The following is a 123,760-nucleotide window of genomic DNA, read 5'->3' on the forward strand; positions in this document are numbered from 1 at the left end:
ACCTTCTATAAATATAATTATTTATCCTGATACCAGTCACTTTCTCCTTATCCTTGCCTACATGTACAGTTGAAGTCGGAAGTTTACATACACTTAGGTTGGAGTCATTAAAACTCGTTTTTCAACCACTCCACAAATTTATTGTTAACAAACTATAGATTTGGCAAGTCGGGTAGGACATCTACTTTGTGCATGACACAAGTAACTTTTACAACAATTGTTTACAGACAGATTATTTCACTTATAATTCACTGTATCACAATTCCAGTGGGTCAGAAGTTTACATACACTAAGTTGACTGTGCCTTTAAACAGCTTGTCATGGCTGTTTGAAATAATGTCATGGCTTTATAAGCTTCTGATAGGCTAATTGACATCATTTGAGTCAATTGGAGGTGTACCTGTGGATGTATTTCAAGGCCTACCTTCAAACTCAGTGCCTCTTTGCTTGACATCATGGGAAAATCAAAAGAAATCAGCCAAGACCTCAGAAAAAAATTGTAGACCTCCACAAGTCTGGTTCATCCTTAGGAGCAATTTCCAAACGCCTGAAAGTACCATGTTCCTCTGTACAAACAATAGTACGCAAGTATAAACACCATGGGACCACGCAGCCGTCATACAGCTCAGGAAGGAGACGCATTCTGTCTCCTAGAGATGAACATACTTTGGTGCGAAAAGTGCAAATCAATCCCAGAACAACAGCAAAGGACCTTGTGAAGATGCTGGATTTATCAGGTACAAAAGTATCTATATCCACAGTAAAACGAGTCCTATATCGACATAACCTGACAGGCCGCTCAGCAAGGAAGAAGCCACTGGTCCAAAACTGCCAACAAAAAGCCAGACTACAGTTTGCAACTGCGCATGGGGACAAAGATTGTACTTTTTGGAGAAATGTCCTCTGGTCTGATGAAACAAAAATAGAACTGTTTTGCCATAATGCCCATTGTTATGTTTTGAGGAAAAAGGGGGAGGCTTGCAAGCCGAAGAACACCATCCCAACCGTGAAGCACAGGGGTGGCAGCATCATGTTGTGGGGGTGCTTTGCTGCAGGAGGGACTGGTGCACTTCACAAAATAGATGGCATCATGAGGTAGGAAAATTTGGTGGATATATTGAAGCAACATCTCATTACTTCAGTCAAGAAGTTAAAGCTTGGTTGCAAATGGGTCTTCCAAATGGACAATGACCCCAAGCATACTTCCAAAGTTGTGGCAAAATGGCTTAAGAACAACAAAGTCAAGGTATCGGAGTGGCCATCACAAAGCCCTGACCTCAATCCCATAGGAAATTTGTGGGCAGAACTGAAAAAGTGTGTGCGAGCAAGGAGGCCTACAAACCTGACTCAGTTACACCAGCTCTGTCAGGGGGCATGGGCGGCCAAAATACACCCAACTTATTGTGGGAAGCTTGTGGAAGGCTACCCGGAACGTTTGACCCAAGTTAAACAATTTAAAGGCAATGCTACCAAATACTAATTGAGTGTATGTAAACTTCTGACCCACTGGGAATGTGATGAAAGAAACAAAAGCTGAAATAAATTATTCTCTCTACTATTATTCTGACATTTCACATTCTTAATATAAAGTGGTGATTCTAACTGACCTAAGACAGGGAATTTTTACTAGGATTAAATGTCAGGAATTGTGAAAAACTGAGTTTAAATGTATTTGGCTAAGGTGTATGTAAATTCCCGACTTCAACTGTAGTATTTTTCCACACTCAGTGATATCACCATTCCTCCAGTATTCAGTATAGACCAGCATTAGTAACACTCTGTGCACTGGAGGTGCTCCTATGAAATTACACTTCCCAGGGTAAAACTTTGAGGGACAAATGCATTATCGGTTATCTGTCATTGACAAAGAATATGAGAAGCGGATTTAACTGCACACATTGCTGTGGCAAAATTATTTTAGAACCCAGACCCCATGTCCCAGAACCTATTCTAATCCAACTCTGGCGAACCCCATTCCCGAGCCTACCATTGTCACATCCCAAGTATTATCTCCATACCACAGCAGGTAGCCTAGTGGTTAGAGCATTTGGCCAGTAACCGAAAGGTTGCTTGATCGAATCCCTGAGCTGACAAGGTAAAAATGTGTCATTCTGCCCCTGAACAAGGCAGTTAACCCACTGTTCCTAGGCTGTCATTGTAAATAAGAATTTGTTCTTAACTGACTTGCCTAGTTAAATAAAGGTAAAATAACACAATTCAATTAATCCTATCTGGGAATGTCAACATGTTAATTACAGTGTCTTCCCAATAGGATATAACTGGATAAATCAAACATGCACTTCTAGCATTCCTATTAAACTGAATGTAGGGTACACCACTATTCACACAGAAACACACTTGCTCTCCACATCAATATGGCTCAGCCACGTTTACCAATCATTTATTGGATCTGTGGTGATAAGACATTTCTTTATTTACCAACAAATTGGACTGGGTGCTGTGTTTTTGGTAAACTAAATATCTCAATTGTTGTAATGCATAATACCAACTCCTCCATTCTAAGCAGATTAAGACGGGTTAGAAGAAGCATTTCACAATTGAATGATGTTCCAGTTGAGTCAAGACGATCCTGGAAACTTGACCAGTTTTGGCGCGGGTTAATTCCTTGGTATGGGGCATCGGAAAATGCCCATGACTTAGATTGATTAGGATAGAATTTACGATTAGAATCCGTTTGGATGGGTTCAGTCATTGTTTGGTGTTATGGGAGCTACAATATTTCATTGTTTGATTTATGGCTAAGTTATCTTGTTTGTAATAATGTTTATTATAACTTGTGTTAAGAAATTGTACAGCAAAACCATTGACACTTTTCTCACCATGCCATTACTGACCCCTGAAGGAGATGACCCAGAAACCTATTTACACTATTTATTTCCTATGCCTGATTACATGTCTGAAGACGATAATAATCCATAACACCAAGGTAAAAACATTGAGTTAATGGTGCAGCATGTCCATAGGCCATGCCCACAAAGCGGGTCATGTAAATGGTGCTCCCATGGCAATGTAGACAGTGTCAACAAAGTGATTGCCTTGTGTGTGGAGATGAAGCATGTACAGATGTTTAATTCATATGTTCCTTTTCACCATTCTGAGAATGAATTGCACTATGTGACAACGGAGGTCAATGACAATGGAGGTTACTTACAATTGTAATGTTCTAAGTGTAAGAAAGTATTTCCTTTTCCCTCTTTCCAAATCATGTTAATGTTTGATAAAAAATTTTGTAAGTAATTTTCCAGTAGTTGAGACTTAGTCTTAAAAGGGAGGAAATGTGGAGGGGAATTACAAAATTAGTCATGTTATCCCGTGTTTTACTACTGAGAGAATTGTCTCGTTAGATACTAGTGTTTTATTCTAACTGCATACACACTTGTCTTCATGTGACTTAGTCATAAAACTGGGCGTATAGCTAAGATCCGTTTGGGTGTGACCGCAGCATGTGACACATCCCGTGGTTTTACTATCTGTAGGAAGTCAGCTGTATGGAAATGTGCAGGAAGGAGCACATTAGAGTGTGAACTGTGGCAAATGCAGTTGGATGGTTGGGACCTTGTGCTATCAACCTCTGGTTTTCTTAATCTGCACAGACAAACCAATCACCTTTTACACACTATGTTCTCCCCTGTTTCCACCCATCTGCTAAAATTCCACGAAGACAAGGAGGTTGTAGTTCCTATAAAAGACGAGAGCCAACTCTATTCATTGGGCTTTTAACTCTGCACTGTTCAGTGGATTGTTGACTGCACCCTTTTTGCAAATCTTATAATAACATTTCTGTTTGAGTAATCTACAGTCTCTCTCTTCCTTTTTGTTAGAATTTCCGCCATGAGTCAAAAATCAAAATTTTTGGATGACATGGGTCCCATTATACCTGGCGAAAACCAAACACTGCATTCCACACTAATAACCTCATACCAACGGTCAAGCATTGTAGTGGTAGTGTGATGGTTTGGGGAAGCTTTGCTGCCTCAGGACCTATATGACTTCCCTTAATAGAAGGAACCATGAATTCTGCTCTGTATCAGAATGTCAGGCCATCCATCTGTGAGCTGAAGCTTAGCTGGGTCATGCAGCAAGACAATGATCCAACACACACAATCAAGGCTGCATGAAAACACTAAAAAGCAAAACATTTGAAGTTTTGGAATGGTCTAGTCAAAGTCCAGGCATAATCCCAATTGAGATGTTGTGGCAGAACTTGAAACGAGCAGTTCATGCTTGAAAACCCACAAATGTCGCTGAGTTAAAGCAGTTCTGCATGGAAGAGTGGGCCAACATTCCTCCACAGCGACGTGAGAGACTTATCAACAACTACAGGAAGTGTTTGGTTGGAGTCATTGCAGCTGAAAGTGACACAACTAGTTATTTTATTTTTTTATTTTATTTTATTTTATTTCACCTTTATTTAACCAGGTAGGCTAGTTGAGAACAAGTTCTCATTTACAACTGCGACCTGGCCAAGATAAAGCAAAGCAGTGTGACACATACAACAACACAGAGTTACACATGGAGTAAACAATAAACAAGCCAATAACACAATAAACAAGTCAATGACACAGTAGGAAAAAAAGAAAGTCTATATACAGTGTGTGCAAAAGGCATGAGGAGGTAGGCAATAAATAGGCCATAGGAGCGAATAATTACAATTTAGTAGATTAACACTGGAATGATAAATGAGTATATGATGATGTGCAAGTAGAAATACTGGTGTTCAAAAGAGCAGAAAAGTAAATAAAATAAAAACAGTATGGGGATGAGGTAGGTAGATTGGGTGTGCAATTTACAGATGGACTATGTACAGCTGCAGCGATCGGTTAGCAGCTCAGGTAGCTGATGTTTAAAGTTGGTGAGGGAAATAAAAGTCTCCAACTTCAGCGATTTTTGCAATTCGTTCCAGTCACTGGCAGCAGAGAACTGGAAGGAAAGGCAGCCAAATGAGGTGTTGGATTTAGGGATGATCGGTGAGATATACCTGCTGGAACGTGTGCTACGGGTGGGTGTTGTTATCGTGACCAGTGAACTGAGATAAGGCGGAGCTTTACCTAGCCTAGACTTATAGATGACCTGGAGCCAGTGGGTCTGGCAACGAATATGTAGCGAGGGCCAGCCGACTAGAGCATACAGGTCGCAGTGGTGGGTGGTATAAGGTGATTTGGTAACAAACCGGATGGCACTGTGATATACTGCATCCAGTTTGCTGAGTAGAGTAATGGAAGCTATTTTGTAGATGACATCGCCGAAGTCGAAGATCAGTAGGATAGTCAGTTTTACTAGGGTAAGTTTGGCGGCGTGAGTGAAGGAGGCTTTGTTGCTAAATAGAAAGCCGATTCTAGATTTGATTTTGGATTGGAGATGTTTAATATGAGTCTGGAAGGAGAGTTTACAGTCTAACCAGACACCTAGGTATTTATAGTTGTCCACATTTTCTAGGTCGGAACCATCCAGGGTGGTGATGCTATCCGGGCGGGCAGGTGCGGGCAGCGAACGGTTGAAAAGCATGCATTTGGTTTTACTAGCGTTTAAGAGCAGTTGGAGGCCATGGAAGGAGTGTTGTATGGCCTTGAAGCTCGTTTGGAGGTTTGTTAGCACAGTGTCCAAGGAAGGGCCAGAAGTATACAGAATGGTGTCGTCTGCGTAGATGTGGATCAGGGAATCGCCCGCAGTAAGAGCGACATCACTGATATAAACAGAGAAAAGAGTCAGCCTGAGAATTGAACCTTGTGGTACCCCCATAGAGACTGCCAGAGGTCCGGACAACATGCCCTCCGATTTGACACACTGAACTCTGTCTGCAAAGTAGTTGGTGAACTAGGCGAGGTAGTCATTAGAAAAACCAAGGCTATTGAGCCTGCCGATAAGAATACGGTGATTGACAGAGTTGAAAGCCTTGGCCAGGTCAATGAAGACGGCTGCACAGTCTTTTATCGATGGCCGCTCAGAAACCGGATTGCACAGCGGAGAAGGTATGGTGGGATTCGAAATGGTCAGTGATCTGTTAATTAACTTGGCTTTTGAAGACTTTAGATAGGCAGGGCAGGATGGAAATAGGTCTGTAACAGTTTGGGTCTAGGGTGTCACCCCCTTTGAAGAGGGGGATGACCGCGGCAGCTTTCCAATCTTTAGGGATCTCGGACAATACGAAAGAGAGGTTGAACAGGCTGGTAATAGGGGTTGCAACAATGGCGGCGGATAGTTTTACAAAGAAAGGGTCCAGATTGTCTAGCCCAGCTGATTTGTACGGGTCCAGGATTTGCAGCTCTTTCAGAACATCTGCTATCTGGATTTGGGTGAAGGAGAAGCTGGGGAGGCTTGGGCGAGTAGCTGCGGGGGGGGAGGGGGTGGAGATGTTGGCCAGGGTTGGAGTAGCCAGGAGGAAGGCATGGCCAGCCATTGAGAAATGCTTATTGAAATTTTCGATTATCATGGATTTATCGGTGGTGACCGCGTTACCTAGCCTCAGTGCAGTGGGCAGCTGGGAGGAGGTGCTCTTGTTCTCCATGGACTTTACAGTCCCCAAACTTTTTGGAGTTCGAGCTACAGGATGCAAATTTCTGCTTGAAAAAGCTAGCCTTTGCTTTCCTGACTGACTGTGTGTATTGGTTCCTGACTTCCCTGAACAGTTGCATATCGCGGGGACTTTTCGATGCTATTGCAGTCTGCCACAGGATGTTTTTGTGCTGGTCAAGGGCAGTCAGGTCTGGAGTGAACCAAGGGCTATATCTGTTCTTAGTTCTGCATTTTTTTGAACGGGGCATGCTTATCTAAGATGGTGAGGAAATTACTTTTAAAGAATGACCAGGCATCCTCGACTGACGGGATGAGGTCAATATCCTTCAAGGATACCCGGGCCAGGTCGATTAGAAAGGCCTGCTCGCAGAAGTGTTTTAGGGAGCGTTTGACAGTGATGAGGGGTGGTTGTTTGACCGCAGACCCATTGCGGATACAGGCAATGAAGCAGTGATCGCTGAGATCCTGATTGAAAACAGCGGAGGTGTATTTGGAGGGCAAGTTGGTCAGGATAATGTCTATGAGGGTGCCCATGTTTATGGATTTAGGGTTGTACCTGGTGGGTTCCTTGATGATTTGTGTGAGATTGAGGGCATCTAGCTTAGATTGTAGGACTGCCGGGGTGTTAAGCATATCCCAGTTTAGGTCACCTAACAGAACGAACTGAGGCTAGATGGGGGGCGATCAATTCACAAATGGTGTCCAGGGCACAGCTGGGAGCGGAGGGGGGTCGATAGCAGGCGGCAACAGTGAGACTTATTTTTGGAGAGATTAATTTTTTTAATTAAAAGTTCGAACTGTTTGGGTAAAGACCTGGAAAGTATGACAGAACTTTGCAGGCTATCTCTGCAGTAGATTGCAACTCCTCCCCCTTTGGCAGTTCTATCTTGACGGAAAAAGTTGTAGTTGGGGATGGAAATCTCAGAATTTTTGGTGGCCTTCCTAAGCCAGGATTCAGACACGGCAAGGACATCAGGGTTGGCGGAGTGTGCTAAAGCAGTGAGTAAAACAAACTTAGGGAGGAGGCTTCTGATGTTGACATGCATGGAACCAAGGCTTTTTTGATCACAGAAGTCAACAAATGAGGGTGCCTGGGGACACGCAGGGCCTGGGTTTACCTCCACATCACCCAAGGAACAGAGGAGGAGTAGGATGAGGTTACGGCTAAAGGCTATCAAAACTGGTCGCCTAGAGCGTTGGGGACAAAGAATAAAAGGAGCAGATTCTGGGCGTGGTAGAATAGATTCAGGGCATAATGTGCAGACAGGGGTATGGTGGGGTGCAGGTACAGCGGAGGTAAGCCCAGGCACTGAGTGATGATAAGAGAGGTTGTATCTCTGGACATGCTGGTTATAATGGGTGAGGTCACCGCATGTGTGGGAGGTGGGACAAAGGAGGTATCAGAGGTATGATGAGTGGAACTATGGGCTCCATTGTAAACTAAAACAATGATAACTAACCTAAACAACAGTATACAAGGCATATTGACATTTGAGAGAGACATACAGCGAGGCATAAAGTAATCACAGGTGAAAATTGGGAGAGCTAGCTAGACAACAATGGGTGAGACAACAACAGCTGATCAGCTAAAACAACAACAAAAGGTAAAATGGCGATGACTGGGCAGAGAGGGTCGGTTAACTACACACAGAGCCTGAGTTCACAGCTGGGGCCGACAGATAAACAAAAAATAAACAGAATGGAGTGCCGTGATTAATGGACAGTCCAGCAGGCATCAGCTATGTAGCCAAGTGATCATAGGGTACAGGGGGCAGCAATAGATGGACCAGGGAAGCCGCGGAGTAGTCGCTACTACGCTAGCACGCGTGCGACACGGCATTTAAAGTTAGTAGCCCGAGGCTAGTAGAAGTGTTTGATCCGACATCCGACGGAGGCCGGTTGAAGGCACAGTGGATGGAGTATTCGTCGGCAGACCAGTCGTGGTGGTGCGGCGGGGCGCCGTGTCGACAAAGGATCCAAGCCAGATGGCGAAAGAGGTATTGTAGTTGTAGTAATTTAGTTTGCTAGCCGGGAGATGCGCCTGGCTCACGGCTAACTGGTGCTAGCTTCGGGGCAGGGGCATTAGCCACTATAGCCACTCGGTAGCAGCGGTGATCCGGTGCCAAGGTCCAGAGCTTACGGCGAGGATCCGGTGGAGTAGTGGGTTCTAGCCGTGTTTGGGTGGAGTCCGGGTGAACAACTGAGTAGGCCGGGAGGTGGGCCTCAGGGATAGCTTTGGTACTAGGTAACTCGGTGGGTGCTAGCTAGCTGTGAAGATCAGGAGTAATGGTCCTGAGATTACGGCAGGAACCCGGCGTTGTAGTGGAGAGTCTGATACTGGTAGGCTGGCGAGTATTATCCAGGCTAAAAAAAGGGCTGGTATCTGTGCAGAAGGTAAAAGGCCGGTAAAGGCCGCTAGCAGTAGTTAACAATGACTAAATAGCTTGTAGCTAATTAGCTGGTTAGCTTCTGATGGCTAGGTGGTTCTTGCTATAAGGTGTAAATATTAAAAATAATAGCGGTTCCGTATCACATTGGGTGAGGCAGGTTACCGGAAGGTATAATAGAGTTAAAATGGAAAAGAGATTGAAAATAAAATTGAAATATATACAAAAAAAGAAGAAAAATGCAAAAGTACACGAGAGGACGAACAAAACACATCTGCACTGCTACGCCATCTTGGGACTTTGAGTGTAAGGGGGCAGTTACTTTTTCACACAGGGGCATTGGGTGTTGCATAACTTTGTTTATGAAATAAATGAAATAAGTATGTAATTATTGTGTTATTTATTCACTCAAGTTCCCTTTATCTAATAGTTGGTTTTGGTTGAAGATCTGATAACATTCAATATCAAAAATATGCAAAAGTGGAAAAAAATGGAAAAGGGGCAACTACTTTTTCACAGCACTGTATATCATCCAAGTACAGGAGGACAGACTGTAGGCTCTGATCGCCAAAGATGCGCTCCATGAGGCGCTGAAACATTCCTGGGGCATAACATAGCCCAAATGGCATACGATTGAACTCAAAGAGCCCAAATGTGGTGCAGAAGGCGGTCTTTGCCTTGTCCTTTTCTGCCATAGGGACTTGGTGATAGCGAATAGCAAAGTCTATGGTGGAAAAACATTGTGCACCTGTGAGGGCATCAAGAAATTCCTCGATGTGGGGTAAGCAGTACACATTCTTCCTAGTTTTCGAGTTCAGGTGCAAGTAATTATTTTTCTTTTTAACTATGATTATTGACGAGGCATAGGGCTTACTACTCTCCCGGATAACCTGGTTGTTTAACATACTGAGAGGGGGGCGCCTATAGCTTTGTCTTACTGGGACTTCGTCAAATGAAGGGATCTCATGTGACAATACAGCAGTACAACCCAAATCCCCCACCCCTTGGGCAAAGACATGATTATACTTCAGTTGCAAAGTTTGTGCCACTTGTTCTTTGGTTGGTGTAAGGCCTGGCAAGGGTAGTTTCAACAGTTCATTAGCAATGGGGCTGGGGTCTGTTGTGTCCTATTTTCCCATCCTCTTCTAGGAACTCCTTCCTGTTCTCCCACTCAACTTCCTGTTCTCCCACTACTTCAACTGGATGAAATGTTCTCAAGGGCTTACATAGGCTGAAGAGGTGCTCTCTTGGTTCCCACATTTACTATAGGGACCTGTGCTTTCCCATCCTTAACCCTTACCAATGTTGGGGACATCCGGAGGCCTTGGGCGAGTGCATATGATCCTGGCTAGAGCAGTGCGTTCCTACCCGCGGCACAAGCATCTTGAGGGCTACTGACAGTGACAAATGTCATACTACATGCAAGGATGTAGATGCTTGATTTCTGGTGCACCCTGACCTTCCTCTCTGTGATGCTGGTATGAGTTTCCATGCTGTTGCAGAATGGTATTGTAGGCTTCTCGCCTGAGTAGGATTCCTGTGTAGGAGTGAACAATAACTCCCCTTTCTGGTCAAACAGTTCGTGATAACACTCACTGATCTGGTCTTGGCTGTGTGCTGGTGCGCGGAGGGTCTCAGATTACCAATACTACACGTCTGGAGGTGTTTTGTTTAAACACCTGAAAATCCAACTTGAGATAGCCAACATAGGGGATAACAAGACTGTTAGTCGCTTTGAGTGTTAACCACACACAATCATGAAGTGTGTGCAAACCCCAGGGCTTTAAATGTTGGTCAAAGAAGGATTCTGTTACTGTGCTAACCATAGAGCCAGTATCTATCAAACAAGGGACAAACACTACCCCCATCGAAATGTCCATGACCAGACACTTGCCCCATATCTGTTTGACTATGTTAGGAAAGGCTGCATCAATGGTAGTATTGGCATTAATAGTAGTCTCAATAGAGTTACTGGCAGTGGTTAAAGGATTTGTGTCAGTACCTGCAGTCCTTCCACTTCTTTCCGATTGTAGGCTGTCCGATCTTGGTCGGTGGCCTTGGTAGCAATCTCAGATTATGTGGCCTTGTTTTCTTGCACTTCAGACAGATTGGGACACCATTCTCTGTGAGTTGAAGGTTAGCCATAGAGGAACGGGGAGCAGGCTCACGTTGGGGGCCCCCTCATCCAATCTTTTACATATCATGTCTATTTAGTTTTGTTTCAAAAAAATTCTATCAATGCATACAAATCAAAAGGTTTTGGGGTTGTGACAGCATTAGTTGCCCAAAGCTCTTTGCCATACATGCCATAGCAGTTACGTTCTGAGAATACACTACTGTTCAAAAGTATGGGGCCACTTAGAAATGTCCATGTTTTTTTAAAGAAAAGCACATTTTTTGTCCATTAAAATAACATAAAATTGATCAGAAATACAGTGTAGACATTGTTAATGTTGTAAATGACTATTGTAGCTGGAAACGGCAGATTTTTAAAGGAATATCTACATAGGCTTACAGACGCCCATTATCAGCAACTGTCACTCCTGTGTTCCAATGGCACGTTGTGTTAGCTAATCCAAGTTTATCATTTTAAAAGGCTAATTGATCATTAGGAAACCCTTTTGCAATTATGTTAGCACAGCTGAAAACTGTTGTTCTGATTAAAGAAGCAATAAAACTGGCCTTCTTTAGACTAGTTGAGTATCTGGAGCATCAGCATTTGTGGGTGCGATATCAGGTTCAAAATGGCCAGAAACAAAGACCTTTCTTCTGAAACTTGTCTATTCTTGTTCTGAGAAATGAAGGCTATTCCATGCGAGAAATTGCCAAGAAACTGAAGATCTTGTACAACGCTGTGTGCTACTCCCTTCACAGAACAGCGCAAACTGGTTCTAACCAAAATAGAAAGAGGAGTGGGAGCCCCCGGTGCACAACTGAGCAAAAGGACAAGTACATTAGAGTGTCTAGTTTGAAAAACAGACGCCTCACAAGTCCTCAACTGGCAGCTTCATTAAGTAGTTCCCGCAAAACACCAGTCTCAAGGTCAACAGTGAAGAGGCTGGCCTTCTAGGCAGAGTTCCTCTGTCCAGTGTCTGTGTTCTTTTGCCCATCTTAATCTTTTCTTTTTATTGGCCAGTCTGAGATATGGCTTTTTCTTTGCAACTCTGCCTAGAAGGCCAGCATCTCAGAGTCGCCTCTTCACTGTTGACATGAAAGTGGTGTTTTGCGGGTACTAATGAAGATGCCAGTTGAGGACTTCTGAGGCGTCTGTTTTTAATCCATACAAAGCTGTTCATTTCAGTCTATTCAAAGAGACCCCATTTCAAAGGAAACAAGCACTCATTAAGATCAGGTATGGCCAATTAGTAGGCGAGGCTAACACACCTGAACACACTTAACAATATAGAGGATAGAGAGAGTTTTGTTGATGCTGAGAACGGAATGTATATGTTTTTATATGACATTCTTAGAATGTTCTCTGAACATTACAAACATTTTCTTGTGGTTTTTATGTCAAGTTTTCTTAACGTTCTCAGAAATATTTGAGAACGTGACTTTAAATAGAACCATAAGGAAACTTGTAGGAAACTTTATGCAGAAGTACTGAAATTCCCACAGAAGAAAAATAAGAACATTTCCAATGTCAAACCAGTTGGAGAACGTTCCCAAAATTGAAATGAAATTTCAATGAAACGTTCTGTTAAATTAATGAAATACCAAGAAAATAAGTTTTTTTTTTGTCAATTCCCTTAAATGTGCTGAGAATGTTCCAAAGCCAAGCAACTATCCTGCACAATTCCCAGAAAGTTGTGGGACGGTTGCATGCAAAATAACTCACCAAGCACTAAGAAACATATGGTTCTCAAAATGTTATGTGCTAGTTGCGATTCTACTACAGGTCACATTCTACTACAGTCACATTCTACTACAGTCACATTCTAGAATGTAGTCAGATAGAATAAGGGATGCAGAACAAGTCCCCATTCTCTCACCACAGGACCTCCATCTCTCTGAGCCAAGGCCAGAGACCCCTAAAGCCTTATCTGAGTGAGCCAGGCAGGGCATTCCTCTGGGCTGGGGGAGGGGGCAGCTGGGGGGGACAGGACAGGGGTGCATATGGTCAGAAGGGCAGAGGGTGCGGGAGAGTGGTTGAAGGTGAGACCATGCCTGATGCTTGATGGTGGCACATAGCTGCCAAGTGTATTTGTCAAGGTTATTATAGATTTGTGTTTTTATATTAGATTTAATGGGGGTTTTTGTATTTGAAATTCTGTTAAGTTTCAGTTAGTTTTCAGATCCACTTTCCTCGTTTTTATAAAGTTTTATAAAAACATTTCTATTTTGTTTTTATATTATTTAGTTTCAGTTTTCGTTTTAGTGTTAGGGACAGAAAGAAGCCTATGCGTGGGAGGACAGGAGCCAGTTTTTGTGTTTTTTGGAATGTCACTTCTTGCCACTGTGGGGCAGTAATACATAAGGTGATGAGTCAGGTCATAGGTTAGGTTTAAAGGTAGACTCAGCGATATGACGTAGATGCACGAAACAAACAGTAGCAGTGGGTCAATTTCCGCAACAACCAGGAGTGTTGAATTGCGAGGCTTAACTTCTCCCCTGTTTTTATCCCGTGGCTACCATGTTGTAGCAGGATAAAGTGCACCTGTGCACATGCTCTGTGTGACTGTGTGAGAGTGAAGTCTTGCATCTTGCTCATCTCAATGGGCACGTTCAAGCGGATCACTTTTGTCAAGTCAGTGATCATCGTTGGTCACCACCTTTTAAAGTGTGTTGTATTCTGGGGATAAAAATGTAAGTAAACCTCAATGTAAACCGCCAGATTCAGAAACTTGAAAATCCCATTAGGAAAAAAAGCTTGAAAACCCCATTTGATTTTTGCCGGACAAAAAACAAAAACATTTTATTTTATTTTAGCTTGTTTTGGAGTCATAGATAATAGTTTCAGTATAGTTTTAGTTGTACAAATGGGTTTGTTAATAATTTTATTTCAGTTTACTAATTCGTTTTTTCATTATTAGTTTTTAAAAAACATTATAATAACCTCTCTCTCTGTGTGTGTGTGTGTGTGTGTGTGTGTGTGTGTGTGTGTGTGTGTGTGTGTGTGTGTGTGTGTGTGTTAAAGCCGCAATTCATGCCACACTGCCTCCAAACTCTCCGTCTCCTAGACCAGTTGGCAACCTCTGCTAAGTGAGAAATATGGTTTGTATTTAGGGAGAGCTCAGCCCTCTCCCTCGCCCACACAAAGCTCTGGGGTTTACACAGAGAAAGGAACTCCGATCGCACAGCCTCTGAGACAAAGAGAGAATTCACAGAGAATTCACCCTATATAATTCCCCTCTACACTCTCTCTCTTCTCTCTCTTCTCTCTCTCTCTCTCTCTTCTCTCTCTCTCTCTCTCTCTCTCTCTCCTCCAAACTACTGGGCATGGCGTTGGTGGCCATGTTACAGATGTAGGACCTTAATTTGAGCCAGTTTGCTACAGCATGAAACTAATCCTGCAGGAAATGTGGATTATAATTAAAACACATTTTTGTATGGGTTGATACATTTTTGTTAGGACAAATCAAGTCTGAAATTTAAACATGGAAATGACAAACTTTAGAAGCCTTTTAAAACTCAAATACACTACAAGTTTGCATTTCCTGCCTTGCATGAGAATTCTCGGCAACAAAAGAGTGATAAAATGAAGACCCTAAATCTGTAGTTATTAGTCTATATGTCACACCCTGATCTGTTTCACCTGTCTTTGTGCTTGTCTCCACCCCCCTCCAGGTGTCGCCCATCTTCCTCATTATCCCCAGTGTATGTATACCTGTGTTCTCTGTTTGTCTGTAGCCAGTTCGTCTTGCCTTGTCAGGTCTTACAAGCGTGTTTTCCCGTCTCCCTGCTTTCTCAAGTTCTGATTCCTAGTTTCCCCCAGTTCTGACTATTCTGCCTGCCCTGATCCTGAGTCTGCCTGCCGTTCTGTACCTTCCTAACTCTAACCCGTTTACCAACCTCTGCCAGTCCTGACCTCGAGCCTGCCTGCTGTTCTGTACCTTATTGACTTTCCCCTGGATTACAGACCTCTGCCTGCCGTTGACCTGTCTTTTGCCTGCTCCCTGTTTGGGTCAATAAACATCTGTGACTCTAGCTGTCTGCATCTGGGTCTTATCCTGAGTTCTGATACTATAATCTGTCTTTCAGTGTTCACCTCCTGCTCTCATGTGGGACATTTGATTTATGGTTCTGTGTCATTTGAAAATGGTGTCACATATGAGACAAGCCCCTGACATTCTCACCTAACAACGTCCAGCTGGAGGAAGGCTGTCACTCGCTTATGTAAAAATGGGTGTTTGACCTCGCCAGTTGATTCATACACAAATGTGCGTGCGCACACACACATTCACACGCACGCACGCACACATACACACATTCCGCTACACTCGCAATAACATCTGCTAACCATGTGTATGTAACCAATAAAATTTGATTTGACACATGTATACATACACACACACATACACACAAACACCAGGGATGGGTGAGGAGGATATCTCCCACAGTACTCAGCTTAGGGTCTCTGTGGTTAATGGCTCCTGTGGGAGAGAGAGGGAATGAGGGAGCAAGGGAGAGAAAGAGGGGGAGAACATAGAGAGAGAAACACATTAATGGTATGTTGCTCTTATCAAATACACAGCAATAATAAAGTCTACCTCAGAAGCAGCACTCCCCCAACTTACCTCTGGGGAATTACAGTGTGTGTGCGTGTGTGTTGATTTTAGCAAGGAGTAAAATGTTTGTTTAGGAACTGTTACTGCATTGCTGCTAGCTGTATGTACGTGTAGGCCACTCAGCAAACTCAGCCAGTCATGCCCATACCCCAGAGACAGAGAGGGGAAGAGAGAGAGGGGAGAGAAAGAGCGAGAGAGAGAGTATAAGAGAGACTCTGTGAGAGAACCTTCCTTGCCTTCTTAAATACACCTGCAGTGCAGACTGACTGACTATGCAAGCTCAGTCAGAGATGGAAAAACACAACATTTCACTAAGCAAAGGAGATAATGTGTGTGTGTGTGTGTGTGTGTGTGTGTGTGTGTGTGTGTGTGTGTGTGTGTGTGTGTGTGTGTGTGTGTGTGTGTGTGTGTGTGTGTGTGTGTGACCCAGCTGCTGTGTCAAGCTGCCCCTGCACTCCCCATGGAAATCTGAGGAGAGACATAGTTCAATTCCATCCATTTCATTTCAAGTCTATTCAGAGAAATTAGGCTACTGAAATTCAATTAGTGAAGTAAATGCTTTTCATAGAAAATGTACTGTATTTCTATTCGTTCCCTAAAGCAATAATATACGTTTTAAATTACATTTACGTCATTTAGCAGACGCTCTTATCCAGAGCGACTTACAGTAGTGAAAGCATACATTTCATTTCATGCATTTTTTTGTACTGGCCCCCCATGGGAATCGAACCCACAACCCTGGCGTTGCACACACCATGCTGGCGCTGCAAACACCATGCTCTACCAACTGTCCCTGTTAAAACGAGAAACCCACGCAGACTATATTGAATGAGCTGCGTGTCCTTTTTACTCCTTACTTGCCACTACTCATCAGTCTCTCCATTTATCCTATCATAGGCAGGTCTCACCATCTAGTGGTGAAACTGAACAGTAACGCAGTACACGAAGGTGTTATAATTGCAAAAGAATGCAATGCCAAAACAAGTCAATGGCGAATGGTAAGTAATCCTAATAAAACACTGCTTTAGCAATATGTCTGAAACTCAAAACAATTGACAGTACAGAGTAGAAAACACCATTTAGCCAAAAATGTTATTAACGGTTACCAGCGCATTGCCTACCGGCATGCCTAAGAGCCAATTTAAGCTTGATCCTAAAATGTTGTTGGAGGTTCCGTATGGAGGGTGTGACCCATTTGCGAAGCCTCCTGAGCACTGGCGATTTTAGCATGGAAATTTTGGTGGGGCAAAAAAAAATTAAAGGTTGAATGCATGCCAGCAAAGCCAGTACACAACACGACACTATACAATACATGAATTGCACTATAACGATGACAAATGGTACCCACAGACTGTTAGGGCCAACATCAAGCTGTCCCAACAGCAGTCCCAACATCTTACCACTTCTACACCTGGTTATCAGATGAGCCTTGTCTGGCAGCGAAACAGTTCATTCAGCCTCATTTAATGCCTTTTAAAAATATATAGCTGATATGGCTGAATTGCTTGACAATTGAGATGTGCAAACTATGGCATAAGGGATTAGAGGCAATCCGTAATTTCGATTAAGACATTAATGAGCAAGCTACTATTTGTTTAGCACTTTTGAAATGTACAGCGACAGAATTCAGAACATGGGCCGTTCTTACAGTGTTCTCCCTGTACAGCAAGTCAGACCGTAGGATAAATAAAGAGGGCATATAAGCAGACGATGAAAGCCCTTACAATATTCAATGATTACATTTCTTTAAAACAGTTTATAGGCTACATGTGCACCACCAAGTCAGAAGAGTAGGTAAAATTAAGAGGGGTGAATAGACCAAATTATTAGAGTAAGGCAGATGTGCTACTAACAGCTTAATACACTACATACACTTAGTATTACTTTCTTAGTTACAGTAAACTTATCTCCCTGGCATATAACATAATTTATGCAGCAGCATACAAGTCATTTTTGGACTCACCTTGTGCTGTGCTCACTTGAACAGGAAGGTGGCAAGGCGGTCCTTTGTGGGCAAATTTTGTCATCGAAGTCTGGCACTCTCTGGATTTATGGTGCTTTCAAAAAAACTGGGAACTCGGAAAAAAAACAAGGTCAAATCATGATGACGTCATTGATCTTCAGGTCGTAGCTCTAGAAAGAGGCCGGATTTACAATTCCGAGTTGGATGACCGTTCAAAACGTATTTTCCTAGTCGGAGTTTGTTTATTCCCGACTTCCCAGTTGTCTTGAACTCACTGAAGTCAAGTTTTCGCAGTTCTGAGTTAACAGTTGTTTTGACTGCGGCACAAATCATGCTTCATTGACAGCATGGCCAATGTTGAATGTTTATCATTTTAAACTTGGAAAATAGACCCTTTATCCCAGATTTGGGACCACATTGATTCCTTCCAAACCACTCATTGTTGAATTTGCGATTTCTAACTTGTGTAATGTTAATGTCCAATGACCGATGAGCACCGATATGTTTTATCTATCATTTCTCTTCATCATTTCTCTTCATGTGGCAAGGATTAAAAAGGATTTGCCAGTAGATTGTGGACTTGATTCATGATGATGACTGCTAGCTAAGATTTTGAAAGTATGATGTTGACATGATCAGTCCAATCAAAGCTAATGTACATATAATGTGATTTGACGTCATTTTATCTGTGGCCAATGACCTTGAGCCTTCATGGATGGCCATTTCTAATGTAACTCTATGGCTGCATCCAAAGGGCTAGAATTTTCTAGGTCTACCCTTAGACTTGGTGGGGACGTAGTGTCCACATGAGAGACAGAACACTGAGCCAATCACGGCGCAACGCTCCGTATTTTCTGCTGGCTTGCCCCACCACCACATAAAGCACTGAGCTAGGCTGAAACACCTTCCTTTTGGAGCTGCCTTACTCAAGAAAACAAAAAAAGAGACCATATTTGTATGCGGCTTTATTAACTCAATGTTATATATTTTTTTACATTGTTTGCAAACTAATATGTGACACATATTAATGCCAAAATAACATTTAACTTTCTCTGTAACTTTCTCACTCATCATTATTCATGATTCATTCTTGATTTTTCTTAATCATGGCATTATATGGATGATTTTGACATTTTCAGAAGCATCTTGTCTACTCACTTAGAAATAAAATTACTCCAGTCATCATTCACCATTCAGTTCCTATTGGGCAAAATATAACCCAAAATACATCCAACACAAACTGCAAATACATCCAGTGAGTTTTTAAGAGTCACGCGCTTGATGTAGTCATTGTGTGCTTGGAACATGGGACCAAGTACTAAACTTTTGACTACTTCGGTACACTATAACTATAAATGAAATTTGTCCAAATACGTATCACATCTTCAAATGAGGGGACTATCTCTATGAAGTGCTTTAATTTCTAAATGGTAAATCAGATATGTATGAAAACAATTATCCACAAGAATATGAGCTGAAATAAAAACACAAATTCACATCAGTGCTTTTGTTTGGAGTCTCCTATTTATCTTGCTATGGAAAAGCTGAAGCACACTTAAAACACACAAAAAATAGGACAAATCAGACAAATTATTTCTTGCCTATAACAATCTATAACATAGTTTCTGTAAATAGCTCACTTAATGTTCACACTTCGATTATCAGCCATTATAAAGATGAATGTATTCATTTAATTTCCATCCTCAGCGTGCAGTGAACTGAATCCTGTAAATTCCATTCTATGCAGCATATTTCTATGTGCAACGTTCTATACGTTGCGCCCTACTGTCCCGCCTGAAGTTATAGTTGAACCAATGGGAATGACAATAAATCTTCAAGGTGACCAATTACATTGCAGATTTTCCACGACGGTCCTTCCTTGACATATGGCCTGCATTTTGCACAACCATGTAGCGTTTCAATGTCCCTGCTGAGGACTTAAATATATTAGTATTTGCACCAGCAAATTTGGTGCTCGTCATTTGATTAGATTTGGAAAGAGAATAAGAGCTGGTTACTTACTAGGTTCTACAGGACATTGCAGCCCAGTGGTGGTCGCGAGGATGAGACAGTACGGATACTAGGGAGAGGCCGTGAGGACGAAATTAAGAAGGGAGTGGGAGGTCTTGTCCCTGGCTCATACTAAACAGCAACCAAGCAGTGTACTGTGGACAGCATTGGACTGAAACTCCAACCCGAGGTTCCTAAACACTATCTGGCTGCTAAAGTGCAGCTTGCCCGTGATAAGGCCAGGGACCAGCCGTGGTGGAAGTGGCAGACGCTGGCATTGGGCTTTTGCGACACCGGTATGCTTTATGATGTGGTGTGAGCGAGCCACATTCACATGCTCTCCAAAAATGGAGACAATACAAGTCATTATAATATTGTGCATCTTAACTAGCTAGCCACCAACTCAGTTAATGCACAGTTTTGGGGCAGATTACTGATAGAAGCAACAGCCCATATTCGTGTCAAGGTAACGTAGTTATGTTTACTGTCTGAAGGATTTGTCATAAGAAGGCTCCTTATCGAGAACGAGCATGGAGGGGCGTTGTGGATTTAGCCAACTTTGCTAGCTAGCTCAGTGCAATACTTCTCCTTTTAACTAGATTTGAATTTGTTTTAACTAAACGCATACATGTTAACATTTTAACTGGGAGGTTGATTTGTGGGGGTTTACAGAGTTGTGTTTTCAAGGTTTACTTGATTAATGTTGTCACAGGCTGTAGCAATCCAGCTAGCTAACGTTAGCTAAGTAACCCGGGTCAAACTCGTGCACCCTAATGAAGGAGTACAAAGTGGTTGTGCTGGGAAGCGGCGGCGTCGGCAAGTCCGCGCTGACTGTCCAGTTTGTCACGGGCACATTCATCGAGAAATATGACCCAACAATTGAGGACTTCTATCGGAAAGAGATCGAAGTGGACTCTTCGCCTTCGGTGCTGGAGATCCTTGACACGGCAGGGACAGAACAGTTCGCCTCCATGAGGGACCTGTATATCAAGAACGGCCAGGGTTTCATACTTGTCTACAGTCTCGTCAATCAACAGTCATTTCAGGTAAAGGGCCTTTATCTGGTGTTACCTGCCAACATGTCAAGGAGCCTGAAACCTCTTGATAGAGTTGTAGCCATGTTTTAAATGGGCCTACAGAGCAATGCCTATTGTATTCATATTCTGAGTGCATCATTACTAAAACCATTGTTGACAGCCTAATCTCTACAATATAAATCCATTAACCTCTCTTCTACCCCATTCCCATAAGTCTGTCCTCTACACACTGAAAGTTTAAGCTCAACAGGTTAGAAGAATGGCCAAAGGGCTGCTACTTAACTCATTGATATACATGGGAGAGCTAGGCAGCAATAATTGTTGCGCAGACATTTCCCCACAGTTCCTGAGAATATCCTTATATCCATCCCTAAATTCTTCCCTCCTTTGCTCCCCAGGACATCAGACCGATGCGAGACCAGATAGTGCGGGTGAAGCGCTTTGAGAAGGTGCCACTGATCCTGGTGGGGAACAAGGTGGACCTGGAGTCTGAGAGAGAGGTGGCGGGTGCAGACGGTCGGGCCCTGGCCCAGGAGTGGGGCTGCCCCTTCATCGAGACCTCAGCCAAGAGCAAGACCATGGTGGACGAGCTGTTTGCTGAGATCGTCCGTCAGATGAACTATGCCACGCTGCCAGAGAAACAGGAGCAGTGCTGCACGGCCTGTGTGGTGCAGTGAGGGAGTAGGGGACACTGTCCCCTCTACACCTCTCCCCCAGGTAAGAGACTGAAGCACTACACTTCACCCTCCACACACACATAGTAGGACAAAGAAGTGTAAATGCACAATAGGCTTGTCACTGACAACGGGCAAGAATTCACAGGTTGTGAAAAGATGTATGGTCATGGATAGCAGGAGTGTAGAGGTCATAACGCGTTTCCAAAAAATGTACATGCGGAGGAAGGGAGGGGAGAGGATCAGGGGTGGAACAAAGTTACAGCTGTTAGAAAAAGCAGACGGGGAAGGGGGTTTTCTGCACAGATTGTTAAAACCATTGGTTTAGCCTGTTATCATTAGATCAGACGAAGAATGTGGCGTGAAGAACCCAACTGTCTGAGCAGTGGGCAGAAGAGTAAGAGAATAGGCTGGCAGTGTAAAGGCAGAGAAACTAGACTTATGAACCACGGAGAGGGTAGGTCCCAGACAAAGGAAAACGCAGCATCCTGAATATAAATTGATGTTTCAAAACAGGAAGCAGATTTTCTGCACTGTGTGAGAACTACCCGCCCGCCCGCCCGCCGTTTTAACTGGGTTTCACAGTTTACATATTGATGAAATGCTAATTTCCTTAACTGTGTAAAGGTCTTATTTACTCAAATATGAATATCTTCATACAGTCTCAACACCTAGTGGTGTCTTCAGTCTTTCCTTTACTCTGTCAGTAAGTAAAAGAGTACTTTTTTTTGTTCTCCATTGTCATTATTTGGTAGGATCTCTCCCAACTGGTTCCTGCTCTGATGACCCAGGAACCACTTCAGCTCGATCACACCTTTTGACCTCTCCAGCTGGCAGTGTTACCTACAGTACCAGAGAGCAGATTCTTGTCTGTCCATAATCCAATTCAAGGGAGTCTCGAGCCTGCCCAACCTTTGATATCTTGACTGTGGAACACATTCACCTGCAGACTCACTGGCCTTCATGGTGACCCGGCCCAGGGAAGACCCACTTTTCAATGTGTAGAGGATAACCTTATGGGAATGAGGATGAAGGATTGTCTATGGATTTCTATTTTCTCATTTGGGGTTGGGGAGTGCTGGGGCAATGAGCAGTGATCTGTTCAGGACCACAGCAACCCTTTGAAGCTGCTCCGTCATTAATTCCCCTGGTTTTACTTGTTACTTGTATCGTTTTATTAAATCTGGTATCTAATTTTAAAGTGATAACAGACATGCAGGTTGAGGACTCGGGTCCGAATTGAATCAAACTGTGGTAAATGTATGATTGCTGTGGTTTATAGGGCCTAAAACCAACTGTATGGTGGTTATAAAGCAGACCAGCCTTCAACTTTCTATTTTTCGATGGGCATGGTTGAGCCAGATCTCCAAGCGTGAGACGTTCACGTTGAGCATAGAGCGCTATGCGTGTTTGTTTTCTGCTTACCGCTGTGTGGTTTGCTTTAAATACAGGAGATACAGGTTCCTCTTAGTCATGCAAGTGACTAATATGTTACAGCATGGTTTGATCAAATTCTGACCCTAAACAATCTAACATGCCCTAAACCACATGTCAAACACGATCTACGGAGGGCAGTGTCTGCGGGTTTTTATGCCACCCTTGTACTTGATTGATGAATTAAGGTCAATGATTATTAAGGAACTCCACTCAACTGGTTGTCTAGGTCTTAATTGAAAGGAAAAACCTGCAGACACTAAGCCCTCCATGGAATGAGTTTGACACCCCTGCCCTAAATGATCTAACTTACATTATTTACTTTTTTTTAAAATTAAGTTTGCTTTTCTCATAACCTATTTATTAAAATATCTAATTGCTTTGTTAGCCAATTATCAACGTTTTTTTTATACTTGCTTTTGGTTTTGCTTTTGTGACTTTACAGTGTGTTGTTTTTGAAGATGAGAATTAACAGAGCCTTAAATGATTTCAGTCTTACATTGGTTTCTGTGTGGTTATTCAGTCTTACTTCCAACTCTTCAATGTTATTACTGCCATCATGTAGTACAAATCTGATACCAAGATTGAAGAACACTGGCCAGAGGGGTATCCTAAGAAGCAAGCTAGATCTACTCAGGGTTTTCTAAAGCTAACCAGCTTCAGTAAGCCTCACACTCCAGCTTCGTCTGTACTCTCACATTCCAGCTTCATCTGTACTAAGACAGTGGATATAACTAGCAGGCTTGTAACTGCATGTCGCACGTGGTTAATCGAACGCCAAACTCTTCATTGAGGCAATGCTGAAACCCCAATGGATTGGGAAGTCTGACACATTTTCATTTGTGCTGAAATCAAAATGAAGAAAAAGTTATCTTGCAAATTCGGCAGGCATATATGGAGATGATGCGATCTTTGCGTCATCTCCTCTTAGTTCTGAAGGATTTGTTGCCATAGAAATGTACCTGACCGGATGGTAAACCAGATGGTATGGCGTACCGCTGTGGTAGCCATTCTTGTTAATTGTGCCTTGAATTCTAAATAAATCACAGACAGTATCACCATCACACCGCCTCCTCCATGCTTCACGGTGGGAACCACATATGTGGAGATCATCCGTTCACCTGCTCTGCATTTCACAAAGACACGGCGGTTGGAACCGAAAATCTCTCATTTGCACTCAGACCTATTCGTGTCATAATATAGACTTGGTATTTTACCAAATTGGGCTATCTTCTGTATACCAGCCCTACATTGTCACAACACAAGTGATTGGCTCAAACGCATTAAGAAGGAAAGACATTTCACAAATTAACTTTTAACAAGGCACACCTGTTAATTGAAATGCATTCCAGGTGACTACTTCATGAAGCTGGTTGAGAGAATGCCAATAGTGTGCAAAGCTGTCATCAAGGCAAAGGGTGGCTACTTTGAAGAATCTCAAATCTATTTTGATTTGTTTAACACTTTTTGGTTACCAGGTGATTCGATTGGGTTATTTCATAGTTTTGATGTCTTCACTATTATTCTACAATGTAGAAAATAGTAAAAAATTAAGAAAACCCCTTGAATGAGTAGGTGTGTCCAAACATTGACTGGAACTGTACAGGGGTTTCAGCTGGCACAAGGCTACCTTCAGAAGAGTCTTGTGAGGCTGGTGAGTGTCCTAGAGTAAGTAAGCCGAACTTTTCGGGCGCTACAGACAATTTCGTGAGAAGACCGAATTTTAGGATGTCTCACTGTCTTAAAAACGCTGCTTAAACAGACTAATTTTAATTGGGATTTCTGTATTATGCTAATTCGATTTTGGCGGGGGCGTGGACATCGACTCTAGGGGGATATTTACCATCTCCATTATCCCTGCACATTGTAAATATGGCACTGGAACTGACTGAACCTTTATATAGTATTGTAATGAAGCAGGCCTCGAACCCTCGACATTCTAGCCCGAAGTCCAGCGCGCCATCGACTGTGTCCCAAAAGCATGCTCAAGCAGCAGAGTCGATATCCGCGCTTATAAACCAAGGGTCGTTACGGTATGTTATGCTTACTTACAGTACTTTCTCATGTTCTCCTTATTTGTATTTATTGTGTTTTTGTTATACGTTATGCTATTTTTAGTATTATATTGTTATTGATTACTACATCGTTGGGTTTAGAGCTTTCAAGAAAGGCATTTCACTGTACTTGTGCACGTGACATTAAAATGTGAAACTTTGTTTAATATTCAGATTAACCAACTCAAGTGGCCTTAAAGTTGGGCCATTTTGGCTGAGACAAGGCTACTTACTTTTACTTTGCTCAATATTCGGATAGAATATGGTGTAGGACAGTTATGATTTTCTATCATGTAGAAAGAATAGTCAGCTCTCTATAATATACTGTATTTCTATCTGCAACGTTATGTGTGTTACACACTGTCACACAATCAGCCACGAGGGGGCAGCATTATCTTATTTGAAAATAGATGTTCATCATAGTAGGTTCTTCAGCATTTGAGGTGTCTAACCGATTTAAGTATTTTCACATCACTAGTGTAGTTTTCTATATTGTCAGAGGGATACTAACACTGTTTGTACAGTATTTCAATAATACCACACTTCTTATTCTGCGGAGAAAATGTCGAGTCTGCAGGTAAATCTCCAAATCTCCTTTAGGTGGCAGTGTGATGTATTATTTTGTGTAAATTAAAAATACGAACGTGACGTCAGGCTACTGACAGACGTAAACAAACAAACAATCGATATATTTTGGTGCAAGTACTGTAACATTTGATGACATTAGTTACATGCGTAACCATGAAGAGGGTATTTGTTACTGTAGGAACAACGAGCTTTGATGACCATATTGAACGTGTTATTTCCCCTGAAGCTGTTCAAGTGAGTATGATCTGTGAAAATGGCTACATAAGCTAGCCCGTTCAAATAGACGGTAAATGTTATTTAAGCAATACGGCCCGAGGTGGTGTGGTATATGGCCGATATACTACAGGTAAGTGCTTCTCTAAAGCACGACGCAACGTGGAGTGCCAGGATGCAGCCCTTAACCGTGTTATATATGGACCATATATCACAAACCCCTGAGGCGCCTTATTGCTATTATAAACTGGTTACCAAAGTAATTAGAGCAGTAAAAATAAATGTTTTGTCATACCCGTGCTATATGGTTTGATATACTACGGCCAAGTTACCCAATTGTCATAAATGAGTAAAAGTAAAGATACCTTTATAGCAAAGGCGGCGTGTCAAAACAGCCAGATGCAAGTAAGTGTATCTTTTGTATTTTAAAAATAATTTCACGCTTATATGAAAGTTAATTTCCAAAGGTTTGCAAAACTGTATCGCAAATTAGGAGTATTTCTGTTTAGACAGAGCTTTGGGATTAAACATAGCATCGGGTTTGTAGTTCACTTGGGAGCCAGCTGAGAACCCAAGGGAGGGCCGGCTGTAACTAGGTATACCCAACTTGGGTTCATGAGCTCTAGCTAGCCAGCTGGCCTCAAAAACTAGACAAGGATAAATTGTGTAGATGTGCCATACCCTTTCATTGTTCTATTTATAGTCATGTTTACTTATCTTTCTTGAAGGTGTTGAAAGCCCGCGGCTATCAACTTTTGGTCCTGCAGGTCAGACGAAGCTCCATTTTCCCAGATTCAGACGGCTGTCATAATCTCACGTTAGAGGCCTTTAAATTCAAGGATTCCACCGCTGAAGATGTCAAACGTGCCGACCTGGTTATCACCCATGCTAGTGTGTACAATGTCCGAAGAAATAAAAAAGCTAAACTACCAAACCATTTTGCTGGTCTTTAATGTTGATAATATATGATCATTTATAATAATGAAATGCCTCTTCTTGTATTCTCAGGGGCAGGTAGTTGTCTGGAGACCCTTGGTGCAGGCAAGCCACTGTTAGTGGTGTTCAATGACAAACTTATGGACATTCACCAGCTAGAGCTGGCCAAACAGCTGCACCAAGACTCATACCTACTGTACTTCACTGCCAGGTCAGTGTAAATCCTCATGTGCAACTTAATCATGAGGACTCACACTTTGTCATACTAACATATTGTACATTTCTGTTAATGAAGTCCCAGAGTTGTCAAACTGATTGAAATTCATTGGGCCAACTTATAAATCTCATTTTGTCTCAAATTTCACAGCAATCTCACTGAGACCTTGAGGACGATGGACCTTTCGGTTCTCTCACCCTTCTTACCTAGACAACCAAATAATATTGCCAATTTCCTGGACAAGGCCCTTGGTGTTCAATGATTCCAGCGCAGGGCAATATCTGAGGTCGACTCTGTGTTCTTTTATGGTCTCTGGAGATGTTTGCACTCTGAAACTCTCCTCATCTTTGAGATGAACTGGTGGTGGGGTTGGACAGAGGGAAGTCTGGGCCCCATGTGCCCGGCTTCTAGGTTCTCCTATCAGCATGCAGAGAAAATGCCAGAATGCGACGTCAGGCTATGCAAGACTTTAAGATTAAGAGTCTGTTGAAAGGTCTGGCCATGTTCTATTTCATCTAGTTGAAGACAGGCAGATTAGGCATTAGATGCTGACTTTTTAATGGTGGAAGGGGTATGTTTTCAACTTGAAATGATAGGAAGAACACTCACGGATGTAGATACAGTATATTGTAACTCTCATTCCTATGATTTGTTATGAACAGAACAACTTAAAAATATGTATAATTTGATGTGCTGTTTGGTGTGCTGTTCATATATGCTGTTGTCTCGATTGTACTGTTGTTGTTTTCTGGAAGTGTAATTAAGCTTCTTCACTCCTCGTGATACTGGTCAGCACACTGTAATCAGGCTGGCATAGACAGCAGTGGAGTTGCAGTCCTGTGAAATCACAATTCATATTATGACTTCATAACCATGTATCCAATGATTCCAATCCATGGAATGTTTCTCAAAAAGCTTTCATGACTTTAGGCTTCTCATTATCGCAAGGGACTCCAGTTCCTCAGCTTCCTGAGTGATGTTCATCTGTATTAAACATGGAGGTAAGGCCAAAGTCATAAAATGCATTCCACTAGTGTCACATTTGATGTTTGCAATGTTTGGAACTGTATTTCACACAATTTCTTTATTCTCATCCTATCTCCTCGCAGACAATGAGCAGTTTCTGGCCAACACCAACTGCCCTGTGGTTCTCCTGCTGCAGTACATGAGAGCTAAGATGGGTCTGCCGGAGACAGGTGGGAGTTCGGGGGGGGGGGGTCTTAATGATGATGACTGCTTCCTGATTGAAATGCTGCTGTGCCGATCGTCTCTTACAGACTAGGGGGGGTCTTGAGTCAATCATAAGTTTAGTGTCACTGCTGTAACTAAAAGCAGGGAAGGTGGATGGAGAGCGCTGATGTGAGAGTCAGGGATTTGGTTGGGGGGGCAGAGGCATGTGAGTGGGGGTTCACCGGCTGTTGTTAAATATTTCACACTGCTCAACTCGAAGGGTGTCTGCTTACACCTGCTGTGTCCTGCCACACTTACCACTGTGTTGCCGCTAAGCCCAGAGCAAGCCTCCTGCACTAATGAAGCTATCTATCATTACCACTCTCATTAGCACTGAGATTAATGGGGCTTGCTGATGAGTGGGTTTGACTACTGCAAGGCTATCAGTAGTAAATCCTGCACTCTGGCCCTGCCCCTAATCAGCCATCTTTATGTTATGCTATATATTCAATCAGTTTTGGCTCTTTACATATGGATAGATTTGTCGTGTGTGTGTGTGTGTGTGTGTGTGTGTGTGTGTGTGTGTGTGTGTGTGTGTGTGTGTGTGTGTGTGTGTGTGTGTGTGTGTGTGTGTGTGTGTGTGTGTGTGTGTGTGTGTGTGTGTGTGTGTGTGTGTGTTTCAGAGCTGGTGGATCTGTGTGATGACCGTGGGGCTCTGAAGCTTCTCTTTCTGTCCCAGCAGCCTCAGGAGTGTGCCAGCCGACTACTTCCTCCCCGCTGCTCCCTCACATTCTGCATTGTTAATCGTGAGTTCTATACATAATAGAAGTAGAACCAATGGAGTGGACAAGGCCTCTATGAAACTATTCCTAGTTACCAAAAAGGAGTTTCTATACATGGCTCTTCTTTGTTTTGAAGTTTATGTTTATCTTATCAGGAAACCCAAAGGATGGTGCCTATATTTCCATCACCCCCTTAGTGGCCAACCCAGACCCTGTACTTCTGGGTAACAATAAACTCTGCTTGTTAATTATGTGTGTGCATTCACATAAAGTATTTCATGTGTGTCTTCTGGAGAATTGATTTGTTTACCCATTGTCTACCCATATGTTGTTCCTGCTTGTATGTGTATCAGAGACCCTGCAGACTCAGACTGACAGCCTGGAGAGGGCTCGTCTCAGACAGCTCCGCTCTCAGGAGGACCGCAGAGCCACGGAGGCGCTCTCTCAGACCCAACCCACACAAACCGTGTGTGTGTGTGTGTGTGTGTGTGTGTGTGTGTGTGCACTCCACCAGTTATTTGGACAAATAGAAGTATTAGAAGATTGCCAACTTTTGTACTGTGTCCCACAGGCTAAGGGCCGGGGCCGTGCGGTACATATGGACACCCCTGATGATGAACCCTCCAATCGCCGGACTGGAGGCAGGAGGAGCAGGAACTGAAAGAACCTATCAATTTTACAATAATTGATGTGCATATAAATGTTGAAATGTAATAAAGTGGACACTGAGTCTATCTAAGTCTACGCTTGCCAATGGTCATTAGTGTTGAATAATACGGTAGATCAAATTAGAAATATGACTAGAAATCTAAATAGAAATCTGTTATACAATTGTTATGCTCCAATGTCTAGTACGCTTTATGTTCTGAAAGGAAGAGAGTTTTAACATGGTCCCTTGAAGTTAAGCGATAGATGATGTCACCTGCTTCTGTGATTGGTGGGTATGAATACCTGTTCGTTACCAAGCTTTACCAGTTGGAAAAATTGGATGGAAATGACTGAATTGGGATAAATCTATTTAGAAAGGGTGTGAAATCGTGACTGAAGCTCTGACATCAGTGTTTATTTTCCAAGAGTAAGAGTTATGTTATGTGTCTTTTAATCTTGCTTTGCTCAACAGGTGTTGAGGTGTTGTTGCAATAATAATGCGTCTTGCAATATGTTCAACATGCACAATTTACTTTTGAAGGCTTTATCAGAATTTCATTGATCTTGAAATTCATTTCCCTTGACCAGTGAGTGATCTTAAATGAGGGGTGCTATGTTGGGGCTATCTGCCTGAGGGAATGAATGAGGACTGTGACAGTGTGCCATTCTCTTTTCTGAAGGTTTATTTAGCCAACTCTGGTGGGTGGTCTGGCACTTTGAAACAGGAAGTTGTGGGTTAAATGCCAGCAGGTGGTTCCTCCCAGTGTTTGTGGTGTACCATCTTCTAAATTATGTACAGGCCTGGGTCAGATGGTTTTAATAACAGATAACTTCCCTTCCTAGAATCACTGGATTATTTTCTTAATGTATGTCTGTGGAAGGCCTAATAACGTTTGAGGAACAAAGGCCTTCGGGATTTTGTGATGAAGTTCCATTTTAAAGTTTAGTTTTCATTTCATTCAACTGGTTGTTACCCAAACTGAAACAAGTACTGTACTTCTTTGGTCCTTTCCAAAGTAATTATCTCAAGAAAAGGAAGAAGGAGGCATGTTATAAGTATTTGAATAGGGCCACTGTGTCAGGCCATACAGCTGTGTCTTGCAGATGGCCTAACCACTTGCTAAATACTGTGAAAAATAGGGAAGAAAGAGAAACAGCTGAGCTGTTCTTGTAAAAGGTTACATTGAGAATCTAGACATCATTTAGAAAGTGGAATGCAACATAAAAAAAGCAATTGTCCATGTCATCTGATTCGGAATGCTTGCTGTGTGATTCTTCTCTTTGATTGAGAATTGATTTACCCAATCTCTAGAACATCTACACTGTATATAAAAGAACGAGCAGTATACACTGAGTGTAAAAAAACATTGGTAACACCTTCTTAATATTGAGCACCCCCTTTTGCCCTCAGAACAGCCTCAATTCATCGCGGCATGGACTCTACAAGATGTTGAAAGTGTTCCACAGGGATGGTGGCCCATGTTGACTCCAATGCTTCCCACAGTTGTGTCAAGTTGGCATGCTGTCCTTTCGGTGGTGGACCATTCTTGATACACACTGGAAACTGTTGACTGTGAAAAACCCAGCCTCTTTGCAGTTCTTGACACACTCAAACCTGTGCGCCTGGCACCTACTACCATACCCCATTCGAAGGCACTATATATTTTGTCTTGCCCATTCACCATCTGAATGGCACACATACACAATCCATGTCTCAAGGCTTAAACATCCTTCTTTAACCTGTCTTCTCCTCTTCATCTACACAGATTTTAAGTGGATTTAATAAGTGACATCAATAAGGGATCATAGGTTTCACCTGGTCAGTCTGTCATGGAAGAGCAGGTGTTCTTAATGTTTTGTACACTCAGTGTATATGCTATTTCACTTTTTATCCAGCAAATATCCATTCAATATTTCCATTAGGCTGCTTTCTTGCTATAGTAAATCAGAACATTGTGTATGAAATCATGATTTAGCATGCTATGTAATAGTTACATCCCTTCATGAATTTAGGAGATGAGATAATGGGGTTATTAACTATTCCAAGTTTTATAAGTCTTTGCCCTTTGCTGCAAAACAGCTTGATCAGGTTCCTATCAGATTCGTTGAGACCACATGACAACTTTATGCAGCCCTTTGACATCACAATAATTTAATATTTAGACTTGACCAATCATGGAATGTTCTAACATAAAAAAAATATATGAAATTGCCCCTCCAGTTCAATTGTGTAAAGGTTGTGCTTTATTCTGATTATTTAGATTAGCGTTTAGCCGGATCAGACTGGTCTTGCATGTCTGCCAAAATGGCTATCACATTATGTTTTTATGGACATAACTGTGTTGATCTAATATGTATTCAGGAGTTAGATTCCAGCAGCTCAGCTTTTCTCCGCTCTAGTTTCTCCAACAATTACAACTATTACATCTAGCACATTCAAAGGGTATTCAAACTTTTAAAAGTAAAGTCATATAAAATATGTCATGGTATTTACATGTGCGAGGTAAAAGTAAAGTCATATGAAATATGTAATGGTATTTACATGTGCGAGGTGAAATCAATATTTCAGGCTGGTGCAATTTCAGTAACCAGCAGACCATAGCTCTAAGGGGTGTGCTGACAAGGCTGACTTGTCATTGCTCTGAGCTTGTTTTGTGTGCCTGGATGTGTTTTTACCAGCTGTAGAATGAGAACGCTTGTACACCAGTCCCCTCTCCCAGTGGAACTGGGGCCACAATGACTGTAAGCTGTCATCATTAATGGGGGTGAATATTGGGTACCATCTCCCTCGCCATTCACTGGCAGTTGATTGACTCCCTGAACAGATGACTCAGTCCATGGCAATAACTCCTGATATTATATAAGGCCCAAGATCTTAATCAATTCCTTGTTCTAGAAAAACAGGCGGACGTTGATGGTATTGATATCGGTTCCGTAATGGGAGAATTAATATAGGCCTTAATGTAACAGCTAATGAACAAATTACAGTTAAACAGAGGTCCAGTGAAATGCAGTAGCCTCACCCTTCCAGAACATAAACCAAACAAAGGGCTAACTACCATTTCTAATGACTGTTTGTTGCAGTGACATACCTGGAAAATATTCAGACCTTGGATGTTCCCTTGGAAGTAAACGGTTGCCTTTCACACTCACACTCCCTGTAGGTCTCTCACCTCACCTCTCTACCTCAGCCTTGTTGCTTATGACGTATTGCTCCTGAGGGAGGCCAAGAGTGTGAGAAGCTACTTTTGGCAATAAAACAAACCACATATAAAATCTTTAGATGGAATTACATTTACCTAAATCAGAGTTTATTCCTTTTATGCACAGGATACAGCGGGTGTAAAAGGCACAATAAAATGCTACAATGACATCCTTGCAAGCTCTCCTTTCAACATTGCAGTAACAGAAAACAAAAACTCAATTGTAGTCTTTTTTGTGTCTCAAAGGCCTACCTTTTTCTTTAAGACTGTGGAAATCTAATAGGAAGAGTATTTTATCAACAGCAAATGTTACAGAAGGTAGTGCATTAGGAGGGCATGTGTATGTCTCTGACAAATGGATGTCTTTTGGGAACGAAAACATTGTACATTTTAGCAGGACATGATTGAATGATGGCCAGATTACTGTTTTAGGACAAAAGCACTATTCATTCAAGACCCGTGTGTGAACTGAGTTAGTCCAAGCAGAAAGCAACAAGGGGGCAGAAGGTCAATAAAATAATAATGAAAGCAGAACGCAATAGTCATTAGTTGATATCACATGTTTAGGGGGAAAGCAATGATACTTGTTTATTTCCAGACATCAACAGCAGGGAACCATGGAATGGCTGTGATTTAACCTGGCATTTACAGATGGGGCTCTCCCACTTCTTGGCCAAGTTGAAGAGGCAGGGGAAAAGTGTTCTAAGTCTGTGTTAGTTCTGTGGCTCTGATGACATATGCCAGAATCTTGGTCCACTCTCTCTCAAATGTGTTTACTTGAACAGGAAATATACATAGATTTTTTTACACAACAACCACTTTATACTAGGCCTCACATTCAGTTAAATGGATTGAGGACCTTGCTGCTGTAGAATCTTGATCTAGTTTGACAAAGATTGGCTCTTTTTAAGGGACTGATATAATTTATTGTCCAACCAAAATAGTATAATCCCAGTGGTGCTCTGAGATATTGGTTTTCTCCAGGTTGGAGAGCCCGTCAGGCTCTGAGACAAAGTTATTAAATACAGACAGGAAAGAGCACTCCTTGGCTTGAGTCCCCCCTGGGGCCCTGCTGACAGTGCTATGAAATGGCGAGATTTTATGTAATAATTTAATATCAAGAAATAAATTGATTACTCTGTCTATTGTTTTCTCAGCCTGTTTTGCTTCTCCAGGCTTCTCCTGGGGGTTTGAATTATGCCAGTCATTATGGAGTTCTGGGCAAGAGTGAACCATTTCATGTTTCAGCTTCTGTACATTGTATACTGTATATGTTTCCTCAGATGAAGGCTTTCTACTGTCAGTTAGATGGTTTGTTATTTTTCTACATCGCAAATATATGAAATTATGTAGGAGGATAAATGATGATCTTCTTGGCGAGCATTTGTATTGAGTCAGTGTGTATGAGGCAACTTCTACAGACAATATTAGTCTATGAGATTTCCAGCCAAGCAAAAGGGGTTTGGTATCAGATTCCTCACAAGAGTAACATTGTTCCCTGGTCCTTTGCCCAAATAAAATATCACCAATTAACTTATTAGAAGTTGAAGCATCAGAATCTTGTAGTTTTCAAGTTACTGTATATCATATTGTCACAAGTGCAATCTCAGATGTGTTTCATTACTGCTTTTTAACAGTACCTACACAAATAGCTAGCTAGAACAAAGTGTTAATAAGATTAAAATTCATTTAAATGATTATAAAAGCAATACAGATAAGTTGTCCAGTCTGTTTTTGTGATGTTAAGCATTATCTGTATATGATGAATTAGTTACCTCCCTAGATGGCTGGGCAGTCAAACATATATAGCTCAGTGGGTCAAACATGCCTGGACATGCCCTTAAAGACTTGACTTGTGTAGCACACTTGTTTTACCAAAGTGAAACAAGTCCCAAGCCAATCATGTCAGGATAAAGATGTGAATAACCATACAGGTGAAATATATATATATATATTGCTTACACTTCTCTAAGCCCATTCAATTTTAATTGAGTAATAATAGCACAAGCTGGTTGAATCAACGTTGTTTCAACATAATTTGTCAATGTATTGTGACGTGGATTCTACGTGGAAAATAGTTTTGATTTGAAAAAGGTCAACTGTTGTTTTAAGGGTGATATTTCAACCACGGGATTATGTCAGCATGGTAACCAAATTTCAGACAAACCTTGTATAAAATATAAAAAATGTGTACCTTTGAAACAATGTCAGATCTTCAGAGTTATATACATCGGGGTAAAAATAGTCTAGGCAGCACCTCCTACTGGAGAGTTTATTTATCTACAGCTACCCTTTGGTCTCCTGTCAGGATTTTAACCAAGCCCAGCTTTGATATTTGTCACTGACTATTACCAATGTGCTATCATGAGAATGATTGTTGAGAGCGCTCCACTTAAAAACCAAATATACACTGTTGCTATCAAAGTAATTTCAAAAGGGTAGGTTTAACAGAGCAAATGAAATGTGACCATACTTTTTTTTTATTTAACATATCATTAATGCTAGTCAGGCCTAAATAGCATTTGCAACATAAGATAGGCAATACTATAGGCCTACGGTTTCAAGCTCTGGATGTATCACGTTTCAGGTATGACCCAGATGCAGACAGAGTCGAAGAAACAAACCTTTATTTCTAAAACAGGGGCAGTCAAACGACAGGTCAAAGGCAAGCAGGGATCAATAATCCAGAGAGGGTGTAAAGGGCCCAGAACGGCAGGCACTCGGGTCAATAATCCAGTTAGGTGGGGGTAAGGTACAAAAACAGTAGGCAGGCAGAAGGTTCAAAACCACAAAGGATTAGAAACAGGAACCACACAGGGGAACAACATGCTGGTAGATTTAAAAAAAAAAAAACAAACTGGCAACAGACAAACAGAGAACTCAGGTATAAATACACAGGGGATAATAGGAAAGATGGGCGACACCTGGAGGGGGGTGGATACAAGCACAAAGACAGGTGAAACAGATCAGGGTGTGACAGGATGATTTCAAATGTAGTGATATTGAATTGTGTTTGATTGTCAACACAACCAAATATCAACATTTGAAGATGTATCTTATGATTGAATAGTTCCATATTAATTTGTAGAAAAACTGGAATTAAAACCAGACTTAGGCAAGTTAACATGTTACAGATGCAGTGGAGAGCTTGTGTTTATAACTTGGTGATTATAACTTGTTTGCTTTCCTTTTCCTCAGAAGTGACAGGGAATCGTTCCTTATGACATTATCTGATGCATGCATATGTTCCTTTTTTAGTACAATCTTCTGTTCCTCTATTTCGTTTCCTACAGACAGTTTTTTCTGATGAATTACTAGTAATCAAGTATCAGGATGGACATTTTTCAATTAAGGTATCTTTACTTTTACTCAAGTATGACCATTGGGTACTTTTTTTTACCACTGCACCCACCTACAAACACACCTGCTGATGTCAAGCTTGGGTAAGAATATACATCACTTGAGTTTCTTTTTTTTAGGGCCCTATATGAGAAAAATGTATTTTGGACCCAGTAGGTGCTGGAGTAAGCCCTGTGAGGTAATTTTGTTGTATGGCTTTCCTCTCTGTGGACTGTGGAAAAATAAAGAAAAACACTGCAAATTGATCTCAACGTTGAATGGATCAAATGTTGTTTTTTTTCTCCACCAGACCGTAAACTAGCAGTAATTGACTTTCATATCTGCCTTTCAGTGAAAGAGTTGAAGCCTTAAATGCCATCTCTGTAAGTTGATTGGTCTTTAGCGTTTGCACGGACCCTATTCTTTACTCCGCCCCTTTGTGCTTTGATTGGGCGCACTGTTACTGGAGCTGTCAGTGCACTGCGAGTTTTTTCACCTCTGGCTAAATGCCCAGACTTGTAGTGGCTCCGCTTTGTCAGCTGAGTAGGTGGACATCAGGAGAGACAGAGCCGTATCCATGCACTAATTAGTTGGAAAATGATCATCTTTATGAAAGAAATGGATTACCCTCTCAGAAACCAATGTCAGCGCGTCCAGAACCAGGTATTTGTCTTGACTTAACTACTAAAAAGCCAGTCAACATTCCAATTTATGATTAACGTTAGCTGGCTACTAATAAAGTTCCATCGACTGTGTCGTTCATTCATTTTGTCCTGAAAAACTTGTGGCAGGTTTTGTCTCTCACGAAACTGTTAGCCAATGTTAGCTCCAGAACTAACGTTAACTACTTATACTTACATCCCTTGATAATGGTGGATTTTTTTTTTTTGTCTCGAGATTTGCTTTTGCTTTAGCTAGCTAACTAATTTAATGTCCGAGCTAGTTTGTCGACATAAAATGGCTAGGTAGCTAACTGCCTTGGTAACTCAGACAACTGACTTGATAACTAGCTAGCTAACGTTAGATGACAGTTGACAAGGGGCAGGTGAGCAGCTACATTATCTACGTTAACAGGTGGCTATTAAGTTAGCTAACAAGCTAGCTAGTTTACTAGCCAAGGCAAGTAACGTTAGCTAGCTAACTAACGGTTCTTCTGAGCCAACTGGCCAAAGAAATGGCCAGCTAGCTAACTTATTTGTCACCTCTGAAATAGCTAGGTAAATCACATTAACTAGCCAAAGTACCAACAATGCAATGCCAATGGTCATCATCGATTGTCATTTAATTTATATAGCTATGGGGCTTATTGAAGGACCGGTAACACGCTGTCAAGAATTTTGATTTGGCAGTCAGTCAATGAATGAACATTTGCTGCTGTTGAAAAATGGTTGAGACATCTATTCAACTAAACTAACGGTGTTGAATGGTAACCTAGTCCTAGAATGTTGCCATAATGGATTGACAACTAGCTAACGTTAACTGGATAGTAAAAACGAATATGTTCATCTGCAAACTAGGCTATACTTTTCTTCGTGATGTATTTGCATTATGATTGGAGCTATATTTACAGCCTGGGTTTGATGGCCATCAGCCGCCTACTCTTTTCTCTTTTTGTGGGAGAAGGCAATAATGACATAATCTCTAGAGATTTGATCGTACAGAAAAAGTGTCTGCTAACGCAATGTCATTCCATAATTTTGGCAGTCTGTTAGTATGTTCTGACCAGCTGCAAATAATCTAGTTGGCTTGCTAACGAACAAAGACCGTCGTTGACAGAGTTCAAGGAGCAGTTTTTCTGTTCTGTTTCAATCGGCCTAATGCATTGGCCTCTGTCATAATGTCAAACGTTTGTTAAAGATATTTGTTTTGTGTGTATTTTTTCACTAAGATTTAGACCTTGTGTGCAGTGATGCTGGGTGCACTGCCAATCAAAGTTGTTTTTCTCATTTCTGTGCTGTTTTTCCATGTACAGCCGAGAGGGGGCAGTGCGGATAGGATAACTTGTTTACTGCGATTCAACATTCAGAAGTAGCTAGAACAATAGAGGAATGTGCTCAGTGACATGCATTCCTTAATATTTGATGTAAAATTATATTTGACCTGCACTTGCAGACAGGGGTTTAGACCTAGGCTATCTTCAATGCTATGTATATGTCAGATGTGTCACATTTATCTCCTGTACCAAACCTGTCATACATGAAAATGTGATGAATAGCCATACTTAAGAGATTTGCACCAGGCGTTTGCAGATGTGACTAGGCAGAAGCATGGGATGTATATTTTTAATTTGAATAAACGAGATCCTTTCTGAGGTTTAGAGTTTTGGACATTTGTTGCAGCTCTGGTTAGAAAACAACAGACATTGTTGCATCATGCTTTTGGGTGTTCTTTGTGCAGAACCCAAAGTAGGGCCCCTCCTAGACTATTGCTCCCTTACCACTGTATATCTTGTCAATAAAAGTGCCACAGATATAAATGTCAGGTGTTTAAAAACTGTATCTGCTGGCATTGATATGAATTGGCAATTCTTACACACGTGGTGTGTGTGAGCGTTGCAAAATAAATGTACACAAGTGTTTCAATAATTTCACCAGCACCGCTCGATCGCGTCTGCGTAGGAAAGCGCTAAAATAGAACTTGGTTCTATTTGATACACGCGACGCACTGCAAGTCCCCTCCTGTTGTATTCGGCGCATGTGACAAATACAGTTTGATTTGATTATTGGATATCAGGAAGATACAAACCCTGGATGCTTGAAAGACAGAGGAGAGATTAAAGAAAGCTCAAATCTAACTAGCTTTAATTTTATATCTGTGGATTAATTGTCAGAGTAGAGAAACATACGATTTTGTATGACTGGGTCAAAATTCTGCGAAGAACCAACTAACAAGAGGACCGGGTGCATGATGGGTAAAATAACAACCCGATGTTTATATCCCAAGACCACCTGGCTATCTGAATGTCCATGAATGTTTCATTTGTGTTTCGACCTGCCCCCAAATTATTAAAGTTGGTTCACAGTTGGTTTTGATATTTTAACCTGCGTGTCATGGTCGGGACTGGTGTGGGTGGACAAAATCAACATGTGTGCTATCACCGCGATGGCGCATATGTCTGTGGCTGGTGTAGTCAGCATATTAGGCGTACTTCTAGTTTGAAAAAGAGGCAAAGAGAAGGTTGAAAAGGGGGTATTATGAATGTAACTAACCAGGTTACAAAAGATGACTAGATCAAGCAAATATAGTAACCTGAATTCTGACACATTTTGTGTGCATTAGCACTTGTTTATTGTCTATGCTCAGCTGTCTGATATAATCTGGTTCTACCTGCTTGTCATGTTTTTTTGTTTGTGCATGTTTGCATGTCTCTCCATATGTAGCATGGTGTGTTTGTCTGGGTCGTCTATGGCTGCTGTCCTGCCCAGCTCCCCCCACCCCTCCTGTGGGCTGCAGCTGGTTGTTTAGCACACCTCCTTTGCAGAGCCAAAAACAGAGCTCACTGTTTGTTTCCGGTGAAGAGGGACGAGTGTGTTAAAGGCACGCAGCCGGTACTCGACACTAGCAGAGCAGCTAATGACAAGGACAGACCCCTTCAGGCCCACTTGGAATGCAGATAGAATATCCCTCCATCTCCTCCTTCATCTGCAGCTAACCCCCTGCACTACCTTATCCTCTCGCCTCCCTCCCTGTCACATCGACCCTTTGAACCACTACTTGCATCATTTTTCTAGTCTTTCTTCTCCTTTGCTTGGTCATCTCTGCGTACTTCCTATTTCTTATTTCATACTCCACAATTTATAGGCCGTTGTCTATTTAAGCAACAAGGCACCTCAGAGGTTTGTGGTGTATTGCCAATATACCACGGCTAAGGGCTGTTCTTACACACGATGTAACGCAGTGTGCCTGGATACAGCCCTTAGCAGTGGAATATTGGCCATATACCACAAACCCCCGAGGTGCCTTACTGCTATTATAAACTGGTTACCAATGTAATTGGAGCAGTAAAAATAAATTTGTTTGTCATACCCGTGGTACATGGTCTGATATACCATGGCTGTCAGCCAATCAGCATTCAGGGCTCGAACCACCCAGTTTATAATTGCCCGTTTCCCATCCCCTTTTCTCATCTGTTTGTTTCTTCTACCCCTCACCACTGCCACTATCCTTTGCATCTCGTTTTTACCTTGTGACGTTCTCGGATCAATAAACAAATGAGTTTCCCTGTGCAGCAGAGAGGCAGGGACCAGGGTCAGGGTGGATGATGTGGTAAATCAATGGTGCTTTTGCATTTCAAATCATGTTAACCTCTGCAGAGACCCAGGGAGTTACAGGCCTTCGTCAGGACAATACTTTATTGAAAGGCTTTCAGCTGATTTACAGCCTTTCAACCTTCCTCACTTAATACAATACAGCAGTCTGCTCTTGGAAACACTCAGTAATCACTGTGCATGTTATTAGTTTCAGCCTTTACACTTTGATATTATATTCTGTTGCAATCAGTATGGCATGTCTCTATATAGGCCTACAGTTGAAGTCGGAAGTTTACATACACCTTAGCCAAATACATTTAAACTCAGTTTTTCACAACTCCTGACATTTAATCCTAGTAAAAATGTCCTGTTTTAGGTCAGTTAGGATCACCACTTTATTTTAAGAATGTGAAATGTCAGAATAGTAGTAGAAAATGTATTTATTTCAGCTTTTATTTCTTTCATCACATTCCTAGTGGGTTTGAAGTTTACATACACTCAATTAGTATTTGGGTGCATTGCCTTTAAATTGTTTAACTTGGGTCAATCGTTTCAGGTAGCCTTCCACAAGCTTCCCACAATAAGTTGGGTGAATTTGGCCCATTCCTCTCGACAGAGCTGGTGTAACTGAGTCAGGTTTGTAGGCCTCCTTGCTCGCACACGCTTTTTCAGTTCTGCCCACAAATTTTCGCTAGGTTTGAGGTCAGGGCTTTGTGTGTGTGTGCCACTCCTTAAGCCATTTTGCCACAACTTTGGAAGTATGCTTGGGGTCATTGTCCATTTGGAAGACCCATTTGCGACCAAGCTTTAACTTCCTGACTGATGTCTTGATGTTTCAATCTATCCACATACTTTTCCTCCCTCATGATGCCATCTATTTTGTGAAGTGCACCAGTCCCTCCTGCAGCAAAGCACCCCCACAACATGATGCTGCCACCCCTGTGCTTCACGGTTGGGATGGTGTTCTTTGGCTTGCAAGCCTCCCCCTTTTTCCTCAAAACATAACAATGGTCATCATGGTCAAACAGTTATTATTTTTGTTTCATCAGACCAGAGGACATTTCTCCAAAAAGTACGATCTTTGTCCCCATGTGCAGTTGCAAACCGTAGTCTGGCTTTATTATGGCAGTTTTGGAGCAGTGGCTTCTTCCTTGCTGAGCGCCCTTTCAGGTTATGTCGATATAGGACTTATTTACTGTGGATATAGATACTTTTGTACCTGTTTGCTCCAGCATCTTCACAAGGTCCTTTGCTGTTGTTCTGGGATGGATTTGCACTTTTCGCAGCAAAGTACGTTCATCTCTAGGAGACAGAACGCGTCTCTCTCCTGAGCGGTATGACGGCTGCGTGGTCCCATGGTGTTTATACTTGTGTACTATTGTTTTTATAGATAAACGTGGTACCTTTAGGCATTTGGAAATTGGTTCATCCTTGGGAGCAGACTTGTGGAGGTCAACATTTTTTTTCTGAGGTCTTGGCTGATTTCTTTTGATTTTCCCATGATGTCAAGCAAAGAGGCACTGAGTTTGAAGGTATGGCCTTGAAATACATCCATGTGTACACCTTCAATTGACTCAAATGATGTCAATTGACTCAAATGATGTCAATTAGGCTATCAGAAGCTTCTAACGCCATGACATTTTCTGGAATTTTCCAAGCTGTTTAAAGGCACAGTCAACTTAGTGTATGTTAACTTCTGACCCACAGGAATTGTGATACAGTGAAATAATCTGTCTGTAAACAATTGTTGGAAAAATGACTTGTCATGCACAAAGTAGATGTCCTAACCGACTTGCCAAAACTATAGTTTGTTAACAAGAAATGTGTGGTGTGGTTGGAAAAACAAGTTTTCATGACTCTAACCTGAGTGTATGTAAACTTCCGACTTCAACTGTATGTGTTAATTCCCTTGATTAGCCTATAGCAGTTGACTTGTGCCTAGAGGCCTGTTCAGTTGATTTCATTAGTTGTTACTCATTTATACTGAACAAAAATATAACCGCAACAATTTCAAAGATTTTGCAGAGTTACAGTTCATATAAGGAAATCAGTTGATTGGAATAAATTAATTAGGCTATTCTATGGAATTCACATGACTGGGCAGGGTGGGTCTGGGAGGGAATGGGTCCACCCACTGGGAAGCCAGGCCCAACTAATCAAAATGAGTTTTTCCCAACAAAAAGGCTTTATTACAGACATATATTCCACCACCCCAATCTGACGATCCCGCAGGTAAAGAAGCTAGATGTAGAGCTCCTGGGCTGCTGTGGTTCCACGTGGTCTGCAGTTGTGAGGCCGGTTGGACTTACTGCCAAATTCTCTAAAACGACATTGGAGGCGGCTTATGGTAGATTCATTAACATTCAATTCTCTGGCAACTGCTCTGGTGGACATTTCTGCAGTCAGCATGCCAATTGCACTCTCCCTCAACTCGAGACATCTGTGGCATTGTGGTGTGTGTGACAAAACGGCACATTTTAGAGTGACCTTTTATTGTCCCCCAGCACAAGGTGCACCTGTGTAATGAGCATTCCGTTTTAATCAACTTCTTAGCTTGCCACACCCCTCTGGTGGCTGGATTATCTTGACAAAGGATAAAATGCTCACTAACAGGGATGTAAACAAATTTGTGCACAAAATGAGAGAGATAAGCTTTGTGCGTACGGAACATTTCTGGGATTTTTTATTTAAACTCATGAAATACGGGACCAGCACTTTACATGTTGCGTTTATGTTCTTTTTTTATTGTAGTTTGTATGTTAGCTACGTATTTTTATTTTGTGCCACTTGTTAGTTGGGCTATACGTATACAAATGTGTTAAGAGTCAGCAGAATTGATGTGCGACTGTGTCATTTCCTGCCTGAGACTGATGAAAGGATGTTGTTTCCTGTTTTAGTTTGACTAGACTACTTCTTATAATGCAACATGTTGGAGATTAACTTCCCTATTTGAGCATGTCAAGATGTCTGGGGAGACTAATTGTACCGTATAGAAAATGTATGCCGTTGTGATAGTTTAAAGTGTCTGACTTTTTCTTGTCTGGTTTGAATTATTAGTGAACAATTGCAAAATTCCAACAACGGTGAACAGAATGACTAGTTCCATGTCTTCTGAAGCAGGTCACTCACCCTACCTGTACGCGTGCCAGTGATGCCTTCCATACAGGTTCTCTCATACTGTAACTTAAAGGGATACTTATGGATTTTGGCAATGAGGCCCTTTATCTTCTTCCCCAGAGTCAGATTAAGTTGTGGATACCATGTTTGTCTCTGTCTAGTATGAAGGAAGTTAAAGGTAGTTTTGCAAGCCAATGTTAACTAGCGTTAGCACAATGACTGGAGGTCTATGGTATCTGCTAGCATGCTTGATTCTGTTGCCCTACAGCGCTATCAGGTAAATGGTGACTGGCCTGTTGAGAGGTGCTGAACACATTTGTCTTTTACTGCCATTGTGAGCCTGTTTCTTATCGGGCCCTGATGAACTGTGATATATTTACAGGGTGAGTGGGACATGGCCTCTGAGGCTCGTAGCATCTGAGGCTCGTAGCATCCTGGTTGGCAATAGGGTTCCATCTGGCTGACTGGTCTGGAGCGTTGGCATTCCAGCTTTAACGCATCGGTCTGACACGTTAATAACACACACTAATGATGTGGTGTCATGGCCACAGCAGGATGTTTATGATACAGCCTTTAAAGCCTGACCGAGCCCTGACTGAAATTTAAACTCGTGTTTAATTCGCTTGTATGGAACTTGATTGCCAGAAAGTACCTCAAAATACCCATGGAGACTTGGTTAGACCGAGTTCCTGGAGAGTGGGACTTTGATTGCTCTGAGGCTTGTTTGTTGGAGCCTGTTGAAGCCAGACAGAACACCAACATGGAAAATGTGGGGCCACAAATCAGCAGGCACAGAGTTGTGGGGGCATGCGTGTAGGGTTGTGTGAGTGACGTACGCCAGTGTCAAAGACCCTGATGCTAGGCCAGCGAGGCCCGTGTCGTAGAGTTGAGCTCCCGTGTTCCTTGAAAGTAGGCAAGTGGGTCAGGATCCAAGTCTGCATGTAAAGAGCTTTCTCTCCTGTTTGCTGCGGTCTCTATCACTGAACCACTTACATTTTTTTTCTCTCTTCAAAGGCCACACACCTGACCATGCATGCTCTATATAGGACTACCATGAGATTGACACATTGCAATCAATAGCTGTTGCATGGTGATTTAATGAGGACTCGTGTATTGGAAGGCCATAGAAATAAAATGTCACATTTAATCATTGAGGCAATGAATGCCATGGGCTGTCAGCTGAGTGGTTATACCCCCTAGGCCTATCCTTTTCCCCTTCTTGACATCCACCAAAATGTTGGAGGAGATGCGTGATCATTTTAATATTGGAAAGTCTTTGTACCTAATGTTGGAGGAAGGGCAGTGCCACCTGCTGGGTAAGGTGTGAAGTGAAGCGTTTTTATGAGCCACAGAGAAGCCAGTGAGGTATGCTAACATGGGGCTAAATGCCACGGAGCTATTAGGTGAGATGTTAGAGCTACATAACGACCATCGCTGCCACACACCCGCTGATATACCATTGATATGAGGGGAGCCTTAACTAGTGGCTGTGGCGGTCATGAAATTGTCAGCCGGTGATTGTCAAACAAATAACTGTCGGTCTCACGGTAATTGACCAAAACACATGTAGGATCTCCTGGCATCCACATATAGCCTACAAGCCATTTGTAAAAAGTCCATGTAATATAGCCTACACCTTCACAATAAATCCATGATTTATTTTAGACGGGTCTAAAGAAGCATGATATGTTTAAATGTAGTCTGTTTCAGAAGAAAATAATAGCGTACTCTGAGTTGTCCTGATGTGGCTATGCCAAATGGCTGTGGGCTACACTAGTTCATTTAGCAGACAAGATTTGCTTATAATTCCGTGGCATTATTTTAGAGTATGAAGAATACAATTTGAACAAGGCTGAATAAAATATAAATATTGTCTCAACGATTTGAGGGAGTGTGCACATGCGGCTATTCTGTTTTGAGCGGTTAACAAAGAAATGGGTACTCCTATATGCTTAATTAAGAGTTAATGTAACTTTAATTGTTATGCAAAAGTTGGTCTATGTGTTTATTTTTTATACAATGTAAGGCTGCATGATTAGATTATAAAGTCATGAGCTCTGCTTTTGTACACACTCCAATAGTCTCTCATTCACAATTTGACAATCACTTGATAATGCCTCGAATTTCACCCTTTGTGGCCATAATGCACCCTAAAGAAATCCATGCTTTTTGCGGCCTGGAGTGCTGCGTTGTGCCCTTCTCCCTGAGTGCTGCACAATCCGAAGCGTCTCTCACTCACACGGCTCTCCGTCCTTATCCAATTCCGAGGTGCATGTTGGAAGAAAAAATGTTCAATTAGTGGAAAACACCATTATCTAAAGTGACCGCAAATGCGATTATGCATGTAATGCTTTTATTATAAAAGTGCTTTTTTTTTATGGTGAAAATGATCTTCCCCGAACTCGAAAGTCACGCACTGCTTATATATGCCAGTTAGGCGGATTCATGTAATTAATTTTAAGAAGTTATTTGGCCACTTTAGTTGTAATACAAACCTTATCAAAACATTTAGGCCTATGTGCCACATTTAGGCCAAAAAGTCGCATTGTTTCTTATGCTGTGCATTATTCACAAGTGATGATGTTTAATTCACAAGTGATAAGCTAATATTTTCACCCATCACACTTTTCTTGATTTAATCTTGCATTTACATATACTAAATAATGTGACTTTTTGTTTTAGAATGGACCATTATCATGCACCTGTATCGAAAACGGGGGAAGGGGGAAAAATACATGTCATCTATGTACTTAAATAGCGAATGGAGGACGCTTTTCCCTGTGGTTTATTTTCATGCCAGCCAGGTAGTCTATACTCTTATAGTAGGCCGAGCCTATAGAAAGCTGATGGGATCCTTATATTTTTAATAGAGGCCATCAATCTGTTTTCTCCTGCAATTGCATTGCCTATAGAAATGTTGCGCAACATGGGCTCTCGTGAAGGGTCTGATTTTAGATTTTCGAATACATTTGCATTGATATCAGAATGATTAGAGGGACAATAGAGTGCTGAGTACCAGGCAGTTAGCAAGTTCGGTAAGCTACTAATGACCAGCATCAGAGTTTGGAGAAGCCTAATTACCTCCACTTAAACGGTCATGTGGAATTTGACTGCCTTCATCACTCGTGACCGCCGGTGTGGCGGTAATAAGTTCACTGCAACAGCCCTTGCCATAACTGAGAACACCAGGCTCTGCCAGCAGAGGCTGCTTAGCCACTTGGACCCTAGGTAAGCTGCCCTGGCCTCTCACATTTCACACACTGGGGAACCGAGTCAAGACCAGCTCTCTCCAGCCTGGTGCCAACACCTTTTCCTAGAAGCCGTTGTATGAGTGAGAGAGGTAATAAATCCCTTTAGCCTTTAAGACCAGTCTCTCTCTGAGTCCATGTTTCTCTTGGCCTGTGACTCTCCTCCTCCCCAGCCAGCCAGCCTCTCCCTGTTGGTTTGGACTTTCCTCCTTACTGTGGTTCTTCCCTCCAATGAGGCCTCATTCAGTTCCAGCCTCACAATCCCCCATACACCCAAGTTCCTCTACATGTATCTGCTCTACTCATTTTATCATAGTAAAGTGGAGGACTTTGAGCAGTTAATTCAGGGTAGTCTCTTTGCATCCTCCTATGACTATTGATCTGTTTTTGTCTTCTGGTTGATCCTCTCTGGTACTGTGAATTGTGTGGGATGCTGAGCTCTTTTCTCTACCAGCAAGTCTCTCTGCCTGAAAAGTGTGCAGAGCGGTCTTGTTTGTGTTTTGCAGGGGAATATTGTGAGGAATGTGTAGTGGTACAATATCTCTGCTGCGGCTATAAGAAGGCTCCTGTCGACGGTTGGTTCAAAACCCACAGTCCTGACCTGCCTGCAATTCACATGCTGATCTCACTGTAGGCTGACACCACAGGGACCATCAGAACGATCGGTCAGCACGCCTGCCACCATAAGCAATCCTCATTAAATAAGGCTTGTGGAAAAACTGCCATTTAATTTATTCCCCATTTTGTTATAAAACATAGATTTTCACCTGGGATGAATCATTGCATAGACCTAGTTGGCAGTTGCTGTGTGCATTGTCAGTGACATACTGTCTCTGCCACCTGTCTCACCCTCCTCTTCCTCTGGTCCTGTCCAGGTGACGAAGGTGAACGCTGAGAAGGAGCGGGTGTCGCTGCGGTGCATGAAGGCTCTGGCCAGCAGGGGGGGTGTGGACGCCGTGTCCCAGCAGATGGCCTCTCACCCCCAGTACCTGGAGAGCTTCCTCCGCACCCAGCACTACATCCTCCACATGGACGGCCCCCTGCCCCTGGAGTACCGCCACTACATCGCCATTATGGTGAGGCCACTGGACACACGCTGCACACACGCACTGCATGATGCACAGAAACGCGTCTTGTATTTGCGCACACTTGCACCGACCCCACTTTCATGTACGTAAACATTTACGCGGACACAAACTCGCCACAACCCACCCACGCACATTGACACAAACGTGGTCAACATCCTGGAGTCAAGCCTACTTGTATTGAAGTGTGTGTCTCTGTCCCTCCCTCCATCTCTCCCAGGCTGCAGCGCAGCATCACTGTGGCTACCTGGTGTCTCTGCACTCGGCCCAGTTCCTCAGGGTGGGGGGGGACCCGCTGTGGCTACAGGGGCTGGAGGCCGTCCCCCCTCGCCTGCAACACCTTGACCAACTCAACAAGGTTCTGGCCCACCAACCCTGGCTCACCGCCCGCTCACACATACAGGTACCACAAGAACCAGCTCCTTGAAAAGGCTATGGGCTCCTATAAAAATATCTAATGTGCCAAAAAATTATGTTTTGACGTCTAAATTTGGATTTTGATTGATTCTTATCTTTGCGGTTTAGAACAGTGCTTTTTGTAAGGAACTCAGTCCGGATTTCAGCTGACTCTTGAAAGTTGTAATGGTAGAATTGCACAAGGTGCAATTTTGAAATTGGGTAGTGCATCATCAGTTTTCCTCTTGTCATTTCAGACCTTAGAGAGCTATTTATAATTTGCTGACGTTGCAGATCAACTAGCCCATGTCAGCTAACGTTTTTCAGCCCATAGATGTTGTAGTAACGTGAATACACATTAGATATGGCCAAACGGATAGAATTGCAAGAAAATGAGCTTTAAAACGGCAACATTGTCTCTGCACCCCATGACAAAATGTGTATAATTGCATGAAATGTACTTTAAACCTGCAAAATGTTCTCTCCACCAACAAAAGGGGGTGTTAACAGTTTGTTTGCTGAACCGTGCTTGTGCCCATAGAAATAGACGTGGGGGGGGGGGGCGCGGGATGTTCCCCAATGTTGGGAGGGGGACCTGAGTGAAAAAAGTTTGGGAACCGCTGGTTTAGAGGGTCATATCCCTGATCAGTAGAGTTCTCCACCCCTGTCTAATCCCCACCATGAGGCCCACTCTCTGCTGTGTCCTTCCCCCACCAGGCGTTGCTGAAGACGGGGGAGCAGTGCTGGTCTCTGGCTGAGCTGGTTCAGGCTGTGGTGCTGCTGGCCCACTGCCACTCCCTCTCTAGCTTTGTGTTTGGCTCTGGCACCGACGCAGACCCCGTCCCACCCCGCATAGCCCCCAACGGCACCCCCCCGGGCTACTGCCTCTGTGACGCTGCCAACGGTAATGTCAGCACGCCTCCACCTCTCCCCACACCCTCAGAGCACACCACACGACGACGGGTAAGGGCTGTGTGCTGTGTCACGCTGAATAGGACATCTGTGCTATTCCACAACCGACTGTTTCATGTTGTTCAACTTCACCTCTTCTATCATTTCATCTGTCTTGGCAGTCTCTGGACTCCAGTTGTGAGATGGTGTGTCTGAAAGAGAGGATCCAGAAATCCCAGGAGGAGAAAGAGAGAAGAGGGGAGTGCGTCCTACACAACCAGACACTCCAGCACACAGGTACACACACACACACACACACACAGCTGTCCCCGCTCACTTTCACATTCACACCTGACATTATGAAGCGGCGAGGGCTAAACTTATCCTCATGTGTGAACCAGTGGAGGCTGGTGGGAGGAGCTATAGGAGGACGGGCTCATTGTAAAGGCTGGAATGAAATCAATGGAACGGTATCAAACATATGTAAACCCCATGTTTGACTCCGTTCCGTTGATTCCATTCCAGCCTTTACAATGAGCCCGTCCTCCTATAGCTGCTCCCACCAGCCTCCACTGGCGTGAATGTTGAGTGACGGATCGACTATATTAATTTATCCCCTCTCGCTGTTTCCTCTCAGATGTGGAAGATGAGGAGGAGATGATCTACTCAGCAGACCCCTCTCGTTTCATAACAGACCCCGCGTTCGGCTACCAGGAGTTTGCCCGGAGGGAGGAAGACCACTTCCAAGTATTCCGGGTGCAGGTAAGGACATGGTTTACATTCATGTTCACGAGGCGACCGGCGCCCATGTCAGTAAAGTAATAAATCAGCGTTTGTAGAATGTTCGCAGCATATGCTGCATCGTATGTCTGTGGGCATATAGTTAGCTGTTACAGGTGTTACAGGAACCATGCAAGTATTTCAGGTTGGTTTGTGCGGTCTGTCTGGGCAGGACTACTCCTGGGAGGACCACGGCTTCTCCCTGGTCAACCGGCTGTACTCGGACATCGGGCACCTGCTGGACGACCGTTTCCGCAGCGTCACGGCGCTCCCCTCGTCCCACGGGCCTGACCTGAAGAGAGCCATCTGGAACTACATCCACTGCATGTTGGGAATTAGGTGAGGTCCTTCTATTGGTCTGTACACAAACACACACACACACACACACACGTATACAAACACAGGAACCAGCGCAAGTCGTATGAACACTGGGTATATAGTTTGAGTTCTTGTAAAGTGAGATGCTATCGTGATCACATGCATTGCAGCCAGGTTAGTCCTATGATTCAACGCTTAGGATTCGCTGCAAAGGCCCCCGCTTGGATAGCGTTCATGTTTGCATGACATGTGACACTTGTGGTGTGGGTCTGCAGGTACGACGATTATGACTACGGGGAGGTAAACCAGTTGCTGGAGAGGGAGATTAAGCTTTATATCAAGTCTGTGGCCTGCTACCCTGACGCCACCAAGACCCCTCTGTGTCCCCTGCCCTGGGCACCACTCAAACCTTCCGAGAGGGTACGCACCCCACCTCATACCAATACACACTGCATCCATATAAAGCTGAACTATATACTGGAACTACATCTACTGGAGAATAATAGTTTTGTACCAAGTAATGTGGTGAAATGGGATGCAAAGTGGTCATTTGTGTTCCGTTTCCCCCCTCAACCCCATTCCATCTCTTGCTCTCTCTTATGATATCATCCTCTTTTTTCGCTCTCTCTTCTCTTAGATCCATGTGAACTTGCTTATAATGGAGGCTCGGTTACAGGCTGAGCTTCTGTATGCTCTGAGAGCCATCACCCAGTACATGATAGCTTAGGTCGGTTGGCGAGGGAGAGAGACAACGTTCATCACCAACGGTACAGAAAGACCAAGCTAGAAGGCTGCAGGGTGGGAACCCCCTTACAGCAGGCAGGGATATGGGGAAGAGACCGGCAATTATGAGGAAGAAGCGTTGTGCAACTATCTGTCCTATTTCTCTGTTAAAAAATGGGACAAAAAATATAATGCAATCATTTAAGATCTAGTGGAATGTTGTTTTCCAAAGTCAAAACGCGCAACGCAATTCCTCTCTTCCCCTCGCTCTGCCTGCTCATTTTCCACTGTGCAAGGGTGGTCTGTCCACTTCTCATTTAATGTATTTTCCTCTTACAAAATGTCTCTGCTCTTGATGGTTAATGTGCAATTATATTACTATTATTACAATAGATATTAATTATTTTCATTTTATTAATGTTTGTCTCAATTCTGTGATGAAAGCAGACGGTTGGTTCTGCAGTGTAGCAAAGAGATACGTACCCATGGCCAACACACTAACCCGTTTCTTGGTTTGTGATTAGTCTTTTCAACTTAAAATCTGTTCTATACCAATTGTTTATCCTTAGTGGATGTTTTGGAGATATTGCCATAATTTGTCTTGTTACAGTCCTTGCCAGTGTAGGTAGTTGGTGAGGGTGATGGACAGTTGTTCATTGTAGCGCTAACATTTTGCGTTAGTACTGAAAGGTCAAGAACAAAACCAAGACACTGCAAGACGATATCACACAACTATAGTTTATTTTAAAAGCATATATAGTGAAATAAAACAAGGTAGCTCAGTGGCAGAGATGGAGGCCAAAGTTGGTCTGAGTCTTTCCTTTCCGCTGTATGGCGTCTGATAGAAAGGATCCTTCTTGGGTCCCTCTGTAGTTAGATCAGCTGCTCTCCATTCCTACAGTCACTACATAGCACCAGAGCGTTCTTGTGTAGGTGGAGTAGCGCAGGGCTACACAGGGTCCTAACAGAGGCCATGGCCACAGACCTGAAGGAGATCACAACTCACTTCAGTATCTTAGATAAATCTGAAATCGCTATGACTATTTAAAAACACATTTTAACTTTAATACACACAGGGGTGGACAAAGTCATGTTTTGTAGAGTGACGCTCAGCCGTATGACTGTCAGTTGTTATATTGATGTGCTCTGGCATAGATCAAATGAAGGAATCTCCATTTCAAGGAATCCTCAACCATCCCTAAAACTGCATTGGTCAGCAGCACTCTGAACTGGAATATTGCAACAAAGAAGTCCCCAAAAGTGACCTGCACTGGGTTTTGAATTGCTGTTAAACATACTCTACTATGCTATAGAAGATGTACACTACGGATCAAATGTCATCAATGGTCTGTGTATGATCTTGTGCATGTGAAAAGTAGGTTTGTTTTTCAATTATTTATTTGGTGAGCTTTATGACCTAAAATAAAGATGCTGATGCATGGTACAATTTGCAGAGCAGAACAATGTGGGTACTGCAAACTACATTTTTACCTTATTGAAATGTTTTTTTTTTTTTTTACACTTTTTTTGTAAACTTTGCATCACAGTACTATGATTGTTGAGCCCTTTGTTCAGTTGCTGGGTTCGCTGCTATATCCTGCCTGTTGTGCTGCAATATTTCAGCGGCAGTGAGGTTGACGACTCTGTTAATGGGCTCGAACCGTTTTAAATGACAGGAGAGGGTAATTAAGAAAGAAGGAAGTGCATATCAATAGATGCGAAAGCGCTTTTCAGTGCAGGTGCCTTTAGGCCAAACTGGACTGGTGCTAGAGTGAACAGGCTAGTCTACTCTGGGTTGAGTGTGGGCCTCATTCGAGCAGACTGCCACGCTGGCTCCTCTGGAAGAGTGTTCTGTGGCCCATATAGAACTCCCTGTGCCATCACCGCTGGACACATGGACACGGTTACTCTACTTTGAGTACTACAGTCCTCATTGGCTCCTTGTCAACACCTCCGTGACATCGTTATGGCTCCAAAATGCAGCAGCGAAAGCGTTTTGTGTTCCTGTCTGTCTGAAGCTTCTGACCACCTGGCCAAGGAACTAAACTATAGAGCCACTGACACAAAGTTGGATGTTAGTTGTTCAATATTTACCACGTAAATGAATGGACAATATAATAAATTTAAAAAAATGTCAAACATAAGCAAAAAAAAATGTTTTTGGGAAATGTGAAGACTTATTTTTTCTATAAAGATGTTCTATCAAGTGAGTGTTTCCACTGTTTTATTTACTGTGGTTGCCTAATAGTGCTTTCACATTTGCCATATATTGTAGTCAATTCCAAATAAATTTGTCAGTGCGTACAACTGAGGGACTCAACAACTACGTCGGTATCTCAAGCAAACCAGTTTAGTTGAACCATTCACAGTACTATTGGAGTAAGTGCAATTCAGAAACATACTATACACTGAGTATACACCTTTCTAATATTGAGTCCCCCTCCCTCCCTCCCCCTGGCCTTCAGAACAGCCTCAATTCGTCAGGGCATGGACTACATGGTGTCAAATGTTCCACAGGAATTCTGGCCCAAGATGTTGTTTTGGGTGGTGGACCATTCTTGATACACAGGAAACTGTTGACTGTGAAAAATCCAACAGTGCTGCAGTTCTTGACACAAACCGGCGAGCCAGGCACCTACTACCATATCCAGTTCAAAGGAACTTAAATATTTTGTCTTGCTCATTCACCCTCTGAATAGCACACAGTCCATGTCTCAAGGCTTAAAAACCCTTGAACCTTTCTCCTCCCATTCATCTACTGATTTGAAGTGGATTCAACAAGTGACGTCAATAAGGGTTCATAGCTTTCACCTGGTCAGTCTACGTCATGGAAATAGCAGATGTTCTTAATGTTTTGTATACTCACTGTATATCATTGAAGCATATTTACAAAAATATGAAATAAAAGGGGGGAGAAGGTTAAAAAGATTGTTGTCTTACGTCATTGAGGCAGAGTAAGGGTGAGGCTAGCCTGGATCCATAACAGCATCTGAGACCGAAGACAGATGGCAGGGGGATTTGAGCATGTCTGCAATCAACTCATCACGGATCCCTGACCGTAGGCCAAGTTCCCTTATCCCTCACACCCGTGATCACTTTACTGAGAAATCCACATTTAACCTATCGTGTTGTTGTGCAATATGAAACAAACAAGTAGTTGTGCTCATGCATATTGCTAATAGTTGGCACAGAAGTGTTAGTGAGATCATTTAGGATTACTTAAATTTCATTTAAATAGTTTGTCACTAAAATAGAGCAGTCAGTATGATTTCTTTTAAGGGATTAACTGATTCCAGCTATGATAAATGACAGCATGAAAGATGAAGGAATTGGGTTCAGCTTTTTTCTTATTCTCCATTCCAGTCCCACCAGTCCTCACTTGCTCCCATTCTCTGATTCTTAGAAACATAGGCCAACGGGTTGCAAAATTAATTCATAAGGTAATGTCCTACATACATCTGTAATTACTTTGAAAGGCCTCCCTCCCTCGTGACATGATTAAAACATGGTAGCTGCTATTTAACAACATATGTTAATCCATTATAGTCTCACAGAAATGTAGGACTTGCATCTGAGAATCTTTTTTCTATACACGTACCCCCTCTAGTGGCAGATATTAAGCATTGTGAATCAATGTTAAACGTTAAAAAATACATCCCAATGTTATATTCTTTGATACCATTAAGTTAATGAACAATATACATGTGAATATTAGTGAGCCAATGACATGTTGAAATAAAATAATTACTTGGCTAAATGAGTTAAAGAGTTTAAAGTTTATTTCCACTTTCCCGAACCGCGTGTTCAACGTTATCGCTGGCTGACTTTACATGTAAAGTAAGATTGGGAGAGAAATATATGGATGTCCAGAGAGCAGACATATCAATAATTAAACATTTTCCCTCGTTGAGATCACAACATATTTATCTCATGATCATGACATAACAAAAGTTGTTTTGTCGAGATCACGAGACACTATAAATAGGAGTGAACGTATTAATGATTGACAGTATGGTTGAAGCAGCAGAGCCCACAGTGGATCAGCGCATATGTTTTAAAGGAAAACTACACCCAAAAATGTTTTGCTTGTCAGCAATGAAGTTTTCAAGATGTAACTTTCAAAATAGAGAAATCATTACATTTTGCATCATACAGGATGATTTCTGTATTTTGAAAGTTACATCTTGAAAATGTAATGATTTCTCTATTTTGAAAGTTACATATCTTAAACGATTGCTGACAAGCAAAACATTTTGGACTAATGAAACAAATACCAAAATAAGGTTTTTAAGTGGAATTTTCCTTTAAGCTCTTGCAGGGCATTTAAGCCCTGAACGATGCCTGACAAGCAGCGCCTTCTCCCAGGCTGTGTGCCAAGACCACAGCCAATCGGATGATCGCAACAACGCAGTTAACTTTGCTAGTACCGTGAGCGAGCTAGCTAGCTCGTAAAAATAATAAAATAATCTATGCTAGTTGTTAGCTTGCAGAGGCTGATAAATCAGGATTCTGCCTTGTAGGCTGCTTCATTGGCAAAGCTCCATGCAGGCAAATTAGCAGTCAGTGCATTATGTATATGAACAAGAGTGGGTGCAATCTATTCCTGGCAGGCTGATCAGATGCAATAGCAGCCTCAGAGTGTTATAAGTCAGGATGCTGCCTTGTAGGCTGTCTGTAAGGAGCCTTCCTTTGAAACAGCCTACAAGGCAACATCCTGTTTTATCAGCCTCTAAGGCTGCTATTGAATCTCATCAGCCTGCCAGGAATAGAGCTCAGCCCCTGGATCAGATATTAATTTGCCTATAAAGCACCTTGACAGCTAATCTGCCTGCATGGAGCTTTACCTATGAAACAGCCTACAAGGCAGCATCCTGACTTATCAGCCTCTGAGGCTGAAATTGCATCTGATCAGCCTGTTAGGAATGGAGCTCACCCACTGTAAATGTTAACGTGTCCCTTAAAATGATACACATCAGTTATGCATGATAACAACCTGCAGATAACAAGCTAGCTAGCTAATAAGACTACTTAGCTAGCTCAAAAGACTGGCCAAGTTAGCCATGTTGTTCCCTGCATGCGATTGGCTGTGGTCCTGGGGGTGGCGTGCAGCCCGAGAGACAGTGCTGCCTGTCAGATATCGTTCAGTGCTTAAATGCAGCCACAGGGCTCCTTAATGGTGGTTATCGTGCATCTGAACAAAGGAATGGATGATGTGTGGTACTTTTGATTATCTCGTGATCTCGACAAAACATTTGTTATGTAGTGATCATGAGATAAATAATTTGTGATCGACATATGGGATTTTTTTATTTTATTCAAATGTCCTCCTGTAGTAATAAGACCAAAACTAATCAAAGTAAATCAACCCATATTGGCTATGCACAACTTATCAACCCCTGACCCCCTTCCCCCCTTAAAAAAACTAAACAAACTTACTCAACCCTGTCCACATACTAAAATGCTGTATTATCAAAGTGGGGCCATTTATTTTTTTTTCAAAATAAGAAAAAATTATTAACTGCTACTTTTATAAGAAAATTAGTATTAAAGAAATGTAAGAAAAATATTGAGAGGAAATATTACAGGGACTAGGGGATACAAAGTAAAAAGCCCATAAATTGTAGGTGACAGTGGCTGAAACTCCAGCAGATTACTCAAGGCATGACCGAGCAAATAAAGTCTACGAGAAGGATGTCCTCTATACCCTGTGCTTTTACAAACAGCCACCAACACACAAGTTACACCACTGTCCAACACTGACACATTCACTTTCATACAGTCCTATCAAACACTCACACCCATCCTAAGATGCATAAGCAGAAGACATGTCTCAAAGACCTGGCCGATAATGGTAACAATAGTATGACCCTGTGGAATCCATCACAGCAACCAAGTTGATTTGTTGTACATCAATGGGACCAGTAAATTAATTGCCTTTTGCTTACATTTCATACATCATTACTAAAATACCTCAAACTACACGGTATTCACTTTAATTTCAAAACTATTTTTAAGTGACAATGTTTGGGGATCACAATACAGAAAAATAAAAGGTTTGTTTCTCGAAAGATGCACTATGCAGAAATCGCACCGCCATTTCCTGGTTGCTAAAATACTAATAGCTTGCCTAATTTCTGTTTATGTGACAAAACAATCACGCATCGTGTAGAGAATTATTGTACCATCTAAACCACTGCGAAATATAATTTTCCATAACCAAAAATAATATTTTCAGATGGTGTACAAAATTGAAAGTAAAAGACAAAAACGAAACTTAAAATCGGGAAGCATAGAAATAGTGCACATAGAACAGATCTACCGCTTCTTAGACTTGCTTACAATGACGACAATTTTGTCAGGTCGCCCAAAAAGTTACATATTTCAGCTTTAACTAATCACTACCTCACTCAAAATATCCTTGTGCTGCATACAAATGATTCAAGGCCCTGAAATAATCTAAATATGCACCCATTGCATTATGGCCCTCTTAGGGTATGTCATAAATGACAACTAGCACCAGTCAATAGAAAAATCTGTGAGAAAAAGAGTGCTTTATACAAATGAAAAGCTAAAGTATTCACATGGTTACAGTGAAATTATTAATAATGGATGTCAAACTCCATCTAGGATGCATTTCAGATGAAAAACTGGTCAACACAAAAAACATTTACAATAAATGAAACCTTTTCTTCTGTCGTGATCAAGTATTTAAATACAAACTTCCTCCTAACACAAAACTCATCATCAAAAGGAAAAAAAAACATGAAAAATGACATGGTGCATCTTGCTATTGAATAACATGCTATAGTGTTCAATATTGGCAGTTTTAACAACCTCGAACAAGCCTATTGTTATGATATACATGACTAAAGATCTCTTGTTTATTTCCATCTTAGAAAGTAAAATTAGAATTTATATTTTTAAGTGTTAAATTGAAAGTGGTATGAATCAAAGACCCTTGTGTCAAGGATGCCTCACGATCAAGAAAATGGCAAAACACGAGGGGCTGTTGGTTTCCAGTCTTGTATTTTAACATAGAAATTCACCTAATATAAATGTAATTCTGATGATTATCTGATTACTCCCTTAAGGAAGATGTTTCCATTATTATTATTTTTGAATGACCCTGAGATTTAATCGCTGTATCATTTGAGATGTGAATTCAGCACCACTGCTGTAAGCGAAATGTCCTCCATTGTGTAAATAACATGTGCAGGTTTTTACTTGGATTTAAATTTCACAATAATCAAGTCAAATTACCTAAGTGGCAAGTCAATTTGGAAAATCAAGTTATACTGGTATATCCACGCATGCACGTCACCTCAACTCACCTGCCGTGTCATTTCTTAAAAAGCCAGATTTATTTTATTTCTTTCTTGCTTTGGCTCCACTTGCGAAGCTTATCTACACTAAAATATTTTTTGTCCCAGGCACCCCTATCTGCCATGTAATTCTTAGTGTTCTTTTGGTTATGTATAAAATCTACATGCATCTCATCTTTTACAAAAATAAAATATATAGAAAATGACCGTTCAAAATGATCTGAAATTGTTTTTCTCCATAACATCTGATTAGTAATAGAAATATATTCATATATGTTAATATTTCACATATAACCACCATCTAAAATTGTATATTAAACTAGTCAAATATTTTACTTCTCACATGTTGTATTAATTTCATTAAAAAAAGATGGTTAGTAATGTATAACAAAGTTATCAGTGAGAAAATATTCCCACATGAAACCCCAGTTTCCCTTACTTTAAGGGATAGAACATTGCAGGAAAACATTAAATGCAAAACCCTTCAAGAGGAGATCTTAACAATTTCCTTCAAGATTTCTTTTGAATTCTCCTGATTGATCTGCATGACATGTCTATTTACATAGCATGTATACAACCTTGCCTCTTTTCTTTGATGAAATGATTCAACCGAACTTGGTTTAGTCTCTTATTTTGCCATTAGAGTACAGGAGCCACATGACAGGAATACTCCCAAGTGCCTTGAAACACAACCCAGTTCTGCAAAACCTTCAAACGGCCCTTAAAGCAGTGGAGGAAAACTGCTTTCAATGATATAACACTTGGTCAACCAAATAATTTGTTGGCAAATACAATTACCTTTGAATGCCCCCTGTAAAAAGCTCACAAATCACTTTTCTTCACATTGTTAGTGTAACTGCACATCAGGAAAATAAAAAAACTCCACCAAAGTGTTTTCTACCCTGCTCTTTAGCACACACTGAGCAGAGTCATGAATGCCAAGCGGTAAATGCATATCACATACCCTGTACTGTTAAATTACTGAATTACCACTGACATAACTCGTAGTTACTTTGCAGCTCCGGTCTCGTCAATGAAAAAGAAGCACGTTTCGTACCACCAAGCAGCCAAATGTTAGACTACGTTTGGTCAACATGCGGAGTCCAATGTCAAATCATATATCCTCAACTTGGTCTCATCCAATGACTTAACATCATCAGCCTTTGCTCGTGTCATCTTCTCAATATTTTAATTGAGGAAAGTCCAGAGGAGTGTGTTGGAACTTCATTCCCTCCATAGATAAAGATGGAGCAGCTTCATTTCATGTCCAAGTTGGCGGTAATAGTTCACCACCTACAATTTATATGAAAACTGTCAATTTCTTCCTGTGTGCACTGTCCATTTCACCTTCAATATCAAAGACATCAAAGAAGTGTACCATATCAATCCTAAAACTACTTTGGTATAGTAATAATATTAATTGTGATATTAACTTAGAGTTGTTAGTTGTGCTTCATCTTTTCACTCCAAATAAATTCTGTCATACCAAATAAATTCTGTCATACTTTTCTCAAATACGGCAAAGTCCCCAAAGGTTGCAACCTGTTACTAGGGGGAGGGACATGGATGGCCCGTGACATGGATGTCTGAGGTCTGGTTTCGTCAAAAGTACAAGCACAAAGGTTTAAAAACTTGCTTCGGAATTGGATCTTCAGCCAATAGGGAGATGAGGATTAGGAATGATCTTTGTTGTAGGTGTCGTTGAGTTTGTGTGTGATTACCTCCTTACCTGCAACAACAAGTAAAAAGACAAAATGTTCAAATTGTAGTTCATGATGTTCTTGATTAATCTCCAGAACAAAGCAGGGGATACAGGAAGTGAGTGAAGGTGAGAGGGAAACAAGGGTAATCATGAAGAGGATAAAGAAAGTAATGGGTAAAGAAAAGGGTGGTTTAGTTGTAGAGTGCAAAACTACTGAGAGGTTAGAACATGAAAGTAAAATTTCAGCATACCTGGCTAACACTGCAAGGTTGCTGAAAAGTTAGCTGGGTACCCAGTTGTGTGCGGAGCTCTGTGTAGTTGCAGGGCCAGAGTAGCTTTGCCCACCCGGCATTATGGGGTCAAAGTTGAAATCAATGCCCTCTCCATCCATGAGGTCACTGTTGATGATGTAGTCCACGTCACAGTCCAAGTTCTCTGTGAACATCTCAATGTCCAAGTCGGTGGGCAAGCGGTCTTGACTTGGTAGGAAGGAGCTCGGCGTTCCGAACTGGCCCATCCCTGGCAGACCTCCTCCTATATTGGAGAGGCCCCCTCCGTGGTGAGGCCCCATACCTGGCAGCTGTGCATGCTGAGCTTTGAGGGCTGAGAGCTGTGGAGAGTCTTGGGCCATGCCTGACAGGATCATGCCCAGGCCCAGTTGGGAGTGCTGCTGTTGGAGCTGGGACTGCATCCTCATGGATGCCACAGTGTTTGGCTCAAGCCCCTTTCCCAGCAACAGCTGGTTTGGCTTGGGCCGCCCTCCCACCATGGGCCCCCCCATGCCCATCATCCCCACTCCACCAGGACTGGGCATAATGGGGTCCACCTGGGTCATCATGAAATCACTGGGAGGCGGGGAGTCCGAGGTGAGCAACGCCTCCAAGCTGGAGGGAACATGGGTGCCATAGAGACCAGTCCCACGGGAGCCAGGGCTGGGCATGGGGTTAAAGAGAGAGTTACCATAGTTTAAGGGTTTGGAGTTGTTATTGTTGCCACATTGTGTGCCTGAGGACTGTCCCCCAGTCTGGTTGGGGGCCTGGGAGAGGTTGGATGGCTGTAGCTGACGGAAGGAGGGGAACCCGGAGCCCCGGGGAAGCAGTGTTGAGGCAGACGGCAGAGGGGTGGGGGGAGCCGGTGGGGCTGTGCTGGGACTAGCCCCTCCCTGTTGCTCGGTCATCAGTGTCAGGCCATCGATCAGGTCCAGCTCCTCCATTAGTGTCTCAGTAAGGGTGGGGGGCAGGTTGCCCGTGGAGTAGCCCAGTAGACCTTCCTCAGGCAGGTCATCCTCATCCTCCTGGCCGGGGCCGATGGGGGACAGCCGGCCACTCAGGGTGCTGGCATTGGAGCTGGTGCGTGGACGGAAGCTGGTCCACATGTCAGGGTCGTCTAGGCTACCACGGGATGAGGGGCTGCCGCTGTTTACCCCCCATTTGGGGAACTGCTGGGAGGAGTTGGGACTGTCTGCGCCCCCGTCGCCTTCTCCCCCAGTGATCCCGCCCAGGCCTGCTGCTGCCTTCTTGGTCTGCTTGGCTCGCATCCGGCTTTTCAGCAGTTTGCTGCTGTTGTCCATGGAGGCAGCACGGCGACGGGGGGCTTTCCCAGTCTTGCCCCCCTCTGGGTTGAGCATCCACCAAGAACTCTTGCCTGTGGACTCATTGTGAACTCTCAGGAACTTGTTGTGGAGTGATAAGTTGTGGCGAATTGAATTCTGAGTTAGAGGAAAGGGGGGACAAGAAAAGGGTTTTAAGATTGGTGCCTTGTTAAATTTTTGGAAAACATTCAACTTGGTTTGACGATAGATTTCAAGCAATTACTTCCATTATTCACAAATTAATGCAGTGTAATAATGTATGTGTTCACAGCAAATGGGCTGTATAACATGGTTCTAACAATGTGAATAACAATAACGATGAGCATGTTTTTTTTACCTTCCACCCTGCTGAGCTGTTGCTATCTCCTTTATCTTTGAAGTAAGGCACAGTTTTCACCATCCAGTCATATATCTGTGCCAAGGTTAGACGCTTCTCTGGAGAGTTCTCAATAGCCTGACTAATCAGGTCCGCGTAAGACTGGTTCCCCCATGCATTGCGCCGGGATGATCCCTTTCGGGGTGTGGCTCCACCTACTCCGGCTACGACTCCTCCCTCTGTGACCACAACTTTCTCAGGCTCGGATATGATTTGCTGTTGCTCCTGCTTATCGTCGTCGGCGGGTGGGGTTCCAGCAGAAGATTCAGGGCCGTCCGCCCCCTCCGGTTTGACAGCTGAGATGTCGGGTCTGGGGAGCGGCCATGTGCACGACCTAGGTCTGCTTTGCGGCTCAAAATCTGGGTCAATCGTGGGTACCGTTGAACCCTCCATTGTAAGGTTTTGTTTGCTACAACTATCCTAAATGTAGACAACTAAGAGATAATACTTAAAATAAATCGTCAAGATAAATAATAGTGAGACTGAAATATTGAAACAAAATGTTTTTTTTTAAATCAAAATAACAATATTGTACTTTTGTAGAGTCGCAGGTAGCCTAGTGGTGAAGAGCGTTGGGCAAGTAACTGAAGGCTTGAATCCCTGAGACGACTATGTGAATCTGTTGATGTGCCCTTGAGCAAGGCACTTAACCCTAGTTGCTCCTCTAAACCGCTCTGGATAAGTGCATCTGCTAAATGACTAATGTAAAATGTAATCTGGGGACACGTATTTGTAATAGGCACACCAATGTAGGCCTATTCTTATCTAAGAAGGGGTCTATGTTCAAAATTAGACTATATTGTCTAATGTAATTATTGTATAACCAAAGGTTCTATATAAACTTCAACTATCTACACAAAAACGCTATGTTCCATTCTCTATTAAGAGGACTAGTAGAAGAGAGAAACAATAATCTGGATACACCAGTATAGCGTTGTTAATCCTGAGATTGGAGATTAGGGGACCCAAATAATCCCTTTAATAGTAACTATCATAAACCTTCCGATTTACATAGAGCAGAGGAGGGCTGGGATGACGGTTCCTTTGTTTGTATAAAAGAACAAAGAGAACTCTGGGAGGAATGCACACCAAAACATCTGGATTGCAATCAGAGACCAATGCAATTTATGGCCCACATAACGTGTTACTCTGGGGTATATACTTAAAATATATATATACATAAACGTTTGTCTCGGTTTAGTTTTGGTAGTTTGTTGTGGAAAATGTAAATATATTCGATGTTTATGAAGGTAAAAGTAAAGTAACGTTAGCTATAAAATTATTGCTCTCACAACACTATAAATTGAACTGACTTATTTCGCGTCTTGCTTTTAGCTTTAACATAAAAGTCGCCCTCAAACACATATACTTTGCAAATAACCCACAAATGAGGATTACCACAGTGGGTCACTGTTACAAAAGAGCCGACTAGGTTTACGGTGCCTCCGTCTGCACTTGTAAACAACGTGCTGTCTCGCTCCTTCGCACGTAGAAATAACCTCCCGCTTCAATAGAATACTGGAGTTGATATAATATTCGTTTGAACATTGATATCCAAATTCAAAGCAATTTAGTAAACAACAACTTTTTGATTTCAACATACATTTAACTGTCACTGCTCCTCGTGAAACAATATTACTTAGAGTGAACACAAAAATCTGGATTCATGGAGCTTGCAATAAAATAGTCAATGTTTCAAGTAAAAAAATCTGCCATATTTGATTATCTAAGCAATGACACGTTTACTTCTGATGTCAAAACAGTAATGTTATGCTGGCTGTCGCTTCTTTGGCTACAGTATTATCTAAGTAATTTTAGTCGACTGACAAAAATAAAATGTTGAGCGCAAAACCTTACTGAACAGTTTGAGCATGGTGGTCTGTAAAACAAAATTAGAAGAAACAAATGGATCAATGGACCGTGGTTTTCTGATTCAAGTTTTCACGCTCCTCCACATTGCGGGCAAGCGCGTGTCACCATCTGCCATGTTTCTTGACACGCAGCAGCACACGATGCTCGCGCGAGCACAAACCTTAAGAATGTGCCTAAAATTGGATCAGTCCGCGTCTTGTGGCCAATTTAAAGCACGGTTCGTAATCCACGGTTTCTTGGAGTTTAGGCTCTCCCACCTCGGCTCGACTCAACACACCAAACGTAGTTTTTAAAATAGCGTGATAGCCACTTAACGTTAGCTGCTGGCTAACTCCAGTTATTTCGGAGTTTAAAATCCTTTCAAAAGTCGGAAAAAAGGCTTCAGTACCTTCCTTTTGAATTCTCCCCCTTTCAATTGTTAGTTTTGCTTGACTTGTGGCTATTCTGGATGTCCAAACACTCATTCATCGTATATCTTTTTTTGTTTAGTTTTGACTCGAGGCGAAGACTCCCTTCTGACGTCTGTTTACCACTGCCAGAAAACGTGTACTGCGCTTGCGTGGTGAGGACTGCTGGGAAATGCAGTCAGTCATGTGACTTCTTAAAGCACGAATGTAAACAACGAACGGCTGTCGAGCTAAAAGAGCTAAATCAGGATTGTGTAACATTTCCTAAAGTGTACACACACCACCTACACACCTAAACCAAAGCTGGAAGGTTACCCGACAGTGGTCAATCAGATTTCAATTGCCCAAGTAGCTCAGACTTCTAGGCTACAGATCTATTCAGCTCCAATCTAGTTTTGAAGCACATGCATCCCTCTTTCATTTGACACTCAAACTTTCACCAATAGTCCCAGTCTGTCGGTATACTGTCATAAAAAAAGTAGGTCGTAGTCAGGTTACTTTAAAATTGCCATTGTTGTACAGTGACATTCAAAAATAATGATTTATGTCCAGAAAGATCTGTGAAGATTTATTTCAGTATGATATATATTTTTTTCAAGAATATCGGTACCAACCTAGAAAAGCATAGGAATGCTCGATGTGTTCTATGCAACACGTTTCATTTGAATTTTTAAGATCGGCCTAAATCAGCATGGTACGGTGTGTTTATTTAAACAATAATCTGACGGTGTGCACAAGAACTACAATTCCCAGTGTATTTTAGAGTATAACTTTGTTTGGGGAGTGTTTGGCGAATGCAGTGCGTGATGTAAGCATAATAATAATAATATACAGTAGAGCTAGACCTATGTACAGCAAAAATATACATCTGGTCTGATTTAAACTCCTATAAGTCTTTATTTTGGAAACAATTATGTATTTATTTTACAATAGAATAGGCCGTCCTGTAAATTTGTAAGACTTTAAAATGATAAACAGTTGTTCTCTTCATTGATAATATTTTAATCACATTTTGTCAGTATGATTATTGTTTTACACTCGTTTAATTTTGGCACAATTGTTTCACTCTCTTCTGCAATTGGTCAAAGTAAACGCCGGTAAATACTTGGAGAAAGAGGTATGCGTTTCCTCTGTTTCGATTGGCTGCGGGACAAGAACCTTCGCAATTGTATCTTCTCGAGATCAGCCGCAGCTGAAGCCGAACATGTCGGATCCCACTGTTGCAGATACTCGCCGATTAAACTCTAAACCACAGGATCTCACAGATGCGTATGGCCCCCCAAGCAATTTTCTTGAAATCGACGTTTATGACCCACAAACAATTGGAGTTGGCCGGAACAGATTCACCACCTATGAAGTGCGAATGCGGGTGAGTGTTCTAGGTTTGTACTAGCTTGCAGTATTGAAATCGGGGCCGGTGATTTTGGCAGGGCCTAGTTTAGGGGACGGTAGTATGATGAGGGAACATGGGTGGGACGGTTTTTCGAGAGACTGGACTTTTTGCTGTTCAAATGCTTAGTCTTTCACTTCTTTGTCATTTGATATAATCGTTATATACAAATTCCTGATGCAGTCGTTGCTAAGATGGCTACCACCAACATCAAATAGCCAGTATGTGAAAGAACTGTGTTAGTTTGGTAGCAGTGTTTCTGCCAGATAACATAATGACTAGCATGGGCTATAGCTCTTTTATTAAACTCTGTTGATTTCTGTAGGATGTATAGGCTTTTTCTCCAACCCAGAATAAAAGCCTGCACACACTTGGAATCCAAGACCAAGATTGGAGAATACTGGGCCAGCTAACACTGTAGTTATGAGATAGGCAACCAGCCACTAGGGTGTTAAACCTTCATGGTATTAGAAAGATCTGTTTGTACATAGGCTAGTCTCTTAAATCCCAGATCTAGGACATGCTGAACAGAGACTACATGTGCTGAGGAATAGACACAAATTGCACAGTGTGTACTGGGCTCCCGAGTGGCACAGCGGTCTAAGGCACTGCATCTCAGTGCTTGAGGCGTCACTACAGACACCCTGGTTCGAATCCAGGCTGTATCACAGCCGGCCGTGATTGGGAGTCCCATAGGGCGGCGCACAATTGGCCCAGCGTCGTCCGGGTTTGGCCGGTGTAGGTCAATGGCACATGTGACTTATAATAGTCATTGTAAATAGGAATTTGTTCATAACTGACTTGCCTAGTCAAATAAAACACTTACTTACTACTACAAATCTCAACCTATTAATGCAACAATCTCTCTGCGTTTCACTACTCTAAAGATGTGGTTGCATTATAAACCATACATTATCACTAGACACAGCACCACACACCAGTGTCACCAAACTGAACAGTGGTTTTCACAGATTCAGAGACAAGATGCTGATCAAATGATTCATCAGTGAAGGGTTCTGGTGTAGGCACTGATGTCTGACCATGTCACTGGACATGTGAATGCTGTACTGGAAATGCCACTCCTGGATTTCTGTCATTTAATGTAGTGATTTAATGTACATTTTTTTTCCACATGCAGACAAATCTTCCCATCTTCAAACTTAAGGACTCTGTTGTGCGGAGAAGGTACAGTGATTTTGAGTGGCTGAAGAATGAGCTGGAGAGAGACAGTAAGGTAATTACACACTGCATAACGAATTGCTTCTATGTCGGACCAGTACAATACTAATCTAAACAGAAATGTTTAATACGTTAAAGTTTGTATGTGACTAAGTTATTGATAAGTTGTGTGCTTTCTAAAGATTGTGGTGCCCCCTCTCCCTGGGAAAGCTTTAAAAAGGCAGCTGCCCTTCCGAGGAGATGAGGGTATCTTTGAGGAGTCCTTCATTGAGGAGCGGAGGGTAGGCTTGGAGCAGTTCATCAACAGGTGTGTATCGTTTCTGTCTGTAGTATTTCTCTCTCTATGGCTGTGTCTCCATTTCAGTTCATTATCAAATTAACTCCCAGCCATCTGCCTTTGACTCCACTAATAATCAATTATGATTGCTATTTAACTGAAACCTGCTACTCTCTCCTCTATCACCAGACTTGCAGGTCATCCCCTGGCCCAGAATGAGCGCTGTCTCCACATGTTCCTTCAGGATGAGTCCATTGACCGGAACTATGTTCCTGGAAAAGTACGCAAGTAGGATGGGCATGGTTGGGGTTCCGACTGGGTGTGGTGAAGAGGCTGGTGGGATGGGCTGGCTGATCCTTAGCAGTTTCCATCTGTCTCTCCCGGCAAGGGAATAGCATTTTATTTTTACATTAAATAATATAAATACTGTGTGTATATGTATGTACAGTGCATTCGGAAAGTATTCAGACACCTTGACTTTTCCCCAAATGTAGTTACGTTACAGCCTTATTCTAAAATGGATTACATTTTTTAAAAACATCATTGATCTACACACAATACCCCATAATGACAAAGCGAAAACAGGTTTTTAGACATTTTTGCAAATGTATAAAAAAAAGACATATACCTTATTCACATAGGTGTTCAGACTCTTTGCTTTGAGATTCGAAATTGAGCTCCGGTGCATCCTCTTTCCATTGATCATCCTTGAGATGTTTCTACAACTTCATTGGTGTCCACCTGTGTTAAATTCAATTGATTGGACATGATTTGGAAAGGCACACACCTGTCTATATAAGTTGGCAGTGCATGTCAGAGCAAAAAACAAGCCATGAGGTCAAAGGAATTGTCCGTAGAGCTCTGAGACAGGATTGTGTCAAGGCACAGATCTGGGGAAGGGTACCAAAAAATGTCTGCAGCATTAAAGGTCCCCAAGAACAGTGCCCTGCATCATTTTTAAATGGAATAAGTTTGGAACCACCAAGACTCTTTGTAGAGCTGGCCGCCCAGCCAAACTGAGAAATCGGGGGAGAAGGGCCATGGTCAGGGAGGTTACCAAGAACCCGATGGTCACTGACAGAGCTCCAGATTTCCTCTGGAGAAGAACCTTCCAGAAGGACAACCATCTCTTCAGCTTTGGGACAAGTCTCAATGTCCTTGAGTGGCCCCGCCAGAGCCTGGACTTGAACCCGATCAAACCTCTGGAGAGGCCTGAAAATAGCTGTCCCCATCCAACCTGACAGATTTTGAGAGGATCCTCTGATTTTGAGAGGATCTGCAGAGAAGAATGGAAGAAACTCCCCAAATACAAGTGTGCCAAGCTTGTAGTGTCATACCCAAGAAGACTTGAGACTGTAATCGCTGCCAAAGGTGCATCAACAAAGTACTGAGTAAAGGGACTGAATACTTATGTAAATGAGATTTGTTTATTTATAATAAATTAGCCAACATTTCCAAAAAAACTATTTTTGCTTTGTCATTATGGGGTATTGTGTGTAGATTGATGAGGGGAAAAAACTATTTAATACATTTTAGAATAAGGCTATAACGTAACAAAATGTGGAAAAAGTCAAGGGGTCTGAATACTTTCCAAATGCACTGTATATGTATTTACACTACAGTTCAAAAGTTTTGGGTCACTTAGAAATGTCCTTGTTTTTGAAAGAACAGCAAAAAAAAAATGTCCCTTGAAATAACATCAAATTGGTCAGAAATATTGTGTAGACATTGTTAATGTTGTAAATGACTATTGTTGCTGGAAACGGCAGATTTTTAATGCAACATCTACATAGACGTACAGAGGCCCATTATCAGCAACCATCATTCCTGTGTTCAAATGGCATGTTTTGTTAGCTAATACAAGTTTATAATTTTAAAAGTCTAATTGATCATTAGAAAACCCTTTTGCAATTGTGTTAGCACAGCTGAAAACTGTTCTGATTTAAAGAAGAAATAAAACTGTCCTTCTTTAGACTAGTTGAGTATCTGGAGCATCAGCATTTAGTTCGATTACAGGCTCAAAATGGGCGGAAACAAGACCTTTCTTCTGAAACTCGTCAGTCTATTCTTGTTCTGAGAAATGAAGGCTGTTCCATGTGAGAAATTGCCAAGAAACTGAAGATCTCATACAACGCTGTGTACTACTCCCTTCACAGAACAGTGCAAACTGGCTCTAACCAGAATAGAAAGAGGAGTGGGGGGCCCCGGTGCACAACTGAGCAAGAGGACAAGTACATTAGTGTCTAGTTTGAGAAACAGACGCCTCACAAGTCCTCAACTGGCAGCTTCGTTAAATAGTACCCACAAAACAGCAGTCACAACGTCAACCGTGAACTGCATTGTTGGTTATGGGCTCGTAAGTAAGCATTTCACTGTAAGGTTACCTGTTGTAATCGGTACATGTGACTTATAATATTTGATTTAAAAAGGCGACTCCTGGATGCTGGCCTTCTAGGCGGGGTTGCAAAGAAAAAGAAATATCTCAGACTGGCCAATAAAAAGAAAAGATTAAGATGGACAAAAGAACATAGACACTGGACAGAGGAAGATTGGAAAAAAGTGTTATGGACAGACAAATCTAAGTTTCAGGTGTTCGGATCACAAATAAGAACATTCGTGAGACGCAGAAAAAATGAAAAGATGCTGGAGGAGTGCTTGACGTCATCTGTCAAGCATGGTGGAGGCAATGTGATGGTCTGGGGGTGCTTTGGTGGTGGTAAAGTAGGAGATTTGTACAGGGTAAAAGGGATCTTGAAGAAGGAAGGCTTCACTCCATTTTGCAATGCCATGCCATACCCTGTGGACGGCGCTTAATTGGAGCCAATTTCCTCCTACAACAGCACAATGACCCAAAGCACAGCTCCAAACTATGCAATAACTTTTTCGGGAAGAAGCAGTCAGCTGGTATTCTGTCTATAATGGAGTGGCCAGCACAGTCACCGGATCTCAACCCTGTTGAGCTGTTGTGGGAGTAGCTTGACCGTATGGTACATAAGAAGTGCCCATCAAGCCAATCCAACTTGTGGGAGGTGCTTCAGGAAGCATGAGGTGAAATCTCTTCAGATTACCTCCACAAATTGACAACTAGAATGCCAAAGGTATGCAAGGCTGTAATTGTGGCAAATTGAGAATTCTTTGACTAAAGCAAAGTTGGAAGGACACAATTATTTCAATTAAAAATAATTATTTATAACCATGTCAACGTCTTGACTATATTTCCTATTCATTTTACAACTCATTTCATGTATGTTTTTATGGAGAACAAGGACATTTCCAAGTGACCACAGACTTTTGAACGGTAGTATGTTTGTATATACACTGCTCAAAAAAATAAAGGGAACACTAAAATAACTCATCCTAGATCTGAATGAATGAAATAATCTTATTAAATACTTGTTTCTTTACATAGTTGAATGTGCTGACAACAAAATCACACAAAAATAATCAATGGAAATCCAATTTATCAACCCATGGAGGTCTGGATTTGGAGTCACACTCAAAATTAAAGTGGAAAACCACACTACATGCTGATCCAACTTTGATGTAATGTCCTTAAAACAAGTCAAAATGAGGCTCAGTAGTGTGTGTGGCCTCCATGTGCGTGTATGACCTCCCTACAACTCCTGGGCATGCTCCTGATGAGGTGGCGGATGGTCTCCTGAGGGATCTCCTCCCAGACCTTGACTAAAGCATCCGCCAACTCCTGGACAGTCTGTGGTGCAACGTGGTGTTGGTGGATGGAGCGAGACATGATGTCCCAGATGTGCTCAATTGGATTCAGGTCTGGGGAACGGGCGGGCCAGTCCATAGCATCAATGCCTTCCTCTTGCAGGAACTGCTGACACACTCCAGCCACATGAGGTCTAGCATTGTCTTGCATTAGGAGGAACGCAGGGCCAACCGCACCAGCATATGGTCTCACAAGGGGTCTGAGGATCTCATCTCGGTACCTAATGGCAGTCAGGCTACCTCTGGCGAGCACTTGGAGGGCTGTGCGGCCCCCCAAAGAAATGCCACCACACACCATGACTGACCCACCGCCAAACCGGTCATGCTGGAGGATGTTGCAGGCAGCAGAACGTTCTCCACGGCGTCTCCAGACTCTGTCACACGTGCTGTGTGAACCTGCACAGGGCGCCAGTGGCGAATTTGCCACTCTTGGTGTTCTCTGGCAAATGCCAAACGTCCTGCACGGTGTTGGGCTGTAAGCACAACCCCCACCTGTGGATGTCGGGCCCTCATACCACCCTCATGGAGTCTGTTTCTGACCGTTTGAGCAGACACATGCACATTTGTGGCCTGCTGGAGGTCATTTTGCAGGGCTCTGGCAGTGCTCCTACTGCTCCTCCTTGCACAAAGGCGGAGGTAGCGGTCCTGCTGCTGGGTTGTTGCCCTCCTACAGCCTCCTCCACGTCTCCTGATTTACCGGCCTGTCTCCTGGTAGCGCCTCCATGCTCTGGACACTACGCTGACAGACACAGCAAACCTTCTTGCCACAGCTCGCATTGATGTGCCATCCTGGATGAGCTGCACTACCTGAGCCACTTGTGTGGGTTGTAAACTCCGTCTCATGCTACCACTAGAGTGAAAGCACCGCCAGCATTCAAAAGTGACCAAAACATCAGCCAGGAAGCATAGGAACTGAGAAGTGGTTTGTGGTCACCACCTGCTGAACCACTCTTTTATTGGGGGTGTCTTGCTAATTGCCTATAATTTCCACCTGTTGTCTATTCCATTTGCACAACAGCATGTGAAATTTATTGTCAATCAGTGTTGCTTCCTAAGTGGACAGTTTGATTTCACAGAAGTGTGATTGACTTGGAGTTACATTGTGTTGTTTAAGTGTTCCCTTTATTTTTTTGAGCAGTGTATATCTATACAAAAGTATGTGGACACCTGCTTGTCGAACATCTCATTCCAAAATCATGGGCATTATTATGGAGTCGGTCCCCCCTTTGCTGCTATAACAGCCTCCACTCTTCTGGGAAGGCTTTCCACTAGATGTTGGAACATTGCTGCGGGGACTTGCTTCCATTCAGCCTCGAGCATTAGTGAGGTCGGGCACTGATGTTGGGCGATTAGGCCTGGCTCGCAGTTGGCGTTCTAATGCATCGCAAAGTTGTTTGATGGGGTTGAGGTCAGGGCTCTGTGCAGTTCTAGTCAAATTCTTCCACACTGATCTTGACAAAACATTTCTGTATGGACCTCAGTTTGTGCACGGGGGCATTGTCATGCTGATTTTATACAGCAACGGGTGTGGCTGAAATAGCCGAATCCACTAATTTGAAGGGATGTCCACATACTTTTGTGTGTGAAATATATATATATATATATATATATATAAAAATGTGTGTGTAAACGCAAGTATGACCTCGGCTTTCAAGTCTTGACTTATATCAATATTTTATAAATTTTGTGCTTACTTGAAGCATAATCGTGTGGTATGATAATTATGCATAACATACATGCACGATATTTCTTGTGAAATGTGTGTGATTTGTTTCATCAATTTTAAATGTAAAAATTAAGCAATAATGTATTAGCAGTGGGATGAAGGGTTGTTCTGAAATGTCAGAGATTACATTTTGCAGTGGTTTAAGGTACCTGAAATCACTGTTCTGTGTCACACGATTTTGTCTTACAATGTCTTTCCCCTTTTCTTAGGTGTGAATAAGGTAAGGTTGCTTTTTATTCGTACTAATACCATTGTGATAATCCCCCCCCCCATAAAACAACAAAAAACCTCAGTTTTGGTGTAGCGGGTTACCAATGATGCATCCATGCATTTACACACAAGCATCTGTCTTCGCTTCGCCTCTACTTTCTCAATCAGCACCTGTCCAATGTTCTCCTTTGTTCATTTTCTCTGAGTAAATGCAAGTGTAACTGTTGGCATGTTCTGGTTGCATGCATGGGGTAATCTTCACTATTCATCTTTAGTAGAGATAACTTAGTTACTTCCCCTTTTGACTCAAACCAGTCATGCAGGCTTTCAAGGGGGCACTAAGTGAGACCTGTAGGGCAATATTTAACATACTGTATATCATGCAGAGTTTTTCATTGTTATGCTAACCATTGTTGGGATCTCACCCATATTGTTTTTTTTAATGACAAATTACATGTAATTACATTGAAGTAGCAGTGTACATCAACTGCTCTCATCTCCAGCACCCTAAAGTCTGTGTCTGATACAGTACACTGAGACCGGTAACACAATTGCTCTATTTGTATTTTATCTTTTAATTAGGCAAGTCGGTTAAGAACAAATTCTTATTCACAATGACAACCTACCCCGGGCCAAACCCGGACGACGCTGGGACAATTGTGCGCCGCGCTATGGGACTCCCAATCATGGCCGGTTACAGCCTATGAATCACTGACTAGTTTTTCAGTCGTGATTTAAAAAAAAAAAAAGTATTGATTTGAAACGGCCAATGCGTCGTCATTAATGGGTCAAATGGAGCATACCCCTAAAATCAGATCACTTTTTATTTTTCTATGATAGATTGTTAACCCAGCCATAGCATTGGAGCCTAAAACTAACCTACACACACCGACCCTACTCATCCCCCCCCCCCCCCCCCCCCCCCCCAGTAGTTACTATGTTATAGAACATTACTGTTCAACAAGTAAAGCCTATGTCTACATGCCTTTTTTTGTTTAGACTTTTTAAAGACTTGGTCTACATAAAGTTTAGCAAGGCTATAAAGGTGACTGTAGAAACGGCAACTAATGTTCAGATGCTAATGAGGCCATGAATTACCTGTGAATTGTTTTCCTTTCTATAGCAGCCCGGGGATGAAAAATGATGGTCTACTCAGCCCAGCCCCCCCATCTCTACAACCCCTGGCTGTTTGGCTTTATCACTAGAGTTCACGTTGCCTCTTCCACAGGGGGCCTCCCCTCACATCCTCCTTAACAACTGCATCTGTGTTGGAACGCTCTGTAAATACGATGTACATATATACATATCTTATTTGTAATCTATGTCTGGGGAAGCTGTCAGGATACTTACATGCAGAGCATTTAACTTGTAGCAGATGTTTGTGGGTGGAGAAGGCCAATTCATGAAACGAGTGAGTTAGTAAGCTACCTTGTGTAAACCTTTTGAAACAAGAACATTTTCTATTTGACTTTAAGCTTAGTCAGCAAGACTAATGATTTAGTAATAGTTAACGACAAATTAGAAAATACTGCATTGTTTCAGTAACAGAAGTTTGCTTCCTAACTCATGAATTCTGCTTGGTGAAGTATAATTGGGTGTAAATTTCTCATGTGAAAATGACAACGGCTCTGAATACTTATTCCAGAGCCCACGGTTTTTCTTAGTTATAGAGATCGATCTCTAGATTTTCAAAGGGAAACCTGGCCCACCTGACTCGCCAAACGCAAAGAAAACAATTATATTACGTTCCATTGAAATACTTTTTTTATTAGTGTATATGTACTTGACAACTCATTAGTAAATCTTGATAGAGGAATGATTCCACACTAGAATTTTATTTTTGCGAAGAATTATGATTGAGTATCTGGGGAAAAATATTCATACAATCTCAATTGTCATCAAAGATTTCCATGGCGCTTGCTGCAAAAGCAGGGATGCTAACCCCGATCTTCTTGGGAAAACTCCCAACCTAGCTTCTCACCACCATGGCCACATAAGCGTTCTAAACATCTCTTCTCTACTGCAACACTACTGTAGGTTGTTTTTGTTTTAACGTGTGAAATAAAGGTTGATCGATGGCAAAAAAGAATGTCCAGCAGGATATATATTTTTACACTTGCTGATCCAGGGTCGTGTCTCAGACGGAAATGTATGCAGTGTTTAGGTGCAACTGTTCACTCTGATCTGTTGAATGTGTGGGGTGAGGCTGATTGTACAAAGATCGGCCCTCTCAATCTGATTGCCCTGCGGCCCTGACAATCACCCTTCACACCGCTGTTTATCCAACCAATCAGCGCTTGGATGCGAGAAGAAGCAAGTATTGCCTAATGTCTATACAGAATGATAGGGGCCTCTAGTGGCCAAAAGGACGTATTAGCATGGGCAGCGCCAGTGAGGGCTTCCATCATTTTAATGTAGTCAATTGGGTGGGGCTTCCAACTTCATTTGCTGATCCCTCTTGGTAACCTTGCTGGAGTCATGTCCTACCGGGTCCTCAGGAGTGATCAGCCAATCGTGAAGAAGAAAATTGACAACTTCAAAATGGAGAGGCTCAATGGAACTGCCCATGCTGTGACAGAAGACACTAACAAAGATGAGTCCATCTATCTATGGTAATGATGGACTCCCACATGATGTTTTCCTATCTTAAGGTGTTGTTCATTCATTAAACCTAACCACACAACCATAAAGAACTATCTCTAATGGAAACAGCTGTGTCTGTGTGTGTGTGTGTTGGTGACAAGACAAGTGTTCAGTATGGGCCTGAACATTACCCGGACAGCACTATAGTGGGCAAACCAAAACCAATCAGCATTAAATGTACATGCACAGCCAACTGCTCAGACAAGCTCCAGCCAAACTTTTTTTTCATGGTCCTAGTTCTTGCTGGATTTAGCGAGCAGCAATTTTTTTTCACTGATGCAGCCGGACATTTTTGGTAATCAAGCAACAAAGACAGTCCCTGCTGCCCTGTAATTGTACTGTGCCTTCCTCGGACATCCTCGGCCTCACCTCAACAAAACTAATGGCTACTCGCCAAACATTAAATTGGGGTTTTATATGTTCATGTGTATTTGCCCACCATTCAAATTCATAAAGGCTGATTGTTGCTTAATGTTGTTTTTTATAAAAACGTTATTGGCCACAGTGTAATGTTAGTTTATTAAACCATTGTGAAAATCTATCAACACTGGTTTTCTCATTTAACAAATTCTGTTATTATGGCTAATCTCAATTACCAATTTAGTGGAAATGACTTTCCCCATTTAGTAGTCTTTCAATTATCAAGACCTACCATTGGTCAAAAAGAGAAAAGGCAAGGAAGCGACCAGACTGGAGGGAAAGAGCCTAGCCCAATATGGCAGAGTTAAGATCTGATGTGATTGGTCAAAATACCAATTAGTGAAAAAAAAAATCAGAATTGGGTTTCCTGTGTAAATGCAACCTCTGACTAATTATTAAATTAATGAGACAAAGTCTAAAGACGTCTGCATACATAGGTTCGGTTTGCCCCTGGCGGAACTCAGCTAGGCAAACGTCTGTGCTTATACTCCCTAAAAACCTTAATTTGAAAAACAAGAAAAAAGCGGCAATATTATTGTTGTTTGTTCTTCTTGAGCCACCATAGCAACAACATAGCCAGAAACACTTCCTCGAAATAGTCTGAATTAATCTAAAATAAATCAAGAAATCTGTCATTCATTTTTACATTTTTGCTCAGGTCTTAGTTGAGAAATTTTACATCTACCTAAGATCTTTGGTGCAGTATTTCTTAAGTGAAATATGCATGAAAACTAGTCTCTCATTGAAGGACAACAAACACTTCATGTCCCAGTCTTATTAGGAGTAGAATTTATGACCAATCACCAATGAAGGGGTGTAGACTTCCACTACCGAACTCAACTTGCCTCAAGACAAAATGTGTGCACCAACAACGAAGACTAACATGAACAAAAATGTTGCCAAATTTTATCCGAATATATGCCAGAACTGTTTAGACTGGGACGCATATGGTAAGCTTAATGCTGCGTTCACGTGCTAGTCAGAACTAGGAAACTTATACACACGTGCCACGTTCAACAAATCAGCAAGTTAGACATGTCTGAGTTCCGAATAGCATGTGAATGTGACATGGTCCAATAACAACCTGCTAACAGCATGTGAACCGGGTCCCAAGCTACATTCATAATCGGTAGACTGTTCTGATTGGAGAATCACTGTTTGTGTCGCTGAGCAGTGACCAAGAAACTATTAGCTGTGTTCAAGAGCATCAAAATGATGTATCATGGGAAAATTGTGACTGACTGATCTATAAATAATATTGAGTAGTTATTTATGATGCAGGGTGATTTGTAGATCAGTCAGTTTTTCCTCGTTTTTAAAGTCGGCTGCAATGTTGAACGCGCCCATTAAATCCAGTTTTTAGATGCTACCTCCCCCAATCAAACATGGGTTCCATGTTGTATTCTCACTTTGCACAGACACCTGTTTATCTAGGTAATCAGCCTTGCAATGAGGGCACCATGCTGCCCCGGATGGGAAGTAGAAGAAATATGTGCGCAAATGCTAGAACAAAACATTGCCATCCATATTCGATTTTTATTTGGGGAGGGGGTAGCATCTAAAAACTGGATTTAATAGTTGCTTGTTTTCTGCTCAGCGACACAAACTGCGATTATCCAATTGAAACAGTGTACTGATTATAGATGTAGCTTCAGATGTGGTGGGACACATGCTGCAAGCAGGTACAGGCATTGTACAATGACTTATCTTGCATGCTGTAACTGGAATGTCCTTATTCATGAAAACATTTATCTAATATTGGGCTAGAAAAGAGACATACCTGGTGTAATAGCCTTCAAGATTAATACAATATTTGGAATATTACTATCTACTACTACTACAATGTAGTAGATAAAAAAGACAGATATCCCTTTTGTTAAAGATACATTCAAGTAATGTTCACCATGTTTTTTTACGGAATTGAGAGAATCTACTGCACATTATTTTCATTTATACAACGGGTGGGTCTAATCCTGAATTCTGATTGGTTAAAATCGCATTCCAGCCAGTGTCTATTCCACAAGTTACCACCGGCTAAATCTATGACATTAAAATGCCTATTTACTCTGTTCCATCTGACTGCGCCAATCCACTGTCTCATCAGCCCAGCCAGGCAATTTATAAACTTTATCTCCACTATAAAAAAGCATCTAGACATTATCTCACATTTCTTTTAAACTAACAATTTGTTTTAAACAGCGGAGATTTGTATAAACCTTGCTGTCAGTCTCTGACATTTGCAACATTGTTTCAATATTCAAATTCAATCTCCAGCTGTTCCATAGTAATGAAGACAGGTAGGCAGCTTTTCTCTGCCAGTCGCAATCATGAATCATCATCATTTTATGGATATATACAAAAAACTATCAATAGAAAACAGGTAAAACGAAACAAAGTGCAGCTAGTTTGCAGTCTTTTCAGCTTCAGTTTGAAGTGATTGTGTTAGCTGTGTTGTTGGCTAGCTCCTCTGAACAACACAACAGTGTCCGGACGATACCAGTACCAGTGAAAAGTTTGGATACACCTACTCATTCAAGGGTTTTTCTTTCTTTTTACTATTTTCTTCATTGTAGAATAATAGTGAATACATCAAAACAATGAAATAACACACATGGAATCATGTAATAACCAAAAAAGCAGCCACCCTTTGCCTTGATGACAGCTTTGCACACTCTTGTATTCTCTCATCCAGCTTCATGAGGTAGTCACCTGGAATGCATTTCAATTAGCAGGTGTGCCTTGTTAAGTTAATTTGTAGAATTTCTTTCCTTCTTAATGTGTTTGAGCCAGTCAGTAGTATTGTGACAATGTAGGGGTGGTATACAAAAGATGGTCTTTTACAAAATAGGGCTAAGTCCATATTATGGCAAGAACAGCTCAAATAAGCAATGAAAAATGACAGTCCATCATTACTTCAAGACATGAAGGTCAGTCAATCTGGAATATTTCAAGAACTTTGAAGGTTTCTTCAAGTGCAGTCGCAAAAACCATCAAGCGCTATGATGAAACTGGCTCTCATGAGGACCGCCACAGGAAAGGAAGACCCAGAGTTACCTCTGCTGCAGAGGATAAGTTCATTAGAGTTGCCAGCCTTAGAAATTGCAGCCAAATAAATGCTTCACAGAGTTAAAGTAAGACACAGCTCGACATCAACTGTTCCGAGACTGCGCGAATCCTGCAAAGAAACCACTACGAAAGGACACCAATAAGAAGACTTGCTTGGGCCAAGAAACACAAGCAATGGACATTAGACTGGTGGAAATCTGTCCTTTGGTCTGTTGAGTCCAAATTTGAGATTTTTGGTTCCAACTGCCATGTCTTTGTGAGACGCAGAGTAGGTGAACGGATTATCTCAGCATGTGTGGTTCCCACCGTGAAGCATGGAGGAGGAGGTGTGATTGTGCTTTGATGGTGGCACTGTCTGTGATTTTATTTAGAATTCAAGGCACACTTAACCAGCATGGCTACCATAGCATTCTGTAGCGATACGCCAACCCATCTGGTTTGCGCTTAGTGGGACTATCATTTGTTTTTCAACAGGACTATGACCCAAAACACACCTCCAGGCTGTGTAAGGGCTATTTGACCAAGAAGGAGAGTGATTGAGTGCTGCATCAGATGACCTGGCCTCCACAATCACCTGACCTCAACCCAATTGAGATGGTTTTGGATGAGTTGGACTGCAGAGTGGAGGAAAATAACAAGTGCTCAGCATATGTGGGAACTCCTTCAAGAATGTTGGAAAAGCATTCCAGGTGAAGCTGGTTGAGAGAATGCCAAGAGTGTGCAAATCTGTCAAAGGTAAAGGGTGGCTACTTTGAAGAATCTAAAATTATATTTTGATTTGTTTAAAGCCTTTTTTGGTTCCGTGATTCCATATATGTTATTTCATAGTGTTGATGTCTTCACTATTATTCTACAACGTAGAAAATAGTAAAATTAAAGAAAATATTGAATCAGTAGGTGTGTCCAAACTTTTGACTGGTACGGTACATTAGCGTGTGTTGTATCAAGTTTTTAGACAGACAAGTCACACCTTTTTTCAGAGTGTAAAGTTCGATCGGAAGACCGATAGTTTTCATCTTGCTGATCGCAATTTATTTTGGGGCCGATCAATTCCTCAGGTATGTAGCTAACTAATGTTTGTTATACCAAAGACATCGAATGAATATTGTATTTGCTAGCGATGTGTTCCAAGAAAGAGTCTGAACCAAAGCGAGTGCTCATCGATAGGAATGAATGAATTAACTCAACGTCATTCAAGGTATGGAAATGTATAGTGAATAACAACACCTGAATCGAATGTGGCAGTACTAGTTGGTCAGCTGGACAACATTTTCGCGATGCCCAGCATGAATTAACGAGACTCTTTGTAGCTATCTAGCGTAGTCTGGCAGACATGCAGGAGTGTTTGGATCTAGCTAGCTTTTCAGACAATTCAGCAGTCGGTTCTTTGGTTTTAGCAAGTCTCCCTCAACCATATTCTGCTAACGTTAGGTATTTTGACTGGCACGTGAATGGACCGTCTAATTAATATTGCGGTAAATCAGGTAGCTAGTTTACCAACCTCGCCAAACCAAACGTAAACGAGTTTAGTAATAATGTAAACATTGAGCGTGTTATGTAGCTAACACTAGATTGATAACTAAATTCGTGTCTAACATTCCTTCTCTATTTGATCTAACGTTATCAATGTACTCTTGTAATCCGGTTGGTGTTTATTTTTCTTCCTTGTCGAACACAGACTGTTGTGTGCAAGCCTGCAGCTCTCCCTTTTAAATGTATTAATAATCTTAGCTGGCTAGTTAATAATACAACCTGGTCTCAGAGCATATCGTATTATTCTGTATGTAAATGTGGTACACATTTAATATAGTATGTATTGATTTGTGGATGTCAATCATCCATTTTGTATAATATGTTACAAATTGGTTATTTGTGTATTTTTCAAATTCGTACCATATGTTATGCACTTGCTAAATCTATCATATGTTAAGAATTCAATTTTGTTGTGGAAAACATTAACTTTAGCCACCTACAGCTAATGTTAGCAAGCTAGCTAACATTAGCTAGGCTAGGGGTTACGTTGGGTTAAATGGTTAAGTATGCTGAACAAAAATACAAGTGCAACATGTAAAGTGTTTGTCCCATGTTTCATGAGCTGGGAAAAAAGAAAAAAAATCCCAGAAATTTTCCGTAAGCACGGAAAGCTTATTTCTCTCATTTTGTGCACAAATTTGTTTGCATCCCTGTATGTAAGCATTTCTCCTTTTCCAAGAAAATCCATCCACCTGACAGGTATGGCATATCAAGAAGCTCATTAAACAGCATGGTTTTGAGGGCGCGTGCAATTTGCATGCTTACTGCAGGAATGTCCACAAGAGCTGTTGCCAGTGAATTGAATGTTCATTTCTCTATCATAAGCCCATAGCATCATTTTAGAGAATCTGGCTGTGTGTCCAACTGGCCTCACAATCGCAGACCACATGTAACTACACCAGCCCAGGGCCACATCCGGCTTCTTCACCTGAGGGATCGTCTGGGGGGGAATTCTGTATGTAATAAAGCCATTTGGTGCAGAATTTTTTTTATTTCTGATTGGCTAGGCCTGGCTCCCCAGTCGGTGCACCTGTGCCTAGTCATGTGAAATCCATATATTAGGGCCTAAATAATATATTTCAATTGACTTATTTCCTTATATGAAATATAACTCAGTAAAAACTTAAATTGTTGCGTTTTATATTTTTGTTCAATATAGTTGCAAAGTAGCTAAAATGCCTAAGTGGTCCGTGATGAGATTCAAACACGCAACCTTTGGGTTGCTAGACGTTCGCATAGATGGATAGATAGATATACATCTCCACCCCGACCAACCACCCTCCTTTTCCTTTTTGCCTTAAGTAACCTGTCTTATGTAACATACCAATTATGTCGCCATAGCATATCATACTAATTCGTTTCCCGGATTTACATTTACTATGTTACATCTAGTCTGAGACCAGTCTGAATGTCACTAACTGATATATTCAATAAAAGATAGCTGATTAAGCAGCAATGGAATATGCACTGACACTTTCTATTGTGGAAGGCTTGGGTCTATGTATGTTTGTGGTGTTGCGTAACTATATTCAAGTACCTGCTGAGGCTTGTCTTTTCCAGGTGTTACACATTTCTGTGGCTTTTTTTTCTTCTTCAGCCAAATAAACACCAATCAAACTACCACACCTACCTTTTTTAAGGGTTCCAAGGACCGTTTGAGTGTTCAGTAATTTATGGTAACTGGAAAGACGAGTGTGAAATAACCTCACCTGAAGGAGTGTCACCCAAGGAGACATTCACAGGCTGTGCATTATGTGCTTGAGACCTGTGAGTGCCCCCGGGCTGAGAGTATGGTGGGTGATGAGGTAAACAGCTCTCTTGGAGGACATGCTGTGTAATCAAATTTGTCATATACTGTGAGATATAACCTCCAAGTATAGCATGGCACTCCAGTACTTCTTTTGGTGAAATTGCATTATTGTGTGGAGACACAGGTGCGGTAGTAGAGGGCTTTACGTAGCAAGAGATGACTGATGCTCTGTCATCTAGGCCCATAATTAGAATGCCCTTTGAAGACAGGGATCTGATGAATAGCAAATGCTGTGTGTGCATCAACAGGCATCATTTCAGAGAAGCCAAAGTAACCATGGAAACAGCCACAAATTGATCATTATGCCCTGTGTCTCATTCCTTAGCAAAAGTTGCCAATGATTCATTCCATTGTCAAATGATATGACGGGTCTTCTGAATGCGGCCTGTTTCCTTGAATTGTTGGAACTGAATCATGAACCTTTTTAATTTAGCTGTACATGCTAAACCTGAGCCCTCACTTGTTTGATGGGAGGCCACATTGTTTCCCATTTTGTTGTTTTTCCAAACAATAACAATGAGTGGGAGTAGAACTGTTGTTTTTCTTGAAATTTAAAACCTCTGAGCATGGAACAGCTTGTTCTAGTTGTAGTCATGTTTGGCAAGACAACAGTATTGCGTTGTTGAATTCAGAAATGTCCTGGCACCTAGGTCATATTTCCTGTGTCATAAGTTCTGCTTTACAATGGTTCTTCTATGTTTACAGTCGGGGTTTAAATTTTGCAGGTTAGAGGTCTACTATTTCACCGGCCACATTGGTGAGTGGTCAGGGCTCCACAGTGCGAGCATTTCACTAGCATTTGTGAGTACAAAGTATGATCATATTAATAGCTAAATAAATTCTGCAGTAGCTGATTTCAAAGTATTTCTGCCGTTTTGTTTCATAGCTGGTAAATGCACAAAGTCAAAGAACTACGAATTATATAGTATAGCCTATCCCACCTCGCGCAGCTGTGCACACGTGAAGAGCTGAGTGAAGGATTATTTTTTGAAGTGCTGAGCACAGGCATAATGGTCTAATTTAGTTGAAATGAAAGTCTACTGAAGGGAGACTTTGTCACTGTGTTTCTTGGCTATTTACATTGTTCACAAGCTATGTTTTTCAATGTTTGAGTTTCAAATGCTAGGGAAAAGAAGACAACATGGCTACTAATCAGACTCATTCTCACAAGCACAAACATGACTCGAGTTGCCTTACCACTGTAACAAAGATTTTTATTACTAAACCAAGATAGCCCACAGCCTGTTCTTTTTACATTGGAACAAATGAGTCATAGTGGGCGGGAACAAGCAAGGAGGTGGGCAGAGCCAAGCACGAGCTAGCGAGATCCTATTGGTGCACTCTAGCATACATTTGTATATTTCGGTTAGGGAATGCCTACTCTGAAGTGTGCGTGTGCAATAACTAAATTTGCACTACATCTAAATATTTAAAAAATAAATAAACTTTGCCAAAGGGTAAAGTCTACAAAACTTTGTCCACTCTGTTCATAACATATTTTAGTTTTGGGAACAGAACTATTGGGATCAAATGTTTAATTGATGAGAATTTGATTTTGGCCGACATTCTGCTATCTCGTTCCATCTTCTCCCACTGCCGGCCACTGGGCTTTCCACTCCTCACTACCAAATGCCAATCCGATGCTTCACATTTATACATCCAGTGAAAGAACAGTGAGACGGATATATCTGTGACTGTAACCTCCTGTCATTTGTTTGTTTAATTTTAAATTTTTTAACTTTTATTTAACTAGGCAAGTCAGTTAAGAACAAATTCTTATTTACAATGACGGCCTACACCGGCCAAACCCGGACGACACTGGGACTATTGTGCGCCGCCCTATGGGACTCCGAATCCCGTCTGGTTGTGATACAGCCTGGATTCGAGCCAGGTTGTCTCTAGTGACGCCTCTAGCACTGAGATGTGGTGCCTCTAGCACTGAGATGTGGTGCCTCTAGCACTGAGATGCGGTGCCTCTAGCACTGAGATGCGCCACTCGGGAGCCTGTTAAAGGGGCAGGTGAAAATTTGTCCCCAAAAAAGGAAACGAAATGAAACAATATACCACATTTATTTCTTACTAGTAATGCATGTATTGTTTTAGGAACATTACAAAGCATGCTCATTTGTTTTATTATACAGTGGCTGGTGGACCAAAAATTTAACTTTTGGCCCTCTTTACAGTTAAAAATACAGTTGTGCCACTCGGGAGCACAAAACTGTTATCCTTTTAATACTTCTTAGAAATGACCAGAACATGCAATTAATTTCCCACATCATATTGCAAAGACTTTGTGGTGAAGTTTAGCTCACACATTTCACCATGGTCATGCTAGGCTACACAAACATAATCATGACTAATTATTTGTTCACCTCTAAGAAGGTTAGCAGGCTTATGTAACACTCTTGATTATCCTCTTAATGGAGGAGAAAGGCCAACTGTGCTTGATATAGTTGTTATTCCAGAGGCTGGATTTTCCCAACTTAGCCTGGCTAGTATGTCAGTCTACTGCACCTAGTAGATGACAACATGCAGCCAGGCAGACCTTGCAATCCCATTTTGACTGTATCTCTATCAGCCTAAAGTCAGCAATATGTTACTGGTCAAATTGTTAGGGAATTGTAAGTGCTGTGAGTGTAGTAACTTGTGACTGATGCCTATTTGTTGAACTCATAGCCTGTAGCAGGGCCATTCAATGTATTCTTACGGGGACAGATGTAAAAAGATTAATTGCACGGGGGCCAGACATTTTGCACATACGATTATTCTTCAGAAGAACTGTATTAACTGGTGCTCAACCAACACCAGTTAAGGTGCAACCAAAACAATTGATCATCATTGAAAGGAAAAGGCGCAACGCTCGCTCGCCATTATTTTTGTTTTATTTAAACAACTATTAAAAGCTTCTTAATTAAAAGTAATTAGGTCATTTTTCAAATCTTAATTAAGCATCTCAATAAATAAGACAAAGCTATGCCAAATTCCAGTCTGAAGGAAATGAATTCTTTGAATTCTTTTCTCAGTCATTAGATGTTTGTCACACCCTTCTAACGAGTCCTTGTGAGCATCAGAGAGGGAAATGGAAGGCACATGCGTGTTCCTGAGAGTCGTAGCTTTTCCGGAATGGGGTCATAGCTTAAACCGTTCAAACACTAGAGGTAAATTCATATGAAGAAAAATAATCAACATGGCACATAGGCGCTAGAAGCCACACTATAGACAACATTTTGTCTTTTTGGCACTGAATGTCGGATTAGGGCAGGGATTTTTTTTTCTTCCAGATCTTTTGTTAATGTTCAGAATTGATCTAAGGGCCAGTATAAATTAATATACGGGCCAGATCTGGCCTGCTGGCCGCCAGTTGAATAGCCCTGGCCTTTAGTGTGTACACTATAGATGAAGAACAAGGGCCACAGGGGTATGAGATCTGGGTGTAGGAAATGCAGTCGCCTGTGTCCCCTGTAGACATTGTCTCCTGTCAGCCAAACAGAGTTGACATGGACGCTCTCTCCCTCCTGATGAGGTGTGTTGCCCAGACTGGGCCTGATTAAACTTGCATGGCCTCTCCGGTGTGTGTGTGCCAGGATCAACCCTTCGACCTGGACCCATTGCCAGACAGGAGAGCTTTATTATGTCCAACCATGGTGCCCCACACAGTGGGCTTGGACAGCAATTTTTTTTCCCTGTTGAATAGTTCCTTTTTTGGGCACAGTTGGATAGGGCAATTCTAGTTTTCTTACCCAGCTTTGTATTGGGATCATCTGTCTGCTTCTTAAAAATTTAATCGGTCTGGTGTGTCAAGTCAGAGGCCTTTCATCATGTTTTTCCATTCCCCTCTCTCTCCCAAGCTTTATTTGACAACTATGCTACCATTCCTGCTATTCCCCCCTTTCACCCTGTTCTCTTCATTTATTTTCTTCATTCTCCTATTTTAGTTTTTCTGGCTGCACATGAATGGGGTTCTTGACTCCCTCCTTTCACTCTTTCAGATTCAATATGGTCTCTGCCAAGGTCAGGGTGCTGGTCAGCACTATGCGCTACTGCAGGGCTTTCTTTCCTCAAGCTGCTACCAGCCAGTGGTCGGGGCCTAAATGGCTGCCTGGCATTATTCACTATTCAGCCAGACTGCATTTTAGAAGCAGGTAAATTCCATGTAAAAGGACCTACGAGCACCAACATCTGAAGTTCATAAGAGCATGTCAAATGAAAGCTAAGAGTACATTTTTCAACCATTTTCCATCCTAAAAATGTGGAATAAGCAAACGCTATGATTTCTTGTCAAACAGATGGAAAGGGGGTCTTAGAAAACATCTACCAGAAAGTCTTAAAAGGTGTTAGAAATATACCAAAAAACAATGTTGAAGTAAAGACCCCTGCCAACTAATATCAACACTTTTTTTATATTTAGTTTTATAAGAGGAAAAAGTCAGCATTCTGTAAGTTCAAGAAATCTTGCCTTGAAATTCCATTACCAAAAACCCACATCATTAGACATGATCCAGGACTTTGGTGACTACTAAGTCTTTTTTAAACCTTCCGCTTTAGGCTGGATTTGTCTGTGTATTTCATACATGCATAATCTATGAGCAGAATTACCTAAATTGGCCATGAAGTCCATAGTTTGAAATCAACTTGTTTTCTGGAAGCTGTAGTGCACCATTTTCCCCCACATGGGCCAGCCCCCAAGCAATTTGAGTTCTAGCCAATGAGTTTCAACCCCTCGCCATTTCAGTGAAGACGAGCAAGCTGCACATGCAACGACGTGGTGTACGTATCTGCACATGTGACGTAGTAGCAATTTTCGGGGACCACTTTTGGCTTGTGAGCACAACTTTCAGAACTACTGGCAAAAAAAGTATACAAAACTGGAGAATCTCTTTTGAGATATTTTCTAATTTCTCTCCCTCATGAGGAGGAAGGATAATGAATGTTCACAGAACAAGTAAAGGTAGACATCAATTAGTTGTAGTGTTTTACTGATATCAGTTTTGTTTAGGAATTAAGTGAATCGGTAACAGAATTTCTGCAATTGAATTGGCTACAATGGTGAAATCATAGTTGTCACAAACCACAGTTACTGTCCTCCCTTCTGCTGGCATACTGTCATGTTGATCTGCTGAGTTTTCTTTCTGTAGTCTGGTGTTCAAAACAAGAGTGTGAAAATTCTCTCCAATTAATGTCACCTCTCCCAGCTCTTATTGACACCTACCCATGAGCCCCCTCTCTTCCCATTTTACTGTAATCAGCATCTTTTCCCACTGAGCACCAACTGACACCGGACGTCCTTGGATGATGAAAAGTAGTTGGAATTTGGTCCGGCCTGACCTTGATTTCAACGTCCACAGACGTCTGGTACGGCCTTCATTTGGCTCAAACATAGACGTCCATGGGCTCCAAGTGGCACAGTGGTCTAAGGCACTGCTTCGCAGTGCTTGAGGTGTCACTACAGACCCGGGTTCGATCCCAGGCTGTGTCACAGCCGACTGTGACCGGGAAACCCATTAAACGGCACACAGTTGGCCCAGCGTTGTCCGGGTTAGGGAGGGTTTGACCGGCCGGGATTTCCTTGTAGCATCGCGCTCTAGCGACTCCTTGTGGCGGGCCGGGCGCCTGCAAGCTGATGTCGATAATCAGCTGGATGGTGTTTCCTCCCACACATTGGTGTGGCTGGCTTCCGGGTTAAGATAGCAGTGTGTCAAGAAGCAGTGCGGCTTGGCAGGGTCGTGTCTCGGAGGACGCATGGCGGTCGACCTTCGCCTCTCCCGAGTCCGTAGGAGTTGCAGCAATGGGACAAGACTGTAACTACCAATTTGGATATCACGAAAAAGGGGTAAAAGTACTATTTAAAATTTTTCATAGACGTCCATGATTGTTTCAGATTTGGACCTGACCAAATCTGAAACAATCATAGACGTCTATGTTTCACAAGTTTGGACAGCACAGTACAGTACCATATTGTAGAGTCCTGTACACGAGTTTAGTACGCTAATGTACTGAACTGTACTGTACTGTACTCTACTGTGCTGTACTTTAATAGCCAAAATTGTAAAACATAGACAAATACGATTGCTTCAGATTTGGTCCGGTCTGGACCAACCAAGTTTGGTGGTGGAGCTCGTTAAAATAATAGCAAGTGTGTAGAATAATACCCAAATATGCAAATGAGGATATTTTTACATTTTGTAACACCATGAAGAGAATGACATTCATATCCATAATTATGCATTTTTGTGTAGTACAGATCAGGCACCCATGATGGAATTCCATTACCGCAATTCTGATACCGGGTGTAAATCCACTTCACTTACTGTAGTTCCAAAATAGATTTTTTTCAGAGTCAAGATGCCTTGTCACAGCTGACACACCATTCTGTTGGCAGACCTCTTTGAATCTTAATTCTTAGCAGATATTTAATAACTGAGTAATATTTTACCGAAATGTTACCAAACTTTGCATATGCACAGTTCTTCCAGTAAATGTTTCTGTAAACTGTTCTGTGTAAATTGTTAAAAGCAGTCATTGTGCATGGAGTTGTGTGGTTTGTTTAACTTTGAAATCAATGGTTTTTGTTTGGAATACATTTTAAGTGAAAAATCTGAGTCTCAGCGCAATTCTGTTGCTGTGGGATTGCCCAGCACTGTTAACCTAGTGTCAGTGTTAGATCAGCAGAGAGATTGGGGATTGACGAAAGATGCATATCTCTGATGTTGCGCTTGGTGATGTTGTGCTTACCTACACTTCAGATTATGTAAAATGGGGTCTAACCTACAACATTTTTAAAAAGATTTTTCAATTAAAAAAAATGTTCACTCCCCATTTGATTATATGATATCTCGCTTGTGAGAAAGTAGTCAATTTACAAAATAATTATTGTTGTGTCTGGACTTTTCCCTCCAAACCACTCCCCGCTCTCATTTGACAGTAGATTATCCTCTTCCTCAGTTGGCTGTAAGAAGATCCTTCATCTCCTCTTGATTTGGTGACCTGTCCTATCATGGCTAAGAAGCTAGCGTCCTTCGGTAAGATGCTGCTGCGGCGACGGGCACTGGACTGTAAGCAGGAAGAGAGCCACTTCGCCCGCTGCCTGACCACGCTGGACCTTATTGCCCTGGGGGTGGGTGCCACTCTGGGGGCCGGCGTCTATGTGCTGGCTGGAGAGGTGGCCAGGGAGAAGGCCGGCCCAGCCATCGTGCTCTGCTTCCTCATCGCAGCGCTCTCCTCCGTCCTTGCTGGTCTGTGTTATGCTGAGTTTGGTGCTCGTGTGCCCAAGACTGGTTCAGCCTACATGTACAGCTATGTGACTGTGGGGGAAATCTGGGCCTTCATCACTGGCTGGAACCTCATCCTCTCCTATGTCATAGGTAAGTCAGAAGTGGGTTAGTAAAAATGAGGGATTTGAAATTAAGAACCAATGTGATAAAAAAAAATGGGCAGGAAATGTTTGATCTTTTTTTTGTGTAAAGTTGCAAGAAACATGTTTTTAAAGGTAAAAGCAGGATATGAGGTGCAAGGATAACATAAATGTATGTGACTGCACACAACTCCAAGCTGCTTAAACTGCAGTGATATTACTGCTATACCCAGCCAGTCATTTGAGATAATCAGCAATTCTGAGTAGCTGAATAATTAGACTGAATTATTAAGATTCTGACGAGGACGTGAGCTGAAGAGGTTTTGCAGGCAGAGCAAGTGCCTGGTCCTTCAGAAGGATTGCCTCATGACAGAAGGGCCCTTGAAAGTATGACTCCAACCTCTCATTGTAAGTCTCTGCCTCTTTCAGGCACAGCCAGTGTTGCTCGGGCCTGGAGCTCCACCTTTGACAACCTGGTTGAACAGAAGATCTCAGACTTCTTCAGAGCCTCCATGTCCATCAAGGTCCCTGGGAAGATTCTTGCTGAATATCCAGACCTCTTTGCCTTCATCCTGATCTTGCTGCTCACTGGTGTGGCTCGCATCTCATTAACATAACTCAGAACACATTTGAAAGCATTATACACAACCTCAACGAAACTACAGCTACTAAAGAGGTTTCTATGGCTGCCTCTTCATTGCTGCCCTAGAGCAAGGGCAGAGTGCAGCATTATGATTTGGCCGTGCTTGGTCGCTGCCCACATCTGTGGCTCTGACACTTTGCTAACACCCACACAGGCCTGCTGGCGTTTGGCGTTAGCGAGTCGGCCCTGGTGAACAAGATCTTCACAGGGGTCAACCTGGTGGTGCTGGGCTTTGTCATCATCTCAGGCCTGGTGAAGGGAGACCGCACCAACTGGAACCTCACTGTGGAGGACTTTGTCAACACAACCAACATCACTGATCCAGAGTGAGTCGCCAACAGACAAGACGGGCAGGGGAGCTCAGAAAGAGTACTTTATTAGGCAGGAATTGTGTTTTAATGTTTTAAAATAAGCCCTATGCAGTAATTGAGAGGGTACGAAAGTCTGTTTGCAAAAATGGATCAAAGCTTTTACAGCCATCAGGGGTAGCAGTTGTCTTCTTGAAGACTAAATATGAAATGATTACTCTTTCTCTTGGGCATTTTTCTGTATTTTCAAGGGTACTGAAATAATCAGTCCCCTGTTCTCTTTCTTTGTCCAGGATCATTAAAGAGAAGTTTGGCTCTGGGGGTTTTGCTCCATTTGGCTTCAGTGGAGTCCTGTCTGGGGCAGCAACCTGCTTCTATGCCTTTGTGGGGTTCGACTGCATCGCAACAACAAGTAGGCCATTTCTTCTTGTCTCTTGACACCAGAGTATTTTTTTTCTGTGGTTGACGACTGTCACGTTTAAACCATCTCTATCTACACAGGCGAAGAGGCCAAGAACCCTATGCGTTCCATCCCCATCGGTATCGTGGCTTCTCTGCTCATCTGTTTCTTTGCCTACTTCGGGGTGTCTGCGGCCCTCACCCTTATGATGCCCTACTACCTGCTGAACAGAGAGAGCCCACTGCCAGAGGCCTTCAGTTATGTGCACTGGGACCCTGCCCGCTACATCGTGGCTGTGGGCTCCCTCTGTGCCCTCTCCACCAGGTGACTGGCACAGACAGTTTCCCATAGAGACTTCTCATGGCCTTGTGTGCACTTCTAGCAAAGGTAGAAAGGCACCCAGATGGCAGGCTATTTTTAGTTTATTTATTTTTGTGTCTGAACAGATGTTTCTTTTCATATACTGTGCTTTCAGTTCCTTTTTTTGTTGTTCGTTATTTGCCTGCAAATAACCAGTTATGATATGGAATATATGAACCAAACTTTTTGTTGTTTCTTGTGTTAAATGTTGATGGCCAGTCAGTGTTTGTGGACTGTCCAGAGACATGGTTGACCTCTGTGTGATGGCGATGACTTTGCCTGTGTCTGAGTCCCTCTGTCTTTTCTCTGTCCAGTTTACTGGGCTCAATGTTCCCCATGCCCCGTGTCATCTATGCCATGGCTGAGGACGGCCTGCTCTTCCGCTTCCTCTCAAAGATGAACATAAAAACCAAGACACCCCTGTTAGCCACCATCGTGTCGGGTATTGTAGCAGGTAAGCTTAGCCCTTGCTTTACTGTGCACCAACACTTCGTTTTCTGTCAACTGTTTAGCAGCTACTCTGTTTCTTAGAATTGAAATTGATTCTTTCTCTCTGCAGCCTTGATGGCGTTCCTGTTTGATCTGGCAGCCCTGGTAGACCTGATGTCGATAGGAACTCTCCTGGCATACACACTAGTGGCAGTGTGTGTGCTTATCCTCAGGTTAGTGCAGAGGATTTTGGATAAAAAGAGTTCTCAGTCAACGTAGGGTTGACTCTTTGTGTATTTGTTCTCAGGTACCAGCCGGGTACCCTGGGCCTCAGCGGTGCCAGTGAGAAGCTGGTGGAGCTGGTGGGTCTGCGGAGGGCAACCATGGCGGAGGGGGACAGTGGGGATGAGTTTGACCAGGAGGGTGAGGGGGAGACCAGGCCCCTCAGGGAGAGGTTCACCCTCAAGATGCTGCTGGTTCCCAGCTGTGACGTCCCCAACAAGACCTCTGGACTTATCGTGTACATCACTACCGCTGTCATCTGTGAGTCTCCCCCTTTAGTCAGGGTGAAGTGTTGATGACGTTTAAAGCTGTTTGGGGTGTACCAGAATAGCTCCACATATTTAAGTGAGACTTTCTTTTGATAAGTTTGGCACACTGTTTACAAATGGAAGCAGCTGTCTGATAATTTCAATGCATTCTCTCATTTGCATTATGTATGACCAAGAACTGTAAAGTACAGTTAAGATTCCACTATACATGCTGAAGTTCACAATCTCTCTTTTTCTCTGTAGCTGTGTTATTCACCCTGCTGTGCGTAGTGCTGGCTGTGTGGGGGGCAGAGGTGGTGAGTTGCCACCCCCTGTGGGTCACCATATGTGCGATACTGGCCTTCCTCTCCTTCCTGTGTGTGGCCATCATCTGGAGACAGCCCCCGAGCAGACAGGCACTCACCTTTAAGGTATGATGGGAGTTGTCAATCACATGACTCAGTTCACATTTGTTGTTTCATTCATCCTGAGAAACCGTTCTCCTAGAAATCACTGTCTGTCTGTACTTGTTTCATTGAATCATCAGCGCTTAGCTTAAAAAAAAAGAAAATGAACATGTTGTATTTGTTAGTCTTGATTATGTCCAGTGTGTGCTACTTGTGGTTAATGTAAAAACTAAACAAAACAATGTGAATCCCCTCAGGTACCCCTACTCCCAGTGCTGCCATTGGTCAGTATCTTTGTCAACATTTACCTCATGATGCAGCTGGATGGGCCAACGTGGTGTCGCTTTGCAGTGTGGATGACTATTGGTTAGTCAGATCCCCACCCCTTATTATTGCTTTGCCTGTTGCGCCGATCTGTATTATTACTCAACGTTGTGTTACTCAAGGAAAGGAAAGGGGGATACATAGTCAGTTGTACAATTGAATGAAAGCATTCAACGGAAATGTGCCTTCCGCATTTAACCCAACCCCTCTGAATCAGGGAGGTGCGGGGGTCACAAGTACAGCGTGTCAGTGAGGTTCACCTTTGACATGCTGCAGTTTATCACTGTTTTAAATCAGTTTTTCTTCCTTCTCTTTCTCCTAGGTTTTCTCATCTACTTTGGTTATGGCATTAGGAACAGTTCAGAGGCCACACCCAACCGTGGTAAATTTGAGACAGTCCTCCGATCAAAGAGTCCCATCTACCTGGCAGAGGATGACAGTGAGGTGGAAGGGATGACACCTTAGAGGAGAATAGTGGTGGAGTAGATGGTGTACGCCCCAACAACATGCCACGCAAGACGAACAGGTGCACAGTCTCCGCGTTAATGTTCAACTGTCTGGGCCTTGTGCTACAACAGACTGTCTTCTCCTTTGTTGATATTTGGTCATTCCTATAATGTAGAGAGAACCTCACATGCTAAATAGATTGTGGATGTACAGTATCAGTCAAAAGTTTGGACATCTACTCATTCAAAGTTTTTATTTTTATTTTTTATTATTATGTTCTACATTGTAGAATAATAGTGAAGACATCAAACCTATGAAAAACACACATGGAATCATGTAGTAAGCAAAAAAGTGTTAAACAAGTCAAAATATATTTGAGATTCATCAAAGTAACCACCCTTTGCCTTGACAGCTTTGCACACCTATTTACATTTATGTCATTTAGCAGACGCTCTTATCCAGAGCGACTTACAAATTGGTGCATTCACCTTATGATATCCAGTGGAACAACCACTTTACAATAGTACATCTATATCTTTTTTTTTGGGGGGGGGGGGGGGGTTAGAAGGATTACTTTATCCTATCCCAGGTATTCCTTAAAGAGGTGGGGTTTCAGGTGTCTCCAGAAGGTGGTGATTGACTCCGCTGTCCTGGTGTAGTGAGGGAGCTTGTTCCACCATTGGGGTGCCAGAGCAGCGAACAGTTTTGACTGGGCTGAGCGGGAACTGTGCTTCCACAGAGGTAGGGGGGCCAGCAGGCCAGAGGTGGATGAACGCAGTGCCCTTGTTTGGGTGTAGGGACTGATCAGAGCCTGAATGTACAGAGGTGTCGTTCCCCTCACAGCTCCGTAGGCAAGCACCATGGTCTTGTAGCATTCTCTCAACTAGCTTCATGAGGTATTCACCTGGAATTCATTTCAATTAACAGGTGTGCCTTGTTAATTTGTGGAATTTCTTTCCTTCTTAATCTGTTTAAGACAATCATTTGTGTTGTGACAAGGTAGGGGTGGTATACAGAATATAGCCCTATTTAGTTAAAGACCAAGTCCATATTATGTCAAGAACAGCTCAAATAAGCAAAATGAAACGACGGTCCATCATTACTTTAAGACATGAAGGTCAGTCAATCCGGAAAATGTCAATAACTTTCAGTTTCTTTTAAGTGCAGTCACAAAAAACATCAAACACAATGATGAAACTGACTCTCATGAGGACCGCCACAGGAAAGGAAGACCCAGAGTTACCTCCGGTGCAGAGAACAAGTTTATTAGAGTTATCAGCCTCAGAAATTGCAGCCCAAATAAATGTTTCACAGAGTTCAGGTAACAGACACATCTCAACATCAACTGTTCAGAGGAGACTGCATGAATCAGGCCTTCATGGTAGAATTACTGCAACAACAAAAAACACTACTGAAGGACACCAATAATAAGAAGAGACTTGCTGAAGGACACCAATAATAAGAAGAGACTTGCTTGGGCTAAGAAAAAAGAGTAGTAGACATTAGACCGGTGGAAATCTGTCCTTTGGTCTGATGAATCAAAATGTGAGATTTTTGATTCCAACCCACGTGTTCCTTGTGAGATGCAGAGTAGGTGAACGGATGATCTCCGCATGTGTGGTTCCCACCGTGAAGAATGAAGGTGTGGGGGTGCTTTGCTGGTCCACTGTCAGTGATTTATTTAGAATTCATGGCACACTTAACCAGAATGGCTACCACAGCATTCTGCAGCGATACGCCATCCCATCTGGTTTGCGCTTAGTGGGACTATGACCCAAAACACACCTCCAGGCTGTGTAAGGGCTATTTGACCAAGAAGGAGAGTGATGGAGTACTGCATCAGATGACCTGGCCTCCACAATCACCTGACCTCAACCCAATTGAGATGGTTTGGGATGAGTTAGACTGCAGTTGAAGGAAAAGCAACCAACAAGTGCTCAGCATATGTGGGAAATCCTTCATAACTGTTGGAAAAGCATTCCAGGTGAAGTTGGTTGAGAGTGTGCAAAGCTGTCCTCAAAGGCTGGCTACTTTGTAAAATCTCAAACATAAAATATATTTTGATTTAACACTTTTTTTGGTTACTACATGATTCCATATGTGTTATTTCATAGTTTTGATACCTTCACTATTATTCTACAATGTAAATAATAAAGAACCTTGAATGAGTAGGTGTAACTTTTGACTAGTACTGTATGTGCACTGAGATATATATATATATATATATATATATATATATACACACTGATTGTACAAAACAGTAAGAACACCTGCGATTTCCATGACAGTCTGACCTGGTGAACGCTACGGTCTATTGTTAATTCCACTTCAATCAGTGTAGATGAAGGGGAGGAGACGGGTTAAACAAGGATTCTTAAGCCTTGAGACAATTGAGACATTGTTTATGTATGTATGCCATTCAGAGAGTTAATGGATAAGATGAAAGATTTATGTGCCTTTTGAACAGGTTATGGTAGTAGGTGCCAGGCACACTGCAGGGTTTTTCATGCTCAACAGGTTTCTATGTGAAACAAAAATGGTCCACCACCCAAAGATCTATCCAACTTGGAAACAACTGTGGGAAGCATTGGAGTCAACATGGGCCAGGATCCCTGTGGAACTCTTTCTACACCTTTTTGAGTCCATGCCCTGACTAATTGAGGCTGTTCTGATGGCAAAAGGGAGGGGTGGGTGCCATTCAATATTAGGAATGTGTTCTTAATGTTTTGTACGCACAGTGAATACTCAATCAACATGAACTTGCCAAATTTCTGCATATCTAAACATTGAAAGGGTTTTTTGTATTAAATATGTCATTTAGGTGGTACAAATGGCATGAAACAGAGTTCCTCCATTTTTAATGTGTTATTCTAGTGCCTGGTTGTTTCTGCCTGAATTCAGCCATTTTCCCCAAAAATGGTGTCTGATCTCTACTGTCTTTGCCCTGTGAGTCACTGCTGGGTACAGTAAGCACATCAACAGGGTATGTAGTGTCGTGTGTCCTCCTGTCCATATAGGTAAATTACTATGGTATTATTTGGGGACGGGCAATACCAAGGAGAGGGTCAAACCACCCCAGAACTCACTGTCTGTACTTTAGAGAGATGCTTGACAATGAAATTACATTTTGTAAAACTTGATGGTCCTTACCCAAAAGATGGTAATATTTCAAAATGTTTTAAGAATTTATCATTTTGAATAGAGAATATTTTTTTAAACAATCATTAATTGAATTTTGTTTTCATATTTATACAGATACATAGATGTATGTTATATTTGTTAATTATTGGAAGAGCTGCCCAAATAATTATTCAATTTAAAATTATGCTCTTAACTGTAGAGATTCTGTGACGAGAGAAATAACTTATTTTTGTACCATGATGATCGACAAACTCTACCAAATAGAGAGATGTCTATAGGAAGGTACACTGAAGAAAAATGCTGATATTCATTGGAGCCCAAAACTGGCACTACTGAAAGGCAGAGAAAGGATTACAATACATTAGCCTAGTATGAAAAGGCTTACAGGTTTTAAGGTCTTAATCTCGTGGTACATGTTACTTACATGATTGATTGATTCCATGTATAATTTTGTACATAACTGTTTTGTATATAATTGTCATTGAAAGATGGGCCTGGGTTTTAATCTCTTAACTCTGAGTGTCTAACTGAATGTATTAATAACATGAACTGAAAACCCCACCAGCCTCAGTCAAATTTTGTTTCTAGTCACTTTGCTGTGGTGGTGTTCAAATCAACTTGTTACTGTTTTTTTCTGTTTTAACTATGTGCCTCAAAATGAATTTGCTCACTTCAAGGGTATCTATGTAACTGTTATTTGTATTCTATTCCTATTTGCGAGATGGTCACATCACAGATAATCAATTCAAATTGGTATCCCTTCATATTATTGCGATTTTAAATTACAATTTTAAGATCAAGACTGGCAAGTCTTGTGGGAAAATAGTCTAGAAAACACACTGCAAATGGCTGTGAGTAAAAGTCTACCATGTGGGGATATTTTTTCTTTTTCTTTTCTTCCAGGGGGCTCAAAGCTTGTTACAGAATCATGTTGAAAAGAAAAGTCTTGCACATTACGTCAGTGTGTCATACAAGGTTTTGTGGAGTGAGTTACAATACTAGGATATCTACAAACAACATTTAGGTCATCAGAACAGTATTTGAGAAAAGTACAATTGTGTTGTACTAACTGTTTCATGTCCATTTGTACTCTTCACTGATTTTAAAGCATAGTATAACAGTACATGTACTATCTGTAAATGTGTCAAGAGAAATTACTGTATATAATCAATGTTTTTTAAGTAAATTTGAATCCTCCAATAAACTGATTTCTGTCTGCTGTGACTTACTGAATGTTATTTTTTTCCAGGCTTTCTTTACAAGGTGGCTTGAAACAAATGTCAAATTATTCATTTTATCTTGGTTTCCGACTTTCATCACTTGTTCAATCAAAATGGAATCTTAGGGCAAGACTGCAACTCCCAGAAATACTTTTCGTTTCCTATGTTGACAAACAGCTGATTTCCGGTGTCTTTAAATGTCCTGCCATTATTCTTCGACAAGCAGCAGCTAGGTTCGATGTTATTTGACGGAAAGAGACACCCAAACGTGGGATACGTTTAACCATTGGGATGCTTAAATATTTAAGTATTTGTTTTATACCGTTACGGTCTTTAGAGGTGTGAGTTTTTTTTTGTAAGATTAACGGTAGTGATATCGCGGGTTGTCTTTTCTGCCGCAGTCAGATATTTTCACCTTAGTTACATTTTAGCAACGTAGCTACATACCTACATAAATTAGTTACCTTCCTTGTAAATTAACACAGTTACCTAACGTTTCTTCGGGTGTCATCTCTTTGCTAGCCAACCATGCTACTAGTTACAAGCCAGCGTTAGGATATCTTGTCAGGCAGTACGAATGATTTTGAGTTTATCTGTCGAGGTTAAAGCAACGAGTTTATAGCCATCTGTTAACTAAGTAACGTTATTAGTGTTGGCAAGCTACTGAAGCTAGCTAGCTAACTAGCTAATGTGTAGCCAAATGCTATGTAAGTAAATAGCTTCCGTCTGACAGTGTATGATTGCTAGGCAGTGGTTGATTGGATACATACGCTTGGCACCTAGCCACCATCGTTCGCCGATATCACATCAACAGGCGAATCTTGTAACCAATTTTATGTTTCACGTTGGTCAGAGCGCTTGAGTTGGTGCCAGGCTGTGGAAAGCAGAGAAAGGAGGGGGGGTGAGAGAGTAGTGAAACGCACACAGTGTTCTTTGTGCCAGGGGTTTGGCCCAGTCTCCACCAGCAAAGCGCAACACTAACTGCCCAGTCGGCTCTGTTCAGAGCAGCTTCAGAGCCATGACAACTCAAAGGGATGTCGATATTGTGAGTATTAATTGCAACCCAACACAATCAATCCTTAGTTACTGCATAAGATCCAATGCTGTGCATGTCTAATATTGACGTGGTTACAGTGTTTGATGTTTTCCATGTCTGAATGTATTTGGAGGCTAGTTTAGGATCAGGGATTAACTCAAACAGAATAGCTGCTGTTTTTGTAATCATCTGTCAATCTACATTTTGAGATTGCCCCACATTTTTTGTAGAGGTGAGCCTTAAAGGCCCAGTGCAGTCAAACGTGATTTTTTTTTTCTTCCCCCCGTGTTTTTATAAACATTTCCACACTGAGGTTGGAATAATGCTGTGAAAATTACAATGCACTTTTGGTGTAAGAGCTGTTTTTCAGACTGCCTGAAATGTCAGCCAGTTTTGGTGGGAGGGAGTTTTGGCCTTCCATGGTGACGTCACCATGTGGTAAATTGGTTAATAGACCAATTGAGTTCCAAACCTCTCTGCCTATAACAGCTCATTTAAACTTTTCCCTTCCCCACTCAAAACATTCCCAGACAGTCTTAGCAATATTTTTGCTTGTGAAATTGTCCTTTGCTAAGAAGCTATTTAAAAAATTAAAAAAAATCTTTGTTTTGAATAAAAAAAAAATACAATCTCGCTAAGCTACTTAATTGTTACCCTGAAATGATTTGTTACCCTGAAATGATTGAGATATAAACGGCTGCATTGGACCTTTAACTGATTTGTTTCCTATCCCAAAATCACAGCTTTACCCTCTTGGATATTGTTCATTTCCGAACAAATCTGTATGACCAGTGTAAAAACCATGTCCGTGGCACTTTTGTGTTAAGGCATGGATGGAGAGGAGATTGTTTATGATTTCAATTTGACTGGTTAGCCTCAGTTCTGAAAAAATGATCTAAAATCAATGCAGAAGCTAGTAGGCTACTCTGGACTGCCTGTACTATTGTACTGATGCCAACTTGTGGTGGTCTGGATTCGTCTACTTTAGCTTATTTGGTAGAATCCCTCACTGTCACATTTCTGTTCTCAATGGACGCATGTTGCAGGCCTTTTCTCTTAATTCAAATCTGAGTTTTTAAAGTGCATTTTTGTTTCTCATGATTGGATAATCTTAACAGTATATCCTTGATGGATTAAAAAAAAAGGGCAGCTGGGCAGATTCTAGTTATTTTTTGTGTGTGTTTGGTTGTGGATAAAGGGGGGGTTAAAGCTTGTTAATGATGACATGGGTATGTAACCCCACACGGAGGGGTTATGCAGTTCATGGGGGGGAGGGGATGGGACTTCCTCTGCTTAGGGGGGGGTGGCGGCGTGTTTTGTAAACGGATCATTGTAGGACTGTCCTGACGTCACACTTGGTGGCACGCTCTTTGTTCTGGCTTCCCTGATTACCAACAGAGAAAGTTTAGGATCAAATGAACCCATTGAAATATGTGGCGAAATTACCATCTGTTAATGTAACTTTGATATTGGTCTCCAAACTATAATAGTATTGGTAGGCCTAATGGTTGGACTGCCATGATTTCCCAGGCATTTGCTGGATTCTGGTGGAATACCAATATCTACTTTGGTGAATGATTTATTTTTTTAATGTGAGGCAGTGGTTGTGTGTGTGTGTGTGTGTGTGTGTGTGTGTGTGCAGCGTGTTACGATCTGTCAACTGATGGAGAGATGCAGAGGAGTGCTGGAGACAGTGTGCCTTCCGTCCATAATGATGCTTCAGAGCATTTTCCCCTATCAGAGGTTCTGACCTGGAGCTGCTGCCACCACAGGAGGGAAGGCTTTGAGCCTGGGTCTCCTCTTGTGCAGGCATTGCTGTGTATGCTTAAGGCTACTTACCCTAGCGGATGTTTTATGAGTTTAGGATTGATGAGTTGATAATAGATCCCATTTACATGGAGTGTCTGACAGGAAACCTCAGGGTTGCACTACCTCATTCTACTTCATGTGAAATTATGTTTCCCTATTGCCCAATAGGATTTCAATTTCATGACTTGTATGTACTATGATTTCTCAGAAATAATCAGTTGGTTTTATTCATCATTTGATTCATTATTCTGTGGCATTTGGGATTTGACTCAATGCACTGGACCAACTGCCTTACCTTGTTCATTTGTCCTCTTTCGCCGTCTGGTTTTCAATGAGAGCGTTTATTCCCAGCAGAACTCTGCAAACAGCATGTGGATGATGTAACCGTTAAACCAAATAACTATTTTAAATTGAAAAATTCATTATTATAAAAAAAAATGTATGCCATTACCCAAGTCTCCTAAAAAAGTAAACCAGGACCATCCTTTTGGACTCTGTAAATGACTAATAAATATGAAATGGTCTCTGTTTGTTTTAGGAGCCTTTTTAAGGCTTTAGGGAAACATGTCATGAGGTGCTATTACGATTAGGGCAACATATCAAACACATTTTTATGTATTTATTTCAATGCTTTCATTTAGTGGACTGGGTGGGTACGCGTAACCCTGGGGGATATCCCTTGGCAATATCAATGTAATAATGTGGCCCAGGGCTGTCTGGGACACCTGGGGTTATCACATTAGGCCGACAGCCCGGAGAGAGGAGCTGCTCCCTGCCTCAAGCCACTGAAGGCCCACTGTTCTCCCCCTCCACCCCATCACCCCCCAGCTACACCCTTATCTATGCCCTGTCCTACTATAGGGGCTCACTACACAACAAGCTCAGTCCTCTCTGAAGGAAGCAGCCCAGTCAAAGGGGCTGAGAGCTGCACCAGAGAAATCTAATTAGACAGGAATGCCAATTTCGGTGCGGGCTTCCGAAGGTCATCTCATGTCATTCGAGGTGAGAGAAAACGGAAGGATTCCATGTGATTAGGCGAAGCTACGTGCCTCTCATTGCTCGATGGGGTGGAGATGTGGACTTTTATTATACTGTAATTTTGTGTGATTTCTGTGGCGCATGTGTAGGATTATTAAGAGGTTTTGTTTGGGCCATTCCAGGTGAACCTGCGTCTTATCCTGGTCAGTGGGAAGACACAAGACTTCATCTTCTCCCCCAACGACTCGGCCATGGACATCGCCAAGCACGTCTTTGATAACTGGCCCTTGGGTGAGTTTTTGCGTGTTGGGAGGTGGACCAGGAAACTACCACTTCACGGTCTTGTTTTTTTTTATTGAGTTGTATTGCGGAATTAATCCGGTCACTTCAACTGTCTGATTTAGTGTACTGGGCATACTCCTGTTTCTTGTTGTGAAAGACCACTTTGAAGTCCTTTACTGTTGTAGGAACAGCTGTTGGACCATGCCTTGTGTCCTAACACTTTATTCCTCTTCGACACCCCTGATGATGGTAGTAATGTTTGTGTGGGTTCAACCACTGCAGGAAGTGTCTGTCTGAGTTTCTTTTTTTTCCCCCCTGAGCTTCTGTGTGTTGCTCTAATGTTGTCTCATCGCTCCATCAGGATGGGAGGAGGAGCAGGTGAGCAGCGCCAGCATCCTACGCCTCATCTTCCAGGGACGCTTCCTGCATGGCAACGTCACCCTGGGAGGTATTTGATGGACCCTCCTACACACACACACACACACACACACACACACACACACACACACACTCATCCTACATGTCTGAAATTCACTAGTGAATACTGTGATTGAATGACCTGTGTCCTTTGAGATTGTTTGACCCTAGAGTCGATGTCCGCTCCCCCGCAAACATCTAATTAGCATAATAAAAACAACTGTTTGAGTAAGAGTCTGGTTTTTTTTGCATGGGCTGTGTCTCAATCCACCACATCCGCCAATGGCGGCCTTAGACTCTAGAGGGTTACCCGTGCTACAGTTAAGGACGTTCACTGGAATGAATGAATCTTCAAAGATGGAGAATGGGCATTCGGAATATGTTTAGTAATACCATAATTAAAGAGGATTTACATATTCTGCATATTAATTGTTCATTGTGTCTCTGTCCTTTTTTGTTTTCTAAGCTTTAAAGCTGCCCCCTGGCCGAACAACTGTCATGCATTTGGTTGCCAGAGAGACCCTGCCAGAGCCTAACTCCCATGGTGAGAACCCCTCCATCTCGTTCTGTCTCCTCATCTCAAGGAGGTCAACCCATCCCATCACATAGCTGTCAGGGACCATGTTGAGCTGTAATTGCTACAGCTTTAGGCCTTATGGTCCCTTTTAAACCGGAAAGTCTGGTGATATTTGTTCTCTAGTTGTCGTGTTTGCAGTTGTCTCACCAAGTTTCTTTCTATCGTCCTCGTCTTTGTAGGTCAGCGTAACCGGGAGAAGACAGCGGAGAGCAACTGCTGTCTGCTCTTGTAAAGACGACAACAAACAACAATCCTCCCCTTAACCCTCCCCCACATTCACCCCTGCTCGGCTTCTGTCTGCCCGTCAACCATGGATTTGGAGAGATCACAGGGAGATGGGTCACAGAGCTGTCAGCGTGCTGTTTGTCACATGTTTGTGGCACTCTGGCCCAATCGGTGGCTTTGGAATTATTATTATTTTTTTTTTTCCGTACCCATTTATTCAGATCAATTTTCTTTTTTCACCCTTTTGCCAGATTCTGCCTTTTTTCTTCTGTGTTGTAAAACCATGTTAAGAATTTGTACATATAATCTCCATGGTTACCCAGGATGAGCTAGCTGGGTGGCCATACAGGTTTTGAAGACCTCCCACAGAAACACTGTCAAACTATGACTTCGGAACTTTGACCCATACTGTGGCGTTGGTCGTTTGCATTGACTCCAAGTATCTTTCTGCGAATGAAATGGAAGTTCCCACGGCTCTTGTAGAACGGCGTTAAAACCTCTCATTGCACTTAACTGGGTTGTTTATTTGAAAGTGTTTCTTGTAGGTTTTCTTTTTGTATCGTCTTAATCTTCCCATCTTACAGAGGAAGAGGGAATAATGTCCTACTGTTAGACAAAGTGCCATCATCCTCACCCGATGTAGACCGTGCACAGTATGGTAGTTGACTCCTGCTAGCAGGGTATTTGTAGTCTGCCATAGCACCAGTAGAGTGGTATGTATCTCTGTGACATGGGCCACACTCGTGTTTGTTCCTGGACTTGGACCAACACAGGAAGAGTTCAAAGTTGTAAAGGGACAGCTCTGTCAACACCTGTGTGTGTGGCATTGTCACGTGTTTGATCCCCTCTGATGAACTGGTCTAGCTAGAAGAATCTGAACTGGTCTAGCTAGAAGAATCTAAACTGGTCTAGCTAGAAGAATCTAAACTGGTCTAGCTAGAAGAATCTAAACTGGTCTAGCTAGAAGAATCTAAACTGGTCTAGCTAGAAGAATCTAAACTGGTCTAGCTAGAAGAATCTAAACTGGTCTAGCTAGAAGAATCTAAACTGGTCTAGCTAGAAGAATCTAAACTAACTCCTATATGTTCTCACCCTGGTTGTGAAGACTTGCTTTTTTTTAACTATGTGAAAAGTATTGAAGGATTGCTTCTGAGTGACCATTGTCATTCTGTATGGCTTCCACCTCTGATCAACACGACCATTTAGACTTCATCCTGTCCCGTGGGACAGCCCCCTCGCCACTCCCCGTCCGACCTGAGTGAGGAATAAGGGAATCGACACCAGGAGCCAGTCAACAGAGAGGTGTTGGTAGTTGGAGGGCTTCATGGCCAACTACAGGACATTAGGGCTAGAGGCATGGGAGTGAGCAAGTCCTTGGAGAGGAGATGATGATGATGATGATGATGATATTTGACCTCCTTTTGGATGCTGTCAGTTTTTGTTTGCCTTTTTGATTGTGGAATTATTCAGTAATATCATTAATATTGGAAAAAGTCCATTTTTATCTTGTATTGATATTGTTTGTCCAGTTGCTGATGTCTGACTCCTGTTAATTGAATGATTTTTGTCCCAGGGGTTAGTGTGTGTGTGGGAATTGTGTATTAATTTTACATGACTGTTGTATGTGTGAGTGGATGGGTTGGGGAAATGACTGAGTGTATGGAGACAGTATGTGTATTTGAGTAATGGGTGTGTGTTTGTGAAAACCTAAAAGCTGTGTGTTTGTGTGTGAGCACTGGAGGTTAGTGATGCAGGTGGTGGAGTAGGAGGACAGATTAGTCTTGGGTGGCTGTGGTTTCCATGGAAACTGTGTGAATCCTTCCTTTTGAGTGTCCTTTGGTTAGTGTCCGTCAACCAATGTCACTGCTATGAAATGTAGCTCAATATGAATAAATGTAAAAAAAAAATAATACTAATGAAATGTGGTTTGCTTAAAGCTTGTATTATAAATTAATAAAACATCTTTAAAGAAATGTTCTGTACATTTTAAAGTGTGAAACACTTTGCTTGGACAATATGCATTCTTCATTGTTCATTGTAGAGGTCGTGACTTGTGATATAGGGGACAGATCTATGTTCTTTGGCAGTAGCAGAGCAGATGGATGGCCGCTGGGTGGCAGTGTTGTGTAGCTGCTCCATTATCCTAGTACCTGGGCTATCATTGTTCAACACCTCCTGGTTGAGTCCTGTATTTGTATTTTTTTTTATTAACTAGGCAAGTCAGTTAAGAAAACCATGACGGCCTTCCCCAGTCAAACCCGGACGACGGTGGGCCAATTGTGCGCCGCCCTATGGAACTGCCAATCACGGCCGGATGTGATATAGCCTGGATTCGAACCAGGGACTGTAGTGATGCCTCTTGCATTGAGATGCGGTGACTAAGACCGCTTTGCCACTCAGGAGCACCTGTACCGATAAGAATTCCGTGTGTGTGTGTGTGATACTCCAAGGTCAAAATGTACTATTTGATGTTGGCTGTTACATAACCTTTTCCTCTGACTAATAATGGTTGGCTGACGTTATCTATTATTGAGGTTCTTTGCCATGAATTTAGTTTAGTAGACTAATCAATATTACTCTCCAATATCACATAAATTACCTTAACAATGGATAAGAATTAGTGTAATTTTGATGGATTCCCATATGTGGACTTGAATAACTAAAACATAGTAATGAGTCACTAGATTAAATAAAGGTTAGACAAATTTTAAAAAATTGCTATTTTAATACATTCTGATACCAATAATTTATATAGCTTATAGCTGGAAATAAGTTTGGGCATCATGGATTCTGTCTGAGACTTAGACCCCATATAAAATGCTATGCATGTTGTAGTGATTCAGCCTTAACAGTTGGTCGAGCTCCTTTTAGTCAATATTATTCTCTCCAAAAACCTGGTTATGACGTATAGCTGAGAGAGCTCCAGGTTTCCAGTTGACGTTGGCAATGAAAGTTAGGAAAAGTGCTGTCAAGCTCCCAGATTTATTCTAAAACCTACTGCTGTTCTTAATCTTTTAAATCAAACTACTTGTTCTTCCATGCATCTGCTCATGTCTCTCCGTCTGGCAGTTTTTAGCTCTGTCTGGCAGTGGATGAAGTAACAACACAGAGAGGAGAGAGATGGTCATAACAAAGGGGTCTCAACTGTGAGGTGATAACCAGCAACTCTGACCTGGAAGCAGCATCTGTTGAAAGCATCACTGCTCTAAACACAGATACCACTGTTTCAGGATGAATAACTTTGTGGTCTTGCATGAGTTGGCACGTGCGGTCAGTCTGTCCAGTGTGTTACGGCGGGCCCGAGTCCAGGGTTGGCGACCAAGGGAAACAGAACCACACATGGTTCAGCTGGGCCGTCTCTGGGTACAGTGTGCTATGCTGCTGTGGTGATCGGGAGGGGTGGGGTGGAGTCCGGCTGCCGTACCCAGCTTCCTCTGGCCTTGGTTGGGGACTCTCCTCTGCAGGGAAGCCGTGATCTGGGAGAGGGGCTGCATGTGACGTGGCGGAGCGGAGGCCTGTCTTTGTAGTGATTTCTGAGGCCCTGGGAGATCCGTCACTCTTTTTCCCCTCTGTTCATCTTGGGCTCTATCTGTTTCTCACACTCCCTCCTCCTGCATCCCCCCCTTTCTCTCTCTGAGGCCCTCTGCAGGCACTCTGGGTAATAGGTGTGTGAACATCATCAAAGTATTAGATGTCTGAGGCTCTGCACTTGCAGTGGGTTGTGACTGAGGTTGCAACGCTACCGGTAATTGACCAAAGTTACTGGAATCTTCTGTTTTAATATATAGTACTAATTGGTTATATCTGTGTCCATATTGTCCATGAGTTTCTAGTAGATAGACCACATGGTTCAAGAGAAAATAGCCTAATTAATGAAAAAGGCATTTAGTCAACAATGGCATTTTCAGTGGTGGAAAAAAGTACTTAATTGTCATACTTCAGTAAAAGTAAAGATACATTAATAGAAAATGACTCAAGTAAAAGTGAAAGTCACCCAGTCAAATACTACTTGAGTAAAAGTATTTGGTTTTAAATGTACTTAAGTATCAAAAGTAAATGGAACTGCTCAAATGTACTTAAGTATCAAAAGTAGAAGTATAAACCATCTCAAATTCCGTATAATAAGCAAACCAGACTGCACAATTTTCTTTTCTTTTTTCTATTGACGGATAGCCAGGGGCACACTACAACACTCAGACATAATTTATACAAACAAAGCATTTGTGTTTAGTGAGTCCGCCAGATCAGAGGCAGTAGGGATGACCAGGGATATTTTCTTGATAAGTGTGTGAATTGGACCATTTTCCTGTCAAAATATAACAAGTTTTTTTAGGTGCCAGGGAAAGTGTATGGAGTAAAAACTACATCATTTTCTTTAGGAATGTAGTAAAGTAAAAGTTGGAAAAAATATAAATAGAAAAGTGAAGTACAGATATCCCCAAAAATGACTTAAGTTGTACTTTAAAGTATTTTTACTTAAGTACTTTACACCACTAATTATTTTCAATGAACTCTGCAACTCTTCCTACAATTGACTTTTTCCACAACTGCCACCAGTTTGACATCAAAACATTGACCTCAAATACATATTGAACTACTAAAATAAGGGGGGGGAATATATATATAGAAAGGATATTTCGTGCTGAAATCCTCATATTAAACACCAATGGTATTCACTAAGCTGATGGTTTATATTTAGGATCATGTTTTACAGGTTTGTCATTCAATAAAAAAATTGATTTAATAATTTAATATATTTTACCTGTGATAAGGCCAGATAGAGGGTCAGAGATAATTAGACGCTATCAATAATCTGAAGTACCCAAAAGGGCCACTAGATGTCTTGTGATAGATTACATAAAATCCTTGAAAGATACCAAATTCCGGTACTTTACTGGTAAACTTTGAACGTTTACAAACCTTTGCAAACCTAGTTGTGACTTACAGTTTATATATTTTTTTAATTCCTCTGTTTTTTAAGCCTACCAGAATCCATTTCCCCCTTCCTGCTTCTGGCTGGTGCAGATACATCTTGCCTTGTCAGTCCCACTTATATTAAAACCAGCTGTGAGTGCACACAAGCACACACGCACACATGCACACACAGTTGAGCACATAGACTGAGGACAAGCTTCTGATACCACAGAGTCTGAGCTTGTCATTCTAAGTCAGTCAGCCTTTCTGTACAGCCTGGTTAGACAGTAGTGTGGGAGAAAGCCAGACGGGATGCGTGAGAATGTTGTTTCGGTGTGTGTCGCTGTCTGTCTGTGTGAAAGTGTGTACGTACACTTGTGCCTATTTTTTTACAACGTGTGCATTCCTCCGTCTCAGTTTTTTTTTATGCACCAGAACCACACTCATGGTGGAGTTATAAGAGTTCAGTAGGCCAGTATGAAAACACACACACACATCCACCACACACATCCTCGCATGGCTTGAACTCACACAGCTGGGTGTGAATGAGTGTTCACACACTGACTGAAGCAGTCTTTTCCTTCTCTTCACTCCCTTCTCCAGTCATCCCCTCTCCTCCTAATTGGAAAAATGACACCAGTTCATGTGACTCCATTCGTTCCACATGAAAGGACCCACACTAGACAGAAGTCAAGGACGCGACGTGGACTTTGCCTTGGCATGTGGAGAGGGAGGGGGTTTCAATCAACATAGACCTACTGTTTCTCACAGCCAAGAAGTAGCAGCACCAATGTAGAACTGTGGAGGGAGCCGCTCAGTCAACCACCGGGCATCGTTTCGCTACGTCCATTTTTTATTTGGCAGTGGATTTTACCAGATGGTTCCTTGTCCCTTCATAAAATTCCACTGTAAAAGGGGGCAAGCCAGGGTGGGGGGGCTTGGCAACAATATACAGTTGAAGTTGGAAGTTTACATACACCTTAGCCAAATACATTTAAACTCAGTTTGTCACAATTCCTGACATTTAATCCTAGTAAAAAGTCCCTGTCTTCGGTCAGTTAGGATCACCACTTTATTTTAAGAATGTGAAATGTCAGAATAGTAGTAGAGAGAATTATTTATTTCAGCTTTTATTTCTTTTATCACATTCCCAGTGGGTCAGAAGTTTATATACACTCAATTAGTATTTGGTAGCATTGCCTTTAAATTGTTTAACTTGGGTCAAAAGTTTCAGGTAGCCTTCCACAAGCTTCCCACAATAAGTTGGGTGAATTTTGGCCCATTCCTCCCGACAGAGCTGGTGTAACTGAGTCAGGTTTGTAGGCCTCCTTGCTCGCACACGCTTTTTCAGTTCTGCCCACACATTTTCAATAGGATTGAGGTCAGGGCTTTGTGATGGCCACTCCAATAGCTTGACTTTGTTGTCCTTAAGCCATTTTGCCACAACTCTGGAAGTATGCTTGGGGTCATTGTCCATTTGGAAGATCCATTTGCAACCAAGCTTTAACTTCCTGACTGATGTTGCTTCAATATATCCACATAATTTTCCTCACACATGATGCCATCTATTTTGTGAAGTGCACCAGTCCCTCCTGCAGCAAAGCTTCCCCACAACATGATGCTGCCACACCCATGCTTCACGGTTGGGATGGTGTTCTTCGGCTTGCAAGCCTCCCCCTTTTTCCTCCAAACATAACGATGGTCTTTATGGCCAAACAATTCTATTTTTGTTTCATCAGACCAGAGGACATTTCTCCAAAAAGTACGATCTTTGTCCCAATGTGCAGTTAGTAGTCAGGCTTTTTATGGTGGTTTTGGAGCAGTGGCTTCTTCCTTGCTGAGCGGCCTTTCAAGTTATGTCGATATAGGACTCATTTTACTGTGGATATAGATACTTTGTACCTGTTTCCTCCAGCATCTTCACAAGGTACTTTGCTGTTGTTCTGGGATTAATTTGCACTTTTCGCACCAAAGTATGTTAATCTCTAGGAGACAGAACGCGTCTCTTTACTGAGCGGTATGACAGCTGCGTGGTCCCATGGTGTTTATACTTACGTACTATTGTTTGTACAGATGAACGTGATACCTTCAGGCGTTTGGAAATTGCTCCCAAGGATGAACCAGACTTGTGGAGGTCTACAATTTTTTTTCTGAGGTCTTGGCTGATTTCTTTTGATTTTCCCATGATGTCAAGCGAAGAGGCACTGAGTTTGAAGGTATGGCCTTGAAATACATCCACAGGTACACCTCCAATTGACTCAAATGATGTCAATTAGCCTATCAGAAGCTTCCAAAGCCATGACATCATTTTCGGGAATTTTCCAAGCTGTTTAAAGGCACAGTCAGCTTAGTGTATGTAAACTTCTGACCCACTGGAATTGTAATACAGTGAATTATAAGTGAAATAAACAGTTTGTAAACAATTGTTGGAAAAATGACTTGTGTCATGCACAAAGTAGATGTCCTAACCGACTTGTCAAAACTATAGTTTGTTAACAAGAAATTTGTGGAGTGGTTGAAAAACGAGTTTTAATGACTCCAACCTAAGTGTATGTAATCTTCCAACTTCAACTGTAAATTCTGTACCTCACAGAGCAGGGACGACCGGGTGGAAATGACAGAATTGGAGAATAAAGGCGTAAGAAAGAGGGAGTAGTGAAAGGAGAACAGGACTGAGGATGGGAGCCCCGCCTGAGGCTTCCTGAGATTTCATCTGTTGTCCCACAGGTTGGTAGACCGATTAATCAACCATAGTTATAAACTGGGTAGTTCGAGCCCTGAATGCTGATTTGCTGACAGCCGTGGTATATCAGACCGTATATGGCCAATATACCACGGCTGAGGGCTGTATCCGGGCACTCCGCATTGCGTTGTCCTTAAGAACAGCCTGTAGCCGTGATATATTGGCCATGTACCACCACCCCCCCTCGGGTTTTATTGCTTAAATATAAACCATCATGTATAGCTGCCTCCTTGCGGTCTCTCCTGTCATAATCTCATGGTCGCTCATGCTCAGTCTATCCCCTCATTGGCCTCTTGTTTTTCTACCTCTTATTCTGTCCTGCTGCCTCAAACCCAACAACATACATTTAGATAATCTCAGATCACATCATTAGGTCCTGCTTATGTACTGCACTGGTAAACATGCTCTTAAATGAAATTCCTTTACTCTGCCTTTAGGGATTGTCTTCTTAGTCTGGTACCCCAACCAGCTTGATAAGAATAGTCTAACATCCATCCCACTGAGAGCAAGCCCCCCCCCCCCCCCCCCCCCCCCACACACACACACAAAATACACACTGCATAGGAAAGTATAAATGAAGAGAAGGAGAGGAGCCAATTCAAGCCTCTTTGGATGAGTTGATCTGCTGAGGATAATCATTTAGTCCTGGTGTTGACTTTTAGCAGTGGTATTAGTGATCATATTAGATGGAATAGTAATCTCTGACAAGGCAGAGTCCTCTAGGGGCTGCAGATCATAATACAAATAGCTCAAAGATGATGTATGAATATAGGGTCAGTTGATGTTTTTCTACAGTAACATTTTGCCATAGATTTGTTTGGATTATTTGGCTTGGCTCTGTGTGTGCTCATTGTTAGAGCAGGGCGAGTGGTCACTTTATGGGACTGGTTTCTATCCAAACTCTTAGTGTGGCTTCCCTTGAAATAAAATGAGAAAAAAGAAGCTAGGAAGAAAAACGTACTAAAGAAATTATACAAAGAAAAGCTGGGCCAAAACTTGGTAACTACATGCCCTTCAGAATGGTTCAGAATCAGCTACTTCTCAGCCATCAAACAGGTCATGTAAAGTGATTAAATGTTGTTATTTTTGTGTTTGATTACACTTTAGTCATGCACATTGAGTTATTTTGGTTTATCAAAACAGTTTATCAGTTTTAATAAACCACATATTGTAAATCTATCTGATTTGTCTGCTCTGTGCCACCAAACAGACATGATCTTTAAATATAGTGACAAGGATATAGATTCAGTATAGATATCCTGACAGCTGTTTACATAAATATTATCCTGACCGCTGTTGTCATTGGTTTGCATAAATATTACCACAAAAAGAACATTGTTTACATCTGACAAATGATGAATCATATTTCTCTCAGGCTTTGATCAGATGACATGCATTACATCTCTGGTCTGCGGTCATGACTATGTATCTTTAATGACTTCCATTTGGTTCATGTTTGCATTTTCTCATCTCTCTGTTTTACTTCCATGATGGTGATTATGATGGGGATGATGATGATGATTTATGAATGGGTGGCTCTGGTTTCTGCATCTCCTCAGTGGCTCAGACAATCGACTCCCGAGGCACCAGAAAGATGAGTATTAGTAAGGAGTTGTTTGTTTGAAGTTTAGTGTCTGTGTCTATTTGTGTTTCAGATCACTGGACCAGAAGGGGAGGAGAGGTGACCTAATCTGGACGTGTGCCCATTCCTTTAACACAACTCGTCATCCACTGACCTTCACAGTGGTGCCGTGAGATTCAACTGGACCATATGAAACTGGAATCAAACCGCCTGGCTAAAGTGCTCTGTGACATCATTCCAACCAACTAATCCCAGTTTGCGTGAGTATTTCAGACCGTTTCCAATTGAAAATGTGAGCCTGTGCTGTGTGTGTGAGAAAGTACGTAATTAAATGCTTGTCTTTATATGTTTATACGTGTTTCCACAGTATCTGCAAACATTTGTGCTGTATTTCATTGATTGCCTTTATTGGGCTTCTTGTTGTTGTATACCCACATGAAAAATACTACAGTTTACTATATAATACGAGAGTACTTACTATAGAATTCTATAGTGAAATGTAGTATACTAAACTACACACTGTTGTATCCATTGATCACGTGTAGTACTTACTATATAATGTTGTTGTATACTGTAGAATACAATAGTAAATACTACAGTAAATAGAACAGTATTCACTGTAGTGTTGCCGAATGCCGAATAAAGTCTGCAAAAACACTACAGTGAATACTACAGTAAAGTCTGCAAAAACACTACAGTGAATACTATAGTATTTATACCATACTATACTATAGTATTTTTTCATGTGGGTGTGGCTCATTAAGGCATCTAGCAGCACATTGCAGTGCGTTACAGTAGGTGGTGAGAGATCATAAGAAGTTCACTGTCAGCTGGGGGTATGATCCGGAGGTCTGCCCATTGCCCAACCCTGCCATTCTACACTAAATTACTGCTCTTATCCCCACTAATGGGCTCTCTTGGTAGGATTCCCAATGGTGATGGAGATTTAAATACCTGGCCCCTCGCCCACCACAGCTCTGCATGGATACAGCTGGGCTGCATGGTCTGCTGTAGGCATTATGATACTATTGATTATGCTGTATCACCGAACTCCAAACTACGATGAGAGTACCGGTGAGAGTACCGGTGAGAGTACCGGTGAGAGTACCGGTGAGCCAAACTCCACCTGTTTGTTTTATATTGGATTCCCATCCAACATACAGTGTATGGGGATCGACTTGAGTCCAGTGATGAACCCTTATGGATCCACAATGGATTGGTCTGGACCGGATCAGTCTGGTTCCATGAGACCAGCACTGCCAGCAGGTTGTGTGTGATCTGACTTTGCAGTGACTGACCGTATTGATTGCATAGGGTTAACACAGAGTGAAGACGTAGGCCGGCCTAACCTTGGCCTAGCTGAATCTGACACCTCAGCACCTCCATCAGAGGGTATCAGATGAGGGAGTGTAGGAAGCCAGAGGGTTAAAAGACAAGGTTAGACGTTACTTAAATCCACCCGCATTCACTAAAGTCCTGTGTTGCATTGTTGGATGTCCTCTGCGGTTCCCTTGTGTTACAGCCAAAGAAAAGGGGAAAAAAACACCACTTGGAGGAAAAATAAAGAAAGTGAAAGGGTAGATGGAAAACGTCCCAAAAGAGAACAGAATGAGAAAAAGAGAGAGTTGGCGAGGTGAGGATCAGGGGAGGGAAAGTGATAGAGAGAGAACAGTGCTGAGAGCATGCTGCATCTCATTGCCGAGTAAAGGATGAAGACAGTGTACAGGATCCCTGAGGGTTTGGTCTCTATTCTTCATCTGTGTGCTATGCTGATTCCCTCTGCCTGGGTCTGGGTTGAAGAAGGATGATTCAGGGACTTGGGTTTCCATGGCTCAGCATGAGGCCCATATGTCTGTCACATGAAGTCTGGGCGACTCATGAATAGAAACAGAAACAACAAAGAATTCAGCCATCCCTCCTTCCAGCACCACAACTTGCTAGTCCCATGTACTGTTTACTCCAGAGCTATTTGATTTCCGTTTGGTGCTCTCTCTCCCCAACTAGTCTCTTTGTTTACATCCTTCTACTTTGTTTTATTTACGACATCAACAGATGGATTTGATGAAGCATTTTTGTTAGAGTACTTCGATTTGAACTATATTATATTCTGTGAAGCCGTAGCTATTCACCTCCATGTGAACTAGCAGTGAGTGTTCATGCCTCTGGTGTCTGTCAGTCTGTCTGAGGGTTCTGTCCAGCTGGGCCTCAGAGACTGGGAAGCCAGCGGTGGCAGCGGGTGCAGGGAATCAGGTGGTGCTGAGAGCAGCAACTGTGTGCTCTCCGAGTGTTTGTTGTGTATGAGAGGGCATCTGTGAATCCCTGGGGAGTAAAATTCTGAGTTAAATGCTGTCTGAGACAAGGTGGAGCTGGTGAACCAACGCTCTTTAAAGCAGACAGTCACTCTACGTGCTGCCAAGACTCAGGCACATACACCACATGAAAAAAGTCTATGGACACCTGCTCGTCGAACATCTCATTCCAAAATCATAGCCATTAATATGGAGTTGGTTCCCCCTGTGCTGCTTTAACAGCCTCCTCTCTTCTGGGAAGGCTTTCCACCAGATGTTGCAATATTGCTGCGGGGACTTGCTTCCATTCAGCCACAAGAGCATTAGTGAGGTCAGGCACTGATGTTGGGATTAGGCCTGGCTCGCAGTTGGCGTTCCAATTCATCCCAAAGGTGTTCGATGAGGTTGAGGTCAAGAATTTTTACAGGCCAGTCAAGTTCTTCCACACTGATCTCGACAAACCATTTTTGTATGGACCTCGCTTTGTGCGTGAGGGCATTGTAGCCTTCCCCAAACTGTTGCCACAAAGTTAGGAGCACAGAATCATCTAGAATGTCATTGTATGCTGTAGCGTTAAGATTACCCTTCACTGAAACTAAGGGGCCTAGCCCTAGCTATAAAGACACTATGCATTGGGACAGGTAGTATACGCCTGGCATCCACCAAATCCAGATTAGTCTGTCGGACTGCCAGATGGTGAAGCGTGATTCATCGCTCCAGAGTCCAATGGCGGTGAGCTTTACACCACTCCAGCCGACGCTTAGCATTGCGTATGGTGATTTTAGGCTTATGTGCGGCTGCTCGGTCATGGAAACCCATTTCATGAAGCTCCTGACAAACAGTTCTTGTGCATGACGTTGATTCCAGAGGCAGTTTGGAACTTAGTAGTGAGTGTTGCAATCGAGGACTGACGTGCTATGCGCTTCAGCACTCAACGGTTTCGTTCAGTGAGCTTGTGTGGCCTACCACTTCGCGGCTGAGCCGTTGTTGCTCCTAGACATTTCCACTTCATAATAACAGCACTTACAGCTGACCGGGGCAGCTCTAGCAGGGCAGAAATTTGACGGACTGACTTGTTGGAAAGGTAGCATCCTATAACGGTGCCACTTTGAAAGTCACTGAGCTCTTCAGTAAGGTCATTCTACTGCCGATGTTTGTCTATGGAGATTGCATGGATGCGTGCTCGATTTTATACACCTGTCAGCGACGGTTGTGGCTGACATAGCCAAATCCATTAATTTGAAGAAGTGTCCACATACTTTTCTATATACAGTGCTTTCGGAAAGTATTCAGAGCTCTTGACTTTTTCAACATTTTGTTACGTTACAGCCTTATTCTAAAATGGATGAAATAATCCTCATCAATCTACACACAATATCCCATAATGACAAAGCGAAAACAGGTTTTTAGAAATTGTTGCGAATGTATAAAAAAAGAACAAAAGTTCCGTTTTCAGACCTTTTGCTATGAGACTCAAAATTGAGCTCAGGTGCATCCTGTTTCCATCGATCATCCTTGAGATGTTTCTACAACTTGATTGGAGTTCACCTGTGATAAATTCAATTGATTGAACATGATTTGGAAAGGCACACACCTGTCTATATAAGGTCCCACAATTGGCAGTGCATGTCAGAGCAAAAACCAAGCCATGAGGTCGAAGCAATTGTCCGTAGAGCTCCGAGACAGGATTGTGTCGAGGCACAGATCTGGGGAAGGATACCAGAACATTTCTGCAGCATTGAAGGTCTTAAATGTAATATGTTTGTAACCACCAAGACTCCCCGTAGAGCTGACCACCCGGCCAAACTGAGCAATCGGGGGAGAAGGGCCTTGGTCAGGGAAGTGACCAAGAACCCGATGGTCACTCTGACAGAGCTCCAGAGCTCCTCTGTGGAGATGGGAGAACCTTTCAGAAGGGCAACCATCTCTGCAGCCCTCCACCAATCAGGCCTTTATGGTAGAGTGGCCAGACGGAAGCCACTCCTCAGTAAAAGGCACATAACAGCCCGCTTGGAGTTTGCCAAGAGGCATCTAACGGCCATGAGAAACAAGATTCTCTGGTCTGATGAAACCAAGATTGAGCTCTTTGGCCTGAATGTCAAGCGTCACGTTTGGAGGAAACATGACACCATCCCTATGGTGAAGCATGGTGGTGGCAGCATCATGCTGTGGGGATGTTTTTCAGCTGTAGGGACTGGGAGACTAGCCAGGCTCGAGGGAAAGATGTACAGAGCAAAGTACAGAGATGAAAACCTGCTCCAGAGCGCTCAGGGCCTCAGACTAGGGTGAAGGTTCACCTTCCAACAGGACAACAACCCTAAGCACACAGCCAAGACAACGCAGGAGGACAAGTCTCTGAATGCCCTTGATTGACCCAGCCAGAGCCCTGACATCTCTGGAGAGACATGAAAATAGCTGTGCAGCAACGCTTCCCCTCCAACCTGACAGAGCTTGAGAGAATCTGCAGAGAAGAATGGGAGAAACTCCCCAAATACAGGTGTGCCAAGCTTGTAGCGTCATACCCAAGAAGACTCGAGACTGTAATCACTGCCAAAGGTACTTCAGCAAAGTACTGAGTAAAGGGTCTGAATATGTATGTAAATATGATATTTCAATTTTTTTAAGTCAAGTAACTCACTCACACCTCATACCTACATGTGCATAGGAAAATAGCATAGGAAAATAGAAATGATGCACATCTGCATGGGAGCTGGGTTCTCAAGAAAAATTAAAGAAGTGATTCAGGTCAGCCTGAAACTGAATTGATTGTTGTGGGTCACTTATAGGAACTGTTGCATGTTTTATGGGGCGGCAGGGTAGCCTAGTGGTTAGAGCGTTGGGCTGGTAACCGAAAGGTTGCAAGTTTGAATCCCCCGAGCTGACAAGTTGCAAATCTGTCGTTCTGCCCCTGAACCCACTGTTCCTAGGCTGTCATTGAAAGTAAGAATTTGTTCTTAACTGACTTGCCTAGTTAAATTAAATAAAAATATGGCAGCTGGTTTGGATTTGGCCTCCGGCTGCCGACTGAGTCCTGGAGGATGTCTGTGGCTGCAGTCTGCAGACCTCTGTCATGCTGCCTGGGACCCTGCAAGCCAATGTGATTCAATGCCCTCTTATACTCATGATTTATCCTCTCCATCTGTCCCTAAGGTGCCGGACAGACCCACTCTGTTTCACAAATGCTATTAAAACTCACAAATGTCTCACTATTAACATTGCGTGAGAGAGAGATCAAGAGCGAGCAATAAAGAGAGAGAGTGTACGCTTAAATTGGCGCGTTTGTTAGTGTGGATAATCCAAGTGAGTTCCCATCCAAGTGTCAGTGAGCCCAGATCTCTGTTGAATAAGAGCATATTTGATGTGGAAGAGCCAAGCGAATGGAGGGCTGAATGGAGGTTGAACTTCAACACAGAGACACACAGCTGCAGCCCAGCCCGCCTGTCTTGGTCCTTGGCCTGGCCTTGGGCCTGCAGCAATGTTCGCCAGTCCCTCTCATAGTAATAATCACAGACGAGTGTTACCGCTCGGATCTTCTGCTCGCCGTCTGCAGCCCTGCCAGCAGTCTGCGCAGCTTCACATAGCCTACACTAAAGCAGGAAGAGTGTGTAGATGGGAGACATGTATTTTGAACGCTGTGCTTGTTTTACTGCTTTGGAGACAACACAGATCTAAGTTTTGAAAGATGAAAGTTTTACTTCACAGGACCCCTGTTTTCAAAATGTAATGGTTTGTTGGTCAGTCATGGTTGATAGATTTCTTGCCAGGTAAAGCACTCAGACTTGAAGTGACCGAAAAGCAGAGGTGGACGTGGTTGTCTGTAAAGTTGACGATGACAGATACAGTACTTTCAGAAAATATTCATACCTTTTGACTTAATCCACATTTTGTTGTGTTACAGCCTGAATTCAAAATGGATTTAATAAAAATATTCTCACACATTTACACACAATACCCCATAATGACAGTGAAAACATGTTTGGATTGTACAATATCTGCCCATTATTCTTTAAAAAATTATTCAAGCTCTGTCAAGTTGGTTGTTGATCATTGCTAGACAGACATTTTCAAGTCTTGTCATGGATTTCCAAGCCGATTTCAGTCAAACTGTAACTAAGCCACTCAGGAACATTCAATGTCATCTTGGTAAGCAACTCCAGTGTATAGTTGGACTTGTATTTAGGTTATTGCCCTGCTGAAAGGTGAATTTGTCTCACGGTGTCTGTTGGAAAGCTAGGAAAACCTGGTTCAACTGGTTTAGCTCTATTCTGTTTATTTTTATCCCCAAAAAACTCCCTAGTCCTTGCCGATGACAGGCATACCCAGAACATGATGCAGCCACCACAATGCTTGAAAATATGAAGAGTGCCCCAAACATAACACGTTGTATTCAGAATATGAAGTTAATTTTTTAGCCAAATTTTTTGCTGTTTTACTTTAGTGCCTTATTGCAAACAGGATGCATGTTTTGGAATATTTTTATTCAGTACAGATTTCCTTCTTTTCACTCTGTCATTTAGGTTAGTATTGTGGAGTAACTACAATGTTGTTTATCCATCCTCAGTTTTCTCTTATCACAGCCATTAAACTCTGTAACTGTTTTAAAGTCACCATTGGCCTCTCCGGCAATTGAGTTAGGAAAGATGCTTGTATCTTTGTAGTGACTTGTTGTAATGACGCAACATCTAAAGTGTAATTATTAACTTCACCGTGCTCAATGGGATATTTTTCATCTACCAATACATGCCCTTTTTTGCGAGGCATTGGAAAACCTCCTTGGTCTTTGTGGTTGAATCTCTGTTCGAAATGCACTGCTCGACTGAGGGACCTCACAGATAATTGAATGTGTAGGGTACAGAGATGAGGTAGTCAGTCAAAAATCATGTTAAACATTATTATTGCACACAGAGTGAGTCCATGCAACTTAATGTGAGTTGTTAAGCAAATTGTAGGGTTGCCATAACAAAGGGGTTGAATATTTATTGACTCAAATACATTTCAGCTTTACATTTTTTATTAAATTTGTACAAATTTCTAAAAACATAATTCCACTTTGACATTATGGGGTATTGTGTGTAGACCAGTGACACACAATCTCAATTTAATCCATTTTCAATTCAGGATGTAACACAACAAAATGTGGAAAAAGTCAAGTGTGTGAATACTTCCTGAAGGCGCTGAATGGCTCTGAATGTAGCTGTGTGGTGGTCACATCCAGAACACTATCTAACTCCTCACCCATTTTTTTTCTCTCTCTCATCCACTCCCTCTCTACTTTCTTCTTCTCCCCCTGTTGGGACTATTTGAAAGGCAGCAGCCTCCGGATGTGAGGGGAAATGGGACAACTGAATTTGGAGAATAAGCTGTCTTTAAATCCATCACTTTTAAGTTTATAGAAACCCGAAAACACAACCCCACACACCCACTGCAATTGTTTCATAGTTGCACAGATTGAGACATGTATGTGGTGTGTTGCTTTTGTTGCTGGTACAGAATCGCTATCACTAACCCCAACAGCCTTTTGAAAATGATTGCCTTTTGATTTTTTAAGCTTCTCCCAAATAGATTCCTGCTGTCGGAGATGAGGCTGATGTTTTTCTACGTTTTCATAGGCACTGTATGTGGTGTTTTTCATGTTATTATAAACAGACAGGCATTAGCAACGTTTTTTCGTGATCAGCCCATTCTTGCCGGCACAGTTCCTCTTGGGAGGTCTGTCAGTTGGCTCTTGATGCCACCAGGTAAGTTTGCAATTAAGCAGTTGTCGTTGCAGTGTTTTGTCACAGGGATGACGTGTGGTTGATTGAGATATTTGGAACTGTAAATATTCGAGCCCCCTCCCATCGGTTGGATTTATAGACCTCAATCAGCGATGGATTGGTCACAACAATAGCTTCAATAAAGTAATGGATCAGAGATGAGGCCTGCTGGAATCCCATTAGGTCTGCTGTTGCCTCATCTCCCTCCAGGGAACAAAAACACAGGTCAGGCCCATGGCGGAGCAGCAGTGAGAGTATTATGCTCCGCTGAAATGAGTTCCATGGCTTTCTCTGCCACACGGTAAGTGGCTTAGATCGGAGGCCCGTTTCTGACACTGGGAGTGAGGGAGTGCTTTGTTTCCATCCGATACGTGGTGTTTAAAGGATTAAGCGGGGGCTTCGGAGAGGCTCGCCTTTCTTTGAGGTCTCTGATTGCTTTAAAGCCCCATCCGTCTACACATCCACTGTTTTAGGGCCCGGGGACCAGAACAGGCTGCCTAGTCCTTCCCAAGTCAAGAGCAAAGAAACTTAATAAAAAAGTCTGCCTGCCAAAACCTCAGTGAATTCCTGATGAGGGAAAGAATGCTGCAGGAAAAGAAGCCACATTCCCATTCTTTCTATTTTTTTTCTCTCACTCCTTCCCTTTTTTGATAAACATGAATACTTCCCTGTGCCATCCCTCCCTCCTCTTCACTAAGCTCCTCATTCACTTGCACAGTTCTGTCAGAGACTAGGAGAACCATGAAATCCCTCAAGTCCAGATCTCTGGCAGAGAGAGATGTTGAGAAAGAAACAATTCCACTTGCATTTGAGATCTCAGTAATTGTTAAACACAAGCGTTCATCCACTGATAGTTTGTTTATCCGTCGTTGGAAAGTTGAATCTGTCTTACTGACGTCAGAAGAGAAATGTAACAGGGTAAGTAGGATAGGGTGTGTCGAGGGCTTGTGCAGAGTGATTGACTGAAACTGGGTCTGTTCTATTTATTTGTATTCCCCAGTCTAGTGTTTTAGAGTGTTCATGAGGAAATGTCTTGTTACGGAGCTTCAGAGATGTTAAGCTGACTGCTGGTTGTTTTCCCCTTGTGTGATTAATGGCAGTTGATTATCTCTGGTTGGGGGCTGCGGAGCAGAGCTGATTAGATCTACAGCTGCAGATAGGACCCAATGGTCTGGCAGCAATCATCTTATCTCTGTTTGCCAGATTTGGGTCTGGAGTGTCTCCATTGAACACACAGAGAGAGAGAGAGAGAGAGAGAGGACGATGGAAAACAGAGAGAGAGAGAGTGTAATATTGTGTGTCACCTTTTATTGTTTATTTCACTTTTGTTTATCCATTTCACTTGCTTTGGCAACATATGTTTTCCATGCCAATAAAGCCCCTTGAGTTGAATTGAGATAGAGGGGGTTTCTGCATGACTTGTATTTCTTCCTAAAGTCTTCCCTCACTGTATTGTGGAACTAATTGGGAGTGAAAGGTGAGTTGAAGTACACACACATATTTCCCCTCTCACCCCACATGAGTTCCAGTGTGTGGTCACCAGATGATCTGCCTGTCATCGAGGCTGTTCGGTTACCCGGCAACCTCCATTGTTCCAGTGGGGGGCTGATAACATTCCAGGACATTCCATTGAGGACTCAGGTGCCACCCTCTGCCAGGCTCATAGCTCTGTAGTGTGTATGTGCTGAAAGACAGGTGTGCTGGTACGCTGTGCTCTCCGAGCCTTGGAGGGAAAAACTACACCACATCCATTGAGGCATGTCTGCCTGAACTCCTTACTCATAGGGACATGTGCAGGTTTGAGGATGAAGACAAGGGAGCTAAGCTTCTCAATAACACTCTCTGCAATATACAGTGCCTTCGGAAAGTATTCACACCTCTTGACTTTTTCCACATTTTGTTGTGTTACATCCTGAATTTAGAAATGGATTTAATAATGTTCTCTGGCCTCCACACAATACCCCATAATGTGAAAGTGGAATTATGTTTTTAGAGATGTTTACAAATTAATTCAAAATGAAACGCTGAGTCAATAAGTATTCAACCACTTTGTTATGGCAAGCCTAAATAAGTTCAGGTGTAAACAAGTCACGTATTAAGTTGCATGGACTCACTCTGTGTTTTTGAATGACTACCTCATCTCTGTACCTCACACATAAAATGACCACAAAGACCAGGGAGTTTTCCAATGCCTCGCCAAGAAGGGCACCTATTTGTCGATGGGTAAAAATAAAAAAGCAGACATTGAATATCCCTTTGAGCATGGTGAAGTTATTAATTACACTTTGGATGGTGTATCAATACACCCAGTCATTACAAAGATACAGGCGTCCTACCTAACTCAGTTGCCGGAGAGGAAGGAAACCGCCCAAGGATTTCAGCATGATGCCAATGGGGACTTTAAAACAGTTATAGAGTTTAATGGCTATAATAGGAGGAAATTGAGGATTGATCAGCAACATTGTAGTTACTCCACAATACTAACCTAAATTACAGAGTGAAAAGAAGGAAGCTTGTACAAATAAAGAAATACTCCAAATCATGCCTCTTTATTTGCAATAAGGCACTAAAGTAAAACTGCAAACAAATATGGCAAAGAAATTAACCTGGTTCAGTCTGCTTTCCAACAGACACTAGGAGACAAATTCACCTTTCTGCAGGACAACAACCTAAAACACAAGGCCAAATCTACACTGAAGTTGCTTACCAAGACTACATTGAATGTTCCTGAGTGGCCTAGTAACAGTTTTAACTTAAATTGGCTTGAAAATCTATGGCAAGAAAAAGGCTGTCTAGCAATGATCAACAACCAACTTGACCTAGCTTGAATAATTTTTTAAATAATAATCCGCAAATGTTGTACAATCCAGGTGTGCAAAGCTCTTAGAGTCTTACCCAGAAAGACTCACAGCTGTAATCACTGCCAAAGGTGATTCTAGCATGTATTGATTCACTTGTGTAAATACTTATGTGAATTAGATATTTCTGTAAATAGTTTCACTAAATTTGCAACAATTACTAAAAACATGTTTTCACGTTATATTCTTTTCACTTTATATATTTCTAAACAGTTGTATGATGGCTGTATCCATAAATAATACATTTTATTAAAAAGAGGAAAGGGAAAGCTTTATTTAAAGCCTACTTGTGACTTCCTAGGTCAAGCCATGTTGGGGTTGCTTGTCACAATCTGACAACCATCCCCATTGTAACAATATACCCAGTAAGCTAAATGACATCGAAAAGAAGTTTGGATAGCACAGTACAGTCCAGTACAGTTTAATTTAGTAGAGCAAAGCAGAGTACAGTACAGTTGCGTTTAATTCAGTAGAGTAGAACACAGTATATTAGACTGCAGTACAGTGCAGCACAGTACCGTTGAATTCAGTATAGTACAGTAGAGCAAAGTAGAGAACAGGACAGTAAAGTTTAATTCAATAGAGTACAGTACAGTTTAGTTTAATTCAGTAGAGTACAGTACATTAGAGTACAGTATAGTACAGTTGAGTTTAATTCAGTAGAGTACAGTAGGATATAATACAGTACATTTTTGGTGCATTTCAATACAGGATTTACCCCAGTGTTTTATCCAAAACAATTTACATAACAATGACT

At 42.2% G+C, this 123,760-nt stretch overlaps 7 protein-coding genes across 14 annotated transcripts; 6 read left to right on the forward strand and 1 right to left on the reverse strand.

The window, feature by feature from the left end:
- Nucleotides 1-19,472: 19,472 nt before the first annotated feature.
- On the forward strand, nucleotides 19,473-23,265 carry LOC115172393 (ras-related protein Rap-2c). The gene is made up of 4 exons (XM_029729808.1): nucleotides 19,473-19,918; nucleotides 20,335-20,668; nucleotides 21,058-21,376; nucleotides 22,089-23,265. Exons 2-3 carry the CDS (start codon nucleotides 20,396-20,398, stop codon nucleotides 21,334-21,336), a joined length of 552 nt encoding a protein of 183 aa, XP_029585668.1. The 5' UTR covers nucleotides 19,473-19,918; nucleotides 20,335-20,395; the 3' UTR covers nucleotides 21,337-21,376; nucleotides 22,089-23,265.
- Nucleotides 23,266-24,427: 1,162 nt separating this feature from the next.
- Nucleotides 24,428-29,471, forward strand: c3hxorf65 (chromosome 3 CXorf65 homolog). Of its 5 annotated transcripts, none has more exons than XR_003871430.1 (7): nucleotides 24,428-25,643; nucleotides 26,351-26,513; nucleotides 26,631-26,769; nucleotides 27,706-27,776; nucleotides 27,885-27,971; nucleotides 28,629-28,751; nucleotides 28,883-29,471. XR_003871430.1 is itself a non-coding variant. In XM_029729779.1 (6 exons), the coding sequence occupies exons 2-6, from the start codon at nucleotides 27,752-27,754 to the stop codon at nucleotides 29,386-29,388; spliced, it is 612 nt and encodes a 203-aa protein (XP_029585639.1). In that variant the 5' UTR covers nucleotides 26,779-27,268; nucleotides 27,706-27,751; the 3' UTR covers nucleotides 29,389-29,471. The 5 variants fall into 5 exon arrangements, 2 of the variants coding, with proteins under 2 accessions (XP_029585639.1, XP_029585631.1); XR_003871428.1 differs by having other exon boundaries at nucleotides 24,432-25,643; nucleotides 26,926-27,776; XR_003871429.1 differs by having other exon boundaries at nucleotides 24,432-25,643; nucleotides 26,926-27,776; nucleotides 28,688-28,751.
- Nucleotides 29,472-36,364: 6,893 nt separating this feature from the next.
- LOC115172402 (sestrin-3-like) lies at nucleotides 36,365-52,931 on the forward strand. The gene is made up of 9 exons (XM_029729819.1): nucleotides 36,365-36,580; nucleotides 47,408-47,608; nucleotides 47,838-48,020; nucleotides 48,731-48,976; nucleotides 49,087-49,201; nucleotides 49,542-49,666; nucleotides 49,857-50,023; nucleotides 50,278-50,422; nucleotides 50,640-52,931. Exons 1-9 carry the CDS (start codon nucleotides 36,515-36,517, stop codon nucleotides 50,727-50,729), a joined length of 1,338 nt encoding a protein of 445 aa, XP_029585679.1. The 5' UTR covers nucleotides 36,365-36,514; the 3' UTR covers nucleotides 50,730-52,931.
- A 3,090-nt stretch (nucleotides 52,932-56,021) lies between these two features.
- foxo4 (forkhead box O4) lies at nucleotides 56,022-64,341 on the reverse strand. Its single transcript, XM_029729830.1, has 3 exons — nucleotides 61,678-64,341; nucleotides 60,001-61,457; nucleotides 56,022-59,776 (listed from the first exon to the last, which is right to left on the reverse strand). The coding sequence occupies exons 1-2, from the start codon at nucleotides 62,107-62,109 to the stop codon at nucleotides 60,030-60,032; spliced, it is 1,860 nt and encodes a 619-aa protein (XP_029585690.1). The 5' UTR covers nucleotides 62,110-64,341; the 3' UTR covers nucleotides 56,022-59,776; nucleotides 60,001-60,029.
- A 728-nt stretch (nucleotides 64,342-65,069) lies between these two features.
- Nucleotides 65,070-75,688, forward strand: LOC115172416 (sorting nexin-12). Of its 3 annotated transcripts, none has more exons than XM_029729860.1 (6): nucleotides 65,075-65,364; nucleotides 66,524-66,619; nucleotides 66,747-66,871; nucleotides 67,031-67,121; nucleotides 72,506-72,516; nucleotides 73,633-75,688. In XM_029729860.1, the coding sequence occupies exons 1-5, from the start codon at nucleotides 65,200-65,202 to the stop codon at nucleotides 72,509-72,511; spliced, it is 483 nt and encodes a 160-aa protein (XP_029585720.1). In that variant the 5' UTR covers nucleotides 65,075-65,199; the 3' UTR covers nucleotides 72,512-72,516; nucleotides 73,633-75,688. The 3 variants fall into 3 exon arrangements, with proteins under 3 accessions (XP_029585703.1, XP_029585720.1, XP_029585712.1); XM_029729852.1 differs by having other exon boundaries at nucleotides 65,095-65,364; nucleotides 73,630-75,688; XM_029729843.1 differs by lacking the exons at nucleotides 72,506-72,516; nucleotides 73,633-75,688 and having other exon boundaries at nucleotides 65,070-65,364; nucleotides 67,031-67,133.
- Nucleotides 75,689-79,560: 3,872 nt separating this feature from the next.
- Nucleotides 79,561-93,425, forward strand: LOC115172432 (cationic amino acid transporter 3). 2 transcript variants are annotated; one of them, XM_029729874.1, is made up of 12 exons: nucleotides 79,561-79,693; nucleotides 88,921-89,339; nucleotides 89,759-89,920; nucleotides 90,127-90,298; nucleotides 90,574-90,692; nucleotides 90,782-91,004; nucleotides 91,355-91,494; nucleotides 91,600-91,702; nucleotides 91,777-92,012; nucleotides 92,264-92,430; nucleotides 92,664-92,772; nucleotides 93,053-93,425. In XM_029729874.1, the coding sequence occupies exons 2-12, from the start codon at nucleotides 88,973-88,975 to the stop codon at nucleotides 93,193-93,195; spliced, it is 1,941 nt and encodes a 646-aa protein (XP_029585734.1). In that variant the 5' UTR covers nucleotides 79,561-79,693; nucleotides 88,921-88,972; the 3' UTR covers nucleotides 93,196-93,425. The 2 variants fall into 2 exon arrangements, with proteins under 2 accessions (XP_029585734.1, XP_029585742.1); XM_029729882.1 differs by having other exon boundaries at nucleotides 79,577-79,693; nucleotides 88,901-89,339.
- A 4,289-nt stretch (nucleotides 93,426-97,714) lies between these two features.
- On the forward strand, nucleotides 97,715-104,861 carry ubl3b (ubiquitin-like 3b). The gene is made up of 5 exons (XM_029729895.1): nucleotides 97,715-98,583; nucleotides 101,544-101,652; nucleotides 102,005-102,091; nucleotides 102,527-102,604; nucleotides 102,817-104,861. Exons 1-5 carry the CDS (start codon nucleotides 98,557-98,559, stop codon nucleotides 102,867-102,869), a joined length of 354 nt encoding a protein of 117 aa, XP_029585755.1. The 5' UTR covers nucleotides 97,715-98,556; the 3' UTR covers nucleotides 102,870-104,861.
- Nucleotides 104,862-123,760: the final 18,899 nt, after the last annotated feature.

The sequence above is a fragment of the Salmo trutta genome, chromosome 3 (genome assembly GCF_901001165.1).
Source record: "Salmo trutta chromosome 3, fSalTru1.1, whole genome shotgun sequence".
NCBI classification, from domain to species: Eukaryota; Metazoa; Chordata; class Actinopteri; order Salmoniformes; family Salmonidae; genus Salmo; species Salmo trutta.

Bases quoted from the DNA above. Each gene is read 5' to 3' on its own strand.
- foxo4 (XM_029729830.1), bottom strand. From the start codon at position 62,109: ATGGAGGGTTCAACGGTACCCACGATTGACCCAGATTTTGAGCCGCAA. The intron at 61,458-61,677 runs GTAAAAAAAACA...CCTCTAACTCAG, and splicing joins ACAGCTCAGCAGGGTGGAAG to AATTCAATTCGCCACAACTT.
- LOC115172416 (XM_029729843.1), top strand. From the start codon at position 65,200: ATGTCGGATCCCACTGTTGCAGATACTCGCCGATTAAACTCTAAACCA. The intron at 65,365-66,523 runs GTGAGTGTTCTA...TTCCACATGCAG, and splicing joins CCTATGAAGTGCGAATGCGG to ACAAATCTTCCCATCTTCAA. The intron at 66,620-66,746 runs GTAATTACACAC...TGCTTTCTAAAG, and splicing joins AGCTGGAGAGAGACAGTAAG to ATTGTGGTGCCCCCTCTCCC.
- LOC115172393 (XM_029729808.1), top strand. From the start codon at position 20,396: ATGAAGGAGTACAAAGTGGTTGTGCTGGGAAGCGGCGGCGTCGGCAAG. The intron at 20,669-21,057 runs GTAAAGGGCCTT...TTTGCTCCCCAG, and splicing joins TCAATCAACAGTCATTTCAG to GACATCAGACCGATGCGAGA.
- c3hxorf65 (XM_029729771.1), top strand. From the start codon at position 27,752: ATGTTCATCTGTATTAAACATGGAG. The intron at 27,777-27,884 runs GTAAGGCCAAAG...ATCTCCTCGCAG, and splicing joins CATCTGTATTAAACATGGAG to ACAATGAGCAGTTTCTGGCC. The intron at 28,952-29,080 runs GTAACAATAAAC...TATGTGTATCAG, and splicing joins CCCAGACCCTGTACTTCTGG to AGACCCTGCAGACTCAGACT.
- LOC115172432 (XM_029729874.1), top strand. From the start codon at position 88,973: ATGGCTAAGAAGCTAGCGTCCTTCGGTAAGATGCTGCTGCGGCGACGG. The intron at 89,340-89,758 runs GTAAGTCAGAAG...TGCCTCTTTCAG, and splicing joins CATCCTCTCCTATGTCATAG to GCACAGCCAGTGTTGCTCGG. The intron at 92,013-92,263 runs GTGAGTCTCCCC...TTTTCTCTGTAG, and splicing joins CATCACTACCGCTGTCATCT to CTGTGTTATTCACCCTGCTG.
- ubl3b (XM_029729895.1), top strand. From the start codon at position 98,557: ATGACAACTCAAAGGGATGTCGATATT. The intron at 98,584-101,543 runs GTGAGTATTAAT...GGGCCATTCCAG, and splicing joins CTCAAAGGGATGTCGATATT to GTGAACCTGCGTCTTATCCT. The intron at 102,605-102,816 runs GTGAGAACCCCT...TCGTCTTTGTAG, and splicing joins GCCAGAGCCTAACTCCCATG to GTCAGCGTAACCGGGAGAAG.
- LOC115172402 (XM_029729819.1), top strand. From the start codon at position 36,515: ATGATCATCTTTATGAAAGAAATGGATTACCCTCTCAGAAACCAATGT. The intron at 49,667-49,856 runs GTAAGGACATGG...CTGTCTGGGCAG, and splicing joins TCCAAGTATTCCGGGTGCAG to GACTACTCCTGGGAGGACCA. The intron at 50,423-50,639 runs GTACGCACCCCA...CTCTTCTCTTAG, and splicing joins CACTCAAACCTTCCGAGAGG to ATCCATGTGAACTTGCTTAT.